This window comes from Paramormyrops kingsleyae, chromosome 4 (genome assembly GCF_048594095.1).
Source record: "Paramormyrops kingsleyae isolate MSU_618 chromosome 4, PKINGS_0.4, whole genome shotgun sequence".
Taxonomy (NCBI): Eukaryota; Metazoa; Chordata; class Actinopteri; order Osteoglossiformes; family Mormyridae; genus Paramormyrops; species Paramormyrops kingsleyae.
Window position 1 is genome coordinate 47562382 of NC_132800.1, and position 116142 is coordinate 47678523.

General features: G+C 48.7%; 1 protein-coding gene across 1 annotated transcript; it reads left to right on the forward strand.

Moving 5' to 3' along the window:
* Positions 1–59735: 59735 nt before the first annotated feature.
* On the forward strand, positions 59736–114201 carry LOC111832834 (heparan-sulfate 6-O-sulfotransferase 1-A). Its single transcript, XM_023790545.2, has 2 exons — positions 59736–60604; positions 111215–114201. The coding sequence occupies exons 1-2, from the start codon at positions 60108–60110 to the stop codon at positions 111930–111932; spliced, it is 1215 nt and encodes a 404-aa protein (XP_023646313.1). The 5' UTR covers positions 59736–60107; the 3' UTR covers positions 111933–114201.
* Positions 114202–116142: the final 1941 nt, after the last annotated feature.

The window sequence follows — 116142 nt, forward strand, 5'->3', positions numbered from 1 at the left end:
GCGACCGTCAACCCCGAGGCGCAGGACCCGCAGGCAGCCACCGAGCCACGGCCAGGGGTCGAATGGGCGAGCCCGGGGGCAGGGCGGGCGGGACCCGGGCCCGACGTCTATGTCCCCGGCCCCTACGGGATACCGAGAGGTGGGGTCCCGGAGGGTGTCGGCCTTGCCGGGGTAAGGGCAAAGGAGTCAGGGCCTCCCATGAGGCAACAGGCAGGGCAGCCAAAGCCGTAGGCGTGGCTGCAGGCAGGGCAGCCGGAGCTGTGGACGTGACGAGAGGGGCGGCCTCAGGCAGGGCCGCGGGCAGGACAGAAAAGGCGGCCTCAGCAGCAGGCGGTGCAGGCAGTGCCATAGGTACCGCTGACTCTTGGCCAACCGGGGGCGCCGCAGGCAGTGCGACGACGGCAGGCAGCGCGGCCAGAGCCGAGGGCGTGGCTAGCCTGCCAACAGAGGAGCCGGGCTGGACGGGCAGGACGGGCAAGGCAGGCGAGACGGGCAAGGCAAGCGAGATGGGCAAGGCAAGCGAGACGGGCGTGGCGGCATCCTCGGGTGTGCGGCCAGCAGCAGCAGGGGGTGCCGCGGGCGTGGCGGCGTCCTCGGGCGTGCCCCCAGCAGCCTCAAGGAGCACCTCAGCAGACACCTGGGGCGTGAGGCCAACAGGGGGCGCCCCGGCGGGCACCTTGGACTGAGCGGCAGCCGGAGCTGCAGGCAGTGCCGCAGGCAGAGCGGCCTCCTCGGGCGTGCGGCCAGCAGGGGGCGCCTCTGTGGGCACCTCGGGTGTGCAGCCAGCAGGGGGCGCCTCTGCGAGCGCCACCATCACGCGGCCAGCAGGGGGCACAACCGCGGCCACCTCAGGCAGTTCAGGTGCCGGCAGGATAGGCGAGACAGATAGTTCAGGCGCTGGCAGGACAGACGAGACAGGCAGAACAGGCGCCGGCAGGACAGGCGAGACAGGCAGAACAGGCGCCGGCCGGACAGGCGAGACAGGCAGAACAGGCGCCGGCAGGACAGGCGAGACAGGCAGAACAGGCGCCGGCAGGACAGGCGAGACAGGCAGATCAGGAGGGGGCGCCTCTGCAGGCTCCTCAGGCGCCTCAGTCACTTGGCCAGCAGGGGCCACCTCGTCGGGTGCCGCAGTCACTCGGCCAGCAGGGGGCGCCTCGGTGGGCGCCGCAGTCACTCAGCCAGCAGGGGGCGCCGCCATCACGTGGCCAGCAGGGGGCGCCGCAGCGGGCATCACCATCACGCGGCCAGCAGGGGGCGCCGCCTCGGTCACCTCGGGCATTGCCGTAGGCAGAGCGGTGGCAGCTGCAGGGACTGTATGAGGGTCAGGCAGGACAGGCGGGTCAGGCAGGACAGGCGGGTCAGGCAGGACAGGCGGGTCAGGCGGTGCCGCTGGCAAAACGGCAGTAGCTGCAGCAGGCGGTGCTGATGGCAAAGCGGCAGAAGCTGCAGCAAGCGGTGCCGCGGGCAGAGCGGCAGAAGCTGCAGCAGGCAGTGCCGCGGGCAGAGAGGCGGCAGCTGCAGCAGGCGGTGCCGCGGGCAGAGAGGCGGCAGCTGCAGGCAGCGCAGCCGCGGGCAGAGAGGCGGCAGCTGCAGGCAGCGCAGCCGCGGGCAGAGCGGCCGCAGCAGCAGCAGGCGGTGCCGCGGGCAGTGCGGCGTCAGCAGCCGTTGTTGCTGCAGGCGGTGCAGCGGCGGTGTCATCCCAGGCGGGGAGTAAGGAGCAGGCCCACAAGAAGAGCGTCGGGGCGGCTGCTTCCCCTTTCCCCCTCCGCTTCTTCCTTTTCTTGCGGCTGGGGCATGTCGATGGCGGCGGGGTCACCTCGGAGAGGGCGAGCGGCTGAAGCCGCTTCTCCGTAATCCTGTTGACGAGCTGCCGGAGGTTCTCGCGCACTTCCGCCATTACCTGCGCTGCCGTGAGCGGGGTTACCTCCTGAAGGAGGGTCCCGCTCTGGCTGGCTAAATCCAGGAGTCCGGAGTCCTCCCGGACCTCCGGCTGGTGGAGCCAGTAGAGCACCTCGCGGAACAGATCGACGCGTTACTCATCGACCTGCGGAGGTGCGTTGGGGAAATCCGTCATTCTGTTGTGATGGGGTGAGCGAGCGAACCGGGAAGCAGGCGAAGCAAGCCGAGAATGCAGGCAAACGGGGTTTATTCCGGACAACAGGACCAAGACACCAATAAACATCAAACAAACGTCAATGACGGATCTGGGGTAACGTACTCAGACGCGGACTAAATACAGAAGACAAGCCAAAATAACAAGGAACAGCTGGGCACAATCGGGGAAGCACATGTGGATAATGAGGGGGCGTGGCACACATCGGGAGTGGACGGAGCAGGGCGTGACACCCGCCCACACCCGCGATATTTTAAAAATGTCTGCCCTAAAACCGCCCGCACCAGCGGGTCACAGGTTGAGCCGCGCATCACTAGTAGGAATTCTGTAAAAATGACCGTGATGAGAGCATTTGTAGTTTGTCACATGAAAAGAAGCTTATTTGCAGTCAGCTGCAGGTTTTAGTGCCAGTGGATCACCCTGCCATTGTTGCTTATGTGAAACGCCTGGTTTCAATAATCGCGTATATTGTAGCATTGCAAAGCCACTTTTCCGTTAATGGAATAATAACAACATACATGTTTTAAGTCGTTCCAGGTACCAGTCACATTAATAAATGTGAGTCATCACTGATGAACTATGTGAAACGAGCACCTCAGGTCTATGGAGACCTTTTCCACCGGAGCTGCGGTGGAGATGCAGCTCTCAGGAATGGTACCATAATGATTGGTGCCGCTGTGCGTGCCTGGGGGGGGGGGCAGACTGCCCGATCAGTAACAAATTATAGACAGGTTCATCTTCCCCTTCTGCACCGTGTCAGAGATCTGCTCTGTGACCTTGAGATGCCTGGACGCTCCAAGGGGAAGTCATCCATACCTGGGGCTCTCAGATCACCTCAGGCTCTTCGGGGCTCATCCTCAAAAAGTCATCCCTACCTGGGGCTCTCAAATCACCTCAGGCTCTTCGAGGCTCATCCTCAAATTGCCACTGCACCCATAGGTGAGGTTTTCTGGAAGAATCCAGCATAGATTCAAATTAGTTCCTGATTTACACTTGGTGTGGGAGCCTGCTAGGCAGGTACTAGGTAGGATGTGCTGCCCCCCCCGAGTAAATTATTAGTGAAAATCAAGCCAGAAGGTAAAATGAAAGGTGTGCTCATTGAGTCTTCCTGTTAGCTATACATCCTGGACAGAGTGTGCGCATTTTCTGTGGAGTTTCCTTGCTTAGGTATGGGATGGATGCAGCTCTTCTGGAGCTTGAGGACACATTTGTCCCAGGCCCAGCTGTTGGACCACCTGGCGTAGTGTCATAGAGACATCTTTCTCACCCAGGCAGATCCCATCTGAAAATCCCCTGCTTGTTCATGCCTATGCAGAAGCAGAGGCAGGCTTGAGCCCCGATATTATGAGCCAGTTCCTGGTTGGCTGTAGTCATGGTGCATTTGATTATCTCTCCAAAGCCGTAACGTCCCGTCCGACCAATCTCCCGTCGAGCTACACATCTCTAAACAAACATGACCCCATGAACATGTTGTGTGTTTTTGCTTTATATTTTAGCAGATTTGGAGTGAGATTCTTTTATTCCGAGAGACAAACAAACAAGAAACACGAACTATTCAAACCACATTAAAAGCTTCATAATATTTTAGTAGATCCATTTAGTAGTTTCAACGTCAGAAACGAAGTGACGTTTTTCATGACGTTTTTATCCGAGTTCCGACTCGGAGAGAGAAAATCGAACGCAGGACCAGCCCTCAACACACCTGTGACCACACCCCCAAGGCACTTTGGGCCACACTCCTGATGTCTAGCATTGGTGGAACGAGCAAAGGGTGGGGTTCTGAAGTTTCAAAAGCTACATGGTCGACCCGGTTTTGGTTGGTATCAGCGCAGACCTAAGGCGTAGACAGTTAAACTGATTGGGCGAACCTGCCTGCACTGCATTGCATTTTCCTTGTGCATGAAGTGTAGGGCTGATTCTAAAATCCCTAAGAATAGACATCTTTGTTTACTGAAGACAGGCAAATTGTTGGTGGTGGACGACTCCCCCAGAGCCATGTCCATACGACAGGCTGTAAATTGCAGCGCTGCAATGTCCTGCTCGCTTGTCGCATCCCCTCAGCGACATGCCGCATTAATCAACCTCTGACAGACCGGCACAATTTGCAGGCGAGCTTTTAAAGAGAGATTTTACATCTGAACACTCGGGAGGAAGCATTACATCTGAGCAGCCCATGGCAAGGAGGCAGCGAACAGTGCTAACACACTCGCGCCTGGCCGCCATCTTCCATAAGCATTGTGGGTAAGTGCTGTTGTTCCTTGGCCCAGTTAAAGTCCCCTAATACCCTTGCTGAAGGCAAATTGAATTGCTAAGGCAGGTGGGAGCAATCTGTATGCTAGGTTAAATCCCAGGATTTAGCTACGTTTCATATTAGCATGGATGGCACTGAAACGATTAGCCTAGCATGATCAGCCGGTCATGGGTTTGGAGCTCACTCATTAATCAAATGCAACAAGTGATATTAGCTAAATATGCCTGCCGCACTAAACAGGAGAAGGGGAGCAAGAGTATAATTCCTGAAAAAAAAAACTGCCACAGGGCTTTTGGGGGGGTTTATGATTAATTTGCAAGTGCTACTTAGGTAGCTGCTGCTGTTCACCCAAAGGCAAACTTTCATCTGGCAAGTGAATCCCCACAATGCACTAGGCTTTGGCGAGATGGGAACAAGGACGTTGTGACCATGACACATGGCGCACACTTTTTTATCTGGATTGTTCAGTAAATGACTTGGGCCTCTTAATATTCTTGTAAGCCCTGGATATGTCCTGTATACATACACAGCATAAAGACATCACATGACCTGCCCACCTGACCCATATGTAAAAATGGCTTAGAAATGGCATTGGAGGAGTTTGACCAGTGAGTGAAGGAAAAGCGGTCAATGTGTGCTCTGCATATGTGGGACCTCCTTCAGGACAGCTGGGAAAGCATCCCAGCAGACCACCTCATGAAACTGGTGTAGAGGAGACAGTAGGGTCACTCAGTACCTGGGGAAATTGTGGTTAAGGGCCTTGCTCAAGGGCCCAATGGTGGGATCACTCTGCCAACCCAGGGATTTGAATCAGTAACCTTCTGACTCACAAACCATAGAGCTGGCATCCCCAACAAATTATTCTTTTTTGTTTAATGCTTTTTTTGGTCAGTGCATTATTCCATATATGTTATTTTATAGTTGTAATGTCTTTATGATATTCTGAGATGTTAAATAGTTGATAAATAGTTAAAACAAACCTTTCTCTGGGTAGATTTTTCTAAACTTTTGACTGGTACGGTATGTCCGTGCCTTCTTTCCCGTACTGAAAGTCTCACGCTGGATGATCACAGTGATTGATACCATCGTCTGAAGTGCTCTGGGGTCCTGGGTTCTGGTTTGCGTCACTGTGGCCGTTTCTGGCCAAAGCCACGCCAGTGTGCACCTGTCATAGGTTTGTGGACGGCCTCTGATTTACCCCTGATGTGCCCTGTGAGATCACTAGCTGTCCATCTGAATGGAGTAATTAAGGGCAGAGATGGACACCAGTGTGCTTACCTTATTCTAACTGCCCTAGAAGCCTTATGTTCTTTAGGATGTAGATCATGCTTTCTGTGATGAGGCTTAATGCCCCCCCAGGCATAAAAAGCATGACCTGACCCCCAGTGCCTCACTCAGAAGACGCATTTTAATTTTTTTGACTTTGGGTGCCGAATGCATTAGCCTGAACACAACCTGTCATCGTTGCAGTGCCCGCCATGGAACACACAGTGAACTTCAGGTGCCTAAAGGGGTGGCGATTCCATCAGGGTGTGTTCTGAGGATTCAGGATAAACATACTCCCCAAAATAAGAGTCTGTGCTCCTTACATTTCTAGCATGAATCCCTTGGAGGGGATGCTGTTATCCAAAATGCAAGCACTTCATTTTTTCACCTGGGTGAAAAATTCCTACAGAACATTTATCAGTCATACCGAGCCTGAAATTGACTTCAACCGATAGCTGATGGTGAATATTCCACCGTCCCCGATGGTGATTACCATCGGAAGCAGCCAGCCAGTGACTTACGGCCCTGCTGCGGACGGATACCGTCATCAGCGAGAATGCTGGCTGAGCCGTGCCTTTTCTTATCGATTCGTGTCAGCCCGGCAGCCTGCGGGGTCACGTGACCCGTTATCGGGATGGAAGCGAGGGCGCTCTGCCAGCGATATGCTGCATTTTGTCCATCCGTGCTTTGTTATTTTGCAGGAATTTTGGCGCGGCATTATGTCAGGGTGCCGGCGCGGGACCGCAGATCGATGCCAGCGTAATGATCCAGGGCCTCATACCAGAGATGGCATTTAAGGGCGATGAGGCGGTCTGGGGGACGGCTAAATGGAAGGGGGGGGGGGGGGGGGAATTCGGGAGGCCGGTGACTCTGACGAACCTGCAATTCAGCTGTAGTCAGCTTGGTATCGATTACCCCGGCAGCACCGACGTGGTGGCAATGCGGAGCGACCCTCCGGGGCGGAGAGAAAGGAGGCTGCTGGAGCTTTTCCCAGCTGAAATTCCCTGAGAACTTTCTGGAATAACCAACCTTGGGCGCTATGTAATATAATGTGTAATATTTACACTTCAGGTAGAGAAGTACAGGTTGTGCCTATTGAATCGCTGCCTTAGGCGCCTTCAGTCCTTGTCCTGTCTTTCTGTCTGGCTCAGGTGATGCCGCACTGTGAGCGGGGGCTCTTCCCCACGCCGCATGTTACCTGACAGCTCCACAGATGGCATCCAAAACATCCCCGAACAGTGAGTCAGGGCCGCCTTTTACGTAAGAAGTCCAGCAGTCTGATCATTTTAGCTCTGGGAACAGAAAGCCTGTCGTTTTCAAGCCTGAATTTGAGTTTTTATGCTGCATTTTATGCTGTACATCTGTTATACCACAGAAGTCACACATGAGACTCGCGTCTACTCTAATGTAGCTCTGATCCTGCCAGCCTCCCGGCTGCCAAGGAGGTCAAAGATCAGTGTGTTTTGGCCTAGATGTGGACTCTATAGCCAGAGAACCTTTTGTCAAACATGTTTTCCATTCCAGAGATGACATTTCTGGTGAGTTATTGCGCGCAGGAGCCCCGTCACAGACATCAGCCATCAGGATTTGCAGCGGCTCTTTCTGAATGCTGTAGATAGTGCTCAGTGTCACTGCCTTTCCGGCGAGGCGAACCCAACGACGCCGGTCATTCTGAAAACCTATGATTTGTGGGACCACAATTTATTTATATAAACCGCCTCCAGTGGCGTAATGCAGAGATGGGTCTCCTGACCAACTAGGCTTGAGTAATGAATGATCAGATGCCACTTACAGGTACGGTTCAGCTGTCCATGGAGAAGCGGCTCGGGAGCCAGCCATCGAGGCCATGACCTCATTCTTAGGGTCATCAGAGGTCATTTGAGATGTCAGAACTGCCCTGTGCTGGATGCATGGCTACCTGCCTTTATCCACAGTCTGCCTGATTATGTAGATTTGAAGATTAACCTATTATCTATGTTTTTCTGATGTGTGGATCTCATAGAAATGCCAGGGCTTCAGATATTGACACCTCGTTTGAAACTTCTTTATTGATTAAAACCCAAAATATGGTCCACTTGTCCCTCCAAAGGGGTTCCACCATGGGGGGGGGGGGGGGGGGGGTTGGGTCGTAAGGTGACCTCTTGTATCTGGGTCAGCCCCTGGCCATGAGCTGATCCGGCTCGATTCCACCTCATTCCTGGAACCTGAGGCTCCCGTTCCGCTTCTCATCAGACTAATTTATTTTTCTGTGGATCATCTGTCCGTTCCTGCCCCCCCCCCCCCCAAGGTGCCGCCTGGGCACTGGTCTCTGTGTCACGGGAGGACACGTCTGATGGATGGATATTGAATTTAACTCCGAATTACTGCCCCCCCCTCCCCCCCACCTTCCCAAAATAGCTCTTCAGTAGATTGAATCGAGCGGCGAGCCATTGGGAATCTTTTACCACTTTGGACGCATCGGCTGGGCCACTGACAGCCCCCCCGGGATCAGTGCGGGGGTGCAATGAGTCACACGGGCAGAGGGGGTGAGAGATGCGCCAGCGGCCGCTAAAGCCGAGTAGATGGCCAAGCAAAGTTAGAACACTGACCACTAAACAGCTTCATAGGCATCATGGTCTTTCACTGCATACATTAAAATGTATGTAGACTGACACACGTGGTGAATGGAATTAAAACCGGTTAGAGCCAGTTTTCATCAGAGCCATGTTTTTGAATTTTTAAAAATCTGAGATGGGCAGACATTTATAAACCTCTGAGCCAAACCCAAAAGACCCCCCCCCCCCCCCCCCCCCAGGACACTGTGATCAGTATAAACACGGAGTGGGGGGGCGGGCGTTTGATTGAAACGGCCTGATACGGCCTCAGGAATAACTCTTCAGCTGATTGTGAGACTGGGGGGGGGGGGGGGGGCTTTATGGTAGAGAGACTCAAATTGAAACTCCTTTATTTAATCTCACTCAGCGCCGAAAGCTGCTATATCTCCTAGTAACACTTAATGCCCCCCCCCCCCCCCCGATTGCCGTGGTGACAGCAGTTGCCATAGAGATAATTGGGGCTGATTAAAGGAACTGATGGACCTCATGTAGGATTTTCCCAACCTCTTTCAATCATTCCCTTTTCCCCTCTTTTTGAGGGGAGAAAATAGCAGTATGGAGAGCAGTGGCCTCACGTCTGGAGGGTGCTGACGGCGGCTCTGGCGGCTTGATGGCTGTGGTTTTTCCTTCATCATTACAGTCATCATTTTGTCCTCCCTTCTGATGTTCGCGCCATTAAGGATGGAGTCGCTGTGAGAAGGTCACTGCCGTCCATCTCTCCATCTGGCTGACTCCCTTCCTGTAGAACGTCCAGCAGGGGGCATGACCGTTTAGGTATGGAACTGATCCAGGTCCTGCAGCTTATAACTAAACTGTGTAACTCGATTTACCAGGGTAGATTACCGGAGGCATCAAAATGTAAGGGATGCAAAGGCATGTGAGGCCTCAGATAATTTAGCAATCAATTTAACAAATAAATTAGATTGCTTTGATGACTGTGGTACACATGAGCCTCTCTAAAATACAGAATCAGAATCAGAAACATTATTGTCATTATACAAAAGTATAACGAAAATTGTGTGCAGTCCCTTGCAGTGCAAAAATAATAGAATATTAAAGCAATAAAATAAAAATAAGTTTCTTATGTACAAAAATGATTTATAACAGAGCGGGGTTGTTAGTTTAAGAAGCATGGCACAGATTTAACTCGGTAAGGTATTGCCCAGGTTTGTGAAAGAGCATACCCTTCCGGTGTTCATTTATTATTGCAACAGCCCTAGGATATGTGCTGTTTTTCAGTCTGTTTGAAACAATCAGGGACCACTAGCTCTAACCCTTAAGGCAACCCTAATCCTAACCCCAAGGTAGTAATGACGGGTTCGAAGTGGGTGGGGCTTCTTCTCTCAACCACATGTTTGATTGGTCTGTTAGCCTCTAGCTGAAGTTTGATTGGTCTATTAGCCTCTAGCTGAAGTTTGCTGGCCTGTTTAGCTGTCATGAAAGGAAAACAGATCACTGGGGTAGCTCACCTTCCTCGGGCCCTTTAATTGGTCTGAAAAATATAGCCTTAAAAATGAATGAACAGATGAAATTGCCATTTAGCAGATTTGCATTCAAGTGAGGAACGTTTGGGGTGACAGAGCAGGGTGTGCAGCATCCAAAACCTTCAAGGCAGAGACAGTTAAGGGCCATGAGGAACGTTTGGAGTCACAGAGCAGGGTGTGCAGCATCCAAAACCCTCAGGGCAGAGACAGTTAAGGGCCATGAGGAAAGTTTGGAGTCACAGAGCAGGGTGTGCAGCATCCAAAACCCTCAGGGCAGAGACAGTTAATGGCCATGAGGAACGTTTGGAGTGACAGAGCAGGGTGTGCAGCATCCAAAACCCTCAGGGCAGAGACAGTTAAGGGCCATGAGAAACGTTTGGAGTGACAGAGCAGGGTGTGCATCATCCAAAACCCTCAGGGCAGAGACAGTTAAGGGCCATGAGAAACGTTTGGAGTGACAGAGCAGGGTGTGCATCATCCAAAACCCTCAGGGCAGAGACAGTTAAGGGCCATGAGGAACGTTTGGAGTGACAGAGCAGGGTGTGCAGCATCCAAAACCCTCAGGGCAGAGACAGTTAAGGGCCATGCAGTTGGACGATTACATTGCTGGTCACGGGATTCAGCCCCACAACCGACTGGACATGGGTCTCAATCTCAAATTCACTCTGTTAAACCTTAGATCTTAATGATTCCTGTTGTCATTATCTGTGTCTTAAGGGAGCCTATACACTTATGAGCAGGACCGCAGTGTACACTCCACAGGAGCAGCAGGGCGAAGCCCACACAAACACAAGGGGAAATAGGAACCTCCGTACCCTGGGGGGATGTTGTGGGATTCAAGTCCGCATTCCACCTCACATTTCCTGTGGGTTCTTTGAGGAAATAACTGTGTTTAACATGCTTTGCGGAGGAGCGGTATGTCACATGTGAAAACCAGGTAGTGTTTGGCATTTCTGCGCACGTTGCAGTGCATTTCCCTGTTCTGAGGGGAGGCATGTTGGCTTATCGCGGCTTAGCAGTTATCTATAACCATGATGTGTATGACATCCCACTGCCATCATGGTGTTTGTAGAGTAAAGTGAAAACAAAAGAGCCTGGATGTAAATAAATCCTGGGCTCCCTATTGGATAAGAGACCTGTCAATCATTCTGTGGGTGGGTGGAGTGACTCAGAGCTCCATAATTTCAGCGTAATTCCTTCTGCGTTCATCACGGCAGCACAGATTTAGTGCAAGCAGACGTTTAGGCTCAGCGAAGCTCCAGGAAGCTTGGTTTTCATGAAGCAAACAGAATGATCTGTTAAATGTGAGTTATACCTGCCTCACTAAAGTGTCGACCAAACAAATATGTGTAAATGTAAATTAATTAGCTTGCGGTCGCAGATTTAAAGGTCCAGCACCAAAGCCAACTTCATATCCTCTGTTTTATTGCTACTCAGAAGTAGCTGCAGGATGATGACCGCAGACCTCTGGGGAAATTCTTTGCGATGCCGCTGACCTTCCCAAATCAAATCCTGTTCTTTCACATTGGCTTTTGAAGGCAAGATTGGCGTTTGAAGTGAAGGACAAGTGTGGGTGTTGTTTCGGTGTGTTTGATGGTTGGTATGAGGATAAAAATGAGCTTTAAGTTATAATCAGTGGAGTCAGTGATCCATACAGCTTCCCCCATCCACACCTCGAAGTCAGCTGGTAGGTCACGACCCCACAATATTGAATGATGACTTTTCGGGCTCAAGTGTACCCTTAATATTTTATTGGCACATTATTGGCACTCTTTAGAAGACAACATTTACCAGAAGCACCTACCATGAGAATTGCTGTAGAGCAGTGCTCACTACCCCTTTTCCTGGCTATCAGCCACCAAGCAGAGCTTAGGTGCAGCCCTAATTTAACACACTCGATACAGGTAATCAGGCCCTTTAGCAGCATCTCAGTATCAGAGCCAGCTTAGCCTCAACATGGCTGGTTCTAATACTTATCTGTATCAGGTGTGTTAAATTAGAGCTGTACCTAAGCTCTGCAGGGAGGTACAGCTCCAGGAGTAGGGTTGGTGACTGTTTTAGAGCATAGTTTTTTCTTTTCCAAAATGTCTGCCCTTTCAACTAGCATTAGCATAAACAGGAAGTGACACATGACGAATGCGATTTTCACATGATAGCATGCCGATTTGAATGGGAGATGATTCAGTCCCCAGCACATCCCCCAGAAATAAGCTGGCTCTGTAATATCACATTCGCTAGCAGACAGAGTTTGACTCACACTGAATCGCATCATATGCTTTTAAAAAAGGCTTCGTACTTTTAGTCATTTGCTGGGTAGTTTTTGACTGTGAGTGGAGTCCCCTTGCAATTCATCTTGTGTTTTGTGAAAGCTTTCCATGCCCCACCATAAAACGTTAGACCGCTTGGCCACATTTATGGTGACGGCTGATACTGGAGTGTTCTCTTTATCACTGTGGGGCATAGAAGCTTGTCACCTGACCTACATCATTTCCTGCCTGGGGGGGGGGGTGACCCAGCACCATAATGGCTGCCCCCAGGAGAGGAGACGTCACCTTTCAGGAAATGATAATACAGTGTTTGGCAGGGGTCTGGACCCCCCTCAGGTATCCAGTTACTTCTTGGCCTATCGCTTCAGTTCTGGGGCACCTAAGGGGGTTCAGTGAGCACTGCGATTGCCGGCACCTTTGGAACACCATTATCCCACAGCTCCTTCACCCCGTTGCCTGGGACCTTTGTGGCGTGGGGTGCCCTCAACCTCCCCCACCCCATTGGTCCGCCTGCACAGCTGCACACTCTATAGGTCACCCAGTGGAATTGCACCGAGTGCCTCTGTCAGGTTTCCCAATAGCTAAATTAAGCTTCTGACTTCCACAAGCATCTAATTATAAAACAGTGGCAATGCTCAAAGAGGCATTCTAACATTTCCAGCCCTGCCGCTTGCCTCTGGCACACGCCCCTGCCCTTTCACTGATTCATGAGGCAAAATCTGAAACGGGGTGAATCTTTCATGCAAATTGTCTATAATTGATAAAGTGCCTTATTTATTTAACCCTCAGGGCATGAATAAAATAGCGTGGAATATTTACATGAAAGCTGCTTGTTGTCCTCAAAACAGTTGTGTTGATGGTAACGTTTAGTAGGAATAGTAGAATATAAGGAATAGAAAAGGAGTTACAGTAGCAAGTAAATATGATTTTATCGCGGTGGCATCTGTGGCCGGTTTGACTGCTCCTGCTTCATGAGAGAGTGAATTTAAAGGGATTCAGGATTCACACGGAAAATATTCTTCAAATGTGACGTTATTGGATGGTGAATTAATATTTAAAAAACAGAGCTAGATATAGAGAAGCAGGCAGCTCATGTGCGCTCTTTGTGCTGCTACAGATACCGTGCTCATTTGTGTAGGATTGTTACTGAATTTGACAGCAGCAGTTTTGTGGCTTAGTTACTCTGTGCTTGTGTGATAACAAGAGCCTAACAGTGGCTTTGTAGGGAGGTTATTGGCATGTTTACATTGCTTTGGGATATAACAGAAATTACATGATAGGTTAGTTGTGTGTGGGTGTGTGTGTCCGTTGAGATGTGTGTGTGTGTCCATTGAGATGTGTCTGTTGTGGTGTGTGTGTGTGTGTGTGTGTGCGCACTGAGGTGTGTGTGTGTGCATGTGTGTCTGCGATTGCCCACAGCAGGAAAGAGAGAGCGAGGGAGACAGGGAGAGGGAGAGAGAGAGGGAGACAGGGAGGGAGAGAGGGGGAAACAGGAAGGGGGAAAGGGAGAGAAAGAGAGGGAGACAGGGAGAGGGGGAAGAGGGAGAGATAGAGAGAGATTTAGAAGAAGAAGCATAGGGAGAGAGAGATAACATGCAGTGTAAAGAGAGATAAAGGGAGAGACAGGGTGATGAAATAGAAAGAGATAGAGGGTTATATGGAGAGAGAGGTAAAGAGAGAGACAGAGGGAGAGGGAGAGAAAGGGAGGTATAGAGTGAGAGATTAGCAAAGAGAGGGACAGGGGGAAATTAGACAGCTTAATGATATTGTATTGCAACACACCCATGTAAAGTGCCTTTGGGTGACACTGTTGTGAAAGGTGCTATATAAAAAAGAGGGAGGTATAGAGAGAGAGAGACAGAGAGGGAGAGACTCATGGGTAACTCAGAGCAAGGTGCCTTCATGCTGATGTCCTCACAGCAGACAACTGCATCTGGGGACCCACATCTGCCCAATAACAAAGGATGGGCCACAAGTGGCCCTGTGGGTCAAGCCGTGTCAGCCAGCTGTTATAACTTCCCTCACAGGTGGCTGTGGGGAATGTGCCTTATTATGAGCCACAATCTCAATCTGGTCCCACTAAATGTAAATACCAGTGTAAAGCAGGTGTTGCAGCCATACAGGGACTGAAGCTAGTCTGTTAGCCGGGTGCTAACACAAGATCACAACATTTTTATGTAGCTTTGCCTGCATATTTTTAGCAATTATCACATTATGCTATTCTGGTAGCAGTATAAATGGGTAAATGTTCCCTCGTAGTGGGGGTGGGGGGCAGCCAGCTGTGATGTCGGGGGAAGCCTGCGGTGACGTCCCCCGCACGCCGTCCACGGGGGCCCGGAGAGTAATTTATCAGTCGGCCAGGGCGGAGTCACCTTTCGCGTCAGATGTGTGTCGGTGGAGCAGTTTCAGCTGTAAATGAATGTCGCCCCGAAACTCGCTGGGGTTCATTAGCATGCGGCCCAGGGGCTAGGGCGGCCCGCGCCGCTAATCAGCGATGAATAATGGAGGTAAAGGCTCGTTATGACGCTGGCTTTGATTTAAACCAGATGCCGTTCCACAGTAAAGGAGCTCGATCTGGTGATACGTGGCACTGGGGGCCTGCGGGCTGGAATGGGGGTGTTATTTCAGGACGGGGTGCCCAGTGAATAGCCTGGTGTACGTTTAGCAAATTGGCGGGGAGGGTCAGGACCCGCAAGGGAGGTCAAAGGTCACCGGTTTCGTAATGGACTTGACTGCTCATGCTTGGAAAGTGTTTTTCCTCCAAGTTCCTTGAGGGAAAGTAACGAGGGTGACAGGAATGACAGGTCGGAGTTTTCAAAGTAACAAATCTGGTAGGAAATTCCAGGATTTTCCCAAATGCCTTTTGAAATGCTATTTCCTGGAGAAGCACAGGCATGAATAATGCTAACATACTCTGACCGAATTATTATATTCCGTGGAAATGGCTGTGATTATAATACCCACCGCGTAGTACATTTTTTTGCTGAAATTCAGTATACCCCATGTGCGTTACATCTAGACTTAAAAGGGAAGTAATTACTTGGGGAATTCGTGAAGAGGAATCGTGCAGCTTCGTTTAGAGAAATGGATCATTCACTCTGGCTATGCCCGGCAGGTGAGGGTCCATCCACTGTGATATGGGGACAAAAATGGCATTTTGGAAGACTTGTCATCTGCACGTGGATTGTGGCACTGTCACTTGATGCCCAAGGATTAAACGAGACAGTCAAGATTCGATTTCCTGAGGCTGCTGGGAAAAATAAGCGGTAATGGCCATGGATGTGTATGGTGTTCTATGTGGGACCTGGGTCATGTGACCGTGTCAGCCCAGTTGGTTCTGTTTGTGACCCAGCTAGGTGTTCTTTGACAGGAAGCAGCTCACGGCCGCAGCCGGAGACACATCAGCAGGGATGTTGCTGAGTTTTCCTCTGTCCTCCAGAGAGACATATTCCTCTTTGTTGATGAAGTGGCTGCACGGTAAATGGGGTCAGCAGAGGGGCAGGCGATGCGTCCCCCCCCACACAATGTAATAATGTGCCCTCCCCCACCACGACCTCCTGACCCCACCATGTTCTGTGTATCACTCTGACCGCAACGAGAGAGCGCTGGCGTTCCTGTGACCTTCCCCACTTGCAACCCCGGATGAAACATCTGCCGTGCATTTGATGGAGTCCGACAGAGTGGAAACATCACCTGGAAATAGGGGGGGGCAAAGAATGTCAGCATTCTCGCAATATCTATAACCCACCCTCAAAACCCCCAGGCTCATAAACGAGACAATTCTGTTAGACAGACATAAAATGCATAAAAAATATTATTTTATTAGGTTTCTGGATATTTTCCTCATACTGTTTTGGTGACCTGATTGGTCGAGTTCTTGGTTCTGAATTATCTCTAATGGGTCTGATGGATGGTTGGGCTTCGTCAATAATGTTATGGTAACATTACAGTGTGTGTGTGTGTGTGTGTGTGTGTCTGCTCACCCAGATGCATTCCCCCTCCCCAGTGAGTCAGACAAGGTTTGGTTCTGCCTCCCAGCCCTCAGTGTATTTACCCAGAGTCAGATTGACTTGTTCATCCTAATGATTTGCTAGTTTTTGGCCTCCTGCCCTCACCCCCCTGCCCCCAAGAGTGAACGGCTCTCAGTGGAAAAAAAGAGGAAGAAAAGAAAAAATCTCTAACTGATGAGTTTGAAACAAATTGGAATCAATAAATATTTCAGGGGGGGGGGTCACTGCGTTTTGTGGGCACTTTCTGATTTCAGCGGTCCGGCTCGGCCTGTCACTTAGCCTGTCACTTAGCTGATCACGTCCCACCCATCCAGAAATCCCCCCCCCCCATGGAAATTCTTTTTCCTAGTTTATAATACTCCACTCCCGGTGAGGTTTCCCTAATCCCGATCCCTGCTCCGATTCCAGGGGACTTTCACATTCCCTTAATGGCTAAGAGGGCTGTATTTCTCCGCTGCAAGCAGAAAAGTTTTATTGTCTAAGCGTAACATAAAACGGGGAACCTGGGACACTAAATCAGGAAGTGAAATTTTTTAAAATCACAAGCTAGCTAAATCTAATAAAACGACCACAAATACGTTTAGTTTTCCTGCACAGAGAACGTTCCATCGCCTCGCTCTAGCCCAGTCCCCTCCCACTGTCTGCCCTGCCGGTGGATCCGTCCCGTGAATGAGAACCAGCTGGGTGTCCTTTAATGAGCACACGGGAGAATTTGCAGAGGAGGCTGGAAGCAGATCGCCATGGCGATGGAGGGCAACCCGGAGCATGCCCTCTACTGTCACCTGCAAGCTTGCAATTTACTGCACAAATACTGCAAATCACGCAGATGAAAGTGCTGTTTATAAAAATCACACATTTGGAGATTATATTACCGAGGCTTGCAGCTGTCCATTATTTGGCACACATTTACTCTCCTCTGCACCAGCCACTCGCAGAAGCATTAAAAAATGATTATAGATACTTTAAATGTTCTTCCAGGTCAGAGGTCCCGCGATGGCCATTATTCCGATGATGAATTATTACCGTTGGGAGGTTTCTGAAGATAATGTTCTTGGATACAGTGCCCAATAAAAGCTTATTGAGAGGCAGAGTGATCCGGTTACACTGATGCGCCGGGCAGGTGAGTCGAGAGCCTCTTACCCACTGCTGTGCACTTTTAATTTACGCTCCTGGCTAAAGGATAAGTGTGTCCCGGTGCCCCTGGGCGATACGCAGCCCATGTTTTAGGTTTCCCTGAGGTGTGATATTAGCTTGCGTGTCTGGTGGGACATCCCGTCATACTGTGGCATTAGTCTGAGAGATGCTGGCCATAGCGCCTCCTGGTGTCTGCCATGAGTAACTGGTGTTGCTTTGGTATACCCTTACTGGTGATGTGATATACCCACACCCACGCTCCTCACGGGTGCCTGACACCTGGCCAGTTCTCTTTGTGACACGCTCACCGGGCATCTTCACCGTGCTCTCTGAATCAAAATGGCTTCTGCCTTCTCCAAAGCTGCGTCACACTCTCAAACTTTGACCCGCCAGAGAGTGGCGTCAAACGCCAGTGGTGAGCTTCTCTTGTCCTTATACAAATGTCCCAGCTGATATGGACAGCACTGCAATCCATCACTTTAAGCTGACTCCCGGCACAAACCGGAAGATTCCAGAAAATTCCGTTGCTCATTTTTTCGGAGAAGAGACATCAGAGGCTGTGAACAGGCTGTCAGAAGGCACTTGGTGTGAAACCACAAGAAGTGTCGCTTTCCCTCAAGGTCTTCCTGAAACAGACAAATGGAAGCTGACACAGATGGCTGACTGTTCAAGGTCATAAAGATGTATCCACGGTCTAACCTAACGAGCTGTGCTTTCCACGTTGTCCTCGTATATAAGCAGAGAATGAAACATCATGTGTGTACATGTCAGAGTTCTGTTCATCAATATCTGCCCAAAGTTAAACGAGCCAGCAAATAAAGTGTAATTGCTTGGACCAGTTAAGGTGATTATTTCACTATCTGACAGGGGATGTGCATCTCTTTACACCTCGGGGGGCTGTGGGCGTGGCCACCTTGTCACCATGGAAACCAGATCTGCAATGATCTGTCATAGGTCAGTTATTGGGGGCTGGATAAAGGCCGAAGGCTTGTGCTGCAGCTTTGACATGGTCTATTATTATTATTATTATTATTATTAACAACAATAATCATAATAATATAGATGATTTGTTATAATTCTGATTATGAAATTAACTATTACATTATTGAACCAAAAACAGCCAAAAATGAGCATATAAAGCACTTGATGTCACGCCCGGCTCGTCCGATCCTCATGTGTGCCACGCCACCCTTGTTACCTCATGTTACTTCCTGATTGTCACCAATTCACCTGTTGCTTGTTCAGTTCAGCCTGTCTTGAGTATTTAGTCCGTGTCTCGGTCAGTATTCCCCAGATCTGTCATTGTATTGTCCTGATGTTCGTCGATGTCTGCCCGGATCCCTGAATAAACCCCATTTGTTCGTATTTACGGCTTCGCTCGCCTGCTTCTCCGCTCGCCCGCTTGCCGATCCATGACAGTTGAAGTATACATATTGTTTCTCCTGGCCTGATTATTACATTAAAAGATAAAGGTCTGTTGGATTTGCAGCATGACTGGGAATATGAACCATGTGTACACTGAATGGGCTGCTAGCATCACAGTACATATGTGGGGATAGATATGGAGAAATAAATGATTATTATCTTGGCACTCTATTAATAAATATAAAACTCAAAGAGTGAAATATTAGTATAATAAAGCCAATACACATTCATCAGACTGCACAGTCTTCCTAGACTGTACTGCTATTTATTTCCTGTTGTAAATAGATTTAAATTGCATCGCAGAGACAGGATTATTAAAAGGGGATTTGCTCTTTTGGAATTATGAGGTTTTTTCAGGCAACTGGCGACAAGCCAATCATTTTGCAGTACTGCTCTTCATGTGACTGACGGCAAGCATCACATTGCCAACGTCACGTGACCGGGTTGCGAGCAAATCTTTTCGCGGTAGTGTCACCAACTCCAGGCACCAGATTCTGAGCCTCATATGGTCTCCAGTACTCTGGAATCATGTTGTCCCTGAGGGGTCCAAGCACCCCGGCGGCCTGGGGGGGGGGGGTACAGGCCGTAAAGCTGGAGTGGATTTCGGCCCTTTATTTAATGATCCAATCATCCATCTTCTAATCACAGCCTAGCCAGGGTCACAGGGGTGGCTGGAGCCTGGAATGTGGGCAACAATCACAATAATGGGACCCATCAAAAAGAAGCCCACTACCCGTCTAGACCCCAGCCCCAATAATAACAGTCACCCCCCTGCCAGAGGATGCAGAAAGTTTCCCACAATGCTCTGGGGCATTGAGGTTTCAGCCTGCCAGAAGGACACCATTTAAGCATAGATTTCGCTGATCCCTACACACAAATGACTCTGAAAATAGACCCTGACCATATGGTTCCGATCCGCAGTGACCTGATCAGCATCTGGGTCCGGCCTACACCAGGGGGAGCTGGGCTTCAAGGTCCTGCCTACTCACAGGGTGTACTCAATCAGGACACCCCTTAAAGGACTCGTTTTAAAAATACCCAGAGTAAAAAATGGGCACGCTAGGTTTTAAAGTATGCTGTTATAATGGGGAATAAGCAGGCCATTTCTCAGCCAGACAGTGCGGCTGCACGTTCTTTGGTAATTTGGCGTGTTTTATTTGACCTTTAAAGACACGAGTCTGACCTGCAATCCCCAGGGTCCTGCCTTTGAACAAAATGGCCATTATTCACATCGTATAGCAGCAGCCCAGCTAAAGACTGATGCTTTTAAAAATATGCGCGTATGTGTTGGCTAGAGTGTTACAGGAATGAGGTTTGGTCACCAAGCCCAGCGTAAAAATTTCCCTCTATTTGGTTTGCTGTCTGGAAACCTAACTGGGAGTACATTGGTCAGACCAGAGAGCCCCACGCTAAAAGAGGAGCTGATGTTCAGAGTGACTCCCATAATTCCTAGCATGCATAGCCTGAGTTACCAGAGCAGTTTTCATTTTAGGGCTCTGTTATGGGGTGAGTAGTGGACTCGCATCTGAAGTCCTTTAGCGTGAGGGTGTAAATCTTGTTCACTCCGCGTTCCCGCTAACATCTGAGCATGTTTGTCACCTGGCAGTCAACGTCATGTCACTTACGGGTCATCTCCAGTAACATGTGTTTATATTTTTGTTAGAATTCAGAAATGACAAAAACACACTGCCAACCCTGGGATCCAAACCAGTAACCTTCTGTAGCCTCACAGTCACAGCTGCACATCGCTCAGAACATATTTAAAAAAGGATCATTTTCAGACCAGGTTCCCACCAGTACCATCCGGCTGTCCCATGCCACGGTCGTCCCATTGCTGGTGACGCTGCTTCAGCATTGTTCGGATGTTACTGACTTTGTTCCTTCCTTCTTAAAATTCAGCTTTCGACCTGACAGGCGGCCCGTGTTGTCGTTACATTGCTGTTAACGCTGCTGCGACGCGGCGAGGATGTTTCTTGCTTCGTTCCTTTTTAAAATTCGGCTTCTGAGCTGACAGGTCGCCCGCCGGTGAGTGTGAGGCCACCTGGCCCTGCTGTCCACGCTTACAGTGGAAAAATCCACATACCGCCATCCGCTTTCTTCCCTGGCCCATCTGGTTTCCAGATCATAATTTCGATGTTACATCATTGAATAAAACTTCTCTCTCTGCTTTTCCATTTTATGTAGGATATCTCTGAGTTGGAAATGTTATTAAGCATGACTATTCCTGTATGGGGAGGATTTTGTGTCCTTTGGGCATTTCCTTGTCTAACTGTCATAGTCCCCGCATATTTGAAGGTGACTGCAGAAATTCCTGTACCTTTGGAGTATCCACATGCATGTACCATTAATTTTCTGCTGGAGGACAGAATATTAAAATTCCTTGTACTGTATGTGCCAGGAAACAGCGTGGTCCCCGCAAGTGAAAGCCCAGGAATGCTGCAAACACGCCCCTCCGCCATTTTAACTCGGATCATGGAGAACATCACAGCCCTCGGACTGCACTGACCGCAAATTGCAGCCTCACTGGAGGCGTGGGCCCAACTGCAAACTGCAGCCTCTCTGGAGGCGTGGGCCCGACCGCACACTGCAGCCTCTCTGGAGGCGTGGGCCCGACCGCACACTTCAACCTCTCTGGAGGCGTGGGCCTGATCGCAAACTGCAGCCTCTTTGTTTTATCTACTGTCTCAGATGTGAAAAACACCATGTTTAACATCCAGCTGGCCATCACAAATCAGAAGTAACAGATCTGAAGTCATGAAATGCACAATAAAACGCTTCCTTTTTCACTAGTCACAGAAATGGCCCAAAGTGACCGGACCCTCACTAGTTCTGTCCATTTGAGTCAGCAGCAGTAAGGAAACACAGAAGCGGCAGAGATTGTCCCCTTTTTCTCCTCAGCTTTTCATGCCTTTGTGATGGCGCTGACATGAATGACAGCCAGTTTCTCAGATGCCAGACACACGCACACGCTTTTTAAAAGGCGGATTTGAGGCCTCTGACTAAAGTTGCCACATTTCCTGAAGGCGTGAGGTTAGATTCAGTGCTGAATGGGTAAGATTTCCCCAGTAAAAATGGCCAACCGAACAATAGAACAGTACAAATCCCTGTGGAGAAATTGTCTTTTTGTCCATCCCGTCTTGCTCTTCATAGGACACACAGACACATAAACAGGTGACAGCAAGCTTGGGGGTCACAGAGCAGGGTCAGCCAGCCTGCAGCGCCCCTGGATCTGGGGGTTAAAGGCCTCACTCAAGGGCCCAACAGTGGCATCAGAACTGATGGCCTTCCGATCACTGACACAGGGGTCTAAAATAGGGGTTTTGGCTCGGCCCGGACCTGGGATACAGGCCTGCCTTCCTCGTTTTCCTTAAAGACGAACGGAGCAGCTGAAAGCTGAGTCATCCTGGTCACATGCTGCCCCACTCTCTTCCTGCCACGAGGATCAGCGGCCGCTCTGTACCTGCACAGGCAGCCTGCGAGCTCGGTGTTAGCTGGCTGTGTGGTGAAATTCACCCGGGGCTGTCTGGGTGGGGGACAGGATGCTGGTGAGCTGGTTCTCTGATATTCTTCACCATGTTTTGCAATTATATGGTGACACGAGGTCAGGAGTCATTCCGGATGCTTCTGCTGGAGCCATTACAGCGGGAAGGTGCGGTCCAGCTTATATTAGGACTGACCCACTGTACTTGGGTGATGAGTGAGTGTCCATGGCAACTGCTATGAGGATGCGGTCACCCGGGCCTTACTGGCAGTCCTATCAGATAAGCCCCCTTGTCCTCTCAAAATACGCCGCCGGACCCTCCTGCTGAAGCCAATCAGCTATCTTCGGTTTTTGGTTTTATGGCTCCATGTCATTAAGCCCATCTCCGCCCCATAGCCTTTCTACCCCATGTCATGCGGCTCCGTTTGATATCCTTGCATCATGCCTTCTGTAGCCGCAAACTCCCCTTTTCAAAAACCCTGCTGAGAACATTGTTTATCTGACAATGGAAAGTTCTGGGGAAAAAAAAAAACAACAGAAAAGAGAACTTTTCTGACGCAACTTGAAAGCAATTAAGAACAAAGCGGCTCGTTAATTATTCTGTTTAATTAGGGCTGCCACCTGTTCGACACCTAAGTGCTGTCGGACATTGAAACTTTTTTTTAATTAATGCAACTGTGTTATGAGACTGTTTATCTGATTTTATCAAAACAGAGATAAAGCGCGCCATTAAGAAGTAGTTTGCGATTTGCTTGGGTGGAGTTCATCCGTCAGGACCTGCAGAGATGCTTCACTTCCCAGCTGAGTGAGAGCTGTAATGAGTGACAGAAGCTTCAGATGATCTGAGAGAGCTGACTGTGAGCAGGACCGGCGAGGCAAACATCTCTCAAATGTTAAACAAACAATCCAGTGATAAAGACTTCTTGCAAAACGAGCATCTGCTCCATACGGGGGCGGCGAGGCATGAATTTCCCCGATCTCAGTGGTTTAATCATTCCAGCATAATGTCTGATTACAGTAACACTCAGCTGTGGTAGCTGCGCGGCGGCTAGCCAGCCTCTATGTCGGCAGATGACCATCCTGATTGTGCATCTCCAATATAAATGTGTACAATGGTGAAAGAGGAGAGCATATTTCTTTTGAAGATAACCTACAGTAAATGGAAAGGCCCGGAGCACGCAAACACACAGTACTGAATACACCAATCGAGTAACACCAACCAGAACCATCCTCAAGTCATGTGGTTCCAGAAATAAATAAGAGCAAATTCCCAAAACTCACTAAGTCCACAGGACACATTTCCCAGGAAATTTCTGTGTACTTAGTGAGTCTTGGAAACTTCATTGGATTACATGAGGACTGAGTGAGTTTTGGCTCCTGACGCTGACATACAGTATAACATATAATGAGGAAGTCTAACTTTAGGTAACTGGCAGTCTCATCTCAAAAATGACAAAATAATAGACTGAGTTTGGAAATTTGCTGTTGACACACCAATCAAGTAACACCAATCAATATCATCGGCGGAGCCCCGCTGGAGCGCGGGGCTTCAAACGTGGAGCCCTGTGATGCTGCTGAGGTGCTGGGCGACCCCGTAACTCACCTCCTCGGCATCCCATTGGAGATGAAAGAATCAGACCCCCAAGGGCAGCTGGCTCGGCCCCCACGCTGGAGCTACGTCCCGCGGCAATCTTCTAAAACTGGCTGTTTGAACACAGTCCAGGGAACAAAGTGCGGTTTAATCACGTTCGTCCGGCATGCTGGGAAACACGGCTGTGAACAGCTACAAGCTCCCCCCCAGGACAGAAAATGCTTCCATTTTATGGCCAGGTTTCGGATTTCGCCCCAAAAGCATAAATCTGGATTCCTTTTATCAGAAACAGGACCCTGTAGGGCCTGTGAGTCAGTGTTGGCAGTGTGAGCCCTGAGAGTCAGTAAAGTTGTTATTTCCTTATTATTGATCTTCTGTTTGAAGAGAACAAACTGGATGAGGTCACCATGACGACAGCTGGCCACTTCTGATGTAGATTGGGGGGAATCGCTGTGTGATTCAGGAGTATAACGCTTCCACAGTGAAATACTTAGTGATGTTTCACAGTGCTGAGGGGTAGGTGTGAGGCTTGTCAAGTTAGGACTCTGTGCCTATGATCAGGAGGTTGTTGGTTCGAATCCCAAGGCATGAGCATAATGAGCGCATGATGGTATATGTAGGCAGGAGCATTCCAATGTCCATGTACTCACTCTTTTAAAAATGGCGAAAAAAATTAGAGGTGATGCCCTTTGGTTACAGTAGCCTCAGCTTATCATGAGGTACATTTTAATGTAGTTAAATGGACATTTAGGTGAAGTGGCCCTTGATGAGCTAATGAAAATGTCAGTGAGCTTCACTGATGTCTGCGGCCCGTCTGTAATGACTCATTTTCACCCTCCCGCCAGTATCACAGTGAAATAAAGTATACCATAATCACCTTTAAAAATGAGTGGATTTATGCATATTTTAAATAAAAACTGTTATTTATGCATTTTTGATAGCACATTTGTTCACTTTCCTCATGAATAATCGATGCGTATGCTAATCGAAAGCCGCCTTTCGCGAGACGCTGTTGATCCCCCCCATTAATTAGTTTCTGAGCGTCATTGATGGAAAACTGATACCAATGCTTATTCTCACGGAAGGATAGAGAGTCCTTGGTGGATTGGAAGACAGAGTCACATGCACACACAGACACACACACACACACACAAACACACACACACACCCTGCTGTGGGGCGGAAGCATCAGAGTCGCTATCATTGGCCCCCTGGATCACATGACCATGGCTGTAGGCATCACCAAGCCTCGAGGAATTTGCTGTTGAATCCCTGAGAGAACAAATGCAGGGGGAGGGGCTGTCTTCCATAGGGTCAGAGGCCCACCAGATTCTGAACTAGGTCCGGTGCGGGACCTTTGGAGCGGCCGAGTGACTGTGGGGAGATGGGGGGGGCAGCAGCAGAAACTCCCAGAAGGAACAGGCCCTGCTGAAAAGGCACAGATGCTTTTATAATAAGGCAGGCCGCTGCAGGGCACTTAATGCGAGCAGGCAACGGTGCGCTCCTCCTGCGCTAATTCAGTTTCCTTGTTTATAAATATGCAGACAGGCTTCATCTGGGGTGTAATTGTTTTAGGACTCAGTGAATTATTCATACCCCTGCCTGTGCTTCCATTTTTATCGACAGTGATGCTCCCTCATAGGGACTTTCTCAGTGTTAGTGCACCCTTCAACCTAGGGCAACACGGACAGTGAAGATTAGAAGCTCAAGGCTATGAAATAAGCAGGTATTTTGGTCTGAGGTCCATCTGCTATACCTAAAGTTTTCTTATGAGCTAAAATACACTGTTTCCTTAACATTCACAGTGACAGTAGAGGTTCCCTGCCCTGGTTCTAGATGGTCACAGTGACTGTAGAGGTTCCCTGCCCTGGTTCTAGATGGTCACAGTGACTGTAGAGGTTCCTTGGCCTGGTTCTAGATGGTCACAGTGACTGTAGAGGTTCCTTGGCCTGGTTCTAGATGGTCTCAGTGTCTGTAGAGGGTCCCTGACCTGGTCCTGGATGGTCTCAGTGTATGTAGAGGTTCCCTGCTCTGGTCCTGGATGGTCTCAGTGTCTGTAGAGGTTCCCTGCTCTGGTCCTGGATGGTCTCAGTGTCTGTAGAGGTTCCCTGCCCTGGTCCTGGATGGTCTCAGTGTCTGTAGAGGCTCCCTGCCCTGGTCCTGGATGGTCTCAGTGTCTGTAGAGGTTCTCTGCCCCGGTCCTGGATGGTCTCAGTGTCTGTAGAGGTTCCCTGCCCCGGTCCTGGATGGTCACAGTGTCTGTCGAGGGTCCCTGACCTGGTCCTGGATGGTCTCAGTGTCTGTAGAAGTATCTGGAGTGGCATCACATGGTGGCTGATGCGCTGGAAACTCAATTGACGCTCCTTATAGTGTCTGAAAGGGAGACAGAGGGACCGATCCTCACTGAACCTTTTGTTGCAGCAGACAAAGGAAAGGTTTGCTTCATCCTCTCCCTCAGCAGACGCCTTTGTTCCAAATTACCTTAATGGTTGACAGTTATGCTCACTCTGACTGTCTGCCCAGGGTAAATTGGTAGTTTACCCCCTGGAATATCAGCACACAGCGTTTATCCCACTGCCCTAACCTGATGTAGAGAGCCTTAAAGCTGCCAGCATCTCATTTTGTACACAATCATTAAATGTTTCAGCGTTATCTCTGCCTCGTTCTGAGGTGTTGCTAGGCTCAGCTGGTCGCTGGCATCTCCCCTCACTGTTAATCGTCTCATCTCGCAGGGATTCGTTAATGCTTCAGTCAGATCTCAGCATTTTCCTATTTCCACCTTCCTTCCCAGCTTCCTGTCACACTCCTCATACCCATTTATTAATCATTTTTCGCTCGCAGTGTACTGCTCGGCATCCTCCATGTGCGTGGGACCCCACACAGGGGCAGATTCAGGGGAGGAACTGCCCCTCCTCCAATCCAGCAGGATAATTAAGTTTCAGAGCTCGTTTTCTGGTAATCGCCGAGTTGGCGAGGACCGCCGGCCGTACTGTGGCTACCCGCTAACACAAGCCGACAATGCTAACATGGACTGACAAAGTCTCAGGTACTCCTGAGTGCTCTGAGCGCTGTTTCATTCACATGAAAGCATCGCTCGTTCTCCTATTAACGGGGAACAGAAAGTGTATCGGCTGCTGAGTTACAGCAGGTGTCTTTTTAGGGGCTGATCGCTCAGTGTGGCACAAACGAGTCTTGGGCACCGATGTTTCCCTTGGGATGTAAAAGCCGAAAAAATACAGGAAAGTGCTCAGAGGGACATACAAGGGATTTTAGGAGGAAATACATGTCATGATTGATAGGAGAGTGATTGGGGGGGGGGGTGTCTGTGGAGAGCAGGGGGCTGTCAAGGAGATGCAGGAGGAGGAACCTGAAGGTGAAGTTTGGGGCTCTGTAGATCTAGCTTCCATGAATTATGGATGGTGAGGAGTCTCCTGATACCTCTGACACAAGCGACGCCCAAACGAGCCATCTCCTCCTGTTTCCAACCGCCTGTTGTGCTTCAGCTTGTGCTTTCGCTGCTTGTCCACACCCAACGGGGAAGGGGGGGCATTGGTGTTCTGACTCCCCCCCTCCGTGCTCGTTTGATTCGGCCTGAACAGACGGATGCACGTAGACCGTGGGAGCCTCTTTCTGTGTGAATTTCACACATCAAAGCCCTTATCGATTGTGGCCGTCTAGCACTTGTTTGTACATGTCCGACATGCTGGGGGTTTTGAGGGGACGGTGGGGGCGGGGTGGGGGCAGAGTGAATACAAAATGAAAATGTCAGGGTCTGGGGGTAGATTTTCGCAAAGCCACAGCATATCCCAGCGTGTCCGGACAGGCGGTGCGTCTGCATGAGCCGGTAATAACCTCTGCGGGATGCAGAACGAGCGGCCAATGGAAAACGCTGGCTCAGACCACAGAAGGAGCGGCATTCCAAAATCCAGATGCAGATCACTCCTGGTTTTCTATGCCATTCACCGGCGATGAGAGAATTGTTCCTTCTGTATGCTGCTCTGCCGTAACTAAAACATGACGGAGAAATTGAAAAAGGCCGTTTTTCTCGGGGCCCCCTTCCTCTTGTCTGGTGTTGTTGTTGTTTTTACCTTCCTCCCTCCCCCCAAACGCCTGTTGGCCCTGCGAGTGAATGAGGTCAGTCCCGGCCAGGCAACTCCAATTCCCCCCCCCCACCCCCCGTGCTGCCCACCGGGCCGAGATTAATTAACGCACCATTTCGAGCCGTCACCTTCGTGCTGCAGCCAGTGACCTTTTCAGGTTGACGGATGGCTCTATTTATTCCTCTGCGGGCATGCCAGCGGGACAGCGGCACACACAAGGAGGTGGGCACTGCCGCATGCCACGACCATTAGGGGGCGATGCCGTACGAACTAATTATTTAATTGAAATTACTAACTAGCTTGAGTGGCCTGCAAGTTTATGGCAGATGTAAAAAATACTTCAAATTCGACCCCTTGCCAGGAGACCCTGGCAGGACTTGAACCTGCAACCTTTCAACCACAAGTGAGTTGGGAAATGCTTCATCTAGGAACATGCATATGCAAGGCTTGATCTAACTGTGGCTGATTTGTTATAATGGAGAATAAAACACTCTTCAGAAGTCGACTTACAATTAATTCTTTATGATATTCATTTGTTTTTCTCATACATGCTTTATTAATGTTTGTTTTGTTCTCCTCTGTTGTCAGAAGGTCTTATTTTTTTTCCAACAGTTGACATTTTTAATTAATGATGGTGGAAAGGTAATTACTTCTCAGTCTGTCTGTAATGTTGTTATAGATTTTAATTGCTTCAGGTCTGCCGGCAATGTTGTCACCAGATGATGTGTTGGGTACTCTGGAGCGCCAGTCAGGGGGGGTGCCGGTTACCGCAGAGGTGAGCAGGCCATAGATGGAGAGTGGGATGTGGGTGGAGCCAGTCATGGATGGGAGTTATTGTGGGTGGAGCCAGTCATAGATGGGAGTTATTGTGGGTGGGGTCTCGTTTTCAGCAGAATTTGGGGGCTTGTTTGGGCTGCCTCGACATGGTTCCCCTGGCACGAATCATTCCTCTGTCACCTTCCTTACCACAAGCAAACTTATAAAAGATCTTAGTGCTCGATGATGACAGCTCTCATCCAGGCCCTGTCCTCCTTGCTGCGTCCCCCTGAGGGCATGAATATCCCTTAAAATCTGTGCTGCATTTATGGAGATGATGGTTCAGTCGCCGGGTCCATCCTGGCAGTCATATCTCTGCCCATGTCTCTCACCTCACGATTATTTGGCAGTGCTGTTGGTGCCCGGTGCTCCGAGATCTCCGAGGTCTCCCCAACCCTTAAGAGGGCTAGTTAGTGGGTGGGTGTAGCATCAGTACTGCGGCGATGGGGACAGGCAAGTGGGAAAGCAAAGGAGAAGGAGAGTGAGCCAGGGAAGCCACCTGATGGTACACGAGGTACGGCAGCAAAGGAGAGCCAGCAGGACATAACAGCCTTGTTCGAGATACATGCTGGGAGGAAGCTGATTTGCTAGTGACCTCAAACATGCGATGCGATGAATTATGGGATTGGTCTTATTGTCAAGGATACAATCGATGCATCCTTGATATTTGGGGAGGGACAAGAATGATATCAGGGTATTATTACTGTACTCCGTATTTCTGTTCTTGATTATTGGAACTGTATTTTGGGAAGGGTAGAAGACGTCAAACATATACATGAGAACCCAAGACCAGTCACATATGCATATTGATTAACGCCTTAGATTTCCCTTTCTCCCTTATGGACCGTAGGGGTATTTTGAAGTTCTTCTGTGGTACTGACGGCTCTTTCGTAGAGGTATTTGTTTCTTCATGCCTGGTTGCAGTGTTGCTGTTAGATCATATGTTAGGCACCCAGTGCTAGCAGATTTGGAACATGGACCTTGAAAAGACATCAAATTTATTCACTTTTTTCTGTGAAATGGTTGATGAGTTAGTGTCATATCTGTCTTTTTCTTCTGTTGTTCTGAATGAGCGGTGGTTCTGTCCATGGTGGAGGGGTTGTATTTGTCACGTGCAAAGTATACAGTCAGGCTGAAAGAAACAGACAGAAGAGTCTATTGTGTTAGTGGAACAGACAGTGTAGGAATTAGGATAAAGGGCTGGATTGAGCTCCCACACAGTGCACAATTAAGAGTGACCACAAGCACAAACAATTTCCAAAACACTGACCAAAGGGGGAAAAATATCACAAATTCCCCAAGTTATCTTTAAATGTACTTTTGCTGTTTTCTGACTGCTGAACCTGACTTCCAGAGGGTATTTAATAATGTATGAAGGTCGTCCTTATTATTATGTTTTTGTTGTTGTTGTTTTTCCCAGAAGCACCTCGGGCGTGCTTTCCTCATGCTCCTGGCGATGTGGGCACCGGGCCACGTTCTGAGCATGGCTGCCTTGGAGCATGGCCCAGATAACAGCGTCTGACAAGTAAAGCCACACAATAGCAGCCAGAATCAGGATCGCCTCTATGTGCGTATGCTACTCCGTGTTACTCTTTATGTACCAATGTTACATATATGACATTCATGTTACTCTCCATGTATGTGCCCATGTTGCTCTATGTTACTCGCCATGTGCCCCTGTTACTCTACGCTATTCTCCATGTGTAGTTGTTGGTCAACATAAACATTTGATGTAATCGGTAGTTAAAGCTTATTCCAGTAGACGAGTGCCTCAATTCACACATGTAACCCCAGGTTAACGAAGAAGATGAGACACAAGAACTGTAGATAAGTGACATAAGAGCAGTTCAGACAGGAGTCTCTAGGAGGTGAGGGTGGGCCTTGTTCAAAATGGGGATAGATTTTGGAAAGAAGGAGTTAAAATGCTGGTGGGTGCAGGTTTGATAGACCAGTAGCACTTTCCAGCAGTGGAGCTTTGGAACAGCTGTTGCCTTTGGTGGGAAGGCCAGCCGACTTCACTGCTCACGTCCCAGAGTTTTCCGGAATCTCCATGGGCAGGAGATTTCAGATTTGATGACGTGTTGGTGCAAGCAGATGTGGGGTCAGCCTGACTGTGACTGTGGTGATGTGATGATGCTTTTAGCAAAAAGCAGAAGGAGCTGGATGGTGTTGAGCTCTCTCCAGATATGCTGATTTGTATCCTTCATGATGGGTGTGTAATGTTCCCATCCAAGTGTCCTGAACATCACAGCCCCTGAGATTTTGCCAGACTCACCCTGAGGGCTGTATGATTTATTCTCAGAGGAAAAGGTATTTTAGGGGGTGTTTAAGGACGTAAAATATGATTTCTGCGCTTTAGATGGTATTTATCTGCACATGGAGATGCAAGATAGGTCACGTGGCTTTGGGGTGTTGTGTCCTCGCCATTTGCGATGAGTGCCGTGGGGTGATGTCATCCCCGGCGTTTGCGGTTTTTACAGACGGTTCTCTGGATGTGCAGTTAGTGTACAAAGCATGAAACAGGAAGGTAGGCGTGTGGCCTGGTGTCACCGAGGTGCTAATGGTAGGTCTGAAAAGAGGCATCCATCCACACGTTCCTCCTGATCATTCTGGAAGGTACAGATCCGCTGACAGATGTGGGGAGCCGTGTACATTTGTGGGAGCGGAAGGCTTCAGGGATAATGATGCCGTGGGTAGGTGAGCAGATCGGGAAGGGAGCAGGATTCCGACGTACATAACAGGTCAAAGGTAGAAGACGGTCGAGTGTCTGAAAGGTTTCATTATAATGAATGTAGGTTTCGACAGGTCACAGAGGCAGGTCTTTTATGGGAAGCAGAACAATAATGGGAGATGTGAGATGAGCAGAGACCAAGTGCTGGAAGGGCGTCCTGGTGTATTCTGTGGGTCAAGGCTGGCGGCTGTCCCCTGCTGATGACTCACAGGGAGTGTGCAAATGCCGCCTTTAATCTTTAATAAGGTATCAGTGTGAGCATGCAGGGTTGTCAGTTGTGTTGACGGTAAGGAGGTTTGGATGCAGTGGGTGGGGTTTGTGAAAGGGTAGAGTTTAAGGTCCTTCATTTCAGGTCCTTCAGCTGGGTGGACAGAGAAAGGGATTGACAGTGAGGTTACCGTGGGTTACCTGATGTGGCTTCTCCCTCAGCCAGACTATCTCATCACCACGGTGGAGAAGCTGTAGAGATCAGATGGTTCCTCCATATGGACACTACAGACACCTCCCACCGGTTCTGTCAGCGGCATGTGATTATCATTTAGATCTCCAGTGGTGGTTGGGTAAAGTTCCAATGTGCGCACTAATCCGGCAGAGCAAAGTGAGCCTGACTTAACGTAGGAGGCCCTGGAGGGGCATGATGAAGAGGCTGGTGTTAGAGAAGAAACTGGCAGCACCCTCTCCCCGCTCAGGGCCATCGTACTCGAGATCACATACAAACTGCTGTAAAGCACCAACCATATAAAGAAAGCTAAATATTTCCTTATTGCCTGGCTGTTTTCCTTGGATTGCAGCTGTAGCGTGTTTTTTCTGGAGGCTGAGCGGTGGCTGTGAGGCCAGATTCACAGAGGAGTGTGATGCATGGGCTGAGGGATTGATTCCGACTCGCCGTGAAAGGTGTAAATACTGGGCTCTATCTGAAGAGTTATACTCACACAAATGCACATATGGCCTCCTTATTATTCAATCACAATGCAAATAAAGGGAAGGACACCGAGCCCAGAGCGGATTCATTTCCTGAGTGCTTCTCATGTGGTCCTTCTAGAAAAAGCTCTTTTCTTCTGCTGTGTGGTCTGGTCTGGGCCGTCCTTATCTAGCCGGGAAAAGGAAAACAGTCCGCAGCTCTGTGAGGCTGTATCCTGGGATCATTACAGTATGTTCGCGCTAAATAGACCCTGTAAATCCCACGTCTTATCAGAACAAGTCTGGCAGCTAGACACCCCCTCGGGGAGAAAATTTGCTTCCAGAGTTTTCTCTGGCTTCCCCACTTTTGTACTAGGACTCAGGGCTGGCTTAGATCTGATCATAAGCACAAAGTGTTTCTGTAAAACTCGAACTTGGTGTTGAACAGGAGCCAAACACCCAAAAGTTTTTCGGGGCTGTTGTGGGCAATGGTAGAAAGAAAGAGACCCCCTCCCTCCTAACAAATCATTTTGAATTCCCAATATTGAGACCCCGCCCCACAAAACATGGTGTAGTGTTTAAACCAGAACATATGTGTGAATGTACTAGAACATTCTTTCACCATGAACCGCAAACTTTTACAAAAAAGCTTATTGTCAAAAATAATTGTAACGCTTGAAACAGGAAACAGGAAGTGGATTTGGGGACAGGGTCCTGCTGGAACAGAGAGCAAGCCCCACGCTGAGAGTCTCACCCACGGCTGACGTCCTCTGACAAATTAAACACAAATATTTGCAGGCTTAGCTCAGCCGGTGCTCGTCTGTGGATTTTTATTAAATTACAGGCACATGAATTGTAAATGTGTGGTGTTTGAACTGTTTGCGAAACATCTCCCTGCTGCACAGAGTAATGGAGACCTTGTCCTTATAAAAGGAAGAGCTTCTTATTCTTTTCAGTGAGCGGTTCTCTGTGTACTAGCCTTTTTCTTCATGGTCTGCGTAGCTGGTGGATGAACTCACCCACGTTTTCTTTTATATTTCTTTTTCAGTTCGTCTCTCACGTTCCTGTCCTCTGCACGGACCCCTGAGAATGGGGAACACCCCAGGTCCCGGACGACCAGAGGCATTTCCGTGCGGAGCCTGAGGTCATAGACTGGTGGTATGTGTTGGCCACAAACAGTTACTACACCAGGGAGGATTGGGGACTCTGAGGTACTTTTTTAGCGGAGCCCCTACAGATGGCACAATGGATGCTAGCATCGCCATTTTAATGATCATTTTTACCCTCATTGGTGGGATAATAGTAGGGACTCGAGTCCTGGGTTCGAGTCAAGGGTTCGAATGGTTTGCTATTATGTATCTCTGCAGGCTGTCCCATTAAGTGCGAGAGAAGCTTCCAGATTGTTTTCTTGGGATTTGATCCCTTGGTATAGTTAGCGTGCCAGCGGTGAGCATGGGAGTTTCTGGGCCAGGCCCGTGATCATGACGCTGATCGGGCACTGATTGCTCCAGGCCCAAGAGCACGGCGTTTGGCTCGCTGTGTCAGCAGAACCGAACCGCTTTCCCAAATGATCGGGCCTGTTTACATGATCGTTCTGCCAATTCGCCAGAGAAGCCCTCCGCCGACAGGTTTCTCACAGAAAATGCTGGAGAGTTGTTTTTTAATGGGTTCACGGTGGCTGCTGCATCATGCACGAGGGACCCAAGCTCCCTTGACGATCGCCATGGCAACTGCTGCCATCCGATGAATGGAGAATGCCTGTTTATCTCGAAAATGGGATGCACCTTCATTCCCTTTCCGTAGGGGGAGATTAAGGTCATGTGCTGTTAACCTGTAGCCACAACCATATTCCTGGGGGGGACTGTTATGCCCAGAGGCAAAATAATTGACCTAATTTTCTCCAGCTGTTTAATTGGTTAATGATCAATAAAACTGAAGTAGGAAGAATTAATACAGCAGAACAGGGAGGCACATGGGTTTCTTTCCACATTGTGGTTTATATCTTAAGTGTGTGAGTGTGTATAGTTCAGGATTGTCAAGTAGGAAGTGAGAATGGGACTTGGCCAAGGGAGTCAGCTGACTGTGTCTCCATTGTTCGTGGATGAAAGGTAGATCTGGCGATTGCACCAACAAACCCAGTCAGGCCCTTGTGCTAATTTGTACTGGTCTCTGGCATATGGACTGGAGATGCCTTGTTGCCAAGAAATCTGAAGGAGAGACAAGCTCTCTCTCTTGTTCAAGCTCTCCTTCCAGAGTCCATGCCTGTGGACATGGTCCTGTAGACTCACAGTATGTCAGTCATTTAATATTTAAATATAAGAATCTCTGGCCCTGAAACGCTGGAAGAAGGGCTGGGAACCAGGAGTCGTGGATAATGGCTGGGAGTCGTGGATAATGGCTGGGAGTCGTGGATAATGGGTGGGAGTCGTGGATAATGGCTGGGAGTTGTGGATAATGGCTGGGAGTCATGGATAATGGCTGGGAGTCGGGGAGAATGGCTGGGAGTCGGGGAGAATGGCTGGGAGTTGGGAAGAATGGCTGGGAGTCGGGGAGAATGGCTGGGAGTCAGGGAGAATGACTGGGAGTCAGGGAGAATGGCCAAGAGCCGAGGAGAATGGCTGGGAGTCAGGGAGAATGGCCAACAGTCGAGGAGAATGGCTGGGAGTCAAGGAGCTCCTCTGTTTGGATAAGATGTTTCTGCATCGTCTCTGCTTTCAGATGACAGATAGCTGTAGTCACGTGAAAACACTGTGAGGTGAGCGTGGCCTCTCGCGGCCTGTGATTTTAGTAACACCCATTGTTCTCAACACTTTGCTGGATGTAGTGGAGCTTTGTTAATGCTGAACGTGCTGGTTCCCCAATGCGGGAACAGAACTCATGTTTAATGCTTGGAGGTGGATGTCCTACTGTGGCCTGGGGTGACTGCTGCACAAATACATCATATTTTCTTCTCTTTACTTATTATTATTGTTACATATTACTTATGTTTTTGTTTTTTCTTTTTTCATTTTGTGCCACAAGAGAGATACATATTCAGTTTCTCAAAACTGGAACATATTTGAGTTTGCCAGCCATACTCTGTATGTTCTACTGTTGGCAAGGGAACTGCATGTAATTTAATTAAATTTTTTATTTTTCTCAGATTTGCAGCAACAAACCCCATAAAACATTTTCAGAAGCCACAAAAGGTTAAAATAAAAAAAAAAAACCCAGTGACTTATTTCAATAATCCAGCCCCCCCGCCCTTCTGCACCCACCCGCCTACGATTCACTGAAAAGGGCGGGTAGCTAGAACGGATCCAGTTTTATTAACTCATAAGCAGAGTGTAACAAAAAGCAATTTCACGCTCCAGGGAATTGGTGGGGGGGGGGGATTTCAGTGTCGTCCCCGTGATTCAGAGAAACTAATTACCCAGTCAAAATTCAAATGTGTCAGTGAGCGCAGAGGGGCCCGTGCTAACGAATGGGGGGCTTTCTGCCTAAACGGGGAAAGAGGGGTGGGGAGTTTGGGATGAGGGTTATAAAGATGTCCAGAGGAATTAGTGCTGAAGGGACCTGTGCTCTTGTCAAGGCCAGGTGTTTGTTCAACTTCCCAGTGTTTTCGGGATACTTCCAGAACCCATTTGTCAGTCTGGTCCTGTCCTGGGATGTACTGGGTGGGAGGCATGGTATGACTTTGCTCCAGAAATTGCTCCAGTTGAGATGGTAGATAGACCCATGTGACATGACATTGGGTCATAGAATAACTTGGTTAACCTTTCGGTTTGGTGAGGGAATAAGTTAATGTAATACAGAACTGAAACGCCGGACTGTTTGTAGTGCTCATTAAACAACACGATTCTCCTAAATACCTCCATTATACAATATGATACTCCCAGATACTCCCCATTAAAATGCAGAATACTCCCAGATACTCCCCATTAAACTGCAGACTTTCCCTTAAAAATAACAATTCTCCCAGGTACTCCCCATTAAACTGCAGACTCTCCCTTAAATATCACATTCTTCCAGATACTCCATTAAAGATCATAATACTCTCAGATACTCCCCATTAAACAACATAATACTTCCAGATAATCCCCCTGTCAATATGGCCACTCACCCCCGTGTCATTGGGAGATGGCCCAAGGACTCAAACCTTCAGACCAATCGGAGCCCTTTATTACAACATCAAAGTCATGTGACCACACCCCATTCCTGAAACTAACTACCAACTCATCTCCCTGGCCTCTGTGTTTCATCCAGCCCTCTGGTCAATAGGCACTTTTAGAAATAAGGCGTAGGGGCGTAATGACAGGTTAATGCACACCTGGATCTAGGCACAACTGCACCCCCCCCCCCAAACCCCCAGGATCAGATGTGGTTCGGCAGGCAGCTGACACAGTCAGGATGTTCATTAATAATTGGCACTTTACTGACATCGACTGTCCTCCCTGTTGTGAGGTTCCCACCAGGCTGCAGTGCTTTCATTAAGTGATCACACAGCCCAGCTCATTAAAAGTTCAATTAGGAGCAGCAAATCAGCTATGGGCTTCTCTCTATATGCCTATTTCGGGGAAATAAACAGCATCTGATAGTGTGAAAGTGAGCCGGAAACTCACTTGTCGAAATCACACTCCTGGATACCCCACTTTCACTGCAATTTCCCAAAATCGTAATATTTGTCTCCATCGCCCCAGCCTAGCTGCACTCATGCCTAGTCGCCTCCCTGACAGCCGTATGTTTTGATGTGCTGTTTGCCTTGCTTGTGCGTCGCTTTGGAGAGAAGCGTCTGCTAAATATGTAAATGTATGTATCACTTTGGCACCACCTACTCATTTGAAAAACATGCTTTATTTCATCAGTTTCTGAAAGGTAGTAATAGAGTCTGAGGCAAAATGGCCAAAATTGGGACTCAAACGATTGGTAAAGTTTATAGAAAGATGCGTAACTTTCTGCATCTGCCTGTCTGCGTTTTGACATTGGCTCTGACCTCGTTACCTCGACTTGCTGGCCCTCACTTCTCACACCAGCTGCCAGCCCCCTACCAAACTCACCCCCCACTTGTGGTGGATAGCTCCTGGTATGTGTCTAGGGCGATTCAAGGACCCCCCCCCCACCACCACCACAGCCAGAAAGACTCACACACAAAAGTGAAAACAAGCCCTATAACCAGCGTTTTCATCACGGTCGCCCAGAGGAACGACAAACACAAGATGTGAGTCGTCTCAGAAGGAAGACAGCAGCTGCATGTTCTGTTTGTATCCTCAGAATGTTTGGTGGCACCTTCATAATGCATTCATAAGCAGCATGTAAGTCTACTTTACCATGTCTCAAAGCATTGTATTCATAATAGTTTTAATGAACAAAACATGACAGATGTAATATACATTAATTTTACATTATAATGCATTATAATTACATGCCTTGAAAAAGTATTCATACCCCTTGAAGTTTTTCACATTTTGTCACCTTACAACCATGAACTTAAATGTTTTTTATTGAGATTTTATGTGCTAGACCAATACAAAGAAGCACATAATTGTGAACTGGAATGAAAAAGATACATGGTTTTCAAAAATGTAAGCAAAGATAGATCTGAAAAGTCTGCCGTGCATTAAGTATTCAGCCCCCTGTATTCTGATACCCCTAAATAAAATCCAGTGCAATCAATTCCCTTCAGAAGTCACCTAATTAGATAATATAGTCCACCTGTGTGTAATTTAGTCTCATTATAAATACACCTGTTCTGTGAAGGCCTCAGTGGTTTGTTAGAGAACAGTAGTGAACCAATGATATCATGAAGACCAAGGAACTCACCAGACTGGTCAGAGATAAAGTTGTGGTGAAGTTTCAAGCAGGGTTAGGTTATAAAAAAAATATCCCAAGCTTTGAACATCTCAAGGAGCACTGTTCAATCCATCATCCAAAAATGGAAAAAGTACGCTACAACTGCAAACCTACCAAGACATGGCCGTCCACCTAAACTGACAGACCGAGCAAGGAGAGCACTGGTCAAAGAAGCTGACAAGAGGCCCATGATCACTCTGGAGGAGCTGCAGAGATCCACAGCTCAGGTGGGAGAATCTGTCCATGGGACAACAATAAGTAGTGTACTCCAGCCTATATGGAAGAGTGGCAAGAAGAAAGCCATTGTTGAAGGAAAGACATAAGAAGTCCCATTTGCAGTTTGCCACAAGCCATGTAGGGGACACAGCAAACATGTGGATGAAGGTGCTCTGGTCAGATGAGACCAAAGTTGAACTTTTTGGCCTAAATGTAAAGCGATATGTGTGGTTGAAACGTAACACTGCTCATCACCGTGAACACACCATCCCCACTGTGAAACATGGCGGTGGCAGCATCATGCTGTGGGGATGCTTTTCTTCAGCAGGGACAGGGAAGCTGGTCAGAGTTGATGGAAAGATGGATGGAGCTAAATACAGGGCAATCCTGCAAGAAAACCTGCTGGAGGCTGCAAGAGACTTGAGACTGGGAAGGAGATTCACCTTCCAACAAGACAATGACCCTAAACATACAGCAAGAGCCGCAATGGAATGGTTTATATAAAAGAATATTCATGTGTTAGAATGGCCCACTCAAAGTCCAGACTTAAATCCCATTGAGCATCTGTGGCAAGACTTGAAAATTACTGTTCACAGACGCTCTCCATCCAATCTGGCTGAAAAATTTCAGAGACATACCCCAAAAGACCTGCAGCTGTAATTGCAGCGAAAGGTGGCTCCACAAAGTATTGACACAGGGGGACTGAATACAAATACATGGCACACTTTTCAGATTTTTCTTTGCTTACATTTTTGAAAAACATGTATCTTTTTCGTTCCACTTCACAATTATGTGCTTCTTTGTGTTGGTCTAGCACATAAAAAATCTCAATAAAAAACATTTATGTTTGTGGTTGTAAGGTGACAAAATGTGAAAAAGTTCAAGGGGTATGAATACTTTTTCAAGGCACTGTATATAATTATATAATGGTTCTTATTAATGTATATTAAAGCTATTCAGGTATGTTAGGATATTATGATATATTTACATTCTGCTTACGAATGTACTATTATTCTTCCTGTTTTGTAGGTGAGAGACACTATGGTCTCTCAGTCGGTCACAGAAACTAGGGTCTGTCAATACCGTATTACCTGTAGGTCATGGACACCGTGTTCTGTCAATAATATTTTTAACTGTAGGTCACAGACTCTGTGGTTTGTGAATGCCGTATTAACTGTAGGTCATAAACCCAGTGTTCTGTCAATACCGTATTAACTGTAGGTCATGGACAGCTCGTTCTGTCAATACCATATTAATTGTAGCTCATGGACACTTTGTTCTCTGAATGCTGTATAAACTGTAGGTCATGGACACCTTGTTCTATCAATACCGTATTAACTGTAGGTTACAGACACCATATTGTGTCAATACCTTATTAACTATAGGTCCACATATCGTGTCCTGTCAATACTGTATGAATTTAGTGTATATAACTTTTTATTGGTAATTTATCAACAAATTTTTTTAAAAAGTCAGAAAAGCATTTTGTCATTTCTATGTATATATGTACGTTTGTAAACTTTTTTCCCAGGCAATATAGAAGTGCTGTGTGTATTATTCAGTGTTGCTGATTTTTGTTTTTCTTTTGAGAATAATTGTCAAAATTCCATAGTAAGTCAGTCTGATTGCTTGATCGCGTAGTATGAAGAGCGGAGCAGAAGAGGTTCTCTTTTATTCAGCACTGTGTTCTTGCTTCCTTTATTGGTTTAGCGTTATTTCTGGTGAATCCTTTTTGAATATATCAATCTGTCCTTAATAAATCCCTTGCTCCCAGAAGCGGGTCAGCTGTCTGTCTGCCGCGTGTGGTCTGACCCAGATTTCCAGTGAAGCCTGGCTCGTCGCAGTAAGAACAACAGATTGCTCTCAAATCGCTGCATTGTGTCTGTGTTCCTGCGCTGCCATAGTAAATTTCAGTTCAAAGAGTAAAAATCCACGTAGAAGTCTATTTGCATATATACCAGATAATAATATAAAAAGAAAATCAGTGATAATGCCTATGGTCCTTCTGTTAGGGTTACTTGACTAAATGGACGTGCTGATTGTTCGCTCGGGGACTGGAGCTCAGGTGCGGAGTAGCAGGCAGAGTTCTGGAAGGTCCTGTAAAAATCTCCTCCCTGCAACTCCTACAGTTCTGTGGCTCAGAAACAGGATGCGATCACTTTCCCTTTCATTTCTGCAAGGGTCAACTTGCCCAACTGGTTGCTCACCTTCCCTGGGCATGCTAACATTATAGAAATAGACAAATCACTGTTCTGTTTCTCCTTTTGTGAGCAAAGGGACGAGGTGGATCCCTGGAGTTGGAGGTGGAGTTCAGGAGCGAAACACACACACACACACACACACACACACACAACCTGCTGAATACTGTTCTTTACGTGTCTCCTAGATGTCCTCATTACACCTTAACTCCGGTGATAGCCTCCTCGCCAGTCGAACCAAAGCAGAGTGTCAGCACCACAGCCCAATAAACGGTCGTTTAATTCTGTAACAGCACAATGCGGCCTCAAAGAGTGATGATGTTAAAAAAGTGGAGAGATTAAAAAAAGGGAGTGGCAGTTTCAGGACACAGCATGCTGAGAGTGTTGGATGAAACCGAGCAGACCTACAGGAGAGATTGGTGTTCCCACGGAGGCCTGTGAGTCTTCAGCTTCAGAGACTAACGTTTGCCCAGAAGGTGGAATGGTAGGCCGGCGGGGAGGCCCTCAGGTTCCCCCGGAAGATCCTGCTCCCTCCCCCTGTTACTCAGAAGCATAAAAATCCCAGGATGATGTCAATGTTTCGATACGGAAGCGGTTAAATCGGCGTGGGAGCTGATGGTGGCCTCATTTAAACTTGGAGACAGAAAGAAAAAGACTATTAATCTTATTCTCCATCAAGTGACCTATAGGGATCCGGCACATGGGATTAAACCTGGTTTTGAGGTAAAAATAAATAAAGCTAAAAACATGAAATGAAGACAGGTTGCATGTGTATGTGCGGAGGAGGGAGTTGGTCTGTGGCCCATAGTATGAGTGGTTGGAGGTTCATTTTCACGGGCTGTGATTGGCTGCTGCTCAGAGCTAGGAAAGGCTGGACACCCTGATGCTAGTTTCTTTCATTGAATCTTTTGGAGTGGAGGAGTGCAGAATCCAGTCTCTTTGTCGGTACCTTTGTATTGGAACCTCTGGGCCTGGAAAGTTAGTCATTTGCACAATGTCCGCCACTCCTGCCACCACTTCAATTCGGATTCATGAATAATAGACTTTTTCCTCAAATCAAATATGACTGACAGGCTACTTTTCATTCAGTGTAAAATTACATATCAATCAGGCCTAATGCTCTTTTTATGGATAATGAAATTGTTCATTTTTCATTGGGCGATATGCAAATGCGAGGCCAGCCGTTCCGGGCTATGCCACTGCAGGAGCATAAGGGGGGAGAAATGACACCTTAGAAATGACTTCCTTTACATTATTTAGCTGCGTAAAAAGCACATTTCCATGAGCAGTTTAACCATTTCTACACCTGCCAGTGTTCTGGATCTTCTTAGCTTTGGTTCGAAGAGTTCAATCACTTTGTTGAGTTGAGGTTCAAGGCATAGGAATTCTGTTAGGCTCAGCCCTGAGGCCCAGAGTGCAGTGCTCTAGCCACTACCCCTCCTACTGGCATATTTATTGCACTACAGCCTTCAGTGAGATATTTGGCCAAAGCAAACTTTTTATATATACTTGACTGTCCTGCAGAATGCCAAAGATTACAGCCCCTTCCTCACACCCCCCAGGGTGAGTTTTTAGGGGCGGTAAGGACAGCCACAGCCACAGAGTCATGAAAATGGGGCATGACAGGTGATGACAGCTGCGGGCATCCGTGGGCAGCACAGACGGGCAGGGAGGGTGGCACAGAAGGCAGAGATGAGAGGATGTGGAGGTGTGGAGGACAGACAGAGGGACATGGGGGGGAGCAGAGTAGTCTGGTGAAACGCCCTCAGACCAGTGTGTGTATTCCTGAGTGTGTGTGGATCTGCTTGTATCCCAAAGCCGTCGCATGACTCTCATTCTTTACGCTCCCCTGTCCAGTAAGGTGTGCGTAGTAACATTAAATATCCCATTTGAAAGAGCATTTCGAAGATCCACTGTGAGAGAGAGCGCCTCCTGCTGGGCAGCTCTGAGATGCCTTTCTGCAAGCAGGGAGTGTTGTGCAAACACTGGGCTGATTGATATACATTTATGGAAGAGTGGTTTTCGGTAAACATCAGTAAAATCTGAAATACTGGCATGATAATCACAGATGGTCTGTTATCCCTTTTTTTCTCCAAAGAGACAGCAGGAGTCATCACTCTGAAATGAAACATGATTCACGTTTGAAGGTCACAGCCCATAATATTCCACACATCTGCAGCTAATTGGCAGGCTAGGAACACAATGCTTCTGGCTGAAGTAAGTCCAGGGATCAGTGCAGGCTCACTGCTCTCCATTTAGCCAGTTCTTCTGCAGCGATACGGAAATACCGGTGCCTCACACCTCTGCCTTGGGGTGTGAATCCCATCTCCTGGTCTGTGATTAAGGAGTTTACTTGTCATCCCTGTGTTGTGTGGGATTGAATGAATGAATGACACATTTATATAGCACCTTTCAAGACACCCAAAGGACTTTACAGGACCAATGGGGAGCCACTTCAACCACCGCTGTGTAGCCCCCGCCTGGATGATGTGACAGCAGCCATTCTGCACCAGTACACTCACTGCACAGTAGGGGTGGTGAATGGGCAGGAGAGAATTTGCCAGTTAGATACAGGGGATGAATAGGAGCCCAGATCTGATAGGGTCACAGTGGGCAATTTTAGGCAGGACATCAGGGTACCACCCCACTCTTTCAAAAGATGCTCAGGGAACTTGGTCTTATGTCTCAGCCAAAGGACAGCAGCATTTCTACAGCACGGTGTCCCCTTCACTGCAAATGGAGATCCACAGTGACCACAGGATGGGTTACCATGTTGGTCACACCAACGTCTCTTCCAGCAGCAACCCAGCTTTCCTAGTTGGTCTCCCCTCCAAGTTCTGGACAGGCCCAAACTGCTTAGCTTGAGGTGGATTTTCTGATCAGAGCTGCCGGAGGCACAGCTGCTGACAATTCTTTAGGTACTCTGGTATCCTTCTATTATAGAAAGATGTTAGGTGACTTGGCACCTCAAAATTGTCCCTAACGTTGGACTGGCATCCCATCCAGGGTCTTCCCTGCCCTAAGCCCCGTGTTTCCCCGTGATAAGCTCTATGATTCCCCAAGACGCCGACCAGCGTAAGTGTTATGAAGCAGCCCTTTGAGATCTGACTGCTTTATGTCCAGCTTCCTTGTCTTTGTGGCTGATGCTTCTCCCAGCTTCCAGTCAGTCTGTGTTCCTGTTTTGCGGGAAACACCAATGAATCCCATGTACTCCAGCTTCTTTCGGCCCTTTTTCTCACTCAACGGAACAGCGGAAAATTCGGGCATCATGTGACTCTTATTCTGCTCCCTTTATTTTCTGAAGCCATTCAAATTGTTCACTTGTGTGATTTGAACTTGCAACTGTCTGGTCATTACCTAGTTGCCTAGGCAACCCACCCCCACCTGATTCCCCAGGGAGGCAGGAGGATAGAAGGGGTCAGTCCCTATGAAATTGTGCAGTGTTCCTCGGAAGTGGGACGGCAGCGGTGAACATTCCAAGGGGGGGATTTCAGAAGCTATCATTCAGTGACTCAGTGCTCCAGGTACGGAAATAATAAGGGGGTGGGGGGGTCGATGGCTGGCTCCAGCAGAGCCATAAATCAAACGGGGGAAATTCCTTAATCCCATCACTCCTGGGAGGAAGGTCATGCCATCACCCCCCCCTGCCCTCAAAGTCTCAAGGCTGCCGGTGAGTGGAATTAGAAACGGCTGCATTCAAATGTAAGAAAAAGGCGGTTTGTGGGACACAGCGGATCACAAGAAAGGGCTCTTTAAGAACATCACACACACACTCTGGCGTGGGGCTCTCCCACTACCTGCGCGCATACACACCCACAGACACGCTGGCGTTGGGCTCTCCCACTACCTGCGCGCATACACACCCACAGACACGCTGGTGTGGGGCTCTCCCACTACCTGCGCGCATACACACCCACAGACACGCTGGCGTGGGGCTCTCCTGCTGCCCGTGCGCATACACACCCACAGACACGCTGGCGTGGGGCTCTCCTGCTGCCCGTGCGCATACACACCCACAGACACGCTGGCGTGGGGCTCTCCCACTACCTGCGCGCATACACACCCACAGACACGCCGGCGTGGGGCTCTCCCACTACCTGCGCGCATACACACCCACAGACACGCTGGCGTGGGGCTCTCCCACTACCTGCGCGCATACACACCCACAGACACGCTGGCGTGGGGCTCTCCCACTACCTGCGCGCATACACACCCACAGACACGCTGGCGTGGGGCTCTCCCACTACCTGCGCGCATACACACCCACAGACACGCTGGCGTGGGGCTCTCCCACTACCTGCGCGCATACACACCCACAGACACGCTGGCGAGAGGCTGTCCTGTTGCTTGCGCGCAAACATACACACACACACTCAGACACACACACACTCACTGGCATGGGGCTTCCCCGCTGCCTGCACACACACATACACACACACACACACACACATGCACACTGCTGTGGGGCTCTCCCGCTGCCTACAGAAAAGCAGCAGTCTGTTTCAGACAGAGCTCCTTTCCGGATGAGCTTTATGATGACCTGTCAGTGCATCCTGGCTACTCTTCTGGGAGACAGATTTTTCACAGTGACTCTCCTTCTTGGACTGGGGGTACGCGGGCCTGCATTTACCCCCCCAACCTGTAGTGACTGCAGAGCTTCTCACGCTGGTTCCCCAATCCGCCAGAGAGGCACCTATCCTTAGAATGCCTCATTCTTCCCCAGATCTGAAGGCACGTGGCTGTGAACCACGGTTTGCTCTCCCCCTAGTAGAGGTTTTGGCAGCAAGATTAGGGAAGTGAAGAACAGGATCACAGGCAGATGGTAGAGGTGGTGTTGCAATATTTAAAATAAAATAAAACAGAAGATAATAGGGGAGAAGATAATGCGGGTGGGGGGACAACTGGGGGCATGAAAATTCTCACAAAGCAGATCCACATTACACTAGAGGCATCACACAAACAGATGCAGGGCGTTGAAACAAATGGCCAATCAGTCGGTGTGGGGATGCCCCGCTTGCTGCGTGAGGCGCCCCCTAGTGTGGAGATGCGGATATGTGACGTAGGTGACCACCTGGAACACTATCTTTTGAGAGGGAGCAAGCCAAACGGAGAGTGAGAAAGAGTCAGATAAGGAGAGCATGGTCCCTCTCATTCAGACAACTCAGCGGTACACCATAATACAACGACACAGGGCCCCACAGTGCTGCCCTGGTATCTCCCAGTAACCACATCCTATAATTCTTTCCCTCAGATCCCAGTCTTGCTTGCTCCCATTCCTCTAGTGCTTGTGACCAGCACTGCTTGTTATAAGCTGGTCCTCCTGTGGGACTCAAGCCAGTTGCAGTTGCAGCGCAGTGACCCGGGGGGGATCAGTGACACCCAGGTGGTATTTATCTCTCCTTGACAGCACTGCTGGGGAGAGATGTTTTTTTTTTAATCAATCGCGAGTCGCTGATAATATTCCACACTCAGTGATTCTCCTTAATGTACCATAATGAATCTCCCACAAACTTCATTAAAAGAAGCTACATTTTCATACCTGTCGCTGCAGTTTTCACTGCACAGGGGATTTAAGTAAACACACATACACACTGAGCTGACTAGTAAGATCTGGGGTTGAAGGTAAGGGGTAAAATGGAAAGTCCTTTCACTTCAAATAATTTATTAGGGAACATTTTTGGGACAGAGGGAAAAAGCAGGGTGAGAGAAGACACAGCTGGGCCCTAGGGCATTCTGGGTAACCAAGGGGCCAGATGACATGATTACTGCTGCTGCTCATGGGTCTGGTTTGCATGGATCATCATAAGGCGATCAGTGACAGAAACTCCGCCTTACTTAGTGTTTTTAATTAGGGATAAGTGTGCAGTGCATGATGGGTAATTTGGGAGCACCTGACGAGGATGGTTAGAGAGTAGGAGGTGAGAATGGTTCAGCGAAGGAGCGGCGCAGGTGATTTTGAATCCTCAGGGCTGCGGACATGAGCTCCCTCCCTTCCCTGAGCACGCTCACCTTACAGCGAATGCACAGCTTGCGGGCAAAGTCAGGAGGGAATGTGTTAAACAGGCGCAGTCCTGATCATCCCTCCTCCTGATCAACCGTCCTCGCGTTTTTCTGTGTTCACCTGGGACGTCCGCATCTTATTCAGCTGATCGCCTGGAACCCTTGTGCTTCACGAGGCAGAGATGGGGAAGGGTGGGGAATCACTTTAATAACGCACATAAACACAGTAACAGTTCAGCCAAGAAACACACTCGACTACCCTCTCAGATCAGCAAATCATTTCTTCAAGGTCTCAAACCTGTCTACCGGAGACGCATCCAACTGCGATGCGTAGAACATCACCAGTGGGACATAATTTAAATACGGTTTAAAATTAGCCCACGGTAAAGCAGGAGTTTCCACAAACTAATCGCTGGCCATTGGCACTGAAGTTAGTCTCCTGCTCTGTACTAAAAAGAGCTATCAACCCCCAAATACCAGCTGCTGCCCTCTAGAGGACAATGTGGGTCTTTCTCCCGCTCTCACGTTATTGTACTGGAATCTTCCGAAATACAGTGTTATGTTATGTCACTGCTATATTACTTTTTAAACGTTTCAGAGGAAGCATTTGAATAAAACAGCGTTCTAGCAGCAATGTGTAACTTAATGTAGCCAGTAGGTAATACCTAATCTAAAGATTCTGTCTGACTTGTGTCCCGCTGGCGAGTTAAATGATGTCCCCTGTGATACATGATGACATTCAGCTCGGAGTGCAAGAGACGCGCTTCGGCAGCTCTGCGTGTCTCCCTCAGCAGATCGGGAGGACACAGCTGTTGTACCTTCCATTCCCCTGGGAAGCTGCACATTGTATAACAGCGTGTTCTATCAGCAGCTCTGCAGCGGGCTCAGGTGGCTCTCAGTATTTACCCCCACAGTGAGCTAAACAACGGTAATGGCAGTAACAATACGTATATATGGGGGGGAATGCAAATAACACGAAATCCCTGTCGTATGTGTTTGTGGCGTAAATTAGGTTTTGTAAGTAAACAACTCTGTCAAAATGCTTTATATTTGATAAGCTGCAGCCCTGCTCCACTGAGAGCAGTCCTGATATAGCACCTTATATCCCATGGAATGTTCATTCTGCTGAAACTCATGCACTTAATAGATTACAGTTAATGAAGGATACACACCCAGTTTTGGAGTCTTTTATAACTGCGAAACAGGCAGCCATTTAAGCATAGCATCACTAAGTAACAGCTGCTCATTTATTTAGCTGAGGCTTTTATTTAAAGCCACAATCAGTTCAGAAAGCAGGGTCAGACAGTCCATGAGCAATTGGGGGTTAAGTGCCCAACGTTGAAAACACTCGGTGGACACTGGGATTAGAACCTGTGACCTTCTGCTTACAAGCACATATATGATATAGTTTACTAGAACATTTTGTATACTGCTGCCAGGGAGACAGGCATAGATATTTTGGGCTTTCTACCACGTTAAGACATCAGCAGTGGAGCTCTGACATCATTCTGCAGATGTTTTTCATTGTTCCTAAACACCCCAGCCTGCGGTGATGGCCAGATCCCAGGCTGAACTAACCTTAACTCAGCACACCATACATCTGCATGTTAAATCTCCCACAATGTTATGCGCAGATTCCTATAACATTGAATATTACGCTAAATCTCAAATTCAAATGCTTATGGGATGGTGTTTGGACAGAATAATGGCCAGTCTACTCATGTTCTCTTCATATCTATGGACGTTCCGTTCCAGCCATTTCATCTCATATCCTGCATAGTGTTCTTAATCCAGGCTGGTTGTCCACTACTAATGTCAAATACAGTCATTATACAGTGCATTTACTGACTATTAAATCAAATTCTCCTGAGAGAGTTACTGAGAAATGCTCCTTGGGAGCCTCCATACTCCATACTGCCCATTTCTTCAGGTCTGAACTCTCATTTTAACTATCTCATTTTAATTTTAATGCTTTGGCCACTGTGATTGACTCTGTAAGATATGTGATACCTGTGAGGTGTTCCTCAAAGATTAATTCTCGGTCCGATTTATCTCACTGTAATTCAGTTCCCGCTTGAGTATGCTTTATTTCACATTCATACTTTATATTGACAGCTGGTGTCTATCTGGCTATGGATCCACTTTGTATCTGTTTGGAGGAGATTACTGAGGGCCAGCTTCACTGACAGTGGAGGAACCAAACTGAGGCTTATTAATGCTTTAAATCAGGCTGCAAAATCACTGGCTCTCCTGCAGCACTGAGGAAACCTTTCTGTTTCCCACTGCTGTTGCTTAACCTTTTGCTCTCGCTTGACAGTCCCACAAGAATTCTTCAAATACATTTTTGAATCCAGGTCAATGTTCATATGCAGTCTTGACAGCATTCCAGGAGAAGCAGAGTGCTTTCAGTATACACATTGCAAATACATGAAAAAAATATCATGGCCCTCCACTGTGTTTCAGCCCAAAGCAGGCGACACTCTGAAAAACATCACCACACTTGTGTCATTCAACACCAGGTGGAATCGGAGAGCTGATCGCATCATCGGAAATGTGACACCAGGCTCGTCTGGACAGCCTGACCTGGAAAATTTCACTCTCAAATTTCACCTCTTTGTGCTGGGTGGGGGTCCAACTGCTTTATTCAAAGACTAAAAAGCTTTGTAGACCACAAAAGTACATTCAAATGCAGAGGTGGGGGTGGCATCTCTGAGCCTTGCTGAATTGGGAACATGGTGTCATTGACAAAACACGATGAGCCATTGAGGCGTAATGAGACCCACATCGACGCAGTTATTTAACCGCTGTTTATTATTCCACACAATTTCATATCTGTTTAGCTAAAATGGCATTGGATGCGTCAGAGAGCACCTCTGTGGAAAGCTGTAATTTTGTTGTAAATTTCAGTTTTTCTGTCATCGAGACTCTCATGGAGGCTCGGTTGGCATCTGTATGTATTTGGTCACAGAAGCAGATGTTCCTGATTTTTCCAGGTCCCATCTGACCGAGACGAGGCCAACCTTCTGAGCCTTATACAGGACGTTCTGAAGCCTAGTGCAACAAGCGGGCCGCAATCCGCTGTTTCTATCTCGGTCTCCACGGCAAACGTGGCTCGATGCTGGAAAGGTGACAACTCCTCTGAATGCGGGTCACATTAATGTGGTATGTGAGGCCCCGTCCCAAGCACATCCCAAATCCATCACAGTACATTCCTATCTTGTTTGTTATTCCAGAAAGACATAAAAATTACTCCTCCAGCTCCAGGCCAAATCAGGAAAAGTAATATGTTTGTTTGTGAAATTGTGTGTGGGGATTTTTGAGAGGATGAGTAGGCTTTTATCTTTTAATTAAAAAACAGGAAAATTCTCCTTTAACCCAATGGGTCGGGGTCATGTCGTTTTGGACTATCAGTTTCATTTTACTTGTTTACATATATATTAGAAAACAGACAGAGGGGATTAAAGGAGCCTGTCCTGATAGTGTCCCGTCAGTGTGGGGTCCGGACAGCCTGGGCATGTGGCAGAGACAGTGTCCCATCAGCATTGGGTCCGGACAGGCTGAGCATGTGATAGAATGTGAGGCCGAGGCAGTGTGCCGTCGGCGTTGGGTCCGGACAGGCTGAGCGTGTGAGAGAATGTGAGGCCGAGGCAGTGTGCCGTCGGCGTTGGGTCCGGACAGGCTGAGCGTGTGTGAGGCCGAGGCAGTGTCCCATTACCTTGGGGTCTGGACAGGCTGACCATGAGGCTGAGGCAGTGTCCCATCAGTGTTGGGTCCCGACAGGCTGAGTGTGTGTGAGAATGTGAGGCTGAGACAGTGTCCCGTCGGCATGGGGTCCCGACAGGCTGAGCGTGTGTGAGGCCCAGGCAGTGTCCTGTTGGCGTGGGCCCTGATATGGTGGTTCTGCACCTTCAAATTGAACACATAAGCAATGTAATATATCTTATTCTGTCATATTAATTGTACCAAGGTATCTAACATTCATGTTTAACCTTAATGACCTGAGCATATTTTTAAACGCAAAGTGTGTGAATCCAGGCCGTCACTGTGACTCAGTGGGTAGCACTGGCACTGTCATGCCCCCAGGTTTCGGGTGTGTACCCTGGGATGGGTCTCCCCTGCCCTGCGCCCTTGATGCCTGGACAAGACAGAAGAGGGATGGCTTGACTGCTAAGAGCAGCTGCTTAGGGGTTGCCCCGGACGTTGTCAGATGCTCTGGCTTGACAGCTGCAGCCAGGAAAGTCTCATCTTTGACACAATGATAAACAACAGAGCCCTGACCCAGCCGTGTAATCTGATTGGTGCGTCAGGTTAATACATAGAGCCAATCAGCTTCTCTGGAGCAGCCTCAGTGCAAGTGGGGCTGTCAGTAACATCACTCAAAATTTATAAAAAAGGGGGGATGAATATAAGCACACAATTTAATCTAATCAGTGTTCATTTAATTTGGGGGGAGGGGGAAGCCCCCCTAAAATAGCCCTACTGATGCAGGCATATAAATGACCAAGAAACGCCAGGTGCTTAGTGGAGTTTAGCAGCATGAGTGTAGTGTGACGCATAGCATGTCCTCAGCAGAGCGCCCCCTATAGCCTAGTGCCAGAAACAGTACCCTATATTCATTATCATCTCTCCTTTTTAAACATTTCTGTTGAAATCTGGTTCTGAGCTCCACTGCCGCTTAAAGCGGCAAATAAACTCGTGTTTGATGGAAATCGCATCAATTTGCTCCTGGCTCCCTGGGTCACCCCTGCGGATTGAAGGCTGGGAAAACTATAATAAACAGCCTGATTGCTAGATCCGGGCCATCGGCTGCAGGAAAAGCAGGAGGGGGCAGAAACCGTATAAAACACATGGCAGTAACTCCGCAAAAGACGCTATAATTACCCCTCTGCCTGGGGTGAAATAATTTTTTATTCATTTCCTGTTTACAGTGGTCCCCTGCCACTGGCTGAAAAGGAAGGGGGTGCACCAATGGTAGCCAGGCTTTTTGACATGTGATTTCTTTCATATGACCTCTAGTCTGCCTCGAGCTTACAGTGTGAACAGCAGGGCCTGAAAGGGCAGCATCCAACTAACGAGCTCCCTGGAACGAAACAGGGACAGACAGGAAACTGATTCCAGGGCCAGCTGCACTATAATTACCTATAACTAACATAAGGTAAATTAAAAACATTCTTATTGTTTTCTTTCCATATATACAGCACAGTGTGAATGTTGCATCTAGACAATTGTTTTTAATTTCTCAGAATGTCGGGATACTAGTACAGGTAATATATCTAACATCACCCAGAAGCCCCAGGGACGGGCACGGTGCTAGTTCAGAACTTTCTAGAAAACACTGTGATAGCGATGCTCTCTGCTGATTGGCTCCCGTCCCACGGTTCCCCTGTTTTTATCGCAGGCACCAACAATCTGATATTTCACCAGCTTCGGAAATCCATGAGTCTGTCGGGCTGCTTTCGCAGCAACCGAGGACTTATCTCACACACACACATGCTACAGGCAGCTGGCCGATCTGAGCCCCTACAGCAGCTGCAGGAGACCCAGTCGAACCGTCGGGGCAGGGGGGGGACTGGGAGGGTCCGACCTGCGGATCCAAAAGTGACATGTGAGTGTCTCCTTCCCTCCCTGAGTGGGAGGAGAGCAACGAGCGGACATGGGTGCACTGTTTGAAGTGTAAAATGTGCCACTTCCTGGAACATTTCACCTTGGAGATGCTGCTGCTTGTGAGATGGATAGCGAGGAGCCTGTTCTGTGACCCCCCCCCCCGTCGTTCAGACAGAAAGGTGAGAAGCCCCCCCAGGCCTTGCTGCTCCCATTCCAGGTGGACCTGACTTTGGTTTGTATTTTTCTGCTTGCATCTTTTCAGCTCCTGCCCCCCCCATCCTCCGTGCAGGAAGTGCGCTTTGTTTTTCGCCCCCCAGACTGAGAAGTGGGCTTTCTAGCCCTTTCCGCTAAGTGGCCCCTGAGGGCCTGACCTGCCCTCGCAGACACTGAGCCTGTGAGTTTGCTCGTCACGCCGCCAAAACCAGCTCATCTCTCCAGATTATCTCGGAAACTCCGTGAGACTGTAAGGATGCCATTTTCGCGTCTGGGGCAATCTCTCACTGTGGCTGTAATCGCCCCCCGGTATTAGCAACTGAATCCTCCCCCCGCCCTCCCACGGGTGTGCCATGCTGTGCTGATAAACATAAGAAGACATGATTGCAGATTCTGGTGAACTCCCGGGGGAGATTGGCGAGAGTGGAACACAGTATTTTTGGGAATAAGCACAGCAGGTGGGTTGGTGTGTCGTTCAGCGAGCGAATCTCCGTTTCTGGATGATGTGGGGTACACGGCGAAAAGGCCAAATTGCTTCAATTAGAGCAGCAATTAATTCACTTAGCCACTTAAGTGCTGGGTAGCGGCACAGCTCAGTGGCGCCCTCTTGCTGCCGCTAATCATGAGCGGTTCTACAGTGCTACCTGGTTCCTTACTGACCTGCTCTTCATCAGCTATTCCTTGGTTACGTCTCAGGGCACCAATGTTCTTGTCTTCTCTGCTTGTCTAGCGCTCCTCACGCTGTTCTGACATGACTAGCTTCTGATGTCAGGTTCTGACGGTGTTTTGTTCAGCTGCTGTTGTTGCTCTTGTTTCTGGATGCTAACTGGAAGCCTTGCCTAACAGTGCCTGTACCTCGGTCGACTCCCTGACAGCTGTAAGCTTGTGATGTATTATCTGCCTCCCTCGTATGTCGCTTTGGACAAAAGCGTCCGCTAAATGTCTGCGCCGCATTACATCCTGTTGGGGATATCTAGCGGCAAGCTAATCTGCAGTCAAGACCAAAGATACTGCATGCTTACACAAAAAGCATTACCTTTCGGGCTGCGTGATGTTTGCATTCGGTTATGATGTCAGATTACCATAATCAGTGAATCAGACCTTGATTCTGTGTTTAAAAGGCTCTGAATCTGGAGCTATGACGGGGGGGGGGGGCAGTTGACGAGGCCCATCCTGGATCTCATCCCGGATAACCATGACTGCTTCAAAGGCTGCAGGTCACCGATTTTATTGGTCAGTGAGTCGTTTCAGGTGGTGTATTTTGCTGCTGCATTTTGCCTTTGAATGTAGACTGTGACGTTAGCAGCAGTTTGTGTGATGCGTTAACTTTGAATGTACGAGCTGCTTTAGTCGGATCAGAAGTTCGGTGCCTTCAGGACACTGTGGCCAAAAAAGGCGAAAGTGCAAGAAAAAGGGAGCTCGCTGGTAAGGACTCCAGCACGGCGGCCAGACCACTTGATTTATTGGTCTACATGTTTTCTTCGTGGCTGGCTGGCTCCTCGACTCCCATTAATCTCGACTTGTGGTCGAAGCCAGAGGAGCAGAAAGATGAATGTGGATTCGTACATGTACACGAAATACATCTATTGTTTTAAGTTATAGCTGCTGAGGTCACGAGCAGCCCCTCTGGGCGTGCACATGCTACAGCCCTCACAGGCTGGACAGCGGGCATCCCCACGGTGAAATTCTCCCAGAGCACCTTGCTTCACGTGGCATTGTTCAAACACCTGGATGCTTTTCGTTTTCTCGAGTTTGCTGCTATATTTCAGCAGAAACCACTATACCCAGATGTTCCGCCGACCCACCTAACCTAAAGCTCATGTGTCTCCCCCCGCCCAAAGACCACCGCAGGTTCCCGGTGGGTTCTGATGTAACACGTGAAAAATATCCTGCTATGTAATTTGTGGGTGTGGATGGAGTTGGTTATCAATAAGACATGGGTGGACCGTGGGTCTAAATGGCAAATGCTTATTTTAGAAGCGTAATTTTTATTTACATAAGTGTAGGCATACATTTCAAATTGATAATAAATGCTTTTTTTTTTTTTTTTACTAAATATAAAATATAATTAAATCTAGTGTATTTACCATACGCACACCTATACACAAATAATTGTGAGTAAAATCAACAATGAGTCAATAAACAAACAAATAAGGACATAATAATAATCATAATAATGATATGTTTGTGAACTAATGTGTCTTGGATATATTGGGGGGTGGAGATGGAAGAGAGGAGAGGCAGGAGCGAAAGGAGGATAGATGGGGTCAAGATTGCTATTGGTTGAACCGGGCAGGTTGGGTCCACAGTGCACCATGAGGGCGTCAGAGGGGGAAGACATGGCAGCCCCCAGGACAGCGGCCCACTCACCACCACCCGGCCCCAGGCAGCCCATACCTAACACGATCCACAAATGCTTTTTTAAATTATGTAAGCTCTTCCTACATGCGCCCTCCCAGAACTCTGCTAGAAATCACATCGGGACTACAGCAGGACTACACATCTTCTCTGAGCTCCCGTTCAAGGTGTGGTCGGCCCGGACGTGAGCCTAAGAGGTACCAAAGGTGTGCAGGAGAAATGCTTTAGAATGGGAGATGAGGTGGAGACAGGGGTGAGGCCTCAGGGGCAAGGGCCCCAGCTGAAAGCTGATTGGCCCCTGGAATGCCCTGCTCCCTCTCACTCACTGTTTAAAAGCATATCATTGGCTAATGATAAGGTCGGACCTTCTGTATGAATTACGGCCCCTTTTATACTCACTGCAATGGGTAGAGACCCTGCTGGACTCTGACTGTGAAGCTCCACAGTATCAGCGTTTCTGCCGGCATGACCCTTTACTTGACCCAGAGTATTTCATTAGGCTATACTACTTTACACGCATCGTGCCTCTACTCAAAGAAAGCCGCATGGATAAGCCTGAAATCTGTGGGCGGGTTAATCCAAGGCTTTTTTTGAGTGATGCTCTTCGAGCCACATCGTATGAGCCATGATACGAATTTCAGAATGCTCGTAACTGAACACACCTTGAGGGTTTTCTAATGTAATCCAAGTGTTTTCTCCATGTTGACCTTTATTAATAGAATTTGGGCTGGCTTTCATCCTTTGGAACTTGGTCTGATTGCATGCAGGTGCCCTGTTGCACCATGGGAATCTGTGAATAGAAGGATCGTATCGGTCAGGTCAGACCCATGTGACAAAGTGAAAGTCCAGCAGGGGGCGCTGAACACCAGGTACCACCAAAGCCTTAGCAATGCACGCCAGCGGAAAAATGACATCGGCACTGGAGAGTCATCCTGCTTTGCAAACGGAACACGCCGAGGCCGAAAGAAGGATTTCCGCAATTCTTCTCTTTAGAAGTTGCTATGCAGACTCAAATGGTGCCGCAGGTTAAGTAATTTAGTCATAATGGCTGCGGGATCTGGTTTTCTCGCTAAGCGCCTGTGTTTGTGGATGAGGGTGTGGAGACAGGCAGCACTCATCAGAATGATGACTTTTCATGCCTCATTACTTTTCTGCAACATTCCCTCCCTCATTCCACGAATGTGAGTTCCCTTCATGCATGTTTCGTGATTTCTGCGGTATCTTTCCTTCGGTACTTAACTCCCCCAATGAAGAAGCCATTCTGGTTGGATTGCGGAGCGATGGTGACAGCCGTTACCCCGTAAGCAGTGCATTCTGGGATGCGACACTAGCTTGCTGAGACCGTGGGGCATCACAGCAGGGCTGAGAGTGTCTTGTGTGGTTTGGCTGGTTTGCTCCTGTGGTTTTTTATTTTTTTTATTTTAATGATTTTCCTGAATGTCCAGGGCCAGCATGATCTATGCTGCTTTTGTTCTGCCGGCCGGAGAGCAGCGGTATAAATTATCGCCATAAACCGCAAAACTCTGCAGCATTTCAGCAACACAAAGGCTGTTTAACTAGCCATCAGACCAGCGGGAAAATGCAAATCCAAGGGGAAAAACCTGGCATTTTCCCACAGGAGCCCCCAGCGGGGCCTGTCCACACAGTAAATCCGCCATGCTTGATGCGAGATGAAGATGAGGCGTATGGTCATGGATAGAGACTCCCTCTAAGTGGGGACTTTTATCCAAAGCTCACGCTCAACTGCTTGTAGCTGTTCTGATGTGTGCTGCTTCCCTCGGGAATCTTCAGGTTTGACCTTCTCCATTCGCCTGTCCCATCCTAAAATGGGTCATTTCCCCTTTACTGAATCTGGTCCTGAGAAATTGATGGTCTTGGTGGGGGCAGGGGGGTGCTTGACAATGAGTATTACACACCCCCCCCTTTGAGAAAAATCCCCAGGAGGTAGCCACCAAGTCTGGGAATCCCATTTACCACCCACCCCATCATCTGCCAAATATTTGCCTTGAATCCAAAGAAAACATGTGAATTTGGAAAACCGTTATCAGGAGAGAAAATAGCTTCCCTGACAGCTCGCATTCCCGTTAGACATGATTTACCACTCATGCTGCTTGGGGATCGTATCACGAGCCCCCGAGAAGGCCAGGGGAGGTCTTTGAGAACGAATGAGAAGCGTGTTTCTGCAGTAGCATGTGTGTGTGTGCGGGGGTGTGTGTGTCTGTGTCCTACACCGGGTTTGCCAGACAGCTGACGAGAGAAACGGCAGCGTGTTTTTCTCTGGGATGCTGCCTCCCACTGGGCTTCCACTGGTCATGTTCTCAGATCCACTGATCTGGATTGGCCGAGACGGGGCAAAGCACGAGTGTGCAGAGAGTTCTCGCCGCTGTGATGTCCACACCAGTGCGGTCTGATTTCATACTGAGAGTTGGGTGGGAGCAAAAATGTGGACTGTCTGGGGGTCGCTGAGGACCAGGCTGTTTCTGGGGCCTCCCTTAAAACAAAAATCACTTTGAAGCCCCCTAGTGTAGTGACTGTTTGTGGCCAACAGGGGGCTCCCAAACCTTTGGGGCCCACTGGTTAGCTGTACAGAGCAGCAAATCTAACGAGTTAAGCGTTTCCGGGACATTGGGACAGGCGCGTGAAACTATGCGCGACATTCCCATTAAACGCTATCTTCCCCTGGACCAAGACGCAGGAAGCAGGCCAGTGTCGATTTGTTAATCGTCACCACGACGATGTGAGAGATGCCTCGGGGGGGGGTGGTGTAAGAGGGTGAAAATTTGTTTTAAAAGCTGGGCCTCGTCAACTCCCCCCTCCCCCTGTCATAGCTCCAGATTCAGAGCCTTTTAAACGTTCAAAGTGGGCTTTCTGATGTACTGGGAAATCCGACGCACCTTAAATCAAAGTCTGCAGCTTTGGTTCTGTCTGTGTGTGTTGGAGTGGCTCAGGAATTACCTAGGGACCGATTCCGACATGCCCGTTTTACATTTATTAACAGGAATGGTGCCTCGGATACACACTGCACGGGAGAAAAGTCCTTGTTCCATAAACATCTTTAATATGGGCTTATGTGCTGTTTGGTCTGGGTATTCGGGTTCCAAGTCTGTCCACAGAAGGTTCTGCAGGATGGTTCTGGACTCGCCGGGCTAGCAGCACTGGTCAAAACAGCCCAAGGCCAGTTCTGCACTGTGTGAACTCTAGGTCGCTTCTCCTCTTCCACAGCACCGTTCTGCCAAGAAAACAAAGAAACAGAGAGCACTAGCCCTTGGGGAACAGGGGTGGAGGGGGGTGTCACGGACCCCACCCATCAGAGCACAGTACTAAAAACCATCAGGGCGTGTTTGCCTTAACATTACCATGAGGGAAGGGGGGTGTTTTCATTGCAACCGGTTTTAAGAATCACTGCTGGGAAAAAAATATTAAAAGGCTTCATGACCACCCCCAAGGACAGGTCACGGGAAAGCTCTGAGGGATCCTCATGAACGGTCCAGAACTTCCACCTCTCATGCTGTTCCGTGGCCGCTGGACAGCACCGTCTTAATATCACGGTGTTAACGGTAAACAGGCCCTTCTTTGTTGCCCGTGCTCAGCCCCATTGGAGTATCACCCCACCGTGACGTGAGAAAGCGACACTTGCATCCTGAATTCACACATAGGCATCATTGTGCGCGATCAGACAAGCCGCGGTTTTGTTTGTCGAAGCGCGGATGAGGGGTCCTGGTGCTTTCCGTCAGCGCTTCAGCAAAAGGACGGACCCACATGCCGGGAACAGGCTGGGCCACAGGGCGACTTCAACTACAGGAAGCCAGATGCGGCTCTCTCAGGGGTTTCTGGGCGGAGCTGGCTTCTCAGTGTCTTCTGCATAGTGGGAGGTAGGGGGCACTGTACTTGAGGAGGTCTGAAACTGTCAGCGTGGTCCTATCACGCAGCAGTTAGGGTTAAACAGTGCAAAACAGGGATCTGCAGCTGTTTATGTAATAGTGACGGCACTATGGCCTCACCCCTCCAGGGTCAAGGTTCGAACCCCATCCCCCCTTTGTGTGTGGAGATTGCTGGTTCTCCCCACATCGGTGTAGCGTTTCTCCAGATACTGAGTTTTTTGCTTGCAATAGCTAAACATGTGGTTAGGTCAATTGGTGTCTCCAAATTGCCCACAGAGTGTATGGGCGCCCTATGATGGACTGGCACCTTGTTCTGGCTGACTCTGCCATGTACTTGCCGGGAAAAATGCCAGTGACTAGGTACTAGATATGTGGTAATGGAATATTTATTAGTTATTTTAACCAGAAACGGGATACAACATTGATAGGATATGTGGGAGTATTAATGTTGTATAGCAGCTGGATTGTTTATTTTCTGTGTTTAGTAGTTGCGTATGTGGCGTGTACTTCAGATAAAAGAACTGCGGTAATCGCTCAAGCTCGCTCAAAACAAGACATAATGACCGCTTGTTTCCCAAATGCAGCGTCAGGCACCGCAGACGGCTGCCCCCTTTCGGCAGGCAGGAAAGTAGCGCCGCTCAAACATCATACTTTTCTACGCTTGACAAGATTGATTCCCTGTTTCACGACCCCCTTTTCCCATATAACGGACGCTTGGAAAACTGCTTTATTCACACTGTTTCTGTCACATTTAGGTTATTTACGTTTTGGTCAATAATATATAGGCTACATGGTATTCCGTGAATACGTGATTATTTTCTACACTTGTGCAAAATGTTTAATAGCATATATTAATTATTATTTGATTATACGTGATGTAAGCTTTCCCTTAAATACTGTTCAAATTGTATTTTTTCAGCGACGTCGTAAAATTAGCCAAAGCAGTCTTTAACGTCATATGTAAATTTGCAACTGATAATGTGTACCCTAACATTATAAGAAAATCAGAATTTCCAGAACAACTGGCTTTTATATATAAAATCTTAGCTCGTTTAAGTAGTTCCGAATGAATTTTCAATTCCATGATCAGTTTTATTAACAAATAAGGTGATACGCTGCTATCTTCTGCATTTGCCTGAAATATTGTGAAACAAAAGTGGATTCAGCAGAAAAGGCGCTTAGATTCATCACATGCCCCAGAACAGTGCGGGCGCCCGACGTGAAGCAGAGCATTAAATGTCTTTCTATCTCTTTCTATCGTTTCTTTTTGTGTGAGATGCGCGTGTGCCTGAGAGTATCTGGCTGCGTGAGTAGGGAGTGTATGCGCGGGGAAAGTGGGTGTCGCTAATCTCTGCGATTCTGACGACGACGGCGATGGTGATGATGAGGGTGATGATGATGAGGATGGTGGTGGTGGCTCGGAGAGAGAGGAGCCGCAGCGGCGCGACGCACGATCGCAGCAGTCAGCTGTGAAGACCGAGCGGAGCGGGCGAGGTGTCCATGCCATGTGTCCGGCGGATCGCACCATGTAAAGCCCAACTGCAGGCTGGAGGTCCTGCGAATAGTGGCAGCGGAGCCGAGCCCAGCACCCGCTACACTGATCACTGCGAGATGGTAAGGTCTGGACGCCCCTGGCAGGAACATGGTTGAGAGGACCAGCAAATTCTTGTTAATCGTCGCCGGCTCCGTCTTCTTCATGCTCATCCTGTACCAGTACGTGGCTCCCGGGGTGATGAACTTCGGGGCGCCGCAGGGGTACCTGGCGGAGGACAACACGGATATCTTTCCCACTCCGGACCCGCATTACGTTAAGAAGTACTATTTCCCCGTCCGGGACCTGGAGCGCACGGTGGACTTCAAGATCAAGGGGGAGGACGTGATCGTGTTCCTGCACATCCAGAAGACGGGGGGCACCACCTTCGGGCGCCACCTGGTTCAGAACGTGCGCCTGGAGGTGCCCTGCGATTGCCGTCCCGGCCAGAAGAAGTGCACATGCTACCGGCCGAACAGGAAGGAGACGTGGCTCTTCTCGCGCTTCTCCACGGGCTGGAGCTGCGGGCTGCACGCCGACTGGACGGAGCTCACCAGCTGCGTGCCGGGGGTGCTGAACAAGAAGGAGAGCAAGCTGAAAACGCACAGGTACGGCCGGGGGAAGAAGTCAGACTACTAGGGATACCTCGCGCTCTTTGTACCCTGCATTTGCTTGTCTCACTTTTAATCATATTAAATGTTTATTATTTGCGTATCTTTATTTTTGTTCTGCTATCTCTATTTAATTTGTTTACGTTCGTTATATCTGTTGGTTTTTGTACTTTTGCTTTGGTTACATTTTCAAGTCACCATCTGCATCAAAACAAATTCCTCGTGTTTCTTGTGCATGGTCGAATAAAAGGATTCTGATTCTGAAAAGTCATTCTTATCTGCCTACCCTGGGAGTTAAGTTGTATTAACAAAACAGAAACATTTTTTTTTCTGAAGCGTATTAACAAAATAGTAAGAATCCGGCTGGCTGACATAAAGCGGACCACCGATGTTGCGCTTCATTGCCGGCGGCGGGAAACGGGACCAGCTACCCCGAGTTCTGACGGCGTTAACCTCGGTCCCGGCGCAGCGGGCGGGTAAATATTACACGCGGTGGCAAATCGATCAGCGCTTTATTAAAAGCTGAGCTCGTTGTTTTCCGGGTACCGGTTGCTTGGTGGTAGAACCAGATAAACGGGTAGCTGCAGAGCCGGGCAAGTACACTGACTGGATTTAGGTATAGTTATTTAATAAACAAACTTATAGCGAGAATAATCGTGTTGCTGACTCATTAAGGAATTGCGTGTCTAGGCAATGAATCAGATTTTAATCGGATTCTATTATATTTTATCTGGGTAGAGCGATTTCTCAGCATAATGTGCTGTTGTGTAAAATTATTTTCCGTGCGCTGAAGTGTACCTAAGAAATACAGACGTCCTGTCTACCAACATAATAGATTTTTTTTTAGCTGGTGAGAAGTATTAGGCCTACATGGCAAAAGTTTTATTTTCATTTGAAATTAACATAGAGGATGTTTGTTGTGTGCGGCAAGGCTGAAATAAATACCTCATACGAGTATTACATCTCGCCCGCAACTCTGCTGAGTATAAACGAACATTTCACTTCAGTAACTCTTAATTAGCCTGATTGCAGGGTTTCGACCGGCGTTGCGGTGAAACGGCGTTGGCAGGCGTCCCCCCCACCGGCATGCGTCTGTAAATCAGGGCGATGTTTTAATCTGGGAAACCCAAAAGAGACAGCACTGCACCATCCACCATCCATCCACCTAGGCCACGGGCTATTTCGGAGGCTGTGCCAGCAGCAGATTCGGCTTTTCCAGCCTGGAAATCTGGCTCCGGCCTTGGGGTCCCAGTACACACTCCCATTAGCGGTGTCTCTGATTGTTAAAGCAGGTGCTTTTCAGATGTTTTTAATAACATTCTAAGGTTTATTAATCAGCCCTCTCTACTGTCGCTGGTTCAGACCCCGGGATGTTTAAGGGAGTGTCGCTGTATTAATTTAAGGTGGGCTGTTCCGGATGACTGGGATTGCAAAGCGCTGTGAATGTCTGGGTGATGTTTCAGTGATAAATCTGGGTGCTTGTTGGGCTCTAGGACCCTCTCTCTAGTGATACTGGCAGGAAGAATAAAAGGTTTCAAAAGTTAGAAACTAAGATGGTCTGGTGCAGATCTGCATCTCTGACCGGCTTTCAGGGACCGATATTTTTAATCCAGAAAAGGCGAAATACACGCCGCTTCCTGGCTCCACATACTCCGTGCTGACCCCCCCGGCTCAGTGCTGCACAAGTTGGGCTGGTGAATAAGGGCAGTTTGTTTCTGGCTGCGCCCCTTGGGAAATGCTCGCGTAATCGCCAGGAACCCGAATCGTCCCTTTAAGTGTTTAAAGTGCCCCTTATGAAACCGGGGCGTTGTTTGTTTGTTTGTTTGTTTGTTTTTTGGTGAATACTACTGAATGAGTTTCAGCCCAGTAATTGCTATTGTGGGTGGTTCCCGCGATCGTTCTTCATTGGCGTTCCTGGACAGGGTTGGGAGGGTGATGTTAAACTCCGATCGCCCCACACCTCCCCCGTCAGCTTGGACGTTGTTGTGTTTGTGAGGAATATCCCATAATACCGATCGTCGTGGCACTTTTGTAGCCTGGCCGTTCTAGTTGTCTATGAGAGGCTTGTATTTTGCATGCGCGGAGCTTAGCTACCGGGGGAGTCTTTCTCCGATTTTCTTGTCTATATTCTCTGTATCCTGCACTGTTAGTCTGCAATGCCTGGGAGTCTCTGCACATGGTCCTACAGCAAAGAGGAACAGGGTCTGTATGAGGCGGATATGCTCAGGACAGCCGCTTCGCGGTGGGATCTCCACTTTGTGGATGATGTCACACTTTCGTGAGAGTGCTCGTGAGCCGTGTGTCAGTCCCGCGTTCTCTGCAGATGGGTTTATTGTTTGCTCCTTGTTCTATGGCATGGCTTTTAGATAGTCATCCATCACCTTATGTCATGAGGTGGTATAGACTCATTAAAGGTGTGTTTTGTCCCACCTGTTTTCAGTGCTCTAAGAAGAGGTTTGTGAAATGTTATTTCTACAAAGGTAATGTAAACACACACAGACACACACACTCAGTCGGGACTTGAACCCCAGGCTATTTTTCCTCAGATGGGAGGATGGTTGGCAGAAGGTGATTCTGCTGGATGACAAATGTGTCCTTGAGGACTTTAAACCAAACAAAGGTCTTCAAGCGTCTCTGTAAAACATAAAGCAGCAGATATCAGAAGCTGCTTGGTCCTTTTCCAAACCTCCTTGAGGAGCAGATGTGAGTCCCCTACAGAAGAGAACAGAAAAGTTACATGGACAGACAGGAGAAACCACTACCTCCCCAGGGCACATGCTCTTCAGGCTCTGCAGTGACAAGAGTGGCGTCGGCGTTTTAAGGAGCTGCATGTTTGGTGTTACTGAGTCACGCTCTGCCCTGCAGTGTCCTGTGCCGGGCCGCATGCCTTCTGCCAGGCTGCGGTCTGGCTGGATGGGTTTTGATGCTATTCCGGGTTTTATTGGCGAACCTCGGTACCTCGATGCTGGCCATCCTGTGCCACGGCTCAGACCCAAAGCGCTGGACGTCTCTGTTTGCCCCAGCGGTGAGCTCTAACTGCACTGATGTGCTAAAAGCCCATCCAGGTTCCATCCCCTGAGGCTTCAAGCCTCCGGCGCTCGATTAAAACAGCCAATTAAAAGCTTGTTTATGCAAAATGTGCCAGTGACTAGTCGCCGCTAAGCAGATCGAAGTCTCCCCGTTTGTTTTTCTTTTGATTTTGGCTGTGGTTCCCGTGCATTGGGCTGGTTGTCATCGGTTACGGCGGTCCCCATGATTACAGATGGCGGCTTTAGCGGAAGCCCACACCTGCTTCTGAAAGAGAGGCTTGTTCTTGCCGAGCTGGCTGGCAGCAGGGGTGGCTATCGCTAACACCCGCACGCCGCCCCGGGGGTCCGATCCCACAGGCCGCAGGTTTGTGTTCATTTGTCCCTCTGGGGGGTGTGTCTGTGGGAAAGCTGTGTCTGTCAGGAAGATATCCCCCCCCCCCTGTTGTTTGGGACTCCGTCAGACTTTACAAAGGGATGGAGAATCTTGCACCTAATTAAATATCACCTGAGGTTTTAAAAGACGGAGGAACAAAGAACTTTCTATGTTTTCTGTTAGGAGTGAGAGCTGATCCAATAACTCAGCGATTGTCTTTTTGGGGGGAGGGGGGTCAGCAGGGTGTTTGTGGTGGGTCCAGGGTGCAACTCCCCCCCCAGCAAGCCTGCTCACCTATGACTTGGTCCAGTGTGCATGCTTGGGGTGGGACCACTCCTGGAAAGGCAGCATTAGGCTGCAGGTTCAAATCCCATTTTAGTAGCCGCCTGGTCGTGTGAGGACCTCCTGGCCGGTTTACGTAATCTCCGCCATGCCATTAAGAAGGGGATGATCTAGGCAGGCTTCTAAGTGGGCAGCATTAACCGTGCGTGCAAGACACCAGCTGGGGAAGGTGACCGCCTCGATTTTGGGCAGCTGGGGGGGTCTGATCCCGTGGACTGGGTTAACTCGGCTGGCGGCACTGATCCGCTAATCCGATCAGATCAACCTGGATTGAAGGTTGGCTCCATCCAGGCTGCTGGCGGTCACACAAATCCTCCCTGCGGGCCCCAAAACGGCAGCATGGGGCCCCTGGAGACCCCTGCCTCCGTGCCGGTGACGCCGGTGCAGCAGAAGGACCATGTCACGTCTCCCTGGGACAGCGAGGACAGGGGCACAGCTCTCCAGTGGGGTCACAGTCCACCCTGTCACTGACAGCGGCACTGGGAATAGGCAGTTCTGGGGCTGGAAATGTCTCCAGCAGTGTTACGGAACCAGTGAGTCCCTCTCCCTCTTAGTTGCACTCTTTAGGTCAATCTGACTCTTTGTCTACATAAAGTATTCCACACAAAGCAGCTCCCTCCAGAATGACACCCTTCCGGCAGGAAGTGGTTAAAAACCACGCATGCCACCGTAGCCTGTGTCATGTGACATGTCGGATTTACGAGTCACCTGCTCGGGGGGGCGAGGGTGACCTTGATTCACCTTGTAAAAGGACACCGGTGCTGTTGGCAGCATTTTCCGTCAGTCGTATGTTCTCCTCCCCCTTTATTTTTAAGCTGCGCCTTTCGACACGATGCCCACATCCTGGAGCAAGTATCCAGCGTTGTGTCCCCTGGATGGGAACACAGTGCTCAGTGTCACCAGGGTTGATGCTGTGTGTGTGTCCCTGTCTTTCTCTGTTTATACGTGTGTGTCTGTCTATATGTTTATGTGTTAAATGAAGCACGGTGCAGTTTCCATGGCATCCGATGGTTCCAAAGTACCTTTTTGTAACATCCCAGCAACGTCGCCCCCATGTGCCATCAGCTCACGTGACAAGTAGATTAAAGCCTTTATTTAATTCTTTCGGAGCACTATTGAAAGAAGACTGTAGGACATGTTGCTTTGATGAGGCTCTCAGCGTCAGACGGTGCCCAGGCGTCTGGGCTGGGGGTTCGATTGACAGTAACGACCCCCGCAGCCCTGTGGGGGGTGGCTGGATGGGGGAGGTGGGTGATTAGGGCCACTAACCGCTGGGAACACAGCTGTTTCGGTTTGTTCCTGCCGGTGACCGTGTGACCTTGCCGTGATTATATGCCACCCGCTGAAGACCTGGAACCTGACCTCGTCAGGCTGGCAGCGGTTCAGCCCCCACTGCCCCCCCCCCCCCTCCTGCCAGCTTCAGGAAGTTAAAGATGCGCTCGCTTTCCCCAGGACAGAGTGCCAACATGATTTCCCAGGATACTCCGTGAGGCCTGTAACCCCGCCCATGGATGAGTCACCCGTGAAACGCCACACTCCAGTGTCACCGCCCCACGCTGGGATTTGCCAATTTGAACCTTTCTCCTGCTTTTTCACCACTGGATGAATGCCGGGCCCCCATCTGAACTTTTACAGTGGGTGCGAGAACTGCGGCGGGCGGTTGGGGGGGTGCTCAAGCCGGTGAGCATCTGCAGGATGACGGAGCGTTTTGGGGCATCTGCAGTGAAGATGGGTGAGGGAGGGGGGGGAGGGGGGCAGTCAGTCCTGGGGCTGCAGGGAGCCACTGTGTGACGCCCTTTTATCGTGCAGCTTCACCCCCGGCGCTGATCGTCTTATCTGTAGGGATGGGGGGGGTGGGTGCTCCAGGGCGCGGTGTCCCTCCCGTGTCCGGTGGCGAGACACGGATCCTTCCGGAAGCGGGGGAACGGCTGGACCTCCTGGGACTAGTGGGATGCGGATGGGTGGAGATGTCACCCCCCCATACATCCGTCTTTGTGGTCAAGTTTGCTTTTTTTCCTGTTACAAGTATTTATAGGGGTGTGTTTTCTACCAAGGGAGGTTCTAGGCAGGCAGGCCGACCCTGGAGTTCCGGTATCCAGCGGGTTTTCTGTCCTACCTGATCAGTTCCTCTCCGCCTGAGATCAGCTGTGGATCATCAGAGACCCGGTAGGATGGAAAGCCTGCTGGGTACCAGCACTCCAGGATCAGGGTAGCCTGCCCCTGTTCTAGAACCAGCAGCAGCAGAGGCAGGAAGAGGGCAGGGAAGCGGGAAACATGCTGCTCACTTTCGTCTTGGCGCTGTGCCTGATGCCAACTGAGGGGTAATTAGCGCATTAAAGCTGCGTTTCCCACGCTGCCGCCGTGGTGGGTGTGGCCTTGGGGCCGGGGGGGGGGGGTATGGCTTGCCACTCATGGTGCTTTTGTCGCTCCTTCCCGTGGTCTGAAGCCCAAAACCCTCCAGTGCTGACGACCACGGGGGCAGTGGTGCTTTCAATCAGAATCCCTCATGGTCTCCGCTAGATTGAAAAGATTTTCTTGTCACGAAGCATTAACATTCCTTTGCAGCCGAATGGAAAAAATATTCAGCCTCCCCCCCCCCCCCCCCATGCCCGCATGGTTTGGTCCACACCGCTGTGCGGTTTTGGATTTTTACTGCTGGGTGTCAGTGCCTTCACAGCTGGCGGGAGAGGCATCCCGAAGGGGGGGGGGGGGCGGGGGTGTCTGAATGGCTTAAACAACGGGAATGGGACAGGGGGGTGGGGCCTTGCTGACCTCCAGAACCCGCCAGGGGATAATGGGGGACAAAGGCGAGGCAGTTAATCTCCCCACTTCATGGGAACTCAGAGGGGCGGCCCCCAGGAGCCAGGAGAGCCTCTGTGGGACATTTGGGGGGTGGACGCTGCACTGTCAGGATAGCAGAAGTAAGTTAAACACTCCTGACCTTCAGTCTGCGTGTGTGTTTAATGTTAAAAGTGTAAAAGTGAAACTCTGCCTTCCCTGACTGATCGTGGCACTGCCGCCTTGTCTCTGAGGCACTTGGTGTTGCCGTGGTGACGACGGGGCCCAGTCCGATAGAGGTAGTGGCCCACATGACCTTAATAGGGAAGGGGGGTGTCATGTCACTGCCGTGTGTGCGGGTCCTTGGGTTGCCCCGGCGTGCTCACTGAAGTGCTGCATCTCCTGCTTAGCTGTGTAACTTGTAGGTTAGACCCCTGAATTTATGATTCCTCACTAAGGAGGTGGATCTGAATCAAGGCCGGGGTCCCGCCAGTAACCGTCAGAGGCACTTGGAAGCCGTCCTGACTCAGAGGGTTCCGGAAGCAGGGAAAAGCCGGTCTGGGTGGTTTGGTTTACTTCAGGGGATTTTCCTGGGGGGTGGTGCCGTGTTTCTGTGAGGCCTGCTTTATGTGGGGTGGGGGGGGGGGGGGGGTCAGAGGTTGATGCCAGAATGCTGGACAGGGATAGGGAACCCACATGAGGGTGTGGGGGGGTGTCTCTGTCTTTCTGTAATTATTACAATGTGGGGACCAGTTTTCCCCACAGTGTAACAAAAACCTGTTATTTGTATCTTGTGGGGACATTTTTTCCAATTCTGAGGGGAATCTCAGTTTTATAAAATATCACTAAATACAATCAAAAAACTAAAAATGCCAAAAGTCTTGTATTTTATTTGGTACTTTATGGTTAAGGTTAGGGCTGGGTGGGGGACAAGGATGTCAGGGTTGTATGGAGTCAGAATAGTGCCATATATACTTGTATGTGTACTTTCCAATTTGCACCCGTAAAATGAAATTTGCTCGCACTGAACGCAATTTTCATTCGCAAAATACTGAACAGAAATACGCGTCACGTGATCTGTATTTGTATATGAAGATTTGTGAATGAACGTGAAAAACATTTTGCAAATACACGTCAATATTTTTTGTAAATGCGAAACCAAACATCTTCTTCAAAATATTTTTTACAAAGATAGAATGATTTTCAAGTACAAAACCTGTATTGCAAATCCAAGTCCTCTTGCAAATACCAACCTGCGAGTGCAAATTCACATTTGCGCACATAAATAATTTTGGCACTAACTTGCCTAGAGCTTTGCTGATAAATATTTGCTTGCATAGCCACCAATCAAATTAATTCATTTTCTAGCCAGTCATAAAGCTGCAGGTAAGGTAACCAATCCTGGCCTTCCAGTGAAAAACATTCTGAAGAAGATGAAGGTGCTAGAGCAGTACTTTATATGGGAAGACAGTAGTCAGAATTTTGAATAAATCCAACGATTTGATAAAAATTGTACTGACGTACAGAATAAATAAGCCACACTAGCTGTAATGATATGATAATGCCTTATCAAACTATGATGCAATTAATTTGTTTACCGATGCTAATCCTATTTTTAGCTGGGTGTTTCAGCTGACATGTTTTTAAAATTAGCAATAAACCTTTTTGAATGCTAACTATAGGTTACTTGTTAAATCAGTGTTTCATACCAAGTCTACTAAGACCGTGAATGTTATGTTTTTTAATGTCTTACAATGTACGTAGCTAATCTAATAATAATGACCCCTGCAAAAGTTTTCATTATTTTAAAATGGCATACAAAAGAATGTATAAAATGCATTAACATTACATTTAAAAGAATTCATATGTTATTAAAAGGAGTGCTGTAGTATTTTATTCTAAGTTCTAAGTTACATGAACACATAAAACAAGTAATTCACGATGCAGTAATTATCCAGTAGTATGGTTATGGTATTATGCAGGGCAGTAGTGGTTTTATGATTGGCTAGAAAATGAATTAATTTGATTGGTGGCTATGCGAGCAAATATTTATCAGCAAAGCGCTAGGCAAGTTAGTGCCAAAATTATTTATGTGCGCAAATGTGGAATTTGCACTCGCAGGTTGACTTGGATTTGTAATACAGGTTTTGTACTTGAAAACCATTCTATCTTTGTAAAAAATATTTTTATGAAGATGTTTGGTTTCGCATATACAAAAAATATTGACGTGTATTTGCAAAATGTTTTTCACGTTCATTCACAAATCTTCATATACAAATACAGATCATGTGACGCGTATTTCTGTTCAGTATTTTGCGAATGAATATTGTGTTCAGTGCGAGCAAATTTCATTTTACGGGTGCAAATTGGAAAGTACACATACAAGTATACTGTATATGGCACTATTCTGACTCCATAGGGTTGGGATTAGGGTTTTACCGATAGAAAGTCCCCATGAAGACATGAATACATGAACCGTGCACATGTGTGTGTGTGTGTGTGTGTGTGTGTGTCTGTCTGTCTGTCCTTGTCCTCCCCACCCGGCGTGCTCTCCCTATACGGGTGACAGTAGCTCTGGATTCCTCACTTATCTTCCCTTCTCAGGCAGTGTGTCAGCAGCACTGAAAATGAGGGAGGGGGGGCGTGTGAAGCAAACCCTACTATCTGACAGCCGTGCTAATTGAATCGTGAGAGAATGGTAATACACGGCCGTGTCTCGGGGTGGGGTGGGCTGCGGGGGTGGGGTAGGCATTCTGCTGGACACTTTCTACCTATTCCTGCTGCCAATATGCTGTAGGCCAGACACCCACACACCCCCGTGTGTCCTCTGAGTGTCCCATGATGCCCCCAGTGGATCGGGCAGTTCAGTGGACGGCCAGCAGGCTCTCTCGGGTCATGGCCCCCATTTCTATGAGCAGAACCCCCACGGCCCGTTGTGGAGTTTTCCACGTGGTTGGGGCTGCTGGTGCCGGGGGTTCTGATGACTGTGACCTCAGTCTGGGGGGGCAATCTTACCCACAAAGGTCCGGTGTGTATGCAGGTCTTTGGGGTAACCTTTAGGTCAGCTGTTCAAACCCAGGTGTCAGGACCCTTTAGCCAATCAGTTCTCTAATTTGTTATCTAATTAGGAAGTTGTAGCAGAAACCCACATACACACCGCCCCTTTCTGTATAAGACTGCCCACCCGTGCTTTAGTTTTTTTTTTTTTTTTGGGGGGTGGTAAGGGGGGGGGGGGAGTTGAGTTGGTGAAAGAACTGAAGTCATGACAGTGTACGGAGACCCTGTGGTTGGGCTGCCTGGCCTTGCTGACAGACACAGAGGGAGGGCGCCCCCCCTTCCTCATTCCTGTCTTGGCGCGCCTCTCAAGCCAGGCTGCTGATGAATTATTCATGTGTAGCAAAGGTGGCTGGAGTCTCATAAAAGGCAGGCGGGGTTAATAGCAAAAGTGGGTGGAGCCTCATTTAAAAGGCAGGTAGGGTTCACCACAAAGGTGGGTGGGCCTCATAGCAAAGGGGATGTGGCTTCATAGTAAAGGTGGGTGTGCCTTCATAGCAAGGGTGGGTGTGGCTTCATAGCAAAGAAGGTGTGGCTTCATAGCAAAGGTGGGTGTGGCCACATAGCAAAGGGGGTGTGGCTTCATAGCAAAGGTGGGTGTGACCTCATGTTTGCCATCCTTTCTGTGCAGTGCTGAGTCGATGTTCTATGTTCCATCTTGGGCTGTTCCACAAGGCATTAATTCTTTTGAGAGGGTGGGTACAGACTGCTGAGTAATGGGCCAGCAAGCCCAAAGTGATTTCTTACTTATTGGTGCCCGTGAGGGGGAGCGAGATGGTGCCTTGTTGTTCGTTTCTGCCTCATTGTGCTTCATCACGACATCAGGCTCGAATTCCCTGGTGGGAGTGCGGGCCCCTACCTGATCCCCCCCCCCCCGTGTGCTGGCTGTATAATTGCAAACATGGGTAGGATTTTCATGCTCCTCTTGTGGCCAATCGCACGCTGTGAAAAGAGAGAGAGTCCATATGGAGGTCCATTAACAGCTATGCGCCGATGTGTGATCCATGTCTCTGCTCAGGGTGGTGGGGGGGGGGAGAGTCATTGTTGCATTATAAATGCCATTAAGCATCCGAGGGGGGGCAGTGCCCACTTGTATGTTTGCGGTCATGATCTGCGTGTAAGTATTTGGCGAAGCCTTGCATCCGTTAAAGGTTCATTCAGAGTTCACGGCTTCTCTTGCGGGCTCCACAGCAGCTTGTCGGGCCACTCAGAACTCCTGGCGGGCGCTTGCTCAACCTTCTGGAACTTTCAGTGGGATGCTCCGTGTCTAGTCACCCGTGCAGCGAGTAAAATGGCCTCTTCCGTGGCTTACAGGTGGTCTCTGAGAGGAGGAAGGTACAGATTGCTGCATGTTTTTTAAGATGCGTATTTACTGATTTTTCCATCGGCTTTCGTTTTTTTTTTTTTTTTTAAACTTCACTGACACTGTTGGTTTGCTTTTCATGGTGCTTCCAGATGCAGTGAAGGGTTATCGCCAGCAGGGCACCTTGGCTGATGGTCTAGGGCACTAACCCTGCGATTTCCACCTTGCATATTGATGGCAGGAATCTTAGTCTCCTATCCATTTCCTTAGTAAAATACGCTGGAGTAGATTCTCCCTCCGTATCCCGTTGTTGGCGAGGAGTTAGTGGATGGTCCTGTGCAATCAGACTTGCTGTGAGGGACTTAGCGCTGGCTCAGTGGAAGACCTGCCTTTCCAAGTGGTTAAGTCCGTTAGCACTCCGCCTGGGGGGGTGATTAGCGGAGAGGGAGGGTGTCTCTGACCTCCCTGTCTCTGACATGCGCCCCCACTATACCAGGTCATCACTTGGTGCCATAAACTCCACTCATTATCGCCCGTTTGGCCTCAGATAACGAGGCCCGCTGGCCGCTTATTCCCGACAGTATTAGCTTGCCTTACAGCATTTATTTAAGCAGCTTATGTGCCTTTAGCATGCACTAGACTCTGATTCATCTGATTCAGGTCCTGGTACCACAGCAACTTTGTGTGTCGCCATTTTGACGTAACTGCCACATCTCCACCTTCGCTGAATGCGTTGGATATTAACCCCGCGATGTCCATCGCCGGTAGGGCACCTCGGCTGATGGTGTTGAGGCAGGGTTTCCATGCTGTTGCTGCCGCCGCACCTGCCCATATCCCGGTCCTCTGAGCTGTCATACAGATTCCCAGAAAGTCTCCTTCCCTTCACCACTGGCTCCTCAATGGGCACTGCTGTGCTGTGGTAACGTGTTCAGACAGCAAACATGTTTATCTCCAGCTTGCATATTGATGGCAGGAATCTTCCCCATTTCCTTATTAATATACGCTGGAGGAGGTTCTCCCTCCGTATCCCGTTGTTGGCGAGGAGTTAGCGGATGGTCCTGTGCAGTCAGACTTGCCGTGAGGGACTTAGCATTGGCTCAGTGGAAGACCTGCCTTTTCAAGCGCTTAAGTCCGTTAGCACTCCGCCTGGGGGACTGATTAGCGGAGAGGGAGGGTGTCTCTGACCTACGGCTGCCCCCCCCCGCTATGCCAGGTCATCACTTGGTGCCATAAACTCCACTCATTACCACCCATTTGGCCTCAGATAACGAGGCCCGCTGGCCGCTTATTCCCGACAGTATTAGCTTGCCTTACAGCATTTATTTAAGCAGCTTATGTGCCTTTAGCATGCACTAGACTCTGAGTCATCTGATTCAGGTCCTGGTACCACAGCGATTTTGTGTAACTGCCACATCTCCTCCTCCGCTGTCCCAGCTGCGGGATCCGATCCGACTGATCTGATTCCGGAGGTTCCGGCACTTTCTGACAACCCGCCCCCCCTCCCAGCTATAAATCCGCATGTCTACATTTTCAGTGGCAGTTGGGGGTTTAAAACCTCATCCTTTATTTAGCGCTCCTGGCCCGTAAATCAGCACTGTATTTAGCCCTGCCGGATGTGTGCCACTGCATTCAGACAGCACTCCCTTTTAATACATCTCAGCTTTTCCTAATAGACATTTGATCCTGAGGAAAAAAATCAGGGAATGGGACCTGAGTATGCATGTGGCGGCCTCAGAGGACACGCGTGTGCGTGTGCTGGCCTCAGAGGACACGCGCTCATGAGGTTTCCCTGGTCAGAAACAGTCATATATAGATCTGCAGCCCCACAGGGTTAGTGGCCGGAACCGGAGGGGATGAAAACAGCAGTGGGGTTACCGCGGAAATGGCTTTGCTCAGAATCGATCAGAGAGATTCTATCCTGACCCGTGGGTCTGTGGTTCTAGCTTCCTTAGTTAGGTCCCTTCCTGGTGTCTGCTGGAGTCGGGGTGGGTATGTGTTCCCCGTGTCAGACTACAGAACAGTGCTGGTTATCCTCTGCGTTTAGCCCCCGCTCTCAGACATGCTGGGGTGGGATGGGCACGTCTGGTGTGACATCGCCAGTAAAAACATGCTGCTCGGAAAGGAGATGAGGAGCCGTGGTCACAGGTTTAAGCCGATCATCCGTGGCCACGCCCCCCTGGTGCCGGGGTGGGTTCTGTCTGTCCGGGGATGCCCCTTGGCACTGGACACGGGTTCTGATGGCATGCCTGCACCACCCGCTGGTGATGCTTCAGATGCCGGGAGCCAGCACAGGCGCTCGCGACGGAGATCACATCGAAGAGAGAGAGGCTCGATCTCTGCGGGGCATATTCTGAATCTAAGGGCACGTCTGGGTCAGGTACTCACCTCCCCATGACCCCGGGGTGGGACTGCGGGTGCCATGATGAGGCTGATGGATCAGGGCTTGGGAAGCGGACGCCAGCCCTTGTCTCGGGGCAACGGTCCTGTAATTGCACACGCAGCCTTAGCTTGAGGAATCTGTTCTTAATTGATTGACAAGAAGCGGCCTGTTGCTGCCGTTTAACGCCGAAGAACTGAGGATTGCAATAAAACACGTGGTGAGCTCACCGATCTCTGAAGCTGAGCGCTGGGCAGGCGCTACCATTAAGGCCATGATTATTTTGGAGCCCCCTGCATGGTCCGTCGGAGGGTCAGCAGTGTGACCCGGCTCCACTCAGAAACGGACCTGCAGAGTTCAGCGGGCTCAAGGGCCAGTTCGGTTTGGCGCTAAGCAGAGATGGGGACAAGTCGCATATGATCAAGTCCAAGCAAGTTTCAAGTGTTAACCATCAAGTCTCGAGTCAAGTCTCAAGTCACAGTTAAGACAAATCAAGCAAGTCAAGTCAAGTCAAGGGTTCACCCTAAGCAAGTCAAGTCGAGTCCTGATAAGTTTCAAGCCAAGTCAAGTCAAGTTGCAGTACTAAAACAAACAGAGGTTAAATTTTCGATACATGTTTATTTTTGCACAGAAATTTTTTTACAGAAAAGATGAACTTATATACATATATTATGTATCTTATTTAGTGATGAATCTCGTTAATTAAAATGAACGAATCTTTTTCATTTCAGAAGAATATAAATATAATGTATGTTAATATAGCCCAGTGATGAAGTTATGAAGCTAAATCATTATCTCTGCGGTGGACGCGCAATATACACGTTTCATACATAATATATAATCTGATATATTTGTTTTCTATTTGAACTGGTTTCATTGTTATACAGCACACAACATTTTGTTGTTATTGTGAGTGTACACAAAAAAATTATAGACACTTAACGTAACCGATTCGAACGATGAAATTATTCTTGTCTGTATGACCAAAAAGTTTTGAACGAGTTATTGAAGGAGAAGTGATTGCACCGACGCTTTCATCTTAGATTTTCATGCAGTATAACGTTACACGAGCTGCCATTCAACTAACCACACGCAGTCAGTCCATACAAACGCTTGAAAATGCGCACATTTAATATAGACATTATAGTTTACATGTAATATCGAGAAGCCCTTTCATTTCAAGTTGCACTCAACATTAAAATGTGGCTACGCCACTGGTAACGTTATAGCGTTTTATTTATGAGATGATCATCACATTTCTGATAAACATGCAACCAAGGCCAAATTAGGACAAACAGAAAAGATTAATTTAATTAATTAGTAATCGTTTTATTAAATTGACTATAAAGAATTCGACTTTCTTACCTTTCCTTGTGGTTTTTGAAGTGCCGGATGAAATTTGATGTTGTGGTTGTCGTGTCTGATACTCTCGCGTTGCATTCTCTGCATCTGGCAAATCTTTTTTTGTTAGTACGGTCTAGTTCGAAGTCCTTATAGCCAAAACGTGACTATATGAGGAGCTCGACTATTGTCTGCCATGTTTGGCGCGGTTTGAGTTGTGCAGCGTTCTTCTTCTTCTTCTTCTTGGTAACGTTAAGAATTGTGCAGCGTTAAGGGCGCAGGCGCCAATTATGGTGCTGCTGAGTCATAATTATTTTATTAAATTATTTTATTTTATTAAACGAATTATATTTAAAAGTTCAAGTCATTGTCGAGTCTTCCACTTTAAGTCAAGTCAAGTCTCAAGTCACTTACTCTCAAGTTAAAGTCAAGTCAAGTCATTTTCTTACTTCAATCAAGCAAGTCTCAAGTCCTGAAAATTGTGACTCGAGTCTGACTCGAGTCAAGTCGTGTGACTCGAGTCCCCCATCTCTGGCGCTAAGTGCTTCGGACATGGGGGGGTACAAAGGTGAAAGGTCAACCACAGGGTATGACCCCCTGAGGAACGACGCCAGTGGACTCACGGAAGCGAGTTCAGGATTCTGCCTGCTCACCCCGCTCCCCAGCTATTTGGGACACATAGATATTGTCACATGATCATTCATTTGTGACCAGGGTTTCTGATTGGACAGTCGCTTCAGGCAGACAATGTCACTGTTTGTTCAGTTTGCTTAGTAACCATTTTGCCCCTTTTAAGTGTTGGAATTTGTCAGATTCTCAAATTCTCAAAAAAGGGGAGCTTTACTTTACTGTTGAACTTAACGAGGTTCTAAATCACTTTAAAGCTTTGTATTCTGCACACAGGCAGCCTCCAGTGGCACCTGAAAGAATGTGAGAGGGTTAAAGGAGGTGCCAGGCAGAGCAGAAGGCACCATGGTGCTCACCCAGTCAGTAATGTTTCCTCTCGGGCAGTCCCGGTCGGCCATCTTCTGGAGGGGTGTCGATTTAGCAAGCCCATTTTGCTTTGTCAGTGGGGTGGGGGGCTTGCCTAGCGCGCCAGATGGGCTGTCATAAACAGGACGCAGCACAGACTACGACTGGCCCAGGCACCAAGCGGGCATGTGCTCAACCAAGCCAGTCCGCCTCAGCGGCCCCTATGGGCGTCCTGAGATCCCTTTTACCGGGGAGCATGAAAATCTCATCTTTGCATTTTTAAAAGCTCCTATATTTGGCAGTGTGCTCATTTAGAGTGACAATAATGGGAAAAGAATGGATTTTTGTCTAATTCAGAATGTCTAAATGATGCAGTTTAACTCAGAAGGCAAGCTGAGGCAAGCGTCTTGTAGTGCAGGTCTGTACACCACAGCACGCACGTTACTCTCTGTGTATGTCGGCGTGGGCAGTGTGCCTGTCGTAGCCGGTGCACGTGGTGCACAAGCAGTGATTGGTGTTATCGGCTTGTGAAACAAAAATCAGGATTAATTCAATTAAAGACACTTTATTGACCCCTGTGGGGAAATGCTCTTTCCGCCTACCCCATCTTGCCCTCCAGGCACATCTGTAAGTTAGAGCGAGCCTGGCAGTGAAGGGCAGCCACCCGTAGCGGCACCCAGGGAACTGGGGGTTAAGGGCCTTGCTCAAGGACCCACAGACGTCCGAACACAGGCATAGAGGGTTAGTGCGCTGAGCCACACGCTGCCCACAGATGGAGGACTGAGGAATGACAACACAATGGGAGTAAATTATTTTTTTAAATAATACAGATGATCTTAATTTGATTTTGATTTGACTGAGATATTATTGACTCCTGTAGATGGGCACCAGTATGGCAGCGGCAGGAATCGAGGCTTCCGCACACGGAGGTCTCACGCATGCAGCAGCCATTCAGGAACGAAACGGAGTGATCTGAGTAATGCTGGGCCCCCGCCCTGGTGGAGCCCCACGTCTGACATCAGCCCTCCCCTGGCTTCTCGGTTCCTGTGTGTTTAGGCGGTTTAAGAACGTGGCCCAAATCGTCTAGGCGACCGTGTCCCAGTCAGCAGTATAAACTGGGCCACCGGCGTGGAGAATGCGGCCAGTTTAGCGTCGTTGCGAAAGCGGCACCGATGTTATCATAGCAGAAACTGCCCACGCTCTCCCTCCATCTCCGTTCCCCGGGCCTGACTCAGATCTCATGAATGTCAGTTTTGAGACCAGCGCATACCCCCCCACCATTGTTTCCCTCTTATTCCGCATCGGTGAGTAGCCCATTGACGGCAGAGGCAGATGAAGTCTGTCAGTGCGCAACCCCCCCAGAGTAACATTACTCTCCTGTTCGCCTGCTTGATTTCATTAGTTTGATGTAGTGCTGTGCCGCTTGCTGGGCTGCAGTCATAGCCCCCTGCTGGTTACAGCTGGAAACACGATCACCTGCGCTCTGTGCTTTCTGCCTGCTTGACAAATGTACTGATAGATGATGCAGCCACACCCTACCGAGATTCCTCCTTGAGATGTGGTCTGACGTGTGTGTCCATCCGTTTCCATTGCGTCATCTTTGATGGCTCGTCACCAGCTGCCTCTCACTGCCCCCAACCCCTGAAGCTCACCATGAGGATCTAATCTCCCCCCTGATGTTACCTGCGGTGCAGTTGCAGCATGTGACTGAGCTCCAGGACGGAGATTCCTGCAGCGACTTAGAGGCTATGCTAACCGCTAAGTGCTTTACATCCAATCCATAGCTGATGCTTCTAAGGAACTTTGACGGTTTTGCAGAGCTCTGTGTTTCCAGATAGATGTCTTATTAAAGGCATTCAGATCAGCTACTACAGCTGAGAACTCTTCTGGGAACTCCATCTGCAACATTTTTTTAAAATCATTGTTTTAAACTACTCGAGTACCTGCTGTCTTATGGACATCTTATATATTTTCCTGTTTAATTGCCAGTTACATCTGCCCATCTATCTCCGTCCCGCTGGGCTGCTTTGCTGGGTTAGGTTTTGTTGCAGCACATCACGCTTATCATACCTGACTGCTTCTCTAGGGCCGCCTGTAGGGATTGAAGGGAATTATAGGAGGAAATGTAGGCCACATCAGGCCGACGTCTATGCGAAAACACCCCCGGCGTATCTTTAAACTGGCATCGCACTTCACATTTCAGGAAACCATGGGGTAGAACTTCAAGTGAGGCAGCCAAAATAAACCACGGCTCGAGGCTCACGCCGCCGTTTTTATAGAGTCGCTGTGTAACGATGATGAGTTTGAGCAGGTTTGATGATGGCTGGTGGAGTCAGGTTCCAGGGAGGTGAATGTTCTGAGATTGCGCTCATAAGGTTGATGATGATCAGCTAACTCGCTGGGATACCGTCCCGAATATAAATTCTCCCCCTCAAGCGAGTGGGGAGGCCAGCATTGCTGGTCTGTCAGCTGGTAGATGCCACTGTTTGCGGTTCTGGCTGTGGAGAGGAGATGAGGCTGGTGGAACAGCAGGAAGCTCGATATGAATTCCTTCACTATGCCGAATGGCAAAAATGCCCCAGGAAACATCTTGTCCATCGCTTGACTCATCTTGACGTCTTGACTCCTCTGGAGGTGACCTGCAGAGTGCTGTGCAGAGCATGAGCACATAGGTGACACTGTGCTTCTGCCATGTGACGCTCTCCTCGACTTGCTCTTCCTTACTCCTCCTTCCATGCCAGCCCATTGCTGCTCTTGGTGCACTCTTCAGATAAGCAGTGTTGTCACTCATGATTGGTTGTTGGCCAATTGCCCCCGTCCTGCTCTGATTTGTCTGGTTTGACACGGAGGTTCACTGCATGCATGCTTTGAGGTCTGACTGCAGAAGGTCACCCATGCTTCCGATGGTCTGCTTAGTCTGCCCGGTCCCCTGTCGCCCCGAGTTGTCTCTGTACTTGTGGTGGGTTGTTCAGGGCTGTTAGTACTTCAAGAAGAAGATAAGCTTAACGGATCTCATCACGAGTAAAGCAGGAAGTGGATGTCATCCTTTCTGAAAGGGGTTGAGGCTGTTCAGGACACCTGCATTAACCATAATCCCCGAGACGCCAAAAGCTACCCTGGGTGAGGACCAGATACCATAAGCGTTTGTCCTGGTGTCTTGTCCTCCTCAGAATTCACAAAACCACTGGCCTGCATTGCCTGTGTGGGATCATCCTGTTTGCTCTTGTTTTGCTTGAATGCGTGCCGGCAGGCATTGCACATGTGAGGCTATGCTGGATGACCTTTCCTTGTACTCCTGTTCCTGTGGTGGTCTTTCCATTACCTCACGCCACTTGGTCAGATCCACATATCCTGTTTAGGTGATTATCATATGCATGTGACGGCCAGCCTGGGGACAGCCAGCGAGTCTCCTACCTCGGCTGTACCTCCTGAAATGGCTCTGTTTGCGGTAGGCTATTCCGTCTGGAATGTTCTGAAGTGGTCCTGATTTACAACCATGGCGGACCATGAACACCTCTCTGGTTCAGCGAATGTGGAGTTTGTCAGTTAGGCTTGCATTTCCTTTCCCCATGTGAGCTCATGTGGGTGGATGTTCCGGCTTGTGTGGGACCGTGCCGTATGTGGTCTCCCTGACTCTAATTTGAGCTTCTTAACGTTTGACAGTTTTTGCTTTTCTGCTGTTCCTGTGCCTTAAGCTGTCATTGATGTAATTTTTCGGAATAACATTAGATTACGCACTACACTAACTGCACCTTCATAATGTATTTATGTAACACTCGTTCATAGAACATTCATAACAAGCCTTATATGATGACAACCATAAATGTATAATCATAAAATGTTTGTTATGGATGTTAAGGTATACTTAGATGTTGCTTATGAATGCATTATGAAGATGCACTGAATGTTCTGTGAATGCATTATAAAGGTATTATGAAGGTACAGTTAATGTAAAGCGTAATTGAACATTCTAGATGCCTGCTGAGTTGTCAGACGTCAACTCCAGCAAACTGAATCCTTCCTGGTTTACTGACAGGAATAGGTTGCGGGGTAACAGAACCTCAGACGTGCCTCCCTTCTGTAACAGACTCGGTGTTAGGGTTAGGGTTAGGGTTAGGGTTTGGGTTTCTTTGCACTGGCAAGGCAGAGCGTGGGGTGGGTACAGCCCCAGGACAGTGTCCTGATGTGCTCCCTCAGAAGCGAGGACACTGTGATGAGAGTGTTGAAAAGGGAGAGCCAACTGCCTAATGATGATAGCATTGAATAGGACCTAAAGCTTTTTGAGTGAGTGAGTGAGTGTGTGTGTGTGTGTGTACATACAGGCGTGCATGTGTGTTTGTGTGTCTGAGCGTTCCCTCTGTTTTCTTCATCTTTCGCCTCAGTGATGCTGGAGAGAGACTCTGTTGGCACGGCCTGTCGCCCACGGCAGCGGCAGTGACGTCACAGGTGCTCGAATGTTTGCCATCTCTCGTCAGCCATGTTGTCGAGGGCCAGCTGCCAAATAGATTCATGCTTACGGCTCTCCTGTGGTGGACCCTGCAGATAGGAGGGGGCGCCAATCGACGCACCTTCCCAGATCACTTGCCTGGCGAGGCTCGGGGCACCATGGCGACCGAAACGGCACCGGCAGCTGCTACGGAACAAACAGACGAGTGTTTCGCTTGCGCCCAGCTGAGCAGGAAACGAGGCATTCGGAAGCTTCCCGCCCCTCCCTGTTGCCCCCTCCCCCAGAGTTTATCTGCCAGGTGGAGAGGAGGAGGCAGCTGTCAGACTGTGGCTCTCTGCAGGTGTGCCGTTCACTTAATTAGCACCGGGGGAGGCGTGCGAGTTAACGAGGGCGCCGATCTTGCTGTGTGGCGTCGTGCTCAGCAGGTGGGCCTCTTGATTGGAGAGGGTGAGGGGGGGTGGCGTGGGGAAGTGTCTTTTGTGGCCCTTAAATCCTCGGCGTCCCACATAGATGTATGTTTGGCCATCTTTGTTTGGGCCTTCTTTTAGTGGGACCTGTGCCCTGTAAAGAACGGTGGTGGTGGGGGGGGGGGTGCGTGCGTCGTATCTGCAGGGTCCACCACAGAGCGCTGTGGGGGGGTGCTATGGTGCATCCTTGAAGCCCCCAGACAACAGGGTATTGTGTGGATGAACAAACTTATTCCCAAATTCCTGGTGAACTCCCTAAATATGACAGCCTTGTACTCTGGGTCAGGACCCCGTAAGCTCACGATGCCGCTGCACGTGCACACACGCTCTCTCACAAACACTGATATAGACAGCCACACACATGTTTGCAATCCCAGAATCCCCCAGTACAGCCCCATCAGTTATATACATTCTCAGTGGGACTGGGTACCCAAAAGGACCCCCCTCCCCCCCTTACATACAGGTCCGTGGGTCCAGTCTCACACACAAAAGCTTGTGCTCATGTTTGGACATGCTGGGCCGGCAGAGCGCATGCGCAGACACACACACACACACACACGCACACACACACACACACACATGCAGACACACACACACACACACACACATGCAGACACACACACACACATGCAGACACACACACACACACGCAGACACACACACACACACACACACACACACACACATGCAGACACACAGAGGTGAGCAGTGCTCTAGCAGTTCCAGTCCTGTTTGGCACCCTGCCTTCCTGTTACCCCCGGGATTGTGAGCCCCGTTGCTGTAAGGTAGACTGACAGTGTTCATCAAAACACTCTCAGCAAGTAAAGGGAAGGGGGCTCTGTGTGAGATGGGGGGAGGCTTATTTGATGCATTATTCATGCTCACAGTTTTCAGGTCTCGCCTTCAGCTCTGAGTGCCTCGGACAGTGCTGTGTATGTGGGTAGGTTTGTATTTACCAAATTGTGGGAAATTAAGGACCATATATCCCCCACTATAGTAAAAGATGCTGGTCCCCACATTATAAACCTCATTTTTTATAAAATATCTGTCACTGCAATCAAAAAAGTCTTGTATTTTATTTGATCACTTATGGTTAAGGTTAGGGCTGGGTAGGAGTTAAGGATGTCATGTTGGGGTAGAAATGAATGGAGAGCCCCCACAAAGATATAATTACAAACCTGTGTGGGGGGGGGGGGTGCTGGGGGGGCAACATCCCTGCTCTATTGGAAGTACTCTGCCCCCATAACTGATGCCGCCTTGGTCTCCTGCCAAATAAATATGTGTCCATGCAATGATTGGGGTGGGGGGTGGGGGGTGGGGGGTGGGGGGTTCATTACCCCCCAGAGAGGTTGTCTGATTAAGGGGGGGGGGGGGGGTGTGTATGCCTGCACTCTCTTAGTTTTCCTTCTGCCCTCTCTTCCTCTTTTCTTTTTCTCTCCCTGTCTCACTCTCTCCTTCATTCTCCCTCTCTCCCTCTCTCTTTCCCTCTCCTCTCCCTTCTTCTCCTGCTCTTCTCTCCCTCTTTCTCCCTTGACCTATCTCCCTCTCTCTCTCACTTCCTCCTTCTTCTAATCTCCCTCTCCCCTCTATTCCTCCCTCTTTCTCCCTCTCTTCCGCCTTCATTCTATCTCCCTCTCTTCCTCCCTATTCTATCTCCCTCTCTTCCTCCCTATTCTATCTCCCTTTCTTCCTCCCTCATTCTATCTCCCTCCCTCCTCCCTCTCTCTCCCACCCACCCTCTCTCGCACCTCCTGCTTCATCAGCGCTTCCTTATCTCCTGGGCATCTCCCAGTGTCCAATCCGCAAGGTTACCCCCCCGGTCTAAACACTGCCCCCATGCCTGCATGCCCCTTTATCCTGCACCAGTACAGATTAAGCTGAGATTGCCTAACGGCTGCCAGCTTTGGCCTCGCAGCATCAGATTCTGCCGGATAAGGAACATTCTGGCACAGCGGCTTGCTCTGACCTCAGGCTCAGGTAGCGGGCGAAGGAGGCAGGGGTGTGGCGGATGTCATGTTCTTCGCAGATCAGGGGGGCTGTTTCTGCAGTCAGATCTGTCACTGTTCTGCTTATGTAAAATGGGGCCCCAGGACATAGAGTAGGTGGAAGCTGATTGGACGCTTTGTGTCGCAATTTTTGTAAATAGCCCATCTGCACATAATTTTTTCCATCGCCTTTGAATGTTTATTCACTTACGGGCCTGAGGCTGTTGGGTGAAAGCCACCTTGACCTTTAATAACTTGTTCATGAGCCTCAGCAGCTTCTGGATACGTCTATCTTCTCACCTTCCTACTCTGTCTCATTCTCCTGCAGACTCTGGTCCATGTTTGGTGGGTCTGTTGTTGCCCCGAAGATGCAGCCCTAACTGTAGACCTAAACCAGCAACACATGTAGTCAGAAAGCATCCCCCCCAGACAACAGACGACAGACTTTCCTGGTGACCAGAACCATCTGTAATGTGGCGGCTGATCTTATTAATATTTGAAAATGAGTGCGCGTACAGAGGGAGCGACCAGTCGCAGTGGTGCCCGTCTGGCCCGTCGGGAATTATCTCGTCATCTTCATTTTTGTTTGTCAAATGTATTTATTCAAAGCGATTTATGTGGTTTGCACTTCATATTCAGTAGAGCATTTCTGTGGAACAGCACTTGTACTGTTCTGGGACCTGAGCCCCGCGGGATTCTGGGACAGTCGGACGCCGTCTGAATGTGATGGCTGTGGTGCCGCCGCCATCAGGGTCGGTTCGACGACTTTCTCTCTTAATTCCTTCATGAACCCAGGTTCTTCTGAGCCTGGGAAACCGAGAACCTTTGTGTGATAAATGCTTTTGCAGTCAGTCATAATGTATTTCTGTAATGTTTTTATTAATTAAAAAGGCATGCCCTTGAGGTAAATGAGTAATAAACATTCTTATTCTGAATTTGTATGAATTATTTCATTAGGTATTTAATTATTCCAGCAACTGAAATGCTTAATTGGACCAATTGAGCAGTTAATCGATCTTAATTACATTGAACACTAACATGTGATGCTAATTTGATTAAGCTTTATGGAAATGGTACAAAGTGTCACATGCGCTCCTTTCACAAGTATAAAACAACATGCGATTACTTCAGTGAATCGCTGTCAGGAAGCGTTAGGAAAAGCAGACTTCACCAAATCGTTCCAAATTGAGAGATTCTCCAAGGGGATTATGGGAGCAGCCTAGGTAATTGGATTCTAATTGGACAGCAGTCGATTTTTGTGTGGTCTGATTGGAACAGCGTGGCTATACTGGGATGTTTTGACTCTACCTGGTTAAGTGTTAGTTAGAGGTGAGTCAGACGTTGGGGCTGCATGATTGACCGCATGATTGGCGATTGGCGAGGTGCAGGTGCGGCACTGGACCCGGACGCAGCCCCTTAATAAGATCAGGATTTTCTGATCCCTTGGGGAGCGGTGCCCCCAAACCCAGGGTGTGTAGTGATTTGCACAGTAAATCTTGACACGAGTGCAAATGGGGGCTGCCTAAATCAACGGGCCGTTGTAGTCACTAATGAAGTTGTCTGTCAGCATGGTTAAAATAAACTCCGGCCTTGGGCCCCCCCCCCCCCCCCCCGAAAATGATTTCAGCTGGCATTCCAAGTCCCACAGAAGGCATCTTCTGGTGCTTCTGGCTCTGTAGTGATTAGTTTCTCTCTCCCAAACCCCTCCCTCCCCAGGACTTTTTCCGGACTGTTCATGAAACGTGGCAGAAATTGACATAGGGTGATTCCTGCCCTGGTGGGTTTGACTTCAGCTGTTGGTGAATCCCCCCCCCCCCCCATCCAAATTTGAGATCCCTCATGCCTGCCCCCACCCTCCCCTCTGCCTTGCTGCCATTCTCAGCTGTCCCGGCCCCCCCTTCCTTTCATGGAGAGGCACACAGTATTTGCAGAGTTATACCAGAAGATGGGAAGGGGGGGTATGGGGGAAGCCGACCCCCCCGCCTACCTCCCCCCCCCAAACTCATGATAAGACTCGGCTTTCTCTGTAAAAAGCAGTCATTTCCAAAAAATAAGCAAGCAAACCTTCATCCCCCCCCACCGTGTTCCTCTGCCAAATAGATTCAATTAAAGTACCCATTGTTATCTCCTTTCCTTTGTACTAAATCTCTTTCAGGCTTTACTTCAAAATGTAGAAATGTAGCTAAATAGCAGGACTGGTGCATTCCATTGGAAAACAGCTACGATGCCCTTCAGAAATTAGGTCAGGTGGACTTCATTATTTTGTTCTCCTCACTAATATCCTGAGTGACATTTAATTTTTAAAATTTTTAAATCTCCTAAACACAGATGGGCATCCAGGCAGCCACAGTGCCTGCCTTGAGGTAAAAGGATTTATGACCAGAAAGTCCACAAGTAGGATCCAGAGTAAGTGTAGCTGTAAACATGCTTGGGGACTTGGATGCATGTAATGCGGAGCAGTATTCATGAAGCATCGATTTCAGCGTGGTAATAATTTATGACTGATCTCTTTTGTACATTAATGTTACATAGAGGCTGTCAGTTAAGCTGGATTTAATTCTGTGCATTTTAAAATTGAGAATCTGCCATATGTAGACCCATGAAAGCAAATATGGAACGAATCTAGAAATGGAAAAGAAGTAGATATGGATCTCATAGGACCCAAATGCAGCAAGGTGGTTTTTATGTCAGGGGGGGGGCAGCAGAGCTTGTGGATGTGGTTACTCAGGGAGACGGGGGAGGGACGGTCTTGGAAAATCGTTTAATCAGCAGGACATTGGGGGGAACATGGCATGACGTAATTTTCCCAGCCTTCGGAGGCCCTTGAGAACGCCCAGACACTGGCGCCCTCAGGTAGGAAAAGTCTCTCCAGAAACAGGAGACTAAGAAGGCATCATGCCATTTCATCCCCAGGTTCCCGTCCCCGCTGCTGGCTTCCAGGGAGGAGCGCCCCGGGCCCTCAACAGATGCTCCCCTTTTCTCCTCTTCTGTTCCGTAACTGCTTTGCTTTCGCCGCCGGCCTTTTTCAGATCTTTATCTTTTCTGATTCTACCGCTCCAAAGCTGGTCCATAAGCGTGCGGCAACGGCGGGGGATCTGTAGATGGTGGAGGGGAATGTTGTTGTGGGGGAGGGGGGGGGCACAGGGCCTGAAAAGGAGCCCCCCCTTTTGTCCCGCCGGATAGTGAGGGGGGGTGAGTTGGAGAGCAACAAAGCATCCTGGGGCTTAATACTTGTTCCTGCTCCGACGTGGGGTGAGTAAGTCGACAAAGCGACCCCCCCAGCACCCCCTGCCAAGGGACATCCTGCATTCTCAGCAATGCTTGCGCCCTCGTTGCATCAGCAAAGAGAACAAATGGTGGTAAAAATATATATTTCTTTATTGACGCTTGGCGACGTGGGCCCCAGGGTTGGGCCGTTCAGGTGTGCCCGCGCTACTCAGGCTCCTCCCTCAGTTTGGCCCCCGTCGAGTTGCGGCTGCCGCTGGTCCTGCGATCTTCGTCCTGCTGCAGATATAATGTTATCATTTCCTCTTCATCTCAGAACTTTAGCTGTTGCCTTGATTTCTGTTTAGCAGATGGCGGCAGGATTGCTAAGACTTGATGATTTTTCCTTCCTGGAACGAGGGCTGGCTTAAACCCAGTGCCTCCCCAGGCCTCTTTCCCAATCCCCTGCCTCGAAGCAGACCCATCCCCACCCCCCCCACCCCCTTCACTGTTGCATATGTGGCAGCCGATTCGATCCAGAGGAATTCTTCCAAATTCACAGCTGTCTGTTCACTTTTCTACTCCAGCCAGCCATTCTGCGTGTGGGTAATCACAATGTGGGGGGTTCCCGGTTCAGTAGCCCACCCCCCCAGTAATTCATTGTCCGTCCCCCAGCCCTTCCTGAGGCAGCAGCGAGATGCGGTCACATTGTCTGTATGTTCTCTGTACAGGTTTCTGTGACCTGCATGACGGGCAACAGATTGAATACAGCATGGAGGGAGGGACCTTTCCTAACTCTGATGGGTTAATCATGCATCTTGCACTGGATAGTCATTGTAACTGTGAGAAACTAGTTACTGGAAAAGGGGAAAAATAGAAGGATCTGAAAGACTGGCCATTTGGGTCAGTATTAAAAAAGGGAATAATGCAGTAGAGTGATTTGATGCTGGCTCACAAAAACCTGCATCGATATGTTTGTACCTGAAGGACTGAGACGGCCATCACCTTCTTCATTTACCTTGTCGAGGGTCTATCAGAGCGGCCTGCAGCTTGGCTCTTCCTGTCGAGAATAACCTCACTCCTGGGATCGTCCTTGGAAGAATATGATCGATACTCCACCTTATTATTCTCCTTTAACAAGCCGTCGTAATTGCAGTGCGAAATTCATTTTAGCATGGTGGACGGTAATTCAGACTCTCAAGGGCTGTGGGGCATGCTTAGGGTTTTTTGTTCTATCTAAGCACTTAATTTTTCGATCAAAGCTGTTACTTGGATTTTGTAGGCCGCCCTGCCTCATGCTTGGGAGTAAATAAGGAAATCTGTCCTAAAAAGGACTTTGACCTTTATGAGCTAGAGATTCTTGTCCCCGTCTTTGAAGGCATCCTGAATAATAACAACGATTGGGATGAATTTAGAATGTAAACATGTTAGATTGGACCCCGCAAAGGGACACAACCAGTGACTTACTCTTCTGAACCAAATTGAGAACCGCCCCCCCAGCTCTTGGGCTCTCCTGTGGTGCCACCTGCCCCCCACGTTTGTTTTCAGGTGTGCCGTCATCAAGTTGGCTCATCCGCTCTTCTTTAAAAAGACACCTTCTGTTGTCTGTTCCAGCAGATTAGATGGCAGTTCGCCATCTTGCGGATTTGGACTGCCAGTTGAGTCCTTTGTTTAGCTGCCACATAAAATATAATCACATGAGTCACATGACTCCTCATGCCGATTTAATTGGCTGGGTTTCAGTTAAGGCAGCTGTGGTAGCTGGCTGAGACCCTTCCCAGCATGGACCTTTCCGCGCCTAGGTGTTGACGGACCCATGGGGCTTGTTGTATGTCTCTGTGATGGGGGAACCTTGCATCCGGCTGTCACTTGGGAACGCAGCTCAGGGGGCAGGTATCTCAGGATAGAGAAACAGCAGTAGAGGAGGTGAGGGTGAACCAAGGGGAGATGTATCCTCTTGCCACAGATGAACTGGAGGGTTTCTACCATCGAGCCTCCAACAGTTGATATGGATAATGGGTCCGGTTGACCATTGGCTGGCAGGGTGATTCCTAAGTGTGGTGAGCGAGGAGAGGGAGCACCCTCTCTGACTGATTCGCCCTCCCTAGCACACTTCCAGAGCCTGGATAGAGAATCCCAGTCCTTTCTGAATGTCCTGCAGCAGTCTCTCTATGTTTCCCACCTGGAGCTATTGATGAATGTGTTTGCCGCAATCTCTGAGGATGGCCCTTTGAAGTCATTACCCTGGAAACGAGTCAGAGATGCTAACTGCATCTGACAGGGATGATTCCCAGGATGATTGGACGGAATTGATGGGTTTTGACAAGGTCATTGTTGACGAGCGAATTAGTGTGTGTTTATTCAGGGTTAAGGGTGTTCGTATGGCTACAAGAAGTTCATGTGTGCACAGTATGCACGTATGTTCTGCTAGTTAAGCCCTCAGCAAAGATATTGGCATTTTTCAAGCAGTGCTTTCTTACTATAAAACTGAAGAATAGAAACATTTTGTATCTGCTGGGTTATTTTAGTAGTGGTGGCACAAATGAGGGCTTTTAGCTACCATCTGTGGTCAGTCACCTACTGGTTTAATCCAATGGGATTTATTAAAATGGATTAAATCAATAAGAGCTTGACTTAGCTGAATGATCTTTTCCATCATTGAAAGAAAGAGAACAGAGACCTGAAGGTTACTCAGGTCAAGGGGAATGGCAGAAGCTTTGAGAGAAGAATCCCTGATTTGGAAGTTGCCCTGTTGTGCTGTTACGAGCCTGTTCTGATTTAGATGGAAGGAGATGTCAAAGGCTAACTGATGACCCCCATACAGAGGAACCTCTTCATTCAGAATGTAGGGTGTAATGTCCCAAAGCCGGGGGCTGAGGACTATATCAGAGGTAGACCACTTGAAATAGTCTACCTTGTCTCAGGGCACAGAGACTATTGACTAAATGTGTCCAGTTACTGGGCAGACTTACTTCTTTCCACAACAATGCAAGATCCGTTTGCATGAAACATTGCACTTAGTGCAAGTGTCCGTTTCACAGCACTTAGTCCTCAGCTTAATAAAGCACAAGCAATTACAGTCTATATGTCACAGTTACCTGATGCAAAGGGTCAGTTTGTATGCCTTTGGCTTCATGTTGGTGCCCCAGCTGTTTAGACTCTCATGACACCCCTCCCTGATTTAGAGCCATACCCAGCTGCTCGTCCTTGTAGTGTCATGTGATTCCTAGCTGGGGGCTTTGGGAGCTGAAATGCAATTCCAGAGATTTTTCACTCTTGGCCCCTGACCTGTGTCTCTCCTCACATACCGATCTCAGGTTGAGGATGTCTGTGCTGTTCTGACACCAAATGATTCTGAATCAAGGCATTTTATTTGAGATAGATTATATATAGGAAAGGTGAAACTCATCTCTGGAAATGGAAATTACCGAATCTGAGTAGGATCCTTGTTTCTGAAAAAAAGGTAAGGCTCTATGGCTTGCTGATATGCCTCACAGCATGCTCATTGCCGAAAAGGAGAACACTCAACACGGCTAACACCTTCTAACCCTTCACAATCTGTTCCAGAGGTTTCCTCCTTTGTGTGATTCTGCCAGTTGGACTAAGATCTGAAGTTGATTAGAATGGAACCTGAATCCTGGGTCACAGTGATCCCTGGTTGACCCCCCGCCCCCAAGCCCCTAGCAACTGTCACTGGGCCTAAGGTTCAGTCCTTTCCTAGTTATCAGAGGTATAGCAGACATGTTGTTCAGAGCTCAGCTTTGGAATAACCGAGCACATGAAATACGTTGGGTAACAGCGTTGACGTCCAAGTAAAGTTACCACCTATACTCAAGGGTAGTGCAACTCACAGGATGCACAATGTGGTCAGTCACTGTTTGAGGCTGTACTGCAGAGGGTATTGTTCCTGATTGTGTTTGAGGCTGTACTGCAGATGGTATTGTTCCTAATTGTGTTTGAGGCTGTACTGCAAATGCTATTGTTCCTGATTGTGTTTGAGGCTGTACTGCAAATGCTATTGTTCCTGATTGTGTTTGAGGCTGTACTGCAAATGCTATTGTTCCTGATTGTGTTTGAGGCTGTACTGCAGGTGATATTATTCCTGATTGTGTTTGAGGCTGTACTGCAGATGATATTGTTCCTGATTGTGTTTGGGGCTGTACTGCAGATGATATTGTTCCTGATTGTGTTTGAGGCTACTGCCAGCTGCATGCAACCCGACCCCCAGAAGAGCTGATGAGCGAACCACAATGCACTCTAAACCTGAAATTTTTCATTCCACCCCCTCTCTCCACAGCTCTGGTATCAGCCCTGTCTCTCTGGGCCTAAAACCCCAAGTTTCCAAGTACAGTTAAGAGTGGAGTGGTCTGCCCCCCCCCCCCCCCCCCCCACCTTTCCCCCCAGATGGGTTTATCTCTCTCGGTCACTCAATGCTATAGATTGGTTCCCAACTCTTGACTCCTGACCTCTGGTTTAGATTTTGTGCTAATTTTGGATGCTGATGGTGTCTAGACTTTACCTTTCATCAATCATTATCTGAAAAGAACACGGTCACATGATAAGGCTCACAAATGATCAGTTAGTATCAGTTTCTGTTTTCCTAATGGAATCGATTTCGGGAATATGAAATATGCATGAGTATGCACCCTGAAAGTTATTAGACAGGTCGATCCCTGCCCTATGATTTCTGGACCCTAGATGTTACCAAAGACCAGCCCCAGAAGCTGATGTTCCCAGTGTGTGTACTGTTAGACAGTGTGCCTGACAGGTGATACGTAGCAGACTCAGAAGATGACCTGCATACTTGCCACACGGGCCGTCCTGGATATTGCACATCTGATCTGTGCCAGCTCCATTCAGGGTTCTTCTTATTAATGGGGTGTTTAATTACCATGGCAATGGTGCCATATGCTGCTGGGCTTTGGTATCAGTGCGGTAACAGGCTGGGTCTCCAAGATCCAGGGCAGGGCTGGTGTTTATAGATCTGCTTGACATGGTCACTCATGGTACCGTTGGAAAGGTGGCCATGGATTTTTATCACTGAGGCAGCAAGGGACTGTGGGATACAAAGAGGGGGCTGGCTATGGGTAATCCACACACATAATTACGGGCCGTGTTGCATTAAAGATGAGAAGAGCTTCCATCGGCAGTGTGGAAATCCAAACCCAGTTCACCCATCATGGAAAGGAGGGGGGGGGTTGTTTTTCCAAACCGTGAAATGGCCCTTGCATCTGGATAATAATGTGGAGATACTTCCTGAAATGAGGGAGGATTCCCATGCTTTGAGAAGGAAGGTGCCTATAGGAATTGAAGAGTGATTCATGTGCTTTAACACTTCTGGGGTGTGAATTCATGAGTAGCAGGGAGAAATCTGGGTGAGACCCCAGTCAGTGACCTTCCCCTACAGTGTCCCCTTAGACACTTTGAATCGACTGTATTGAGCCAGCAGGAGAGAGTGAATAGGGTGGTCATCTTATGTTGATTGCTCCAGTGTAACTGATAGGTTGAAGGGGCAGGATGGCAGGATTAATGGTGCATTGTGGGTAAAGAGCTGGTACAGATGTATCAAAACCTCAAATATGTGAGTCCAGGATTGAATTTCAAATGCAGCTTTACATCCTGCAAAGTCAGGAACGGCTGAATTGCAGGGTCATGCAAAGAGAGACCACGCTTTTACGTCACGCTGGTGTTCAGTAGATTTATGTGCTGACAGTTTCTTACCTATCAGTCCACCTGAGATGTTGTATAGAGCGATTCCGGTTAATTAAAAGGAACTGTAGCCGGAAGCTTTGGAACTGGCAGTCTATGTCGCACGTCCATCTCCTGAACCACTCTGCCCCCTGTAGGCAGGTGTGTTCTGTGCAGATGGGAGACCGTGAGATGATCAGGTGGGTTTCCTGGCTCTTACAGCGGCAAGGTGACATCAGCCTGACATGTAAGATGTACGGAGCTGTACAAGGAAGTTTTCGCATAAGTAGGTCTGTTCCAGTGCACTCAGCTTTTTTTTTTTTAGCTCTTCCTGGAAACCTGATGGATTCTGCTGTTTAGTGTTTTTTTTTTGGCATAGGTGTCGTGTTTTCATTCAGGGACCTGACCTCCACATGGAGGTGGAGAACACCTGCCACAGCGGAGTTCTGTACGGCCCTGGCCGCCCGCCTGCCCGCCGCCATGACAGTAATCCACGATTTGCTTTGCAAATGTTGCCTTTTCAGCACCCAGAGCCCCCTTCCCCCTGATCCCCGCCGCGAGGCGCGGGACCGTGGACCGGCTCCTAACTGCTCCATCTGCTCGCTCGTTAGCCTCATTAGCCGGCACATAATTGCATCTCGTCTCCCGCGGGGTGGAGGGCCCGTTCTTTGACTTCCTGTCATCGGTGGTGTCAGCCTTGGCTCCCCTCATCCGCTTCTGTCCTCCGTCGGCACCTTTGATATTAACCCAGGTGCTTTGGGCTTATTTCCATTGATAAGAACTCCCCTCTCCCCCCTTGATGATTTTAGCCAACAACCTGGTCTGAGTTGTATGGAAAAACTTCCAAACTAGATGTATTACACTTACCCAGCTCTTTGGTGCTTATTGGTAGACTTACCTAGTGAAGAGCTGCTTTGGTTCTTTTGGGATTGTTAGATTTACCTAGTGAAGAGCTGCTTTGGTTCTTTTGGGATTGTTAGACTTACCTAGTGAAGAGCTGCTTTGGTTCTTTTGGGATTGTTAGACTTACCTAGTGAAGAGCTGCTTTGGTTCTTTTGGGATTGTTAGACTTACCTAGTGAAGAGCTGCTTTGGTTCTTTTGGGATTGTTAGATTTACCTAGTGAAGAGCTGCTTTGGTTCTTTTGGGATTGTTAGACTTACCTAGTGAAGAGCTGCTTTGGTTCTTTTGGGATTGTTAGATTTACCTAGTGAAGAGCTGCTTTGGTTCTTTTGGGATTGTTAGACTTACCTAGTGAAGAGCTGCTTTGGTTCTTTTGGGATTGTTAGATTTACCTAGTGAAGAGCTGCTTTGGTTCTTTTGGGATTGTTAGATTTACCTAGTGAAGAGCTGCTTTGGTTCTTTTGGGATTGTTAGATTTACCTAGTGAATGGCTTGCTCGGGGTTAGGGCTAGACGTGCATTGTGAAGAGCGGCTTTCGCTCATTCTTGGTTAGGGTTAGACTTGCCTAGATGTGGATAATTCAGGTCCAGAAAGTAAAAATCCAGACAAAGATCTTTTTTTAACCAAACGGTCCCTGTGACTGAAACTCTCTATACTCAATTGGTTGGTTGAAAAACAATCTTGGTCTGGATTTTTACTTTCTAGACCTGAACTATCTAACTCTGCACTTACCTTGTAAAGGCTGCTTTAAGTTGTTCATGGGTGTCGTGTTACCCAGGCTGATCAGAAAGCTCTTTATTAAAGCACAGTGCCCGAAACATTTGCAGAATGAGTCATTGAACTTTCCTCTCTGTTTTGACTTTGCCATGTGCTGATTCTGTCTCGGATAAGGTGTAGGTATGTGGCGACCAGACTTCTAGTGTGGTCTCGAGTGAATGCTCGGCATTTCTGCAGTCTGATGAGGTGTGTAAGGTGCTGTTGTTGCTTGGAGGGAGGTGGGGCTTCTTGGTGAACCCTCCCTCTACCTAAACAATGGCTTGCTGAAATAAGAGATTTAATGCTATTTGCTATTTAGTGAACGGCTTACCTTCAAAAGATAAAAGAATGCCCTAGGCCTTCCAGAACCTTCCAGAGGATCTGCCCCGCTAAATGTCTGTTGTGTGACGTCTTTGCTTTGATGGGGGGCTGAACGTTGCCCCCGGTTTGTGTAAGCCTTGTAAATTTCCCTGACTTGTTTTTCCGTCGGTGTGATTGAGGGGGAGAGGGGGTTCTTCACAACAGGGACTCGGAGCAGAGGACACAGAGGCATTTGGCATGGCTCCTCGTCTATCCTCTTGTTGTTACAGGACATTTTTGGTCTTTTTATGTAAATAAATTGGATGTTGATGTTTGTACACCTCCTTCATATTGACCTAAATATTTATATTTATTTATATTGCAAAATACACTTGTTAAGAGGATTCTTTAGTCAATCCTATAGAGATCCAGCCCATTTTCCCGACATTGGAGCCTCGGAATGTATTATATTTAAAAAGTCCTTTGGGATAATCCTCCAGATCTCCTGGGATAGTCCTTCACGCTGTGGGGTCTCTTTGGCTCGCCTCCGTAGCAGGCTGTACACCCAGCATGAAAGGACAAGCCGGGAGCATTCCTGCTGAGCAGACACACGTCCCTGCAAGTGCGGCGGATTTTACCGGGAGGTGTGGCTGCAGGAAGCCCGCCTTCTGCCTGGGCTGAGCGGTGGACCCGGTGCCCCAGTGTGGCTGCAGGAAGCCCCCCTTCTGCCTGGGCTGAGCCGTGGACCCGGTGCCCCAGTGTGGCTGCAGGAAGCCCCCCTTCTGCCTGGGCTGAGCCGTGGACCCGGTGCCCCAGTGTGGCTGCAGGAAGCCCCCCTTCTGCCTGGGCTGAGCCGTGGACCGGGTGCCCCAGTGTGGCTGCAGGAAGCCCCCCTTCTGCCTGGGCTGAGCCGTGGACCCGGTGCCCCGGTGTGGCTGCAGGAAGCCCGCCTTCTGCCTGGGCTGAGCTGTGGACCTGATGCCCCGGTGTGGCTGCAGGAAGCCCGCCTTCTGCCTGGGCTGAGCCGTGGACCCGGTGCCCCGGTGTGGCTGGCGTGGTCTCACTTCCTCTGCCCTGGGCTGGTGGGGATTCTCAGTAGCATGTGTAAGATGGATTTATAGCAGTTGCTGCTGTTCTTTAAAGGGGGTGTGCTGGGGTGGGGGCAACGGGCCTGTACAGTGTTTACGTGTCGTCATGGCAACGTGACGGCTTCCTGCTGCTTGTGACTGAAGTGTCGGCTGTACTTCGAGCCACCGTGGTGCTGCCCTCAGCCTCGTTAAGAGTGATTTCTGTGCAAACTAGTGTAACGTGCCAACGTAATGTAACAATGCCTCATGTGGTGACCCTGCGTGTGGAGCATGCTCGAAGAGCCCTCTCCCCTCCCCCCCAATGTGCTGCTCGGCGTTGTCTATCATGCTCGCCCTGCCTCTTCCTCCTCACGTACAGGTAAGCATCCTCTCCTCCTCCTCTTCCCCTTTAAACAGTGTTTTATGCATGGGCAGGACAACAAGGGTACTGGTCTGTGCTGAAAGCTGATTGCCCCCCTCCTCTATCACTCTATCATTCAAAACATATCATTGGCTAGTGATAAGGTAGGCCCCTTGGCATGAATGATGAACCCACATATGCCCCCCCCCAGCTTAAAAAGTCCTAGAATTTCCCCTTTCTTTTATCCAGGAGCCCCTCCCCTGTCTACTAGGCCTTACTGGTGTTAGCATCCCTGCCCTTGGCTCTCAGCAGCAGTGTGGAGTTTAAAGGGTGTTCCCGTTGTTCTGATGACTATTTGCACTGCTCTGTTTCATTACAAGTCAGGCTGTTTTGAAACTCATGTCTGGGACCTTTATTGCTGCCTGTAAAGGGGGATGTGATGGCCTTTTGCTGTGCCGGCTGGCTGCTACGCCTCCTGGAAATGAGTAGAAGGGTACTTGATGGAAAGGTGAAGCCCTTTGGCATGTTTGTTTTGTTTGAGAGATGTTTGGGGGGTGTTGAGCCAAGGCTGGTGCTGGATTATGAGTCTGTTTGATGGCTTCTGTCAGTTGGGCACTTCCCCGGTGATTACAGGGAAATGACCGCAGGCGTTCTGTTTTTCGAAAGCTATTAATGCTGTTGTCGAAATGCTCGACTGGCCTTTAGTATTTTGGAACCATTCGTAAACACAGCATGAACTCCACGATCCGTACTGATCTGCCTTGCTGCAGAAAGAGGTGACAGGCGGTTCAGTTGGGGCCCAGCCTGGCATGCAGACTGTCATTGCTGGCATGGTGTTCACGTAGCTCTGGGACATCGAGGCTTTCTGTCCCAGACAGAGAGATCACCCAAAAGACAGAGAGATGCCCCATCAGACAGAAAGACACCCCATCAAACAGAGAGATGCCCCATCAAACAGAGAGATGCCCCATCAAACAGAGAGATGCCCCATCAAACAGAGAGACGCCCCATCAAACAGAGAGATGCCCCATCAGTCAAAGAGACCTCTCAGATGACAGAGACCTGCCATCAAGCAGAGACATCCCATCAGACAGCAAGATGCCCCATCAGGCAGAGAGATCTTCCAGAAGCTACAGACGCTCTTTCAGACAGAGAGACCGCCCCATCAATCAGAGAGACCTGCCATGAAGCAGAGAGTTGCCCCATGAGGCAGAGAGATTTTCCAGAAGATGGAGAGACCCCCTTTCAGACAGAGAGACCCCCCTATCAATCAGCGACCTAACATTAGGCAGAGAGATGCTGCCATCAATCAGGGAGACCTCCCAGAGGAAAGAGAGACCACCCCCCTGCAGACAGAGAAGTTCCGGCAATGCTCAGTAAATGGGAGCAGTGGGCTTTAGAACTCCAAAGCCCACCAGGTAGTGGTCTTCCCTACAAATAAATAAATCTGGGTGGAGCTGTGATCCCTGATTGCACACAGCCAGGTGCCAGTGAGACCCCCTCTTAGCATGACATGGTGATGGCAGGCAGACCGTTAAGCCGCTGATGAAGCTTTTTCTAAGCTGACTGAGTGCCGTCAAGGGAATTAATGAGCCTAATGGCTTTTTTTAGCACCGACATACTGAACACCCTGTTTAAAAGGTATTTAATTGCCTGAAAAATAGCATTTGGCTGTATTTATAGATGCTGTTGTGTAAAGACATGTTTATTCGTACTGGTTTGAGTGAGAGTCATGTGACTATACTTCTGGCTGCTGTACAGCAGATATGAGTCTGAAACCCATGGCATCCAGTCAGTCAGATTGAATGAATCTATTTCACAATTGGTGGCCATATTGGTACCCATCAATTCGATCAGTATTCGATTAGGAAGGGCTTTTCATCCATATGCAGCCAGATATGGGCTCCTCTACTGGCTCAACATAGCCTTATTTTTCAATTTTTTTGATGCGAGAGAGAGACCGTTGGCACAGAAATGCATTGCAGGGGATTTGCTTTATCACTCCTGCTAAAGACATAATCAGCTTTTACACTAGCCACTAAAATCAGCTTCAGAGCCAGGTTGGGTGGGGGATACCCTAAATTCCATTCCCCAGTTTGATCCTCTGTGTACAGTGTGTGTGTTAGTAAGAGAGCATTAATCACATAAGGATTAATTAGGATTTACATGGAATGTGTTCGGCTCCACAGTGCGCCTCCTACTGGAGGGCATGGCGGTGGTTTTTTGCTGCTCCATCCAAGGGCTCGGAAAAAAGCCCTCATATGGGGGGGTGGGGGGGTGTTGTTTTAAGCTCCATCCCCCCGCAACATTGCCGTTGGCTTTCCCTGTGAGTCAGGATGAGGGATAAAATCCCACCCTGCTTATATAAAGGTGTCACCGTGGAAACCTACTTTTGCCAATATTGCGACGACAATATAAGGTGATCAGAGGAGACTCAAATGTGGCAATTAACCCCCAAGCATGTCCAGACCGAGGTCTTGGTCTGCCAGTCAATCAGAATGTGAGAAAGGGACCTTTTAGGGAGAGGAACACTGCAGGCCAGACTTGGGATCATATTGGGACCGTGAGAATAGAGCCTTTAGAGGAGCTTCCACTTCACTGGAGTGGTCAAGGAGGAGCTTCGAGCTGGTTTCCATAGGCATGGGGGTGGAGTTTAGGGCGGAGGTGTGTTTAGGAATCACTTTCACCTGGTTTCCTTAGGCACAGGGTGGCATTTGCGGTGGAGGCATTGATAGGAGGAGCCTCGGGCTGGTTTCCATAGACATGGGAGTGGAGTTTAGGATAAAGGTGTGGTCAGGAGAAGTTTCAGGCTGGTTTGGAATAGGGGTTGAGTTTAGGGCGGGGGCATGGTAAGGAAGACCTTTGGGCTGGTTTCCATAGAAACAGGGGTGGAATTTAAGGTGGAGGTGTGTTTAGGAAGAACTTTGAGCAAGTTTCTATTGGCACAGGGTGGAGTTTAGGGTGGGGGCATGGTCAGGAGGAGCTTCTGGCTGGTTTCTATGGGCACAAGGGTGGAGTTTAGGGCGGGGGCATGGTCTGTGATACTCCTGTTTGCTGGCTTCAGAGGGGGAACTTGTCTTTTTCAGACACTGTCCAAGAGGGTACCAAATAATGTCTCCAAGACTTCCCGTCCTCTCATTCACTTGTTTTTCTTCCTTTTCTGCCTCACTTTCTTCTTCTTTTCCTTTCTACCTCCATCCATCTCATTCTACCCTGTCGGAGTCACACATGCTCAGGTGGTATGTCTGTACCACATGAGTCGATGAGATATGGACATGAATAGCGCTGTTGCGATCACATTGCGATGTAATCGAGATTATATGAGATTATATGACACATGCACAATAATCACCGGGGCTTTAGATGTTGGGTGAAACATTTGTTATGACGCCAGCTTTTCAGTACTTTACGGACATTTACTTACGCCCACAATTTGGTAAGCAGATTAGTAGTGTGACTAAGATATTAATGAGATGCGTATTGTAACGCCCAAATTCAGGAGTCTGTATGAATTCAGCGCATTCCTTATGCTTATTAAATAAAGTTAGCGGAGCAAGCCACGTGCTATTGTTTTAGTAAATCATGGAAGCGATAAGCACTGAAGTGGCACTGAAGAAAATAACAGCTCAACAGCTACAACATCTTTTGAAAGAGTAGATATTGTGGATAAGCAAGTTAAAAAGATGATGGTGATACTTTTTGCAGTTTAAAGTCCGATATGTTTATTAAACATAAGGATACGCTGCATTCATACAGATCACTAACTTTTGGACGTCACAATACTTATCTCATTAATATTTTAGGCACGCTATTAAACTGCTTACCAAATTGTGGGCGTAAGTAAATGTCCAAATAGTACAGAAAAGCTAGCATCCCGACAGTTGTTTCATCCATCATCTAAAGCCCTGGTGATGATTGCGTATGTGCCATACAATTACATCGTGATGTGATCGCGACAGCCCTAGACATGAACAAAAAACCTTACAACAATGAAGTAAGAGAGTAACTGTGAAAAATCATTAAAGGCCAGATCTTATTGATTTTTTTTTCTGCTGATACAGCCTGTGCCTCCACAGCATATAGCTGTTTTCTGGAGTGTTTTCTCTGATTGCCAGGCAGTGTGGCTTGGTTACAGCTAAGAGGAAATAATCAGACATAACAGATGCAGTTAATAAAGACAGAACGGCTCACTAAAGGGCCATGAGGTCACAGCAATGGCTGATAATGATCTGGGCTTCTTTGTATTACACCATGTGAAATCTCACAATAAAACCCATTAAAGACTCTCCTCCCTCTATGTGTCCCTCAGTCTTCTGTTCAATCAGGAGATCAGGGAGAGGTGTCCTGCAAGGAATAAAGTGTGTGGGGTAGGGGATGTAGCTTCTCTTATTAAAACACTGGTGGGTGGAGCCAGTTTGTTAGCGGGGGAGGGGAGAGTATTAGACCCTGTCTCATTCCATTAGATCTGAATGCTTCCGACAGGCTCTCCACCTGCTCCAAGATCCAAGATAAAGGCTAATGTCGCTCATTTCACTCTTGACTTAAAGCTTTCAGCAGGTGGCATGGTGGTCAGTGACCAGGACATAAAGAATTACTGTCTCAGTTCCAATAAGAAGTCACCTTTCTTTGTGTGGCTTCTGACATTTTGGTTTGTAGACCAAACTGTTGTTTCCAAGCATCATGATGGTCAATGTTAAGCTACAGGTGGGCATACTTGAGCATTGTTGAAGCTCATATCTCATGGATAAATAGCAGTAAAGACAGTCCCGGCAATGAAGACCGCAAGGTAGAGATGGCATGACCCAAACATAACTTTACTTTCACGTCTCCATAGCAACCAAATTAGTGGGCCGAGGTTACAAAAGAAGAGCTTTTAGCAAGTCTGAGTATGGAGATCTGAGTTGCTAGATAAAGGTTAACCGTGGCTGTGTTTTGTTTGGAAGTCCTTGTCGAGAAGCTGTAAGGTGGGGGGGTATGTTGTTCAGCTAATCCCCTTTGCAGAGCAGGACGAGAATTGCCCCGAAGCTGAAGGTTGAGGTTGATGTTTGGGAAGCCTTACAACTGAAGGCCCAAGCCAGGCCATTACATATGGTACTGTATTATGGCCCAACCTGCCTGCTGACCAGTATGTTTTTATCTTTTCTGCTTTCCCATGTGGGTCAATCGTTTGTGGTTGATAAGCTGGTTTGTAAGTTCTACAGAGTCTCCTGGGCTGGGTCTTGGCCTTGGTCCATTGAAGGCCATTGGTTTGTCCCCTAAAGCTGGTCTCTTCTGGCCAATAGAAACTGCCCTGATTAGTCCAACATCCACTCTTCATTCTTGCTGGCTTCCCAAGCCAACTGACCACTGGCCGCACCCTTCTGTCAATTATGATGTCATGCACAGTGCCATCTATAATCTGAATTTCTGACAAACAGGGGACAGGATGTAAACCGAGAATTACAGAATTGTTCTGGCTTTCTATCTACGTGGTTTTATTGGGTTTATTTATACATTGACAGCCAACCCACTCATGCATCAGAAAAGAAAACCCGAGTCTGCAGCTGTAGTCAGTAAGTAAAAAAAGAAGAGGAATTAAGGAACGACTCAGTGGCTCCCTGAAGATGATGGGCCACCACTGTTTGACCGTTTCCACACCTGTCCAAGAGTCTCCATAGCAACCTAATTGAAGGGCCAATTGGAGGGCCAGAAGAAAGGAGAGCACCAAGATGCTGGTGAGTAAAGCGTGTGAGACAGCAGGCGGAGGTTAATTATCACGGCGGTTTTGTCTGGAAAGGTACAGAAGCGAGGATGGACAGGCTTGGGGTTGGATTAGTCGTTTAACACTCTTGCCTTTGAATCCCCCAACGAGGGCTCTTTGTGAGCAGCTCGTTGTAATAAGGGGGGGCATTGCCAGGGAAACAAAGCCCTCCCGGAGAAGGCTTTGGCGACACCCCTGCCTGTGCTCCACAGACAGGAAAGACTGCGTTTGTCTGGGATTAACTTAACCTGTCATTTTCCAGGCAGCTAATAAATCAGAAGACAGGACTATGCTGTCACCATGCTTCTCAGTGAGTGACACCACGAATTGCTGTTCTCGTACTCTGTAAACAACTCCCTTCGCATGACTCCCTTTCAGTCTCCCGTGACTCTGCCTTCAGGGAGCGCAAATACCCCCCCCACCCCCCCACTACATTTTTCGCAGATATAGGGACTTTGCAGCTGGGTATACTTCGGTCCAGTTGCTTCAGAGGACTTCAGCCCTACGAATTCCACCAATTGTATGTAGTGCTGGTCAGACCTGTCTGTGCTGGTGTCGGCTCGTTCAAGCCGGCCTTTGTCTCCAGAACATTCCGGACATTCCGGAGGCGCAGAACATTCTGTCTTGGCTGTAGTTTGCTTTGATAAGCAATCCCCAAGTCCAAGCAATCCAGATTTTGGCCAACAGATGATTGGGTACATGAGATGCAAGACTAAATGCTCCACCCAAATTTGGTTAAGGCTCCATTAGCGGTGATAATGGAGGGGGCGTGAGTTGTTTGAGAGGGGGTGCTTTTCTGAGGAGTGGGTCTCTCTAAGTGTTAGATTAGTGCAAATTCTGTGCATTCAGGGAAGTCACACTTCATGAGTATTTTTCAGGCGGGGGGGGTACCCTTTTCAGGAAAGAGGCTTAACCTTTCGAACCTGAACTTCTAAAACTCAGAATATATGGACACACAGACACACACAAGATATAATATAATAATAATAATAATAATATATTCTCGGGGGTCCTGTTCCGGTACCCCCTGTCCCACACCTGGCCCCGCCAGTGCTTGGATTCTAGGGCCCCTGGTTGCTAGCCAGTGGGGGCTAAGTCAGGAACCGTGGCCAGAAAACCTTATAGTTTCATGGATGCGTTATCTTTAAGACCACCTCACGCTGCACCCCCTCTGCAAGGCCAGAGCTTTGTCGTAATTTGTTGTTCTACTGGAGCCTGGTCTTTCTGACATCCCTCCTTGTAAATGGCATCTTTATCATATGTGATCTCTCACAGTTATTTAGGGGATTGTTAGTGAAAGAGGCGCCCATGAAAGAATGTGAATCTGGGCATTCAGGTTGAGAGGCAGAGATGGGGGGAGAGTGACGATGTCCCATTACTTCGGGGGTGGGGAAAATATGACAGTAGCGCACCTCCTTTGTGATTTCCCTCCTTTTTCTCTCTAACCCCCCCAGCACTGTGATTTATCACCACCTGATGTGAAATCTGTGCTGGTTCATCGCTCTGTGCCCGTCTCAGCATGGTTTTGTCGCCAGTCAGCCTGTGGTCATCCCTGTGCTGGGCTGGACTGCCTCGGTTATTACACATTTTACCGCTAAGGGACCAAGGCTAGGAACTCATCCTGTGGGAATGTAGGAACCTTCATATATGTTTTGCTTTTAAAACAGCAGCTCTGTATCGTTAAGGTAATTAGGCAAAAATAGGGCAAACCTTGTTCAGTTTGGTGGGTTTACTGGGGCTATTTTTTGCTGACAAGTAAAGAGTGTTCAGCAGCATGGGGATGTGCGGTGGCAGGTGGAGGTTAATTGGGAAGTCTGGACTGTGCAAAAGCGGTTGTCTTTTTCCTGGAAGGTCCCATCTGATTATGAGTGGAATAGATAGCAATGTGGATACAATTCAGCTTTGTATTTCACTGTCATTCCATTTGAGAAACGCTAACTGCTTAGCAGTGGGCTAAATGCCAGATAAACAGCCATTATGATAAAGCCTGGACTACAAAGCAGCTGGGATGTGTGTGTTAGTTAGGGTCATCTTGATATTAACGGATGGATAGAACTGTTAACATCTGTTGTGGTAGTACACAGGTGTGTGTGTGTGTGTGTGTGTGTGTGTGTGTGTGTGTGGGTTTGCATAGATCACATTTGAGGACCAAATTGTTCCCAAAGTGTAGTAAAACCTGAAATTTCTCTACTTTTAGGGACGTCTTTTGAGGTCCTCATTTGGATAACCTGAGTTTTATAAAAAATCTGTGAATGCAATCAAAAAAGTAAAAATGCCAAAAGGTTAGGGATGGGTAGAGGTTAAGGGTGTCGTGATTGGGATGAGGATTTGTCCCATAGAAATGAATGGACGGTCCCCATTTAGATAGGAAGACCAACTTGTGTGTGTGTGTGTGTGTGTGTGTGTTCCATTGTCTCAGTCTCACCTCCCAGTGAATGGTTGTCCCTAAAATCCAAATCTAAACACCTATATTACCAGAATGTGGATTTAATAAATGCTCCTGAACCATGAGTAAATGTGTTTAAACAGTTGAATGGGATGTATTAATTGTAACCTGAACAAAGATATTATAAGTAAAGATAATTAATTGAGTGAGATAATAATTGGAAAAGTAATTGGAGTAGGATAATAAGAATTACCCAGTGGGTAATAATATATCTTTCCATCTCTCCATTTCTCTAAAGGTTGTCTAACTTCCTTTGTGCTCTATAATGATTTCACTCATTAGATAGAGATCCAGGTGCCCAGACTTTCTGTATGGGGGAGTGGGATGGGATGGGGGGGGGGGGCTGAAAGTCTGCCTTTTTTTCCCATTCATGTCCCCCTCCCCCCCAGCACCAGTACCATTGCACTTTGCTGGGGTGGGATTTTGCAGGCCCAGTGTCAAGAACAGACTGGGTAAGAGGTGAGCGAGGTTAGTGTGGCCTGGAAAAAGGATCGAGAAGTCAATTTAGACTTTATTTGTTCAGAACTTTTTATAGCAGTCTGCAAACATATGACGGCGAGTCCCCAGGAATGTAATTAGTGTCCATAGGGCTATTTTAACTGCAGCTTGGGTGGGGGTGACGTAGATGGGCACTGTGGATGGTTTTCCATGGATTGCCCTTGAGTTAGCAGCATTTAGGAGATTCCAAGCCCTGTAAAGGTCTCCTTCTGCTACTATCTTCTGGTGATCTCCTACAAAAGCCCAGAACCTGCTGGATGGTGAATCTTGCTGTTCCAACGTAGGTATATGTGAAACAAAAAATGGGAAAGTTAAAAATGGGTACTGAAGGAGAACTGGTTTGAAACACAAAGGATTGGTGTTGTGAAGGAGAGAGACATAGAAACACGACCTGTGTCTCTTAGCAGAGCGATGGGGCAGCCATCCGTGACAAGGGGAATGCTTTAGCGGTATGCTAAGGACCTTTCCGGGATGAAGCTGACACTAGCCAAGTGGAACGGACACCTGAGCGCCCCTTGGACGTGGCAGACGAGAGGCTAAAAGTAGACTGATATGGGAGGGGCCTTGTGGGGGAGGTGTGAGATCCCCGCTGGCCTGGAAGCGACTTTGCACTCCGCAGAAGGTCGCAATTGGGAGGAACTGACTAGGCCGATGCCTGGGCTACCTGGACTTCGGGACAAAGACTGTGGATCTAACATCCTAGATCACCAGCATGCCCTGCTCAAGCGAGCTAATCAGCCTTATCCACTGTGTTTGCTGGTTGACAGTGCATGTTCAACAAGATGAACGGTAGATCATTGTAGCACTGGGATCCATGAGAGTTGCATTGTATTCAAACATGAGGCTGCTTTTCTGAATAATGGAGTGAGAGGATCCTGGAATGAATTAGTCATGTGGACAAGAAGGTCTTCCTGAGTCTGGCCCACTAGATGTGTCAGATCTCTGTGCCGTTTGTCACCTGTAGGGTCTGGGATAGGAGTGGTGGGAGTTTCTCCCACAGAGGGCAGCTGCCAAAGCGAGGAAACTATGTTCGTTTCCTTGGAGACTGGCTCATCACCACAGGATAAATGATTTTCTTAAAATTAGGTTTCAGAGGAAATTTACACATTATGAATAGTGATGTGAAGACTCAGACTGGAATCCGGTAATGGGGTAAAGCCTTTATGATGAGAAGCAGTGAATGATTATACCTAACAGGGCCCAAAAAGAACTGACAGAAGTCTAATATCCCACATTTAGGAAATGTTGTGGATATTTTAGGGGGTCTCCACAAAAAAATTATGTGGAGGGTTTCTCAGGTTTCAGGAAGATGGTGATTTCCAGGAGTCACCCAGAACTTTCCAGGGAAGTAAGATGTCTGGGTAATAGATTATGCTAGTTGCTATGCCAGTGAACCACCCTGTAAATAAATACCGGTAATTTGGTACTTAATTTTTGTTTAATGTCTGTCTGTCTTTGGAAGGACACTCTGCTGGTGCATTATGAGGCTGTGATCATGGTGGTCGGCTCTCGCTAATCTGGAGTTGCTACACTGCTCTTTGCCCAGCTGTTAGCATGTAGCTCCATGGCTAACCATGCCTCGGCATGTTGTCCCATGCAATCTGTGAATTCTCCATGGCTAACCGTGCCTCGGCGTGCTGTCCTATGCAATCTGTGAATTCTCCATGGCTAACCGTGCCTCGGCGTGCTGTCCCATGCAATCTGTGAATTCTCCATGGCTAACCGTGCCTTGGCGTGCTGTCCCATGCGATCTGTGAATGCTCCATAGTTAACCGTGCCTTGGCGTACTGTCCCATGCGATCTGTGAATGCTCCATAGTTAACCGTGCCTTGGCGTGCTATCCCATGCGATCTGTGAATGCTCCATAGTTAACCGTGCCTTGGCGTACTGTCCCATGCGATCTGTGAATGCTCCATAGTTAACCGTGCCTCGGCGTGCTATCCCATGCAATCTGTGAATGTTTTGCTCAGAGAGCACATCTACACAGTTTGGCGTGTGCGCCACTGGGGGACGGTGAAAAACAGATTCTCGTTATAGCTGAAGATGTTGGGAAAATATAGAAAGTTTGTTTCAGGATGAGGAAGGTGTGCGTGTGTGAGCGACACAGTCCTGCTTCCGAGGCTCGCCGGAGGTGTGTTCTCGTTAATGGCAGAGAGAGTGAAGCCGGACCTGTCATTGTCACTTTAAGTTCACGGCTCCACTGACAGCAAACCCAAGTCGATCTTCCGCTCACCCTCCCTTTTCCGCCTGGCTGGGGGCAATGATGGCGTTCGGCTACCTGTGATGGCTGTTCTGAGATAAAAGGTCTTCTTTAGATGCCTCAGATGGAAGCATCTTTGACATGGCTGTCATTGTCTTTGGAGTGGGAGGTGGGCTGCCAGCCTTAGGGGTCAAAGGGTGCTGATTACCAGCAGACGGCTGCAGAATGTAAAATAATAGGGGTTCCTCTGTGGGGGGAAGGGAGCTTATGCCAATCCTGAGATATTCTATTGTAGTGTTTCTCAAACTGGTCCTAAGGGATTCCCAGATGGTCCCCAAGGACCGGCTTGAGGAACACTTTTCTGTTGGAGCTTTTTCTTGCTGTTTAGAGGCGACACCTTAGAGGTGACACCCTTCACAAATCAGTGTGTGTGTTATGTGCTGGAGGGGAAACCAAGCCAGGAGGATTTTTCAAAGAAGGCCTTTGAAACCCTGCTGGAGTCTGGAGATTCCATCGGATTCCCAGCCCAGAGGACAAATCCTCTGTGAATTTGGTAAAATCGCTAAGGGCCCATGGTCAGCAGCAATAAGTAGATGGCGAGCAGCATTACCCAAGGGAGCCCTTTAAATGAAGCAGTCAATGCCTGGCGACACAAAACCAACAGGTCAGAAAAACTGGCTATATGTTTATTACAGTTGCAACTGCAAGAGGACAGGGACTGACGAGCAAGGCCTGAAAGAAGGCCTCAAACATGCATGGTTTGGGTGTATTAATCAATATATGATACTAAATGTCCTGACATGAAACATTGGTAGACCTGCTCCTCGCGGGCAGGATGCTTTCATAAGGAGTGGAGGTTTGTGGTGGTAGGATACTGTGTAACAGGGAGAGGGTAGGGTAGGAACATAAGGAGGCTATTCTAGGGTAGAGCTGATGTCGGGCTTAGAGAATCCCCAGGCTTGGGCAGTCTGTGTGTCTATGCGTTACAGTTTATGGGATAACAAGACCAGTACTGGGATGGGTACTGTACTTTCACAACAGATATTTGACTGATTTCTCCATATCCAGACATGCAGACATGCTGTATTTGTGCTTTTGTTTATGTTTGTGTGTTTAATACCTCCTACACCCACATGATAGCAGTAATTTAATCACCATTCATGCCTATAATCGCAGCCGCTCTTGGGCGTACAGTGCACCGTCATTTAGCGGGCGAATCGGAGGACTTCTTTGTCTGCTGTAATCGCTGTGGGATGCGCTGCATGAATGTGTCACTGCACGGCTTCCAGGCAGGCGATGTTTTGTAGGCCTCCATGGTAACCAGCCTGGGGTAGAGAAGTTTGGTTTTAGCCACCAGCTAAGCCAGACCCCATGAGCGAGTGGCTAATGGCTAAGCAGGGTCATGTGAGCTTTGTGGTGGAGGTATGGCTAGTGGCGAATGGCTAAGCAGCCGTCATGCAGAACCCACGACCTTGCAGGAGAGCTGGCCTTTGGGACTGGCTGGTGAGCCCCTGAGGGCCTGGGGGGTCGAGGTGGGATGTAACAGATGTTCATCGCCCAGGGGGCTCGGATGACCTTAGGAGTGTACTCCTTTCATTAATTGCTTTATTTTGCTTTTAATTTTACCAGTTGCAGGCCTTTGTTCTGTGCTGTTCCTGCCCATTATGTGGGGGCAGCCGTTGCTGGGCGAGGACGCCCTAACATCCGTAAGAATTGAGCTCAAATTTATTGAATTCATGAGGGGGCTTGTCACTGTTTTGTCACCATGTGCTTGCCATGGGGCCCAGCTCTGACCATGTGCCACTTGGCTAGATCCTGGCCTCAGTTTGTTACCATTTGACCTCCCGGTCCCAGAATGCTCTCCCCATAGGTACTTTAAAGGACATTTTTTTTTTTTACCTAGTTGTTTCTATCAACTCTGTTACCGTGTCTGAGCAGAACAGCTGGTTGGTGGTTGTCTTTACACACAGCATCAGCACCATGTGCAGCGCGCCATATACAGGGTGGAGAAAAAGGCATGCACTTTTGTGCCAGGAGAGCCAATTGGTGTTTGCGAAAGCCACAGCTAGCTGCCGGACTGATGCATCATGGGATTCCTGCCCCCTTCTTCAGCTTCAGCTTCCGATGTCCATTTTAACTTCATGGCGAGCGACATCTAATGATTTATAAATCAGAGCTGTTTAGCATGAGGCGTTTTTATGATCTCCCCCTCCCCCCCCCCCCCCCCAGTAATTTACGATAATTCCTCCCGAGGAAATCGAAACCTGAAATGCCGGAATAGGAGTGTTGGGGGGGAATAAATCCGAAAAGGATTACGTGTCTCCTGTAGGCCAGGATGTAGAGTAGCATTCCTGGAAAACAGCGTCCATGAAAATATAAACAGAAAGTGGTGCCGTAAACAGTTTATTAAAAAACTTTATCGCAGGAGGCCAACCGCAGGGATGCTGTAATCTGGCTCGTGGTCGCAGGCGGGTAGGTTTGCGGTCTGTGTCGGGACACGCCAGCCTACTTTGCTTCTTCTTTCGCACGTTTTGTTTCCCGGCCGCTCTCGACCCAGAGTGTCCCCGGCAGGCCACCAGCGCTTTCTTCCTCTGACGGCTCTGCCGTCCTGCTGTCACACCGCCTCACCCTGTCTGTCGCAGTGGTTTTGCCGCACATGGGGAGGAGGGGGGAGCAATTGCTTGTGGGCTCGTGAGAGGAATGTGTCGGACAGGAATCCCATGAGCAGGATGTAATCCGAGCCCCTCCTCCGGCTGCTGGTTGGCTAATCAAAAATCTGGAACGATCAAAATAGGTTTTGGGTTCCTCCCCCGGGCGGGAACATTGAGGAATGCTCGGAATTAACCTCTTATCGTGGGATTAATAATTAAGCTTAAGGTGCCCCCCCCCCCCTAGAGTTGGGCGTAAACCTCAAAACACGCTGGGTTTGAGTGATTATATCTTGTTAGTGGATGGGTATGAACTGGATTCGTCTCCTGTGACGGCTGGCCAGGTATTTTCTGGGACCCCCTACCCACTTATTAGTGAGACACTGGGGTCATTCTGGGATTTTTTTAAGGTGGGGGGCCATAAATCACACAGATGTGCCAAATTTAACAGGCAGTGATGTGTCTTGGGGCACTACTGGGGCCAGTCAGCTTTCAGCTGGGGGCAGTGCCCCTATGGCCCCGTCCCCAAATAGCCCCCTGGTGAGCTACCAGTTCAGCATGGATAAACGTCTGGCTGGTAGGCTCCAGCCTGTAGGGATGGTACTGCTTCTCATAAGGGCGAGACAGGGAACATCCATCTGCTTTTAGCTGAGTTCTGCCACAAAAACTGATAAACGGATGGGTGACAGGCTGTTTGTGAACATCCGCCTGTGTTTTGTGTGTATGTGTGTGCCTGCGTGTTCAGGTGTGCGTACGCTCTGTTGTCATGGCTCCCCCCCCACCCCCATCTGCCCTCTCTTCCCCTCCCTCTTTTTCTGTTCTCCCACCCCATGAGATCAGGTCCAATGCACCACAATGCTCAGATGGGTTAGGGTTCTGAGACAATATGATTACCGTAGGACACACCATGCTAATAAGTGGCACCAAGACTTCAGTCCAGGAAACAATGAACCTCTGAGCAAAAGGCTGAGCATGCACATGCGTGCCTAGGAGCCTGGCTGTTCGGAGTAAATCAATGTGTGCCTAACATGAGATGTAGGGCTATGTTTAACGGTGCCCTTTGCTGTTATAGCCTCCGTTTCCAGGGGGACGGCACAGACCAAGCTGCAAATGCTTCCAGTGCAAGAGGACAGCTTGCGTCTGCTGCCACCCTGTGGCAGCTATATACATTGCAATGCTAGAGTGTCTTTTTCTTTTGGCTGATCAGGGGAGTTTTGCTGTAGTCAACCCGCTGTGCACAGTAGCGCCAACCGATGCCAAAAACCATGGAAACCCAGGCAAGAGATAGGGATGGGTGTGAGAGGCCTCTTGCCTTTGCTCTGGGCCATGTGTATGGCCTCCATTCATCAGCAGCAAGGAGGGCCTGACTGTGCATCCCACACCCTGATTATGGCGCCCCCTGGGGGCTTGGAGGAAGGTCTGCCATTGTAGTGGGCATGATAACAGCCTACATCATCCATCTCTTTGTGCAGGTTAACCATCAGGGGAAGTGCTGGCGGGAACAGAAGGTCTGGAGCATTCTGTCTTGTTCTAGCAGGTTCCACGGATATGCAGGGAATCCCAGCAGCCCTGGATCGGGCCCCTAGCGGGGCCGCGGCCAGTCTGATTGCTATAATCGGATCACCCAGCTGCCCCTCCACTTATCGCTCACACCAGCAGCTATTCATCAAAAACTTCCCAAGTCCCCCCATCCTCCTCTGGTCTCCAAGTAGCTGTGTAATGATTTGGGTATGAGGGACACATACAAGCTCAAGGGGGCGCTGTGACGCCTGCCTCATTCTTGTCATCTTGAACCACCAGACCAGCACGTTATAAGGGCCCCAAATTTAACCGTACAGGCAAGACATATCAGGGAACCCCAAGCAGGGGGTCCAAGGTGACATCTTGTCGGGGGGCTCAGAATTTACTGCTATGCCCCTGCCCATGACTGTGGGTCTTGTCCCAGCATGTGGGGAGGGGTTTGTCAGCTGGATTTCTTTGGGGGGGTGGGGGGTTGGTATGATTTAGCGTCGCTGCCTGCAGTCCACACACACAGTTCCATACATCACTGGCATCATAAGGAGGGACGGGCAGCTGTTGCCTATAAATCTGGGCCTTCTCGGTGGGGCTGCGGAGAGCTGATAGCAGGCTGCGTAAGGACGCGAGCTGGAACTCCGGCAGCTGCCAGCTCCTGTCTACAAAGTGCCCTGCCCTGCCACGGAATGATCTGGAACATTCACGCGAGGCAAATTGCGATTCACATTTGGGTTTGTCTGGATTGTTCCCCTCCACTCTTACCTTCTTGCTCATTAACCCCGCCCCCCATGCTTTCTCTGTCACCCCCCTGCAGGAAGTTCTATTACATCACGTTGCTGCGCGATCCTGTGTCACGCTACCTGAGCGAGTGGCGGCACGTGCAGCGCGGCGCCACCTGGAAGACGTCGCTGCACATGTGCGACGGGCGCACGCCTACGCCCGAGGAGCTGCCCTCCTGCTACGAGGGCGGTGATTGGTCAGGCTGCACGCTGCGCCAGTTCATGGACTGCCCCTACAACCTGGCCAACAACCGGCAGGTGCGAATGCTGGCCGACCTCAGCCTGGTAGGGTGCTACAACGCCTCCTTCGTGCCCGAGAAGAAGCGTGCCCAGATGCTCCTCGAGTCGGCCAAGAAGAACCTGCGCGACATGGCCTTCTTTGGCCTCACTGAGTTCCAGCGCAAGACACAGTACCTGTTTGAGAGAACCTTCCGGCTTCGCTTCATCCGGCCCTTTGTGCAGTACAACAGCACGCGGGCGGGCGGCGTCGATGTCGATGATGAAACGGTGCTGCGCATCGAGGAGCTCAACGAGCTCGACATGCAGCTCTACGACTATGCCAAGGACCTTTTCCAGCAACGCTACCAGTACAAGCGACAGCTGGAGCGCCGGCAGCAGCGCCTGGCTCTCCGGGGTCACGCCGAGGGCCCCGTGCGCCGCTCCCGGACCGACCGGCCCCGGGATGAGGGCCCCGAGGATGCGTCACGCCTGCCAACTGAGGACTATATGAACCACATCATCAGCAAGTGGTAGCGAGTGGAGCTGGGACGTGCCTGGCCTGGGGTGACAGAGTTCAAGTTGCTTCATTTTGGGACAAGAAAATGGAGGAACGTGTATAGCAATGGTGGAGGTCTCTGACTAACCATGTGATCATCAATGCTAAGGATAGACACTACCTTGAAACAGTGGAGGGGTGTGAATTAGATCTGTGCAATGATGGTACAGATCATGTATCAGGGGTCTACGGGAAAGAAAATGACGGGCGATAATTTAGAAAGATAACACATGGTGTAAAGTGAAACAGCTAAGCTTGCATTGGACATGCTAACAAGTATGTTTCTGCCATTGAACCGGACTGCTTTACTGAATGGGATTGGAACATTTAAGATGTGCTTCACTATGTCATGGAGCCTTTCAGACATAGTAAAGATGTGCTTCACTATGTCATGGAGCCCTCCGCTGATGCTTCTTTTTGGGATTCATGACCACTTTTATGTGACCTGTGGATTGCATATCTCTATACTCATCTGGTCATGCTTATATTGAACCCCTTGGTGTATCCAGACAGGCGCGTTAAAGATAAACGGACAGCATTTTAGAGTTAGTATGGGCCTTAGGCCATCCTTTGAGTTATCCTCTAAGTATGAGAAGTGGCCCACCCACTTACATGGCCCTCACCAGGTGATCTGTACAACCAGTTGTCGGTAGCGCCTTGCTATGTTCACTGTTACAGTGATTGGCTGAAATCTAGTCACATGACTGTTCTCCAGCAGCCTGTCAAAGATTTTTTGTAATTATTCTTGTTCTTTATGTACTGTTCGTTTGTTTTCACGTGTGATGATTTATGATGTCAGAATGCAGCAGGACTTGCTGTGGCCCCCTCCACTGGGGGCTCTTTTGCACCCCCCCGCCCCCCCAAAAGGCAGTTGCCATGCGACATAGTAATATTTTGTAAGACATGTTTCATTATAGGATCTTTTTAAAACAAGCATTCCATCACCACAATCACCTTCACTGCCATCATAATCACTTTTGCCTGATCACCACAAAACCATGGGTATGTCCATGTTGGGGGTGTGGCATGACTGTAGAATTACATGGAGAGCTCCTTCTACCAAGGAAATACTGTGGGGAGCTATGCAACTTGCAGGGCAGGTGGTGATGATAAAAGTTTTTGACCAGCAATGGGTTGGGGAGGGTGAGAAATTAATCCAGTTTCTTATAACTGGATACTTGTTGGCTCGCTGCAGGCTGCTAGTAGCTTGCACCCAACACATTGGTGACCGCTTCTAGAATGTTGCCAGGTTCCTTTTCCAGAGTCACATTCTAGAATGTGCACAGCATTCCACAGGGATTCCCCTGGGGGGCTGGAATGTAAGGCCCCCTCACTTCACTGGGGCTTCATTGTGCCAGTAATGTTCTGTAAAAATATGCAGGAATATCGGTGCTTTCCCACCGCAGGATTTTTTTTCAAGAACCAAAACTGGGACCAGGAACTTCTGTCGTGTTCCAGAGCCACGACCGTAGGATTGTAGTTTCTCTGAGGCTATTCCAGAACTTTTTTTTATTCCCTACTCTGGACAAGACACTACTAAGGTGGGCCTTATATTGATAAACTTGGTGATTGGTTTAGCACAAGCACCAGCGCTAACTACATGGAAGTGCAGGGAAAGGAGATGGAAATAGTGGAGCAAAAACTGAGCAAATGGAATTATTTTTGTATCTCAGTTGCATTTAATGCATTAATGGATTCCTATTTACTTGCGTCTCCAAATTTCTGCATCGGAAAATTTGATTGATAACCAGTATACTTTTGTCTAATATCGCCAGTGCTGGTGGTGAAACTTGCCAGCGCTTATTGACAGGATAACGTTACGTCATTTTTTTTATTCCGTTGAAAACTAAACATCAATCTGCTGGCCAGATTTAATAATAAATTATAAATATGTTGTGAGTTGTAAAATATAAATATAACTCTGTGTCCCATTTTGATCACAGTCGTTTCCCCCAGTAACTAACAACGACAAAAAGACGACTTTTTTATCCTCCATTGTTTTAGCATGGCAGTGTAGTTTCATATGAAATTATGTGTGAAGTTGATGCTATAAACTTTTTGCGTCTTTCATGCTTGTTTAGCATTAAGGTCCCGGTTCTTGTGGTACAGTGGGAAAGCGACTTATGAAAGTGGCCAGGAGTTACATAATGGAGATGGCCCAGGAACTAGATGGGTCGAGATGGCCCAGGAACTAGATGGGTCGAGATGGCCCAGGAACTAGGAACCAGCTATATATATATATATATATATATATATATATATATATATATACACACTCACCTAAAGGATTATTAGGAACACCATACAAATACGGTGTTTGACCCCCTTTCGCCTTCAGAACTGCCTTAATTCTACGTGGCATTGATTCAACAAGGTGCTGAAAGCATTCTTTAGAAATGTTGGCCCATATTGATAGGATAGCATCTTGCAGTTGATGGAGATTTGTGGGATGCACATCCAGGGCACGAAGCTCCCGTTCCACCACATCCCAAAGATGCTCTATTGGGTTGAGATCTGGTGACTGTGGGGGGCATTGTAGTGAACTCATTGTCATGTTCAAGAAACCAATTTGAAATGATTCGAGCTTTGTGACATGGTGCATTATCCGGCTGGAAGTAGCCATCAGAGGATGGGTACATGGTGGTCATAAAGGGATGGACATGGTCAGAAACAATGCTCAGGTAGGCCGTGGCATTTAAACGATGCCCAATTGGCACTAAGGGGCCTAAAGTGTGCCAAGAAAACATCCCCCACACCATTACACCACCACCACCAGCCTGCACAGTGGTAACAAGGCATGATGGATCCATGTTCTCATTCTGTTTACGCCAAATTCTGACTCTACCATTTGAATGTCTCAACAGAAATCGAGACTCATCAGACCAGGCAACATTTTTCCGGTCTTCCAACTGTCCAATTTTGGTGAGCTTGTGCAAATTGTAGCCTCTTTTTCCTATTTGTAGTGGAGATGAGTGGTACCCGGTGGGGTCTTCTGCTGTTGTAGCCCATCCGCCTCAAGGTTGTGCGTGTTGTGGCTTCACAAATGCTTTACTGCATACCTCGGTTGTAACGAGTGGTTATTTCAGTCAAAGTTGCTCTTCTATCAGCTTGAATCAGTCGGGCCATTCTCCTCTGACCTCTAGCATCAACAAGGCATTTTCGTCCACAGGACTGCCGCATACTGGATGTTTTTCCCTTTGCACACCATTCTTTGTAAACCCTAGAAATGGTTGTGCATGAAAATCCCAGTAACTGAGCAGATTGTGAAATACTCAGACCGGTCCGTCTGGCACCAACAACCATGCCACGCTCAAATTTGCTTAAATCACCTTTCTTTCCCATTCTGACATTCAGTTTGGAGTTCAGGAGATTGTCTTGACCAGGACCACACCCCTAAATGCATTTAAGCAACTGCCATGTGATTGGTTGATTAGATAATTGCATTAATGAGAAATTGAACAGGTGTTCCTAATAATCCTTTAGGTGAGTGTATATGCATCCAAGTGCATTTAGTGGGACAGTTACCAGCCTACTGTATGGATCTATGCTAAGAACACATTCCTTGTTTTTAATTTCAGACTTTATTACTAGTGTGTATCCATTCTAAATTATTCACTCTGCTTGCACTAGGCTAGAACCACAGATGATGGGAAATAAGAGTCTGGAGTTTTCCCATCACAGAAATCACTCCCCTGTCAGTCTCCACCATCTCTGGACCCGTCTGTAAAAATACCAGCTATTTCCTAAGGGGGCGCTAATTGCTGTCAGAGGCCACATTCTGTAAATTAGCTAGAGCTGTGAGACTTGCGGCATGTGTTCCTTTAATTGAATATGGGGAATAGCACAGCATTCCCTTTGGCTAATGGAGAAGCAGCATGGAACCTCAATGGCCACGATGAGCTGCTTCTTCTGGTCAAAGCCACCGTGGTAGAGATGGGAGTTTTGATGTTACCGATTGTCTGGTATGAAGCGTAGATCAAACACTGTCTCTGAGCTGTCATCTGTCTCCCAGAAGGAGCTGATAGTGGCAGGAAGGGCACAGGGGACTCTACTGACTTTGTGGGTTTAAAAAAAATAATAAATGGACCAATCCATGTGCTAAGTCTGATCACATGACCAAGTAAGAGACCAACCGAGAGGAAAATTGTAAGCTCTCTTTCAAGGGAGTTTGGTTCAAACAATTCAGTT

Coding starts and splice junctions, on each gene's coding strand:
- LOC111832834 (XM_023790545.2), top strand. CDS start 60,108: ATGGTTGAGAGGACCAGCAAATTCTTGTTAATCGTCGCCGGCTCCGTC. Junction 60,605..111,214: donor AGCAAGCTGAAAACGCACAG/GTACGGCCGGGG, acceptor ACCCCCCTGCAG/GAAGTTCTATTACATCACGT.